The sequence below is a fragment of the Scyliorhinus torazame genome, chromosome 3 (assembly GCF_047496885.1).
Source record: "Scyliorhinus torazame isolate Kashiwa2021f chromosome 3, sScyTor2.1, whole genome shotgun sequence".
NCBI lineage: Eukaryota > Metazoa > Chordata > Chondrichthyes > Carcharhiniformes > Scyliorhinidae > Scyliorhinus > Scyliorhinus torazame.
This window is the reverse complement of record NC_092709.1, coordinates 92,889,619-93,033,027: the sequence shown is the minus strand read 5'-3', so window position 1 is coordinate 93,033,027 and position 143,409 is coordinate 92,889,619. Positions and strand designations below refer to the sequence as shown.

The 143,409-nt window shown below is 47.6% G+C and overlaps 2 protein-coding genes across 11 annotated transcripts; one reads left to right on the top strand and one right to left on the bottom strand.

The window, feature by feature from the left end:
• Positions 1-46,620: 46,620 nt before the first annotated feature.
• Positions 46,621-80,669, bottom strand: lyar (Ly1 antibody reactive homolog (mouse)). 6 transcript variants are annotated; one of them, XM_072495976.1, is made up of 10 exons: positions 80,548-80,640; positions 77,892-78,078; positions 77,200-77,373; positions 75,921-76,035; positions 68,516-68,623; positions 67,015-67,098; positions 62,720-63,119; positions 50,035-50,112; positions 47,447-47,532; positions 46,621-46,968 (listed from the first exon to the last, which is right to left on the bottom strand). In XM_072495976.1, the coding sequence occupies exons 3-10, from the start codon at positions 77,319-77,321 to the stop codon at positions 46,831-46,833; spliced, it is 1,131 nt and encodes a 376-aa protein (XP_072352077.1). In that variant the 5' UTR covers positions 77,322-77,373; positions 77,892-78,078; positions 80,548-80,640; the 3' UTR covers positions 46,621-46,830. The 6 variants fall into 6 exon arrangements, with proteins under 6 accessions (XP_072352077.1, XP_072352075.1, XP_072352076.1 ...); XM_072495974.1 differs by lacking the exon at positions 80,548-80,640 and adding an exon at positions 80,484-80,520; XM_072495975.1 differs by lacking the exon at positions 80,548-80,640 and adding an exon at positions 80,467-80,481.
• Position 80,670: 1 nt separating this feature from the next.
• On the top strand, positions 80,671-122,853 carry zbtb49 (zinc finger and BTB domain containing 49). 5 transcript variants are annotated; one of them, XM_072495967.1, is made up of 8 exons: positions 80,671-80,779; positions 85,202-85,371; positions 87,811-88,991; positions 93,127-93,173; positions 113,244-113,317; positions 114,537-114,619; positions 118,184-118,345; positions 121,920-122,853. In XM_072495967.1, the coding sequence occupies exons 2-8, from the start codon at positions 85,214-85,216 to the stop codon at positions 122,609-122,611; spliced, it is 2,397 nt and encodes a 798-aa protein (XP_072352068.1). In that variant the 5' UTR covers positions 80,671-80,779; positions 85,202-85,213; the 3' UTR covers positions 122,612-122,853. The 5 variants fall into 5 exon arrangements, with proteins under 5 accessions (XP_072352068.1, XP_072352073.1, XP_072352069.1 ...); XM_072495968.1 differs by lacking the exon at positions 80,671-80,779 and adding an exon at positions 80,795-81,155; XM_072495971.1 differs by lacking the exon at positions 80,671-80,779 and adding an exon at positions 81,197-81,247.
• The last annotated feature ends 20,556 nt before the right edge of the window (positions 122,854-143,409 follow it).

Sequence of the window (143,409 nt, the reverse complement as noted above, 5' to 3'; positions counted from 1 at the left end):
GCAGCAAACAAAGTAAGAGAAAATGTTGGGTCGTGAAGATCAGCTGGCGTGGGCCGCGAAGGTCGGCCGGCATGGGCCGCGCAGGTCGGCCGGAGTGGGCTGCGAAGGTCGGCCGGCGTGGGTCGCGAAGGTCGGCCGGCATGGGCCGCGCAGGTCGGCCGGAGTGGGCCGCGAAGGTCGGCCGGCGTGGGTCGCGAAGGTCGGCCGGCATGGGCCGCGAAGGTCGGCCGGAGTGGGCCGCGAAGGTCGGCCGGCATGGGTCGCGAAGGTCGGCCGGCATGGGTCGTGAAGGTCGGCCGGCGTGGGTCGCGAAGGACGGCCGGGTTGGGTCCCTAAGGTTGGCTGGTTTGTAAAAATGGGTCCCTGGAAAAAAAGTTTGAAAAACACTGTTTGAAAATGATTAAATATGTGTAAAAGTGCCTCTGCCAGCTCTTTTCAAAGGTGACAATGGGATCTGTCCAACTCAAGCGTTTACGCCTATTTGGAGTTTGATTAGCTTATTTAATATTTCTCCTCTATTTTGAATACAGCTGAGTGACCCTACTCCCATCTCAACATTCCCTCTTTTTACTGGTGTCTGTAGAATGTTATACTATTTTATGTTCCTTGATAATTTAATTTCATAGTTCCTCTTTACCTTCCGAATTGTTTTTTGACTTCTGTCCTAATCTCTTCATGTACTAAATGGTTTATGTTTTCCCCTTCTGTCTATATGCTTCATAGAATAAATCCTAGAATCCCTAAAGTGCAGAAAGAAACTATTAGGCCCATTGAGCTTGCACCGACCCTCCGAAGAAATATCCAACCTCGGCCCACACCCACACCCTATCCCTGGAGCACCATCTAATCTTTTGGGCACCATCTAATCTTTTGGGCACTAAGGGGCAATTTAGCATGGCCAATCAACCTAACATGCACATCTTTGGTCTCTGGAAAGGAACCAGATCACCCTGAGGAAATTCACACAGATACGGGGAGAAAGTACAAATTCCACAGTCATCCAAAACTGGAATTGAACCCTGGAGCTGTGAGGCAGCAGTGCTAACTATTGTGTCACTGTGCCACCATGGTACATGCCTTTTCCTTTATCCTCAATCTTTCCCTTATTTCTGGTCATAATTAATTCTTGTTGTCCTGACTTTGTCTTCTCTGTGGCACCTGGATCAATCCCAATCCATACCGAAGTTAAGAAAGTCTCATAATTATTGACTACAGTTGTGTTAAATGAAAAAAGAGGATTGGATACTCTCAATGTACTTCCTAGTGATTGAAAACTCATCATGCAAAACTATCAATTGCTTAGCATAAAGTAAAACTCAATTGGCAATTTCATTTAGGCAGAGGATAATAATGAAGAGTGAAACACATTTCGTTCTTAAGACACTTTGTGCATTGAAGTACATTGAATGACACTTATTTCAGATAGAGGAAGAGGACAGCAGTTGATGAAGAGTCTTCAGGCAGGAAAGTTTGCCAAGTATGGAAGAAGGTTTCTTTACGTCGACCACATTTCAGTTTATTGGGCTGGATTTTACAGGGCGGGTCATACTGTTCATCCCTCTGGAAGAAAGGTCAATCTGACCGCCTTTAGAAAAGGTAGCCTCACAGAGATAACAAGCTGCTTTTGGTCACAAGCTGAGTGTCAGACTTCTGCTCCTCAGTGGAAAGAACTCGCCCTAGAGAACTGTCAGCAAATTTGATTGGTTGGTACCTCTATCAGCCCAAGCAGGACTTAGTTTTGCCAGCAGCCCTGCCAGATGGACACCAGATTCAGGTAAACCCTGGGCCTTTTGGGTGGAGAGGGATCAGGACATTAGTGCAGGGGTGAGGGGCTGGGGGTGTGGATCTTAGAGACCGGGCGATGAGGCACAAAAGGGAGGGGAGGGATAATAATGTTAGAGGGGTGCCCCTAATCCACACAGGGCACCCCATCCAAAATCAGTATCTCTTTCCTTCCCACCTTTTCATCAATTTGGCTGAAAAGCAGCCTTCCCACTCTCACCTGCCTTCCACTGCCCAGCATATTGTGATAGTAGAGGCGGACTGGGGACCTTAAATGGGCAATAATTAGCCACTTAAAGCTCCAACATACCTAAAGGAGGGCAGGCTAGTGTGCGCCTTACCCAGCCCCTCCGCATGATGAGGGCAGGGTAGTGGACTAGCCACCCTACATAGTTACATGACCGTCCCCCACCCACACACACATACAACTCACTGTAAAATCCAGCCTAATCTTCATTCCTGTTTGCAGTTGAAGTCATCAGATATCCTTCTGGTTTTACCAGGTATTTTTAACTGGTAAGGTAATAAATATGATGCAAGATAAATGCAGTCTTAGATAAATTGCCAAGTTACTTCCATCAACACTAATAACATTCACAATTTCAAAATGACTTTCTGCTTTGGATAAGGATTTTAATCAATCATCAAAATATTTATTTACTGTTATAAGTACTTTTAAATTACTTTCTCTGACCAATGTTTTACACAAGTAAGACATTTTAATAATATCGAACATTCTATCATAATAGCCTTATGTTTTGATTAATGAGTGCGATTTTAATGAGTGGTAAAGTAGATGCTGTAGTCTTTAAGTTTACTCCATATTATATGGCATTCTTGAAATTGTGAGATGTCAGTTTATTTTTTATGATAGTCCTCTAAACTGCCCTCCATTTCCCAAAGGCACTGAGTTTTAATAAACATGCATACATAATAATAATCTTTATTAGTGTCACAAGTAGGCTTACATTAACACTGCAATGAAGTTACTGTGAAAAGCCCCCAGTCGCCACATTCCGGCACCTGTTTTGTACACGGAGGGAGAATTCAGAATGTCCAATTCACCTAACAAGCACGTCTTTTGGGTCTTGTGGGAGGAAACCGGAGCATCCAGAGGAAACCTACGCAGACACGGAGTGAACATGCAGACTACGGACAGCCAGTGACCCAAACCGAGGAACTCAGTGAGTTGTCTCAGGAGACCAGACAGGCTCACTAGAATTATTCATGTGAGGCCCAAGATCTCAAGCAACTTTAGTGATCATGTTTCTGGTACTTACTGAGTGCGTCAACAATTTCTGGCCCAAAAATAAACCAAACCAAATTTATCTCCTAATTTCGCTATCGCCAATGGCGTGGGAAACAAACCTCGATGCCCCATGCCATGCACACAATATACAAGAAATCTAACACAGTGTGACCAAAAAAAGATGTGTTTTAGTTAAGAATCAAATACATCAAGAAAAAGCTTGGATATTATTTTACCTTCAGCAATTATTCTGAGCTCACGGATGCATATCTATGGATTTATTTAAATCATGGATCCACCTACACTATTTTAATATTAATAATAATCTTCATTGTCACAAGTAAGCTTACATTAACACTGCAATGAAGTTACTGTGAGAATCTCCTCGTCGCCACATTCCGGCACCTGTTCGGGTACACAGAGGGTGAATTCAGAATGTCCAATTCACCGAACGAGCACATCTTTCTGGACCTGTACAAGTCCCAAATTTTTCAGTACTGGGGCTGCAGTGGGAAAACTGGCACAGATCCAGATAATTTGCTATCACCTTGACCAAATCAGGAATTGGTGGGGGGATGCAAGGAACAAATTGTAGATAGTTCCAGCGATGGTATTGGTGGAGCAACAGCAAAGTTCAAATAAATTATGCCGTAATACACTCAGGCCAAAATCTCTTGCGATCTTTATCTTACTGTGTACGTATCATTCCACAGGTGCAAACCTCTCGGAAGCTCTCTGATTCCATTTAATAAACCACATCAATGTGTCTTTCTTATACATGCAGTCCTCAACTTTACGATGTTAGAGTTACGACAAATGACACTTATGACCGTTTCGGCTTTACAACACTGATTCCGACTTTACGATGCCAAGCCAGTGAACAGTTGGTCTTTGCCAAGTGTCATGTTCGTTATGTTCTGCCTTTCACAACCTCAGAAAGAACAAATTGATTGTCAAATATAGAAGATCTCACAAACTTTAACATGACAAAAGCCCAATTGAAAACTAACTGACTGTGGAAACTGGCAAGTCAAATGCCTGTGTTACAAAAAGTTTGAGTTTCCTCATTATAAATTGCTTTTTTTCTTCAAAACTACATAACATCAAATAAGTGGCAATTCATTGAAAACGGAGCTTAGATTCCTGACAGTGCAGACGGGGGTCATTCAGCCCATCAAGTCTGCACCGACCCTCTGAAAGAGCACCCTGTTTATGTCCACTCCCCTGTCTTATCCCTGCAACCCCACCTAACCTGCACATCTTTGGACAGTGGGAGCACCGATTTGTGTTTGCACAGTCACTCAAGGCCAGAATTGAACCTGGGTCCCTAGCACTGTGAGGCAGCAGTGCCACTGTGCCACCATGCCATGGGGAAACCAATCCTCATTTATGACAGTGCTCCTATGGGAAAATCGATTCCAAGTCATGATGTTTCGAATTAATATGGTTTTCAGTAAGTCTGAAAACTGCTTTTAAACTGATTGTGAATGGAACGGCAATAATGTGGCATTACATACTTTCTATTTTGGGGTCAAACTAGTGCTTTTAAAAAAAGGGAGGTAAGTTGACAGTAATAGTCCTGCTAGCTAAATGATTTAGGCTCAGGCAACATTAAAACATTGATGACTCTTACTGAATCTCAGGTTCAAGACGTCCAAGCACAGTTAAGATTTTCACATTAAAGGTTGACATGAGCATTTACTTGCTTCAACTTACCATTGTGTGGTATTTCTCTACACTCCCACACTTGCCTTTCTTTTCTTTTTCAATTCCATAAACATAGTTCACGGGTTGTACACAATACAATGGATTCCTCTGTAACACAAGCAAGTCATATTGACAGATTGGAGAAATAACTTCTCCTTTTCAATTTTCTTTCCCTTCCCCTCTCGAAGTGCTTACTCATGCTGGGTATACAAGTAATCCTTACTCACCTGCTCATTCCACATGTGTAAGCCTAAACAACAAACCCAGGCTATTCAATAATGCAGAGCAGTATTCGCAAGGCTGATCCTGTCCTTACTTTTAGGCATAAGTATTGCCAACTAAGATTACTAGGTAAAAAGTAGGATTTATAATTAGTAAATTTTCACTTGCCATTTCAAAACTGTAACTTATCTTCAGTGTTGTTTTTAATAACTATTATCAGACCTCTCAGGGTATCGCTCAGGATTAGTCAGAAGGTTCATTGTCTTATAATAATAGCCCTGTTTATGATTTGTAAGGGTTACATTAAGGCCAGTAATTTGCAATGACTGAAATAAAGTCAAAGTCAATTATTGTTAAATGGCTATTACTGGTCCATTGAAGGCTGAGTCCATTATTCAGTAAAAATTGTAGGTGAATGGTTTTCATAGTATCATAGAATTTACAGTGCAGAAGGAAGCCATTCGGCCCATCGAGTCTGCACCGGACCTTACAAAGAGCACCCTACTCAAGCCCATGTTTCTACCTATCCCCGTAACCCAGTAATCCCCATTTAACCTTTTTTGGACACTAAGGGCAATTTAGCATGGTCAATCCACCCAACCCGCACACCTTTGGACTGTGGGAGGAAGTTGGAGCACCCAGAGGAACCCACGCAGACACGTAGAGAACGTGCAGACTCCACACAGACAATGACCCAAGCCGAGAATCGAACCTGGGGCCCTGGAGCTGTGAAGCAATTGTGCTAACCACTGTGTTACCGTGCTGCCCATCAGACTTTATCTCTGATAGCCTCGCAATACTCAGGGATATGATTGCCTTTGTACAGGGCAGGGGTGTGGACATCTGCCTCATCAGCCTGGACCCAGAAAAGATCTTTGACAGAATATTGCAGACCTGCATGGTGGAATTGCTCTCCAAATTGGGGATTGGGGAAGGACTCCATAATTGGATCCAACTGCTCTACACAAATATGAATGCAGTTTCAATCAATGGGCAGGAATCAGAAAGCTTTCTAATTAAATCTGGAGTCAGCAAGGGCTGCCGTCTTTCCCGTCCTGTTCATTTGCAGCATTGAACTATTTTCTGAGGACATCAGGAAGGATTCGGAATAAGGGGAGTGATGATCCCAGGCAGTGGAGGCACTCAGTTCAAAGTTTCCATCTACATTGACAATGCCAATGTCTTCTGCTCGGATCCACTGTTGGTGCGTAGATTGATGAACACCTGGGACCAGTTTGAACTGACCTTGGGAGCCAAGGTCAATCGTGGCAAGAGCGTGGCCATGTTTTTTGGGAACTGAACTGACTGACCCTTTGTCCCATTCACCATCAGACCCGACTGCATGAAGATGCTGGGGCTATGTTTTGGAGGGGTCAGGGCATGTATTAGAAACTGGAAGATGATACCTATCGTCAAACAAAAGCATGTGGGATTGACACTCCACCATTTCAGGCAAGAGCCTGGTCATCAGATGTGAGTCAATCTCGGTGTTGCTGTACGCCATGTATAACATTCCTCACTCCTGCATTGGTCCAATCATCCAAGCCATCCTCCGCTTTATCTGGAGGTCAAAATGGACCTTGAGATAGAAGGGGGGGCGGGGAAACGTGCCCAAATCACCCTCATCCTGATGGCCACCTACGTGAGTGCGTGGACCCTTGATATGCAAACACCAAGTGTTACTACGTACTGAGGTGCTAGCTATCCCTGGTGTTGCAAAGGATGGGTCTGGCTGCGCTGCGTAGAACGCTCCATGTAGTTAGATCGTGCTGTACCATCTATCCTTCAAAGAAATGTTTATGCAGAAAAACACCTTTGACCACAAGTCCATCAGACGGTGGTCTGCACATCCGGAAAAAGGAGATAAGTTCCCTGTGCAAACTGTCAAGGCGTTTAACAGAATGCATTGGAACATAGAACATAGAACATTACAGCGCAGTACAGGCCCTTCGGCCCTCGATGTTGCGCCGACCTGTGAAACCACTCTAAAGCCCATCTGCACTATTCCCTTATCGTCCATATGTCTATCCAATGACCATTTTAATGCCCTTAATGTTGGCGAGTCCACTACTGTTGCAGGCAGGGAATTCCACGCCCTTACTACTCTCTGAGTAAAGAACCTACCTCTGACATCGGTCCTATATCGATCTCCCCTCAATTTGAAGCTATGTCCCCTCGTGCTAGACATCACCATCTGAGGAAAAAGGCTCTCACTGTCCACCCTATCCAATCCTCTGATCATCTTGCATGCCTCAATTACGTCACCTCTTAACCTTCTTCTCTCTAACGAAAACAGCCTCAAGTCCCTCAGCCCTTCCTCATAAGATCTTCCCTCCATACCAGGCAACATTCTGGTAAATCTCCTCTCCACCCTTTCCAATGCGTCCACATCCTTCCTATAATGCAGCGACCAGAATTGCACGCAATACTCCAATTGCGGCCACAGCAGAGTTTTGTACAGCTGCAACATGACCGCATGGCTCCGAAACTCAGTCCCTCTACCAATAAAAGCTAACACACCGTACGCCTTCTTAACAACCCTCTCAACCTGGGTGGCAACTTTCAGGGATCCATGTACATGGACACTGAGATCTCTCTGCTCATCCACACTGCCAAGAATCTTACCATTAGCCCAGTACTCTGTCTTCCTGTTATTCCTTCCAAAATGAATCACCTCACACTTTTCTGCATTAAACTCCATTTGCCACCGCTCAGCCCAGCGCTGCAGCTTATCTATGTCCCTCTGTAACTTGTAACATCCTTCGCACTGTCCAACTTTATCATCACAACTTTCAAACAAGCACCAAGCACAAGCTTAGCTGGGGTGGGAAATGTCTTCCCTGTTGGATCTTTCTGACATGCTTGGAGTCTCATTACATCTGCCTGTTGCTCACGAGGTGCAGTGGTGGGGAAGAGACTGCTGACCACTTCCTTCTGGAATGTGCCTTTGCAAAGAAGGTATTTTTCCGAGGTTCATCCCAAGCAGATCAGTGATGCAGGACACTGTGCTCTACAGGCTGTTCCCAGGGACACACATCTAGACAAACTTCAACTGCTACTGGAGGATCACCAACGCGGTGACAGATGCTCATTGGTCTGCCTGAAATGTGCTGGTCATCCAGAAAGAGTTGTCCTCAGCCAAGCGTTTCGGACTGGCATAATAGAAGGTCCAGCTGAGGGATGCACTAAAGCTTTGGACAGCTGTTGCAGAGGCATAATGGGTAAGGTTGCTGTCTAAGACCTATCAGCCGTAGTGAACTGAGGGACTGCAAATTGTATAGAACCATTTGGGCTTTATGACTCACATTGAATGCTGTCATGTGAGAGTGCCTTTAAGAAATGGATGTTTACGCAATGTACCTTTAAGAAAATGCAGTGATGTCAGAGAGTGGGTGGAGCTGAGCACAGGAGCCATTTTGAAGTTGCAGTTTGGAGGAAAAGAGCTTGTGTGTATCTGTGTGTTTCCAGAGAGCTGCAGTTTGAATAAGCAGCTTGTGTGTGTCTGTGTGTTTCCAGAGAGCGGCAGTTTGAAAAAGCAGCTTGTGTGTGTCTGTATGTTTCCAGAGAGCTGCAGTTTGGCGGAAAAGAGCTGGGTGTGTGTCTGTGTTTTGCAGTGAGCTGGATTTGCTGGGATCTCTGCCATGAAAGACTATCTCTGGATCATTTGGGTGATTTAAACTCATAATAGTAAAGTCTTTAACCTGATGTGATTCTGTTTAAAGGTGTTAAGTCTCTTGGAAGTTTGAAGGAACATTTTGAGGAATTATTTACTGTTATAATTTCGGAGTTATCTTTGAAGTAAGGGGTGTTAAGAGATCCAATGTTTCTTTCAGATGTTAAGTTGAGTTCATGGAATAAATACTGTTTTGTGTTTAAAAACCCACGTGTCCATAATTGTGATCCCACCCCTAGGGAACAAGCCGTGTGCTCGGAAAAGCAACAAATACATTAAAGGGGGCGATTGGTTGAACTCCATGATACGTTTTGGGGTTCTGAAAACGCCTCACCCATAACAATTGGGGGCTCGAGGAGGATAAAAGTCTATCTATTGGATTGGCATTTGTGAACTTAAAGACAGTGAAGGACTGTTGCTTTTCCGGTGTGGTATTTTAGTTTAAGTGGGTAGTGTGTTGTGGACAATGGCTCTTCCAGAGGCTCAGAAGTTTTTTGTGGTGGAGACTGTCACACGCAGTACTTTACGGACAGAAACAAAAAGCAGACTGTTGGGTCTGGCAAAAACATTGCAGTTAACATTACCTGACAAAATGCGAAAAGATGAGGTAATTATGGCGGTGGTTAAGCACTTAAAGTTGCCTGAGATAGTGTTTGACTCATGGGAAATGGCAAAAATTCAGTTGCAAATTAAACAAATGGAACATGAGAAAGAATTAAAGCGGCTTGAATACGAAAGAGAGAGAGACGAAAAAGAAAGAGAAAGAGATAGAGAGGAAAAAGAAAAGGAGAGAGAAGAAAGAAACAAAGAAAGAGATAGAGAGGAAAGGGAAAAAGAGAGAGAGTTTGAACTTCAGAAAATGGCTCTGAAACATGAAAATCAGTTAAAATTGGCAGACGCAAAGGGACACGTACAGTTGGAGGAGATGGATGAGGACAATGAGACATAGCGTCATAGTCGAAGATGTGGTGGGGATCTATTTAAATATGTCCAAGCATTGCCAAGGTTTGACGAGAAGGAGGTAGAAGCCTTTTACATTTCATTTGAGAAGATAGCTAAACAAAGGCAATGGCCACAGGACATGTGGGTATTACTGATTCAAACAAAGCTGGTAGCTAGGGTTAGTGAAGTGTTTGCATCACTACTGGAGGAGATATCTGGAACATATGAGGAGGTGAAGAAACCCATCTTAAGTGCATATGAGCTAGTGCCTGAAGCTTACAGACAAAGGTTTAGAAATTTAAGGAAATAATTTGGTCAAACATATATGGAGTTTGAAAGGCTAAACAGAGTAATTTTGATAGGTGGATAAGGGCTTTGAAAATAGACCAAAAGTATGAAGCTCTCAGAGAAATTATACTTTTGGAGGAGTTTAAAAATTCAATTCCTGATGTAGTGGAACTCATGTGGAAGAACAGAGGGTTAAAATTGCAAGATTAGCAGCGGAAATGGCAGATGATTATGAATTAGTTCATAAATCAAAGATTGGTTTCCAACATCAGTTTCAGTCGGGGAGGGATAGAAACTGGTGGCATGAGAAATACTCAAGTGGTAAAGGTAAAGGTGATCTGATGGGAGACAATAAAGAGAGTGTACCTCAGATTTAAAAAGAAATCCAGGAGGGTGGAAAAGAAATGAAAAGTTTCAGATGTTTTCACTGTAATAAACTAGGCCATGTAAAGTCACAGTGTTGGTGATTGAAGAAAAGCACTGGGAAGGCTGATGTGGTAAAACAGGATAAGAGAGTGGGGTTTGTTAGAATGGTAAAGGAAAGCCCAAGGGAAGCGAAGGAGGTGCAAACGATTGTACAGCCTGTTCAAGAAGTAATTGTTAAGAAGGTGCCAGATGTATTTAAAGAATTTACTTCTGTAGGTAAAGTTTACTCATGTGTATCAGGAGGAGCAGGTAAAGAAGTTACAATTTTAAGAGATACAGGGGCTAGTCAATCTTTAATGATAAGAGATGAGGAATTATGTCGTTTGGGAAGAATGTTGCCAGAAAAGTGATGATATGTGGAATTCAGGGTGAGAGGAGTAGCGTTCCATTAAATAAGGTAAGGTTGGAAAGTCCAGTGAAGAGTGGTGAAGTGGTAGTAGGAGTAATAGATAAACTATCTTGTCTAGGAATACAGTTTATCTTGGGTAATGGTATAGCTGGATCGCAGGTGGGAGTGATGCCTACTGTGGTTGATAAGCCAGTGGAAAATCAGACAACTGAAGGATTGAAGGACGAATATCCTGGGATTTTTTTGGATTGTGTAGTAACAAGGTCGCAATGTCACAGGTTAAGACAAGAGGAGAAATCAAAGAGTGAAGATGAAGTTGAAGTACAATTATCAGAAACGATTTTTGATCAGATGGTTGAAAAAGAACAAGAACAGGTGGAGAATGAGGCGGATATTTTTAGTTCAGGAAAATTGGCGGAGTTACAACAGAAAGCTGTAGAAATAAAATGGATATATCAGAAAGCATATACGGAAGAGGAATCTGACAGTATACCAGAGTGTTATTACCGTAAAAATGATGTCTTGATGAGAAAATGGAGACCTGTACATATGCAGGCGGATGAAAAGTGGGCAGAAGTTCATCAAGTAAGTATTGCCGGTAGGGTATAGAAAGGAGGTGTTGCGAGTTGCACATGAGGTACCAGTGGGAGGTCATTTGGGAATAAGGAAAACTCAAGCTAAAATCCAGAAACATTTTTATTGGCCTGGACTACATAAAGATGTAGTTAAATTTTGCCAATCATGTCACACATGTCAAGTGATAGGGAAACCTCAAGCAGTGATAAATCCAGCGCCCTTAATACCCATTCCAGCATTTGAGGAACTTTTACGAGGGTCATAATTGATTGACTAGGACCGCTTCCCAAAACAAAAAGTGGGAATCAATATCTTTTGACTATAATGGATGTGTCTACTAGGTTTCCAGAGGCCAGGGGCAGCATGGTAGCATTGTGGATAGCACAATTGCCTCACAGCTCCAGGGTCCCAGGTTCGATTCCGGCTTGGGTCACTGTCTGTGCGGAGTCTGCACATTCTCCCCGTGTGTGCGTGGATTTCCTCCGGGTGCTCCGGTTTCCTCCCACAGTCCAAAGATGTGTAAATTAGGTGGATTGGCCATGATAAATTGCCCTTAGTGTCCAAAATTGCCCTTAGTGTTGGGTGGAGTTACTAGGTTATGGGGATAGGGTGGAGGTGTTGACCTTGGGTAGGGTGCTCTTTCCAAGAGCCGGTGCAGATTCGATGGGCCGAATGGCCTCCTTCTGCACTGTAAATTCTATGATACAATTCCAGTACATAATATTACAGCTAAAAGGATTGTGGAGGAGTTACTTAAATTCTTTACTAGATATGGACTACCCACAGAAATTCAATCGGATCAAGGATCAAATTTTACTTCCAAGTTATTCAAAGAAGTTAATGATAGCTTAGGAATAAAACAATTTAAATCAACAACGTACCATCCAGAATCGCAGGGAGTGTTAGAAAGGTGGCATCAGTCATTAAAGACAATGTTGAGGGCGTATTGTCAAGATTATACAGAGGATTGGGATAAAGGAATTCCATTCGTATTGTTTGCAATTAGAGATGCACCTAATGAGTCTACCAAATTTAGTCCTTTTGAACAAATTTTTGGTCCTGAGGTAAGAGGACCACTTAAATTGATTAAGGAAAAATTGGTGGGTGAGAAATCGGAAATTACACTATTGGATTACGTGTCAAATTTTAGGGAACGATTAAATAGAGCAGGTGAATTGGCGAGACAACATTTGAAAGTTGCACAAAATGTGATGAAACGGTTGGCGGACAAGAAATCCAAAGTTCGTAGTTTTGCCAGTGGGGATAAAGTTTCTGTGTTGTCACCAGTGGTAGGAGAGCCTTTAAAAGCTAGGTTTTGCGAATCGTATCAGATTGAAAGGAAATTAAGTGAGGTGAATTATGTGATAAAAACACCAGATGGAAGGAAGACTCACCGAGTGTGTCATGTGAATATGCTTAAAAGGTACTTTGAAAGGGAAGGAGAGAAAAAGGAGGTTTAAATGATTCTAACTCAAAGTGACAAACCAAATCTAGATGACTGTGAATTTGACATACCTCAAATTAAATTGGAAAATGAGGATGTTCTTAAAAATTGGGATGAATTGTTAAGTTACCTTCCAGAGGAAAAACAAACTGACCTGAAAGAGTTATTGATATCACATGGGCAAGTTTGTAGAGATAAATTGGGAAGTACTAAAATGGCTATACATGTTGTAGGTGTGGGAAATGTTGTTCCTATCAAACAACATCCATATAGACTTAATCCTTTAAAGTTGGCACAGAGAGATTGAGATTATGCTGAAGAATGGCATAATTGAAGGGGGTTGCAGCCAATGGAGCTCACCGGTAGTGATGGTACCTAAACCAGACAGTACCCAATGGTTGTGTGTGGACTATCGAAAGGTGAATGCAGTTACAAGAACGCACTCGTATCCCATCCCATGTTTGAGGGATTGCATTGAGAAAGTGGGACAATCTGCTTTTATTTTCAACTTCCAGACATGGAAAGAACATTTAAAACATCGTATGGAGTTCTTCAATTGACTTCAGGAGGCGGGTTTGGTGATGAACCTAGCCGAAAGTGAATTTGAAGAAGCCCCAATCATTTTCCTTGCGCAGTTTCCGAAACCCTCAAGATGAAGGGAAATAATGCGATCTCCTAGCATGAATGAATTTGATCGAACAGTTGTGCAAAAGTTTTGTGGCGTGATTACTCCACTGATGGAATTGCTGAAGAAACGTAAAAAATTTCAAGGAACAGCGGACTTTCAACAGGCATTTGACTGCCTGAAAGCTGTGATCACCAATGCTCCTGTACTGGAGAATTGCAAGGGGCTCTGTGGTCAGATTGAACTAAAGTATCTGATTCTAAAGAGAAATGCTGAGGAGTAGAGGAATGGATGGATCGTGCAGAGACTTTGTCACAAATGTGATCAATTGAGAAGGTTTGCAGTTGGAGGAAGAAGAATTAAGAAAAATGGACTATATTATTATACCTGTTTGAGTGTGTTGTTTTCTTTAAATGAAAATGTATATTTACTGTGTACATTTCTTATTGGATGATGCAAAAGTGAAAAATGAAACCATCTTGAAGTTGATGGGTTTTTTTTTTCTTAGGGGGAGGTGTCATGTGAGAGTGCCTTTAAGAAATGGATGTTTATGCAATGTACCTTCAAGAAAATGCAGTGATGTCAGAGAGTGGGTGAAGCTGAGCTCAGGAGCCATTTTGAAGTTGCAGTTTGGAGGAAAAGAGCTTGTGTGTGTCTGTGTGTTTCCAGAGAGCTGCAGTTTCAAAAAGCAGCTTGTGTCTGTTTGTGTTTCCAGAGAGCGGCAGTTTGAAAAAGCAGCGTGTGTGTGTCTGTGTGTTTCCAGAGAGCTGCAGTTTGGAGGAAAAGAGCTTGGGGAGTGATGCACAATCAATTACTCTCGAGACAAGTTGAGTCATAACTAATAGGCTTTAATCAGCTAGAACTGTACCCAGCAGCTTCGATACAGAAAGTGAAGGCTGCTGGGACGGCATTGGTTCTTATACCCCACCTCTCAGGGCGGAGCTATGTACGTTAGCCAATGGTAGACTCCTAGGTCTAGCCAATGGTCATCCACCTCTCAGGTACTGCAATACCTGGTATTACCACATTCACCCCCTGTTAAAAAGAACCCAGCGGGGTGATGGCCAGCGTTACTGCCGTCTTTTGCATGGTAGGACCAGGTATGGAGGTACCGCGATGTCGAGGGTAACAGAAAAAGTTTTTTATGGTGCAACAATCAGGCGATCGGGTGGCCTGGTCGTCCTTCTGGAGCATCTGGGCTTCGGCGATAATCCTGGTGGGGGCCCCGGCAGTTGTGGCTCCGGGAACGTGGTGTCTTCCTCCCAGACAGCTTCGTCACCCCTAGGCGGCGCTGTTGGGGCAAAAAGTGGGCAGGGGAGAGGGACGCCTGTAGGGTGCGTCGATGCCTGTTCGGCGCTGGGTAGGGGCGGTGGCAGTACTGACCCTCCATCCAGGTGCTGCAGGGAGGGTGGGGCTGGGGGCAATGGGGCGGGTACGCGTGGGGCTCCGGCGGGCGCCAGGTCCCGAAGGGAGACTGTGTCTTGGCGGCCTTCGGGGAACGCTATGTAGGCGTACTGGGGGTTGGCATGCAGCAGGTGGACCCTCTCGACCAATGAGTCCGACTTGTGCGCCCTCACATGGTTCCGCAGCAGGACGGGTCCGGGTGTCGCTAGCCAGGTTGGGAGCGAGGTCCCGGAGGAGGACTTCCTGGGGAAAACAAGGAGACATTCGTGAGGTGTCTGGTTTGTGGTAGTACAGAGCAGCGACCGGATGGAGTGAAGGGCCACTGGGAGGACTTCTTGCCAGCGGGAGATTGGGAGATTCCTGGACCGAAGGGCCAGCAGGACGGTCTTCCAGACCGTTCCGTTCTCCCTTTCTACCTGCCCATTTCCCCGGGGGTTGTAACTGGTCGCCCTGTGGATGCGATGCCTTTGCTGAGCAGGAATTGACGCAGTTCATCGCTTATAAAGGAGGACCCTCATCACTGTGAATGCATGCGTGTAAAAATACCCTGGAGTGCCTTGATGACGGTAGTCGTGGTCATGTCCGGGCAGGGGATGGCGAATGGGAACTGGGAGGATTCATTAATCACGTTCAGGAAGTACGTGTTGCGGTCGGTGGAGGGGAGGGGGCCCTTGAAATCCATGCTGAGGCGTTCAAAGGGACGGGAAGCCTTTATCAGATGCGCTCTCTTTGGCCGGTAGAAGTGCGGTTTGCACTCCGCGCAGATTCGGCAGTCCCTGGTGACTGCCCTGACCTCCTCGATGGAGTAGGGCAGGTTGCGGGTCTTAATGAAATGAAAGAAACGAGTGACCACCGGGTGGCAGAGGTCCTCGTGGAGGGCTCGGAGGCGGTCCACTTGCGCGGTGGCACAAGTGCCGCGGGACAGGGCATCAGGAGGCTCGTTCAGCTTCCCCGGACGGTACAAGATCTCGTAATTGTAGGTGGAAAGTTCTATCCTCCACCGCAAGATCTTGTCGTTCTTAATCTTGCCCCGCTGTGCATTATCGAACATGAAGGCCACCAACCGTTGGTCCGTGAGGAGAGTGAATCTCCTGCCGGCCAGGTAATGCCTCCAGTGTCGCACAGCTTCTACTATGGCTTGGGCCTCCTTTTCGACCGAGGTGTGGCGAATTTCGGAAGCATGGAGAGTGCGGGACAAGAAAGCCACGGGTCTGCCCGCTTGAGGGTGGCCGCCAGAGCTACGTCGGGCGCGCCGCCCTCGACCTGGAAGGGGAGGGACGCGTCGATGACGCGCATCGTGGCTTTTGCGATGTCCGCTTTGATGCGGCAGAAGGCCTAGCGGGCCTCTGTCGACAGGGGGAAGGTTGTGGACTGGATCAGGGGTCGAGTCTTGTCTGCGTAATTAGGGACCCATTGTGCATAATAGCTAAAGAAGCCGAGGCAGCGCTTTAGGGCCTTGGGGCAGTGAGGGTGGGGGGGGGGGGGGGGGGAACTCCATGAGGGGGCGCATGCATTCAGGGTCGGGGCCTATGACTCCATTTCGCACTACGTAGCCTAGGATGGCTAGACGGTCGGTGCTAAACACGCATTTATCCTTATTGTAGGTCAGATTAAGGATATTCGCAGTCTGGAGAAATTTTCGGAGGTTGGTGTCGTGGTCCTGCTGGTCATGGCTGCAGATGGTGACGTTATCAAGATACGGGAACGTTGCGCAAAAGCCGTACCGGTCAACTATTCGGTCCATCTTACGTTGGAAGACCGAGACCCCGTTCGTGACACCGAAGGTAACCCATAGAAAGTGATAGAGCTGCCCATCTGCTTCGAAGGCAGTGTACTGGCGGTCACCATGACGGAGGGGCAGCTGGTGGTAGGCAGACTTGAGATCCACCATGGAGAAAACCTTGTACTGCGCAATCCTGTTTACCAGGTGGGCTATACAGGCGAGAGGGTACGCGTCCAGTTGCGTAAACCTGTTGATGGTCTGGTATAGTCGATGACCATCCGATGTTTCTCCCCGGTCTTTACCACCACTACTTGAGCCCTCCAGGGGCTGTTGCTTGCTTCGATGACCCCTTCCTTCAGCAGCCTTTGGACCTCGGACCTGATGAAGGTCCGGTCCTGGGCACTGTACCGTCTGCTCCTGGTGGCGACGGTTTTGCAATCCGGGGTGAGGTCGCAAACAGGGAAGGTGGGTCGACCTTAAGGGTCGCGAGGCCGCAGACAGTAAGGGGGGGTATAGGGCCGCCAAATTTAAAGGTCAGGCTTTGTAGGTGGCACTGGAAATCCAGCCGAAGAAGGGTGGCTGCGCAGAGATGCGGCAGAACGTACAGGCGGAAATTGCGGAATTCCCTGCCTTGGACAGAAAGGTTCACTAGGCAGAACCCCTTTATCTCCACTGCGTGTGACCCGGGGGCCAGGGAGATCCATTGGTTTACGGGATGGGTGACAAGAGAACAGCGCCTTACTGTGTCGGGGTGGACAAAGCTTTCCATGCTTCCGGAGTCGATCAGGCACGACGTCACGTGGCCGTTGATGGCTATTGTTGTGGTGGCTTCCGCTAGCCTCCGGGGCCGACTCTGGTCCAGGGTAAGGGAGGCCAGCTGCAGCAAGGGGGAGTTCTGGTCGGGCAGCGTGGAGTCGGCTGTGCTGGGGGCTTGAGGCCCCATCCAAGATGGCGTCAGCCACGGGTCGCACATGGAGTCCGGGGATGCAGAAGATGGTGGCGGCGAGGGACAAAATGGCGGTGCCTACCCATCCAGCGTGGTGGCCGGGGGGCAAAATGGCCACGGCCGTGGGTCGCACGTTTCCTGGGGATAGAAGGGCGGCCGTGGGCCTTCGACAGCCGGGACCTGAAAAAAAGGCTGCTGATTGTCGCTAGAGACCGCTGCCACGGTGCGGCCCTGGCAGGCCGCGACATAGTGGCCTTTCTTGCCGCACCCTTTGCAGGTGACGGTGCGGGCCGGGCAGCGCGCGTGGGGATGATTCGCCTCACCGCAGAAGAAGCAGCGTTGGCCGGCGGTGAAAACGGGCCATCTTGCCGCGCAGGCCTGCGGGGTTAGCGGGAAAATCTGCAGGGTCTGCCGCAACTGGGCGCCACGCAGCCCAGGGGGGGGCGCCGTGCGTCCGGGAGCAAAAGCCAGTGCGTTTTTGTACGCAACGCCCATGGACCCTGCCAGGGCCCGTGCCTCAGTGAGGCCCAGTGTGTCCATTTTGTACGCAGCCCAGGGGGGCGCCATGCGTCCGGAGCAAAAGCCAGTGCGTTATTGTACGCAACGTCCATGGACCCTGCCAGGGCCCGTGCCTCAGTGAGGCCCAGTGTGTCCATTTCAAGGAGCCTTCTGCGGATGTCGGGGGAAGTCATACCTGCCACGAAAGCGTCCCGAATTAAAAGTTCCGTGTGCTCGGCCTTTAACTGCTGGGCAGCCACAGTTTTGGCCCAGCACTAGTAGTGCCCGATAGAAGTCTTCCAGTGTTTCTTCTGGGCTCTGCCTTCTAGTTGCCAGCAGGTGACAGGCGTAGACCTGGTTCAGAGGACGGATGTAATGTCCTTCTAGCAGCTTCATAGCTGCAGCATAGTTCACCGCCTCTTCGATCAGAGGGTAGATCGCAGGGCTGACCCGCGAGCGTAGAAGGTGCATTTTTTGCCTTTCCGTGGGGGTGTCGGCGGCCGTGTCGAGGTAGCCCTTAAAACACGCCAGCCAATGCTTGAAAATAGCAGTGGAGTTGTCTGTGTGGGGGCTGAGCGTAAGGCACTCCGGCTTGATGTGGAGATCCATCCTTTCAGAAGTAATAGCTGATTAAATTGATGCACAATCAATTACTCTCGAGACAAGGTGAGTCATAACGAATAGGCTTTAATCAGCTAGAACTGTACCCAGCAGCTTCGATACAGAAAGTGAAGGCTGCTGGGATGGCATTGGTTCTTATACCCCGCCTCTCAGGGCGGAGCTATGTACGTTAGCCAATGGTAGACTCCTAGGTCTAGCCAATGGTCATCCACCTCTCAGGTACTGCAATACCTGGTATTACCACAGGGAGTGTCTGTGTTTTGCAGTGAGCTGGATTTGCTGGGATCTCTGCCATGAAAGACTATCTCTGGATCATTTGGGTGGTTTAAACTCATAATAGTAAAGCCTTTAACCTGATGTGATTCTGTTTAAAGGTGTTAAGTTTCTTGGAAGTTTGAAGGAACATTTTGAAGAATTATTTACTGTTGTAATATTTTCAGAGTTATCTTTGAAATAAGGGGTCTTAAGAGATCCAATGTTTATTTAAGATGTTAAGTTAAGTTCACGGAATAAACATTGTTTTGTGTTTAAAAACCCACGTGTACATAATTGTAATCCCACACCTCAGGAACAAGCCGTGTGCTCGGAAAAGCAACAAATACATTAAAGGGGGAGGCTGGTTGAACTCCATGATACATTTTGGGGTTATGAAAATGCCTCGCCCATAACAATGCATACAGTAAATATTACATGTATCACAATTGTACTGAAGCACCTCCGAAAGCAATATGATCGATGTAGAAGATTTGAATATCATTTTTTAAAATGACCATAACACTGCAGTGTTCTTTTAGATATTTTATGAATAAAGTTTAGTTTTGAAAAAAAAAGTGTTTGGTGTGTGGTGGTGAGTGAGTGGGAAACTTGATTCTGGGAGTAAGGCAGGCACACATTCCCTCCTTCCCCTGCAGTCATTCGCACTCCCACGCTCACTCATTCACTCCTCCAACCTCCTCTACCCCATTGTACCTATCAACAACGCAGGAGAGCAACAGACTGTGATTGGAGCTGCTCCTTACAGAATTTTCCATTCTACTTACAGTCTGATCAGCATTTTGAAAACTAGCACTTCGGGGCCAGTATCCATCCCACAGGCCATTGGTTGGACATGCCTGCCCTAAATGAAGGCTCCCTACATAGCTATATCTTCCACCATTTGCCTGACCATGATTTTCACTGTGGTTGTGTGGTGCTTATCACCAAATTGCACTGTGCTTGAGGCAGCACAGTGGCTAGCAGTGCTGCCTCACAATGCCAGGGACCCAGGTTGAATTCTGGCCTTGAGTAACTGTCTCTGTGGAGTTTGCACTTTCCCTCCCTGTCTGCGTGGGTTTTCGCTGGGTGCTCCGGTTTCCTGCCACAGTCCAAAAATGTGCAGATTAGGTGGATTGGTCATGCTAAATTGCCCATTAGGGTGGGGTTGCAGGAATAGGATGGGGATTGGGTCTAGGTAGGGTGGTCTTTCAAAGGATTGGTGCAGACTCGATGGGCCAAATGGCCTCCTTCTGCACTGTAGGGATTCTATGATTCTATCCACTTACTGAGTTCAGCTTTCTGCTCATGCTCATACTGTATTTACTCTCTCTCATTCACTTGTCATGTGAGAGCACTTTTAAGACATGGATGTTTAAGAAATGTACCTTTAAGAAAACAGTGACGTCAGAGAGTGGGTGGGTATGGGCTTTAGGTCAGCCATTTTGCAGGTTTTTAGTTTCTGTTTAAAAAAGAGCTGGTGTGTGTCTGTGTTTTGCAGTGAACTGGATCTCTGCCAGGAAAGACTATCTCTGGATCATTTGGGTGATTTAAACTTATACTAGTGAAGCCTTTAACCTGATGAGATTTTGTTTAAAGGTGTTAAGTCTTTTGGAAGTTTGAAGAAACATTTTAAGGAATTATTTACTGTTGCAACATTTTCTGAGTTATCTTTGAAGTAAGGGGTGTTAAGAGATCCAATATTTATTTAAGATGTTAAGTTGGGTTCATGGAATAAACAGTGTTTTGTGTTTAAAAACCCACATGTCCATAATTGTAATCCCACACCTAGGGAAAAAGTCGTGTGCTCGGAAAAGCAACAAATCCATTAAAGGGAGAGGTTGGTTGAACTCCATAATACATTTTGGGGTTCTGAAAACGCCTCGCCCATAACACACTGGACAGGTAAAGTGTTCGCACTATCAGTAAGACTGCCTATTTCTACTCCCTTAATACCCCCAGGCTTCGGTCCTGATTCAGCTCATTTACTGCTGAAATCCTCAATCATGCCTTTGTTACCTCTGGACCTGACTATTCCAATGCACTCCTGGCTAGTATCTCACATTCTACCCTCCTTAAACTTGCCATCTCTTCTTTTTTTAAATAAATTTAGAGTGCCCAATTATTTTGTTTCCAATTAAGGGGCAATTTAGCATGGCCAATCCACCTAACCTGCACATCGTATGGGTTGTGGGGGCGAAACTCATGCAGACACGGGAGAATGTGCAAAGTCTACACGGAGAGTGACCAAGGGCTGGGATTCGAACCCAGGTCGTCAGTGCCATAGGCTGCAGTGCTAACCACTGTGCCACATGCCACCCTCAAATTGCTATCTCTTCTGTCTGTCTCTTAACTTGCAGCAAGTCTCGTTCGCCCATGACCCCTGTGTTCACTGACCAACATTGGCTCCTGGTCAAACAACACCTTCATCTTAAAATGATCATTCTTGCTTTCAAATTTATCCATGGCATCACCCCCTTTCCATCTCTTTGATCTTTCCCAGCCCCACAATCCTCCCAAAGTATCTGCACTCATCTAATTCTGGACTTTTGAGCATCCCTGATTTTAATTTCTCTACCATTGGTGGCCATGCCTAGGCCCTAAGCTCTGGAATTTTCAAGCTAAAGAGGCGCTGATGACCAATGACATCCCAGACAGACCATGGAAGAAGCTTGGACTAGACCTCTTCAGTTTCTTTGGAACTGATTATCATGTCACTGTTAACTATCATGAGTTAGGCAAACTGGCTTCAATGAGCACCAGAAAGATCGTAGAATGTCAGAAAGCACTCTTCATGCATTCTTGACATTATGATGTGCAAAAATGGTCTTCCGTTCACGAGTGAAGAATTCAGGCACTTAGAAAATGACTAGGAGAGTCAGCACTACAGATCATCTCCACATTATTTCCAGTCAATAAGAAATGTTGAGACAGCAATGAAGATTGCCAAGGGATCATCAAAAATTGAATATATCCAGCACAAATGTGTACAAGGCAAGCTTAGAGAGAAGAAACACACTTCCTGAAGGCATGGACGTAGTCCAGTTCAGCAACTAAATGCATGTCACACCCAAACTGGTTTAGGCACAGGGCTAAATCACTGGCTTTGAAAGCAGACCAAGGCAGGCCAGCAGCACGGCTCCATTCCCATACCAGCCTCCCCAAATGGGCGCCGGAATGTGGCGACTAGGGGCTTTTCACAGTAACTTCATTTGAAGCCTACTTGTGACAATAAGCGATTGTCATTTTCATTTCATTTCAAACTACTCGTCCAATACAAAAACACTTCTAAAGCCAGAAGTAATAACAGGAGTGGCTGAGAAAATGAAAGAGAAACGGCAGAACACAAAATTGCATTTTGATAAAGCTGCCAAATCATTGCCAGAAGAGAGGCGGATGCAGACATTAAATATCCTCAACAAAAGTCAGCACATTTGGCAACTGGAGACCTGTACAGAGAAGCGGTAAATTTGGTCAAACATGGTGAAAATTAATGACCAGATATCTCATTGTCACCGCAGACATATATGTGGAACTGGAGAAGCTACTCCTTCCCATCAGATAGGCGATTTCACTACCTGCAGAAGGAACTGAACAACCATCAATCCCAGAAGTCAGCTGTTCCCCAGCACGTGATTTTGAAGTTCCAACAATATCCTCCACATGGTTCACAATAGTATTGTAGCAGCTGCAAATTTTGAAACTGTGTCCTGTACATCAAGATTTAAGTCATTAATATATATATATCAGGAAGAGCAGGGGTCCTAACACCGATCCTCAGAAACTCCACTATAAACCTTCCTCCAGTAAGCAAAACCACCATTCACCACTATGTTTCGTGTCAGCCAATTTTGTATCCATGTCACGATTGTCCCTTTTATTCCACAAGCTCTAACTTTGATCTGTTGTGCGGCACTATATCAAATGTCTTTCGGAAGTCCATGTGCACAACACCAATGGCATTGCCCTCTCAACCGTATTACCTCACCAAAAAAATCAAGCCAATTATTGTTTCTAAAAGCTTCCCACCACTGAGCTTTAACTGATGGCCTGTAGTTTCTGGGCTCATCTTTACAACCTTTTCTGAACAAAGGTATGAACTTTGCAATTCTCTCTGTGTCTGGCAACACCTTGAGCCTAGGGAGACTGGAAATTAAGGCCAGTGCCTTTGTAATTCCCACTCTTACTTCCTTCAAATTCCTTGGATGCGGGAAGCGGCCCGCCATTGGCCAGATTGTCTGATTCCACCTTTGTCAATGGGATTTCCCATTGAATCCACCCCAGCCGCTGGAAATCCATGGGGGTGGGGTGCCATTGGGGGGGGGGGGGGGGGGACTGGAAGAGCCGTTGGTGCAAACAAGCAGGAATTCTCGCTTTTGGCGCCTCATCAACTTATCCCTAGCAGAGGAATGTAATTACATTGGTTTCCAACTTTTGAACGCTGTCACTCTTAAAGACCACATCTGTGTAACACTGTGGTAAATTGGCGTACAAGTGCCTGCATTTTCTGAGAGAATAGAATAACATGGAAGGAACAGCAAAACTGAAATTTATGGGAACTATATAGAATTGAATTTTAAAAAATACAAAACTAGATCATAAGTTGGCATGTGTGCCTAAGTTTGTGGAAGAGATATTGATTAATTTTCCACTTGATTTATTGAGGAAATGTCTAATTTGAAGCCTGCAACTTCAATGGAACCACTGCTTTGTGGAATACAATTGTTTTCAAGTCATATTTTGTTTGGAAAGGCGAAGACAGAAAAATAGAAATTCAGAGGGCAAGGAGGTGAAGATAAGGATGGGGGAAGAGAAAAGGGACGAGAAAAGGAAGCAAGGAGAAGAAAGGAACATTAGAACAGCAGTAGGTCATTCAGCGGCAGCACTAAAGTATAGCAGAGCTGTATCTTAATTTCATTCTTTTACTTCAATTTGCTATAGGACAAATGGAACAATGCAGATACAAACTTCCTTTCCTTCTTTCTCAGGAGACCAATGTCTGGTAGCTCCGCTGAATCAAAATTTGGCATTGCAAAAGTTCCAGATTTAATTCTTCACGCAGCTGGGGTAACTGTACAGTGATCACCATACTGTTTCCATGTGTCCCCTGCCTGTTTGGTCACATTGGAAACTGGGGCTTGAACTGCACGAAGGCATATTAAATGCCTCTAAAGGACTCCAGCCATTGTAGATTAACTTTTCTTTGCCACTTAAGTGCCATCCAACTTCTGCAGGTTTCAATGAATTGGACGACAGAAAAGCCCATGTAACAGTGGAGGCTCCAAATCCAAAATATTAATCTCATTTATCTCTTCGATGATGACAGATGTGGCGCTGTTTTATAAAGAGCTTATTACTCTTCTGCCATCTGGTTTTCAAAAGGGCAATTAAGCTTTACGGGCTGTGAAAGGACGGCCACGGGGGGCTAAGGAGCGAGCAGAGCTGCATGGAACTGCGGGAGAGCAGAAAGCAGCGCAAACGGGAGAGGAAGGGACAAAGGCAAGGTGCAGGGGAAGCTGACCCAGGAGCAAAGATGGTGGACCTACGGACCTCGGACCCGGCGATCCAGCAGGCGCTGGAAAACATGCTGCACGTGACAAAGAGCAGTTCTGAGTCGTTGAAGCGGGATCACTTGGACCCACTTCAGAAGGCAGTGGATCAGCTGAACCAGAGACTGGATGCCCAGGACGAAAACGTTAAGGAGCTGGGACAGGCGGTGGAGGAGCAGGCGGACGCGCAGATGATTGCTGCGCTAGAAGTCGACGGGTTGAAGGAGAGACTGAGAAGACTGCTGGACAGAGTAGAGGAGCTGGAAAATAGAGCCTGTAGACAAAATCTGAGGATCATCAGCCTCCCGGAGGGGACGGAGGGAGCTGATGCCACAGCGTTCGTGGCGGACCTGTTGATGCAGCTGATGGGGGCTGAAGCCTGTCCGCGACCGCCGGAGCTGGAGATGGCACACAGAGTACAGGCGAGACAGGTGCGTCCGGGGGGGGGGGGGGGGGGGGGGGGGGGGGGGGGGGGCGTCCGATGGTGGTTAGGTTCCACAGGTTTGTGGAGAAGGAGCGGTGCTGCAGTGGGCAAAGAGCGCTAAGAGCAGCACGTGGAATAACAGTGTCCTTCGCATTTACCAGGACCTAAGCCAGGAGGTGGCCAGGCGGCGAGCAGCCTTTAAACAAGTTAAGGAGATGTTGTTCAAAAAGCACGTGAAGTTTGGTCTGCTCTTCCCGGCCCGTCTTTGGGTTCCGCATCAGGGCCAACACCACTACTTCTCCGAGCCCGAAGAAGCAATGGACTTTGTGAGGGATCAGGGGCTGGTCTCGAAAAAAGGACCCACGGATGCAAGCTACGGTCCAGGAATTACTGTTTGAAGGGACGCTTACTGTGCCTGGACTGCAGGCCGACTGTTTACTGCTTTAAAGGTGCCTTGTGGTGTATTTATTGTGGGCAGTTTTTGCCTGTGGGAGATGTGGGGGGACGGTATCCCCTCCCCCCCTCTCGTATGGTCTTTTTCCTTTTTTCTATTGCTTTTTTTTCTCTGCTGTGGTAGGTAACTTTTGTTGGGCTCTCTGAGTGCGCTGGAGCCTGTATTGTAACAAAAGGGTGGCCGGTCAGCAATGGGGATTAAAGATGTTGGTTGGGGGCTTTTGTTTTATTTATGTCTATGGTTTTTATGTTTGTTTCGGATGGGGATGTACGGGTACTGGGTTATTACGGTGTTATATATATTTTTTCTGGTGCTCAGAAAGGGACGTGGGTTAACACTTCTCTGTGTACACAGCTGGAACTGTATTGTACCTGGAGCAGCCTCTCGTTGCTGTTTGACGTTTACATCTTGTTTGATCTTTCCCATCTTAATGAGGCTGCTCCAGTGGGTCGGATTGGGGGATGGTGTGCTGGGGAGTGGGAAGATGAGGTCGGGGAAACAATGGGAGTGAGACAAGGGGGCGCCGGAGCGATGAGTCACCGGGCTAGCAGATTGGCTCGACAAGGGAGTCAGGTGGGGGGGAGAATACAACCAGTGGATGGCAGGGGTGGGGTTATCGGGGGATGTTGCTAGAGAGGGGAGGGGGGAGTTATTTTGCTGACGTGGGGGGGATCTGAAGTAGGCAATGGAAAGGAGGTCGGGGGTGGAGGCAGCCAAGAGGCGAGCCAGGAATGGCACGGAGCATGGGCCGGGGGCGAGCCCAAGAAAGGTTATGGCTGACCGGCAGGGTGGGGGGTTGTGCCCCCCAACCAGGCTGATCACCTGGAATGTCAGGGGACTAAATGGGCCAGTTAAATGGGCACGTGTGTTCGTGCATTTGCGGGCTCTAAAGGCGGACGTAATTATGTTGCAGGAGACACATCTGAAAGTGTCTGACCAGACTAGGCTAAGGAGGGTCTGGATCAGCCAGGTTTTCCACTCGGACTTGGATTCTAAGTCCAAGGGGGTAGCAATTATGATCAATAAGCGGGTTCAATTTGAGGCGGAGGGCGTAGTCGCAGACGGCGGGGGCAGATTCCTTATGGTAAGGGGCAAGCAGGAGGGGAGAAGAGTGGTGCTGGTGAACATATATGCGCCGAACTGGGACGACGTTGACTTTATCAAAAGAGTGCTGGGGAAGATTCCGGACCTGGACTCACGTAAGTTGATAATGGAGGGGGACTTTAATACGGTCCTTGACCCGGGGCTGGACCGGTCATGTCCCAGAACGGGCAGACTCCCAAGGAGCTGAAAGGATTCATGGAGCAAATGGGGGCTGTGGACCCATGGAGAGCCAGACAGCCGACAGGAAGGGGCTACTCGTTTTATTCGCATGTTCATAAAGTATATTCTAGGATTGATTTTTTTACCTTGAGCAGGGACTGTGTAGGGGAGGTAAGGAATACGGAATACTCGGCAATCACTATCTCGGACCATGCCCCGCACTGGGTGGACCTGCAGGTCGGGGGGGGGGGCAATTACCAACGGCCGCAATGGAGGTTAGACGTAGGACTGTTGTCGGAGGAGGAGATATTTGAGAGACTTCGGAAGTGTATGCAAAATTACTTGCAGGTGAACGATACGGGGGAGGTTTCAGCAGCGACCCTGTGGGAGGCGCTGAAGGCAGTAGTGAGGGGGGAGCTGATCTCAATTCGGGCTCACAGGGTCAGGGCGGACAGAGCAGAAATGGACAGATTGGTTAGGGAAATTCACTGGATAGACGAGGAGCATGCGGGGTCCCCGGGGGAGGACCTACTCAGGGAGAGACGGAGATTGCAGGCGGAACTGGGGGTGCTATCCAAGAGTAGGGCCATGGAACAACTTAGGAAGGCGAGGGGAGTGGGTATGAGCATGGGGAGAAGGCCAGCAGATTGCTAGCACAGCAACTCAGGAAGAGGGAGGCGGCCAGGGAAATAATTAGAGTGGTTGATGGGGAGGGGAGCAGAGTGGAGGACCCGGCAGGGCTGAATAAGGTATCTCGGGACTTCCATAGGAAGCTGTACACTTCAGAACCCCCGGAAGAGGCGGAGGAGATAAAAAGGTTCCTGGATGGAGTAACCTTCCCAAAAGTAGGCAGGGGACTAGTGGACGGGCTGGGGGCCCCGATTAGAGCAGAGGAGGTATTGGGGGCCTGAAGGCCATGCAGTGGGGGAAAGCCCCGGGACCGGATGGATACCCAGTAGAGTTTTACAAGAAGTTCTCGGAGATAGTGGGACTGGTCCTGACAAGGGTTTTTAATGAGGCAAGGGACAGATGGACCCTGCCGCCGACAATGTCGCAAGCCACCATCTCGCTGATATTGAAGCGGGACAAGGACACGGAATCCTGCGGGTCATACAAGCCAATCTCCCTGATCAATGTGAATGCCAAGCTCCTGGCCAAGGTCCTGGCGATTAGAATTGAGGACTGCGTACCGGAGGTGACTGGGGACGATCAGACAGGGTTTGTGAAAGGCAGGCAGCTGTCAGCTAACTTGAGAAGATTACTTGATGTGATCATGATGCCCCCTATGGGCAGGGAGGTGTAGGTAGTGGTGGCAATGGACGCTGAGAAGGCCTTCAACCGGGTGGAGTGGGGCTATTTGTGGGAGGTGCTTGGACGGTTGGGTTCTGGGAGGTACTGGTTAATTGGGTCAGACTATTGTACCAGGCCCCAAAAGCTAGCGTTAGGACGAACAGGATATTGTCAGGTTATTTCAGACTACATCGCGGTACCAGACAGGGGTGCCCACTCTCCCCGTTGCTGTTCGTGCTGGCCATAGAGCCGTTGACGATGGCGTTGAGAGCTGCGAAGGGCTGGAAGGGAATGACTAGGGGGGTGGAACATAGGGTCGCTCTCTATGCGGACGACCTGCTCCTGTACGTGTCGGACCCACTGGCCGGGATGGAAAATATACTGGAAACATTGAGGAAGTTCGGCCGGTTTTCAGGGTACAAATTAGATATGGCCAAGAGTGAGATGTTTGTGGTGCAGGCAAGGGGCCAGGAGAATAGGCTGAAGGAGCTGCCATTTAGGCTGATTGGGGAACGTTTCCGGTACTTGGGGATACAGGTGGCACGAGACTGGGGCAGGCTGCATAAGTTAAATTTGACTAGAGTGGTGGAACAAATGAAGAGGGAGTTTCAGAGATGGGATGCACTCCCGCTGTCACTGGCGGGGAGGGTGCAGACTGTTAAGATGACAATCCTCCCTAGATTTCTGTTCATCTTCCAGTGCCTCCCGATCTTTATCCCGTGGTCCTTCTTCAAAAGGACTGGCAAAATCATCATGAGCTTTGTCTGGGCGGGAAAATCCCCGCGGGTGAAGAAGGCGATGCTTGAAAGGAGCCGCGGCGAGAGGGGACTGGCATTGCCGAGTCTGATCATCTACTACTGGGCGGCTAACATAGCCATGATAAGGAAGTGGATGGTGGGTACGGCGTCTATCTGGGAGTGAGTGGAGGCGGCTTCGTGCAGGGCACCAGTTTGACAGCCCTGGTCACGAATCACCTACCGCTGTCGCCGGCCAGGTACTCCACCAGCCCGGTAGTGTGGGCTGCCCTGCGGATATGGGGCCAGCGGAGGAGGCATGTAGGGGGGTGGGTGCGTCTGTCTGGGCTCCAATATGTGATAACCATCGATTCGCCCCCTTAAACATGGATGGTTTTGAACATGGAGGCGGGCAGGGGTGGGCGATATGTTCCTGGAGGGGAGCTTTGCGAGTTTGAGGGGCTTGAAGGAGAAATTTGGGCTGGTAAGGGGAAATGACTTTAATTACTTACAGATGCGGGACTTTGCACGCAGACAGGTCCCATCCTTCCCACGCCTCCCGCCAATAGGGATACAGGACAGAATAGTCTCTAGAGGAGAAAGAGAAGAGGGTAGACTCTCGGATATCTACAAGGTGCTCATGAAGGGGGAAGAGTCCCAGACGGAGGAACTGAAACTCAAATGGGAGGAGGGGTTTGGCGGGGAGATGGAGGACGGGCTGTGGGCGGAAGCCCTGAGTAGGGTAAATTCAACCCCAACATGTGCCAGGCTAGGCCTGATTCAATGTAAGGTTGTTCACCAGGCCCACATGACGGTAGCTCGGATGAGCAAATTCTTTGTGGTAGAGGATAAGTGCGCTAGATGCGCAGGAGGACCAGCGAACTGACGAATGTGATATAAAATAGTAAGTTTAAATATTAGTTACAGTAATGTAGATAGAGGCCAGTTTAATTCTAGTGAGTTCACAGACAAAGGCTTTCAGCAAGCATGGCAAGGAAGGGGGAGGGGTGTCTGGTAGAGGAGGAGAAAAGGATGCTGGGCAACAAGAGGCCCAGGGTTAAGGAATGAGAAGTGAGCCAATTAGGATGTATGGCCAAGTCAGGAGGGGTATAGGATGACCTGTGGGAATCTGTATGTGAAACTTGATGCCATCTGAATGTATTTGCAGAGCTCCCTTTGTCTTGGACCTCATTCGCTTCCAAGGGGTCCAGGAGACTGGTTCTGTGTTCTGTGTCCCTGAGAAGCGAGTCAGGCTTGCAAGTTGGTTAAAAATAAATAATACTATGCCTACAAATCCATCTCGAGTTTTATTGAGGCCAGACTGACGGGTAAAGAATTCAATGTTTTGTCATTTGGTGCCGGAAACCCGGGATTTCTCCAGTCGGTTATCGACCAACTCAGACGACAAAATCAGAATTAGACTGATTTTGGACAAGGAAAGTGGAAACGGGCCCACAATGTGTGTAGCTGGAAAATGACACACATTGGTTTTCCCCTCTTCTCATGGTCTGATTGGTCTGGTCACTCGCGGTTGGTACGGAAAGATCGTCTCGACTAAATCAAAGGTCAGTCTGGTGATTAGAAATTGAAGTGATGGAACATCTGGCAAGATGGTTTAGTTCTACGAGTGTTTTTGATGAACTGATGGGACATCTGGCAAGATGGTTTAGTTCTACGAGTGTTTTTGATGAACTGATGGGACATATCTCTGCGCTGTTTCCTGTAATTCTTCCCAATCAGGGCCGTCTTCCTGGTCTAAACTTTCCCCAAAGGTTTCTTGGAATTCCTTTTGGACAGAAAGCAGTGATTGCAGGTCTGCAATTTGCGTCCGGCACTTCGCATGGTCTATGGTGCTCTGTTTTTGTTCCGTGGTTGCAGCGTGGAGCGCTCTCAAGGCTGCCTTGAGATCACTACATTGTTTCTGTAGCGTCTCCACCTGCTTCTCTGTCTCTTTCTTTACCAGGGCTGCACGCTGCGTGTCCTGATAAGCCTTTTCGGACTGGGACTGGAAACTACTCAAATGCGCCAGACAAGACTGGTGACCCCGTTTGGCATCAGCCACCTCTTCGTCCTTTGCTGCTAATTTCCGCCTTAATTCCAGATTCTCTTTCTCCACCTCGCATACATCGACTTTACTCATACAATGTATGCCCTCTACTTCTTTGCGGAGCGTCCTGACGACCTCCTCTGTGCCTTGCAATTGTGCCAGACAGGACACAGTTGCCATCGGCTTGCGAGCTTTTGCTAAGTTCTTTTTGTGGATCTCACTCATGTTCTCCCACCAAGTATGCCCTCTACTTCCGGGACCTGAGTCGTCATTATTACAGAAATCATTCCACATGGGCCATCCTTTGCCCTTGAGGTATTTCCGAATTTCCTCTTCCCAAGTGGGGCACTGTCCCACTCTACTGCTGCTGGTCGCTGCGACCGCAAATTCCTCGGGGATCATGAGGCGTTGCATTGCCTGCATGGCTATCTCTTCTATCTGCTTGCTTCGGTTAAATTTGGAACAGGGGGCTAAGGTGGTGTCGTAGATGCGGGTACGGCTTGCGCTAATTTCCGAAAATACAGACTTCCGACAGTTTTGACGCAACAAAAATCTATCAGTTTTACCTTATAGCCCTGTTAGTTACGCATGCATACACACACTTCCGAATTATGAATTATTAATCAGAACTGCTTGAACACTTGTGGTTTTTGTTGTTTCCAATTGGATTCTAATTCAAAATTTCTTGGGTTCTCCCGGGGTGGTTTTCCACTTCTAGATCGGGTCCCATCAGGATGTCGCCAAAATGTTGCTCTTATTAGCCTTCGTTTTATTAGCTCTAATTCTGTCACCTTTGCTCACGTGTCGCCAGGTATCTTTCTGATACCGCCACGTGGTTCAAGCTCAAGTAACGATTAATAATGCAGCACACCGCTTAGTAAATGTTAAATCAACGATCATTTATTATATACAGCAACAAATACTTATACAATAATCCTACTTCTAGACTATTACCTACTACGAAAGGCCAATACTTAACTTTGGTGATGGCCCACCAGGTCAGGGAAACGAATGGTCTATCGAATTGGGTCTGGCCTGCGCAATTCAAAAAGGCTGGTACGGGTCGATAGTCTGGAACACCTATCTGGTAGCGATCGCTGGAGTAAGACTTACTTGTTTCTTCGTCGAAGGGTCTCGAAGGTTGCGAGTAGGAGAAGAAGGGTCGATCTGAACTTGGCCCCTAGTTTTATAGTTCCCAGGGGCTTCCTGCCTCTCGGGGCTGACCTTGACCCTGGTCCCAAGTGATTGGACTTGGTCCCAATCACTGGGTTCGATATGCTCCAATAATGGGGCGATTCCTTGATCAGGGGGTGGTCGTCCACCTTACTTTGTCTCAGCCACTGCTGGCGCCGAAAAGTCTGGATCGGCTTTCAATTGCTAATTTGTAGCAATTGTTCCCGGGGATGGCTGATTAAAATGCAGATGGCTGGGTTGATGTGCTGTTAATGGTTGCAGGTATCGGTCTGGGCCGACTTCCCCAGAGCCGAATACACTGTTCTGCCTGCAGCTGTCCGTTTGAGTCCTGTTGGCTGATTTTCCCATCAGCCTCTTTCGTTCGCCATTTTAGATCGGGATTTGGCCATTTTACTCGGGAATCAGCCATTTTAGGTGGCTACAATCCCTCCTTGTGATCCTAGCGCGAAGCGTAAAGGATCACATAAATTTTGTTCTTTCCATTCCCTGACCGGCGGGGGGGACACCTCCTACATGGCCACTGCTCTGACCCTAGCTATGCACAAATTTTTATTACCTAAACAATTCTAAGGGCGCTATGTCAGGCAGGGGCATGCATTTACAAACTAAAAAACTTGGAACCTCTAATTTTACCTAAATACACTATACTCACTAAACATTGCATTATCCTATCTTCCTAAAACATACAACAACAATCACAACATTTAATATACTCTTTCCTGGCTTGGCAGTCAAGCTCAGGATCATACATTTTTTTTGTTCATGAAAAGTTTTGTACATCTTTTCATTTACAGTAAAAACGCAAGTGCATGTTCTTTATTATTTTGTTATAGGTCGCGGGGGTCGGGGGTCTGGTCATAACCGAATATCGAGGATCGGATCCGATATACCGGGGTTCGAGCGCGGTACGCTCTCCTTCTCCATTTACGGAGGCGCATAGTCTGCACTACACAGCAGAGTATCGCCAACACTAACAGTGCTTCAATTACGTAGGACAGGGAGTACCAGGTTATGAACCTGGCACACCAGGAAGATGCAGTGTCGCTGGTGACTGGGCTCTGGGTACTGCGGGGCAGTGAAACATTAACGGCAGGGAGGTTTGAAGTAATGGGGTCCGCATTCCCGCGCAACCAAATGTTCATGAAAAAGATGTTGAGCACGATGAAAGAAGTCCTCATGGCTGTCCTGGCTGTCCACTTTCCTTTTCCTTCTTGTATTCTTTTGTTTTCTCCGGTCCTGGAGCCTCTGGAATTCTGTAAAAACAAGCATAGTATCTGTAACTACCTTGGTTTAATATCAGGTGTGTTAGTGTGTCTGTCCTTTTGGGGCCAATTATACCCTTATAATTGGTCACTATGTGTGACTCCCTCATTTTTTTTTTCTAAAAACAAATTTTAGGACACGGCACACTTCCCAATGATGAACAAGTGCTGATTTACCATCCAAATGTTTCAGGATGTAAATAGCATATGGCAGCAACCTAAAGGTCGCCTAAACAAATAAAAACGTTTTGAAATAAAAAATGTCAAATGAGGTGCGTATGGGCTGCGACGGGTAAGATTTGGATGGAGTCCCCAGGTAGGATGGCTACCAATGCCGTATCTCCCCTACCCGAGCGTGTTTGACCAACGGGGGGGTCCCCAGGCAGGGCGGGTCTCACGCTCTTTCTCCACTGCCTGAGCAACCGACAAGAACGGGCAAAAATGTAGTCACCGTGGTGGGGCTGCCATAGTGATTCTATCCTTGAATCAGAAGAGCAGTTATGATCGGGCGTCTGGTGAGCAGGCATCTACTGAAAAGCTAGTTCCACTGAACAAGCGTCTGGTCTGTTGATCAGGTATCTGCAGATAAGTTGGTACCGCTGAACAAGCGGCTGGAAAAAAACTCTCCTGTCGGACGAACAACACAAAACAAACGTCTGAACAACATAAAACATCCTGCAGGTTCCATCAGGAAGGACAACACTTCTCCCAAGCGTTTCCTTGAAACATCATGTGGACACCTCAGTTCTCTGTTGCGAACAGGGTCACAAAGAGGTTGGCGGTTTGGGAGTCGGACTCGAGGTCGTCCCCTTCTCCCGGGTGCCAAACTCTGGAGTGAATTAGGGCTGAAAGGTCTGCGTGGTGTGAGTTGGGGTCGCTCTCGTCGTTGCGGACGAGTCTGTAGGAGTTGTCGCGGTGCCAATGAGTTGTGTCAAGTTGTGTGGGGACAAAGTCAAGGCCGTCTGTGTGGTTCGGTGGTCGGTGGTGGGATTTGTTTAGAAAAGTGATCATGAAGGGATCACTGGAGTCGAAATCGGAGTCGCTGGGTGTGGGTCCGGTTGTTTGGGGATAGTAGGGAGGCGTGCTGTGGCTATCGTCAGAGTCACAGTCGCTGTCTCTATTGCTGCAGTCTGTGGGTGTTCCGGGGCGGAGTGTAGATTTTGGGGGTGGAGTCGAGGTCGAGTCCGTGGCTGGGCTGGACGGGGTGGGGGTTGGTCAGGTTACGTTGGCTGTGGGCGGGGTGTGGTCTGCTGCGTCAAGCATGACGTGGTGGGCGTGGTTTGACTGTGCTCCATAAGCCTTTAACTGGTTTATATGAAACCACGCAGTCTCACCATTCGGGTATTTTATTTTGTATACTGATGGGCTGACTTTATCCGAAATGGAGTACGACCCGAGTATTTTGGAGACAGGAATGTGCTGGGGTTATATACAGACAACATCACTTGCTGTCCTATATCATACTCCGTTGCATGCACTGCCTTATCGAAACAGGCCTTGCTCTGTTTCTTTTTGGTGCCCAATTTAACTGCGGCTGCTAACTGAGCCGTTTTTACATTAGCAACTAATTGTACCACGGCTTTCTCGTGGGTGAGGGCCGTAACTTCAGGGCTGGTCAGGTCTAAACCTAACAAGTATTCTGTCCCTTTCATGGGGCATCCGGTCATAAGAGTGTGTGGGGTGTAACCTGTGGAGGTGGAAACAGTGTTACGCAAAAACATCAGCGCAAAAGGGAGGACTGAGTCCCAAGTGGTGTTGTTCTGCTGGACCATTTTTTGGAGGGTGGTTTTTAGGGTCCGATTCATGCGCTCCACTATACCACTCGACTGTGGGTGGTACGCAATGTGGAATTTTTGGGTAATGCCAAATATTGTGAGGACGTTCTGCATGACCCGTCCCGTAAAGTGAGAACCTTGGTCCGATTCAATACTGCGGGGGAGTCCCCATCTTGTAAAGATGTGGTGGGTTAGGATCGTGGTGTTGGTGCGGGCTGGAAATGCTTCCACCCACTTTGTAAAAGTGTCTATGACCACCAGAACATATTTATAGCCATTCCTGCAAGGGGGCAATGGACCTATAAAATCACTCTGGAGGTTAGTCCAGGGGCCGTTAACGGGTCGGGTGTGGCTGAGGTGGGCCTTTTTGGCATATCTATCGGGGTTGTTCTGCGCACAGATAAGGCAATTCTCAATGTAATGGCTTACATCTTCCTTGAGATTTGGCCACCAACAAAGCTGTTTGAGGTCGGCTGTGGTGGGATCGATTCCCTGGTGTCCATGACCATCATGGAATACACAAATGAATTGGTTCCTATCCTGCTCAGGAACTACATAAAGGGTGTCCTTTAACACCACACCGTCATGTGTGGTCAGTGTATTTCTGAACCTCTCGTAGGAGGCTGGAAACTTCCCTTTCACAATCTCAGTGAGAGTGCTATCCTGCTTCTGGACCTCTACTAGATCCTCGATCCTAGTCTGCGTGACCTGAACTGCACTCACTGGCGCACTCACTGGCGAGCTTTCGGGGGGTTTCCAAAAGTACCCATGCCTGGATCCTGCCTTAGCCAGTGCGTCGGCTTTTACATTTCCAGGGGGGGAGGAACGATGGTGGCTGCGGACTTTTATGATCCCAAAAGTCCTGTTCTGGGCTTTTTGTAAAATATGGCGGAGTAATGGGGCTGAGGGGAATCCTCATGTTTCCCACAGGGGCAGAAATTCTGTAAGGCTGGTGCAGACATATACGCTGTCTGAGTATATGTCTGCTGGGCTGGGGAAGGAATCTGGGTGGTCTACTATGTACGCAATGGCTGCAAGCTCTACTTTTGGAAACCCCCCGAAAGCTCGCCAGTGAGTGCGCCAGTGAGTGCAGTTCAGGTCACGCAGAGTAGGATCGAGGATCTAGTAGAGGTACAGAAGCAGGATAGCACTCTCACTGAGATTGTGAAAGGGAAGTTTCCAGCCTCCTACGAGAGGTTCAGAAATACACTGACCACACATAACGGTGTGGTGTTAAAGGACACCCTTTATGTAGTTCCTGAGCAGGATAGTGTCCGGGGAGTTTTAAGGCTATCTCCTCGAGGGCGCGTCCCTGCACGTCCTCAACATAAATCCCGCAACCTGTTATGCGTTGCCCATCTAAGACTGTGGAAGATCCATCCACGTAAATCTTAATGGGGTCACACGTGTCCGGGTGAGGGGGGCTCTGAGATGGATTACCTATTTTCCTGGGGGGTGTTTTTGCTATAAAGGCGCCTGTGTTGTGGTGTGGAGAGATGATTTCACATTCATGGTGGGTTCCGGGGTACTGTAAATTGTCGGCTAAGTAGGTGTGTGTCTTGGTCCGTTTTACTGTGATGTCCCGTCCCTGCAAGAGTAGGGTCCATCTCGCTGTGCGTATTTGGCTGACGGTACCGTCCTTGAGTCGTCCGTCCAGTAAAAGGTGGGTGGGGGTGTGCTCGGTCAAAATGGTGATGGGGTTCAGTCCGGTAATATAGGAAAAGTACTGGACTGCCCAGAAAACTGCGAGCAGGTGCCTCTCACAGGCTGAAAATCCCTGCTCCACAGCATCTAAAATCCGGGAGGCATAAGCTACGGGTCTTAGCTGGTCATGCCGTTCCTGCAGGAGCACGGCTGAAAGGGTGCGGTCTGTGGTCGCTACCTCTATTGCGTAAGGGGAAAGCGGGTCTGGAACTTGTAGTGCGGGGGCGGCTATGAGCGCCTGTTTTAATGATTCCACAGCCATTCCCAGGGCGCTCCCTTCTTTAGGAGGTCTGAGAGGGGTGCTGCCTTGCTGGCGAAACCGTCAATGTGGTTTCGGCAGTAGCCAACCAGTCCTAAAAACGACCGGAGGGCTGAAACGTTCTGGGGAAGAGGCAATTTAGCAATCGAGTCAATCCTTTTATGCTCGATCACGCGTTTGCCGTGTGTGATAATTGTACCCAAATATACCACTTTTTCTTCCAAAATCTGGGCCTTTTTGGGATTTACTTTACAGCCAATGGAATGTAACAATTCCAGGAGTTCGGCCAGAAGCTCAATGTGCTCTTCCTTAGTGTCTGTCTGCAGTAGTAGATCATCTACATACTGTACCAGACATTCGGGGCGAGAAAAGTTTGCTAGTCCATTTGCCAGCTGTCGGTGGAAAATGGAGGGGGAGTTGTGGAAGCCTTGTGGCAGGCATGTCCACGTGTACTGCTGTGCTTTAAAGGTGAAGGCAAATTTGTACTGGCACGCCTTTGCCAATGGAATGGACCAGAATCCATTACTGACGTCCAAAACCGTGAAATATCGGGAATTGAGTCCCTGTTTGAGCATGGTCTCGGGACTTGTTGCTACGGTGGGGGCTGCTGCGGGGGTGACTTTATTGAGTTCCCGATAATCAATGGTCAAGCGCCATGATCCGTCGGGCTTTCTCACTGGCCAAATCGGGGCATTATTAGTAGAGGCTACCGGTCTTAGTACGCCCTGCTCTAATAAGCTCTCTATAACTTTTAGGATTTCTCCCTCTGCTTCTAGGGGGAATCTGTACTGTTTTGGGGGTCTAGGGTCCGGTCCTGTTACTTGTACGGAGCCAGTCATCCGTCCACAGTCGTGCTTGTGGGTCGCGAATGCTGCCCTGTTCATTTGCAGGACTGCCCTAACCTGCCTGTCCGTGCTGAGTGTGGTGGGGTTGAACCGAAACTCGCCTACTGCGCTAATTTTGTTCATATAGTCCCCTATAAGTGGTGGGAATTCATAAAGTCGATTCCCAGAATGTGTTCTGCTGTGTGGGGCAGGTCTACTAAAACTACGGGATGTTTTGTGGTAATGGGTACAGGGGCTGTGATGTGTCCCTGCTGTGAATGGCCTGTAAAGCCACTGAGGGTGATAGTGGCTGTAGTGGGCCACGTGTCCTGACAAAGGGTGGAGGAATTTATGGTGGTGCGGGACCCTCCTGTGTCCCAAAGAAACTCGATAGGCTGTCCCCGAATTTTCGCTGCGACTACGGGTCGTCCTGACCTATCCCAAAGGGTATCGCAGACTCAACTGGGGGAGCCCGTACACCATCAGTCCGTTCCGGTCAAGTCCGTCTGATCCGAACGGGCGCTAACGCTATGGATGGGCTCTGCCTTTTTCTTACTCAGAATGCCTGTTTGTTGGGCTCTCGGTGGCTTTTTAGGGGCATTGCACTCTTTTGCAAAATGTCCCAACTGTCCGCAGTTGTAACGGTCTTGCGATTTTGTTGGGGGGCTGTTCTTTCCCTCATTCACCCAGGCGGGGTTGTGAGGTGTGGCTTTTACTGCCTGCATGTCTGCGGCGGCTTGCTTTTCCTCGGTGGTTTTAGCGGCGGGTCGATTGTGAACAGACTGCTCCCAAACGCGGGACAATCTTTTAACCACCCACTTCTCGTTATGAGCCTCCTCCGAGGGATCATAACTACTACAGGCATTCTGTCCTGCCTCTGTGGCATGGGAGATAAGGGTGCGGGTCCATTTGGCCATATTGTCTGGGGACAAATGGGCACGGTCTACGTCTCCAAAAACGGCTTCGAAGTGAATCCACAAGCGTCCTGCGAACGCTGTGGGGTGTTCAGACTTCTTCTGCCTACACTTATTTAGGCCATCTACGGGGCTACCCCGGTTATACCCGATCGCATCCAGGATCGCGGTATGCATTTCTGCAAGGGTGCCCCCTCCTACGTTCTGTGGGTCGGGAAGGGTTGCTGCTACCGATGGATCCAAACTTAGAACCATGAGCTTTACATGCTCTCTCTCATCCAGGCCGTACATGGTCGCCTGATGTTTGACGGTGGCAAAGAAATGGTGTGGGTCTGAAGCGGGGAGGAACGGTGTGATTTTTGCACACGCGTCCCGTAATTGGGTCACTGTGAGGGGGGTGGAATATAGGAATTCCGCGTCGTCCGATGTGGCTGTGCGGTGGGTTGTTACAGGGTTCATCGGAGCCTGAACTACCTGCTGTGTGGGGGGGTGGGGGTGCTTTTCTCCTTTGGGGCTTTCCCTGCGCACATGTTCCCTGAACATATCTCTGCGGTGTTTCCTGTAATTCTTCCCAATCAGGGCCGTCTTCCTGGTCTAAACTTTCCCCAAAGATTTCTTGGAATCCCTTTTGGACAGAAAGCAGTGATTGCAGGTCTGCAATTTGCGTCCGGCACTTCGCATGGTCTATGGTGCTCTGTTTTTGTTCCGTGGTTGCAGCGTGGAGCGCTCTCAAGGCTGCCTTGAGATCACTACATTGTTTCTGTAGCATCTCCACCTGCTTCTCTGTCTCTTCCTTTACCAGGACTGCACGCTGCGTGTCCTGATAAGCCTTTTCGTACTGGGACTGGAAACTACTCAAATGCGCCAGACAAGACTGGTGACCCTGTTTGGCATCAGCCACCTCTTCGTCCTTTGCTGCTAATTTCCGCCTTAATTCCAGATTCTCTTTCTCCACCTCGCATACATCGACTTTACTCATACAATGTATGCCCTCTACTTCTTTGCGGAGCGTCCTGACGACCTCCTCTGTGCCTTGCAATTGTGCCAGACAGGACACAGTTGCCATCGGCTTGTGAGCTTTTGCTAAGTTCTTTTTGTGGATCTCACTCATGTTCTCCCACCAAGTATGCCCTCTACTTCCGGGACCTGAGTCGTCATTATTACAGAAATCATTCCACATGGGCCATCCTTTGCCCTTGAGGTATTTCCGAATTTCCTCTTCCCAAGTGGGGCACTGTCCCACTCTACTGCTGCTGGTCGCTGCGACCGCAAATTCCTCGGGGATCATGAGGCGTTGCATTGCCTGCATGGCTATCTCTCCTATCTGCTTGCTTCGGTTAAATTTGGAACAGGGGGCTAAGGTGGTGTCGTAGACGCGGGTACGGCTTGCGCTAATTTCCGAAAATACAGACTTCCGACAGTTTTGACGCAACAAAAATCTATCAGTTTTACCTTATAGCCCTGTTAGTTACGCATGCATACACACACTTCCGAATTATGAATTATTAATCAGAACTGCTTGAACACTTGTGGTTTTTGTTGTTTCCAATTGGATTCTAATTCAAAATTTCTTGGGTTCTCCCGGGGTGGTTTTCCACTTCTAGATCGGGTCCCATCAGGATGTCGCCAAAATGTTGCTCTTATTAGCCTTTGTTTTATTAGCTCTAATTCTGTCACCTTTGCTCACGTGTCGCCAGGTATCTTTCTGATACCGCCACGTGGTTCAAGCTCAAGTAATGATTAATAATGCAGCATACCGCTTAGTAAATGTTAAATCAACGATCATTTATTATATACAGCAACAAATACTTATACAATAATCCTACTTCTAGACTATTACCTACTACGAAAGGCCAATACTTAACTTTGGTGATGGCCCACCAGGTCAGGGAAACGAATGGTCTATCGAATTGGGTCTGGCCTGCGCAATTCAAAAAGGCTGGTACGGGTCGATAGTCTGGAACACCTATCTGGTAGCGATCGCTGGAGTAAGACTTACTTGTTTCTTCGTCGAAGGGTCTCGAAGGTTGCGAGTAGAAGAAGAAGGGTCGATCTGAACTTGGCCCCTAGTTTTATAGTTCCCAGGGGCTTCCCGCCTCTCGGGGCGGACCTTGACCCTGGTCCCAAGTGATTGGACTTGGTCCCAATCACTGGGTTCGATATGCTCCAATAATGGGGCGATTCCTTGATCGGGGGGTGGTCGTCCACCTTTCTTTGTCTCAGCCACTGCTGGCGCCAAAAAGTCTGGATCGGCTTTCAATTGCTAATTTGTAGCAATTGTTCCCGGGGATGACTGATTAAAATGCAGATGGCTGGGTTGATGTGCTGTTAATGGTTGCAGGTATCGGTCTGGGCCGACTTCCCCAGAGCCGAATACACTGTTCTGCCTGCAGCTGTCCGTTTGAGTCCTGTTGGCTGATTTTCCCATCAGCCTCTTTCGTTCGCCATTTTAGATTGGGGTTTGGCCATTTTACTCGGGAATCAGCCATTTTAGGTGGCTACATATCCAACTACCGATAATAAAGCTGCTACTGTGGTTAAAGTTCTGATGCGGGGAATCATTCCCCGGTACGGTATACCAGCTCAGTTAAGTTCTGATAACAGGCCTCATTTTATTGGATAGATTAATAGAGAGTTCTGCTCCCTTTTGGGCATATGCCAGCAGTTACACTGTGTGTACAGACCGCAGGCGGCCGGGTTGGTTGAGAGACACAATCAGACTGTCTAAACTAAATTGGCTAAATTAAAAGCAGACACGGGACTGACATGGCTTAAGTTGCTCCCCGTTGCCCTCTTCCAGCTGCGGGTTACACCTGCGGGACCGGCCCGGCTCTCTCCTGCCGAGATCCTTTATGGCAGGCCCCTTAGTACTCCCTGGAACCTGCATGTTCCCAGACTGGTTCAGTTTCACCATATGACTGAAGAAATGACCACCTATGTTCTAGCCCTCACTAAGGTCCTTAAGGAGCTCCATTGCCAGGTCCGCGCGGCTCACCTGCCACCGCCCCCATTACCTAGCTCACTTTCAGTGCATCCCGGTAGTTATTTCATGGTCAAAAATTGGACTTGGAAAGGGTCGGAGCCACGATGGGCGGGCCCTTCCAAGTTCTCCTTACCACCCCCACTGCAGTTAAAGTGGAGCGGCGGAGTGCTTGGGTCCACCTCTACCACTGTAAAAAGGTTGGTTACTAACCTGCCTCCCTTCACCAGCACTGTTTTACAGGTGTGGAGCATGATGGGGTGGCTGCGCACCGCCTGTGTAATCTTCGGCCTCGCCTCGCTTGGAGTGACATCGGCGACGGACATGGAAAAGGGAAATATCATCTACATCTGTAACCCCAACCAAACTACAAGGACATTTTGTTTATGCAGAGGTGATGTTCTTCGCTGCCCCCATATACGAGGACATGGTATCGACTCATGGAAGGTCAGGTTAACGGACAATGCAGGACTCGTGAAGCAATTGCACCGGTCCCGGCGATGGGAAGGGAACATTGCATGGACATTGCCTTGTTTTTGGAGTACATGTAAATTTGATTTTGGATGTGTTAAGATTGGTGCCATAAAGGTAAAATCAGACCGTCAGGAGAGGGTAGGAAGAGGTTGTGAGAGAGAGAGGGGGACTAGAGAGGGGACGGGGCGTGTAAGGAGGGGAGTACAACTAGAGCGTAGGTTATCAGGAGATACACTTAATTAATTTAGGACCCAGACTGAGGAAAACCTGAGTGGTATGAATCTCTTCTACCAGATTTACCACCGCTTGTATGGCCAGGGATGGGCTGTCTGCTACCTGAACCCCGCAGCGGTGTCTAGGATATTTTCTGTTTCACCGCTTTGGGGCACTCCCCAAACGGTGGTTGTCAGCGTTCCGAGCCACCGCCCGAGCAAGTCACTCTTCCTTATGATCCAGGTTCAGCACCACTGGCTATTTGCCTTCCCCTTCCTCAGGATAATTCCCACTCACAGTATGATAGGCTGCAATGATGGAGGGCATACATACCTAGCCACTTCACTCCCAATAGAGACTCCCGGTCGTACGAGAATTGTTTCGGCAGTGACGGGTACAGCTGTTTGCTGGTAGAGGTGGAAACGAATATAACATGTCTGTTCCCCACCTGTACGGACAGGAGGTGTCATATCACTCAGGCGTCTGACCAATGCGTTTGTTACAACACCACCTGCGTTCCATTGAACGCCGGCCTCCAGCTCCTTTGTGGCTGGGCGAATGTCTCTCATATCACTGTTGGGACTACGGCTTTCCGCATTGCTGGGAGGCCCGAATGGGCGTTCCAAAGCTGGATAAGCTGGAAGGTGGGGGGGGGGGGGGGGTTCCTTGGCAGTTAGCGATAGAAATTATTTTATTTGTGGCCTTACCATCCTGGGAAACAAAACCTTGGGAGCCCTCGGGGCAATAACCAAGGAATTGTCTCAGCTGCGGTTGTTTGCAATGCAGAACCGGTATGCTCTTGACTATCTTCTGGCCCGTGAGGGTGGGGTATGCACCATAGTGCAGGGCAAGTGTATCATGGGAGTTCAAGACCTAACCGCTAACATCACTAAATTTATGGATCGCATACGGGATCACCTGGACGGAATGCAGGACCCTGCCTCTTGGGGTAACAGGATTTGGAGGTTGGAAGGACTGGTTGATAAATATGGCCATGTACTTAGCAGTGGCACTCGGCTGCATCTTTGTGGGCCTGGCCATCCTTAAATGCGTGATGGGTAGAATGCGGGGTGCACTTGAACAGATAGGCGCCCCTAGAATCTTGGCTGTTAGGATCCACAAAGGTGCAGCGGATGGAGTGTTGCAACAGGAATTGGAAATGCAGCGACGAATCTTCTTAGATGAGGGGCCGTAGCTACGGATTGAATAGAGGAATGACGAATGTGATATAAAATAGTAAATTTAAATATTAGTTACAGTAATGTAGATAGAGGCCAGTTTAATTCTAGTGAGTTTACAAAGGATTTCGGCAAGCATGGCAAGGAAGGGGGGAGGGGTGTCTGGTAGAGGAGGAGAAAAGGATGCTGGGTAACAAGAGGCCCAGGGTTAAGGAATGAGAAGTGAGCCAATTAGGTTGTATGGCCAAGTCAGGAGGGGTATAGGATGACCTATGGGAATCTGTATGTGAAATCTGATGCCGTTTGAATGTATTTGCAGAGATCCCTGTGTCTCGGACCTCATTCGTTTCCAAGGGGTCCAGGAGACTGGTTCTGTGTCCCTGAGAAGCGAGTCAGACTTGCAAGTTGGTTAAAAATAAATAATACAAATCCATCTCGAGTTTTATTGAGGCCAGACTGACGGGTAAAGAATTCAATCTTTTGTCAGAACCACGTTCACATGTTTTGGGCATGTCCTAAGCTTAGGGAGTACTGGGAAGGATTTGCGGATGTCATGTCCCGAGTGCTGAAAACAAGGGTGGTGATGAGTCCAGGGGTGGCAATTTTTGGGGTTTCGGAAGACCCGGGAGTCCAGGGGGAGAAAGAGGCAGGTGTTCTGGCCTTTGCTTCCCTAATAGCCCGGCGGCGAATACTGCTGGCATGGAGGGACTCAAAACCCCCGAAGACCGAACTATGGCTTTCGGACATGTCAAGTTTTCTGGGTATGGAAAAAAATCAAGTTCGCCTTGAGGGGATCTGTACTGGGGTTCGCCCGAAGGTGGCAACCATTCATCGACTTCTTCGCAGGAGAGTGAACGTCAGCATGGGAGGTGATGTGGGGAGATTAGAGTAGGAGGGATAAATAGGCGGGTAGTGTCTATGGGAGAGGAGCGGGTATGTGCATTATGGTTTGGTTGAAGTATTGGCTTTTCGTTGATATTTGCATAGTTCTGCAATCTGTAACTGTTTACAATGCCAAAAAATACCTCAATAAAATTGTTTGTAAAAAAAAAAAACTTTACGATATTTTTTCTGCTTCGAGATTGGCCATTTGACGTTGAAATGTCAAATGAATATTATTGAATAAATGGAGAAAATATCAGAACTGAGAGGGTACAACTGTCAGGAGAGCCTAAACATGTTGGATATCCAAAAAGACTGCAAGACCCAATAGAGCATTACAATTTTGAAAGGATCCCATAAGATGGTCATGTAGAAGATGTTTCTAATTGTGGGAGTTCTTAAGTTAAGGGCATTTAATGTTAGATAATAAGAAATCCATGAGATTCTCTGGCCTCCCTGCTGCATGTTTCTCAGCAGCAGGAGGCAGCTAGCCGTTAGCCCGGATCTTCTGGCTTCGCCTTTGTCAATGGAAATTCTCATTCAGTCCACCCCCGGCCGCTGGGAAACCAACCGGGGGTGCACGGTTAGCAGGACCGGAAGATCCAGTTGGCACAAACAGTCAGGAAATCTCACCCTGAGAACTCAGGAGAATCTTCTGTGTTCAGAGAATGGCAGGAATATGGAATTGTCCTGAGTGGTTGAGATGACCAGCATTGACGCAATGAAGGGGGAGAAGTACATGAGAGAAAGGAATAGGATCTGATGATATGAATTGGAAGAAGCCTTGTTTGAAGCAGAAAGATTATCATCCATATCTATTATGCACTCGGCCGATTAACGAACACAGAACAAAAATGTAGCCCGATGTGTCTCAGTGAGAATTCTTCAATCTCATTGGTTGAATAGCTATGCCATTTTCTTGCCCTGTTCTCACACCACAAGTCCTCTCTAAAGCGTGTCATGCTGGAAATGATCTTGAAACACCACAAATTGCAGTCTGATGAACAATGAGTAAAATTATTTCATTAAATCCAGGTGAATGCATTTCTAATTAAAAGCAAGTAATGAAAATGTTCTGTGACATGAAATTAAGTGGCTCGATCTCAAAGTTTCCGTTAATCTCTCCAAATCAAATAACCCTCATTGGTAGATCAAAAATAATAAAAGAAAAGGGAACATTTTACCCCATGATACCATTACGAAGATGAAGAACATGAGACAAAATTATTCAATTTAGAGATTTGTTCATTTGTAATGAAAGACTAAGTGCAGACTTCTATAATTCTGTTTGATCAGATGTGTTTGGATTCTCTGCAGTGCAATTCCCTCTCCAGTGTTGTAACTTCGCTGGATGTGTGGTAGAAACATTATGTGCACAAATATCTTCAGTTACAATGTTGGAGCTGGAGCAAAGTTCCAAAAAAATCCGTACTCTGATACTAATAATGAATATCTAATTGGGAAAAACCCTGCTGCAGGGGTCATGCTGCGAAGAGGAAAGATCAAATAGGGAAACAGTCTTCTGTTCCAAACTAGTGTTTGTTACACGAATGCTCCTTTTTTGGAACATATTTTTGTCAGAAAGTACAGTTTATGGCTTTGCACCACTGTTAAGCGACTGGCAACATAATGGCTAAAATACTGGAGATGTCATACAATCCCTACAGTGCAGAAGGGGGCCATTCGACCCATCGAGTCTGCACCTATCCTCCAAAGGAGCACCCCACCCTCGATCCATAGAGTCTGCACCTATCCTCCAAAGGAGCACCTCACCCTCGATCCATCGAGTCTGCACCTATTCTCCAAAGGAGCACCCCACCCAGGCCCCAACCCTGTCCCCACCTAGCCGATGTATGCTTTGGACACAAAGGGCAATTTAGCTGGGCCAATTCACCAAACCTGCACATTTTGGACTGTGGGAGGAAATCAGTGCACCTGGAGGAAAACCACGCAGACACGTGGAGAATGTACAAACTCCACACAGTCAGTCGCCCAAGGTTGGAATTGAACCCAGGTCCCTGGCTCCGTGAGGCAGCAGTGCTAACCACTGTGCTCCCCCTATTAATTAGGGATGGGCAATAAATGCCAGCCCAGCCAGCGATGCCCACATCCATGAATAATTTTTTTAGAATTGTTTTGACAACATTACTACATCGATGTCTTAAACTAACAGCTACTGCATACACATTTAAAAAGCCACAATAAACCCCTATCTTTTTTCTTACATGCCAATGTTCCCCAGAGAAACCAGTACCAGGATGGACTTTTAGATAGATCAATACAGATAATACAGCTAAGGAAACATTTGGATGTGATGCAAGAAGCATTGCTCTGTAAACTTGAGCTCAGATGGGATCCATGGTTTTCTTGATTTTCATTTATTCAGTGATCACATCGCAGTTTCTAAATATAGCATTTAAATGTTGGCCATTTCATTTTAAATTCAAGATTTTGAGGAGTCAACTTCTTCCAGCACATGTAAAAATAGTTCATTTTATTAAATAGTAGGGCGCCGTTAATCTACGGTGATGCACGAGCTGCCACCCAAATCAATGTTGAAATTTCAGCATTAGATATAAAAGCACATTCTGAAAGCCAATTACAGAGAAAGAGATAGAATAAGTTCATTTTGTCTATATGGTCCAGACTTTTGTTACTAAAAAAATCACCAGTCCAGTCAATGTTATTTGACAAGTTTCACTTTATCTTTCAGCACTTTAAATTTGGGGTTAGAGCTTATCTTCTTGTAAAAAAGTGCCAGGAGTTCCACTTCAGATTTGTAGTTGCTGTCACCATTCTCAGAGTAGTACTGGGCTAGAACCTGTAAGAAATTCAACACATGTGAAGTGAGACTGTTACAAAAGGTAATATACTAATTACATTACATCGTAGGTAAAATAACTATCCAAATCAAATATTCAAAAGGGGAGCATAAAATAAACTTTGAATGCAAAAATTATTTATATTATTGCTAAAAGCTTCATTCTGTTTTGACAACATTATTCAGTGGTTAGCACTGCTGCCACAAGGACCCGGGTTTGATTCCGATCTTGGGTCACTGCGTGGAGTTTGCACATTCTCCTGCGTGGGTTTCCTCCGGGTGCTTTGTTTCCTCCCACAGTCCGAAAATGCGGCGGTTAGGTGGATTGGCCATGCTAAGTTGTTGTGGGGTGCAGGGCTCTTTCAGAGAGTCAGTGCAGACTCAATGGGCCGAATGGCCTTCTCCTGCACTGTAGTGATTCTATATCTTAACATAACAGCTCTGTATACAGATTTTTTAAAGCCACAATAAACCTTACCTTTTTCCTTAATTTTTTAATGGAAATTTCATGTTCCAGAGACCGCTGTAGAACAATCCTGATCGTCCTTTTCCAGTTGAATTTTCCTGAAAAAAGTAGTTTTTGATTTATAAGATATCAACTTCAGAATTGGAAAATAAAGGCAAACGAGCAAAACAGAACTCTCAATGCATCACCTTTCAATTTATTGGAACTTATTTGGTTCTAAATATACAACAGAAGTCTAAGGGTGAGTTACTAATTTGGATATGTAACCCATAATTTTTACGTATCCAAAAAAAATTCACACTTTCTATAAATGCATAAATACAAATGCACCAGATTTTTTGCTAATAGCAAGCAAGTACTGTTTCAAAAAAAAAAATGGGCATATATTTGGACCTTGTTTAACCCATGTTAAACAAGCCCTTGTTCCAATGGCTTGTCTCAGCGGTAGCACTCAAGTAAATCATATGGTTGTGGGTTCAAGTTCAAAAGAATATATAATCCAAACCTAAATGCAGTACTGAGCTGGTGCTGCAGTCAGAGGTGTTATCTTTTGAATCAGACAGTAAACCAAAGCCTCATGTCCCATTCTGGTGAAAGTAAAATGTCCATTGTACTATCTGAAGAGGAGGAGGAGAGTTCCCCCTGGTGTCCCAACCAATATATGGTCTGCAGCTAACACCATTTATACAGGCTATCTGTTTATTTAACTCCTTCCTGCGGATGGGACCTTGCTGTGTGCAGGTTGGCTCCTGCATTTGTCCACATTACTGGAGTTAACTACACTTTCAAAAGTATGCAAAACGTTTTGAGAATACTTACGCTTTCTTTTTGATGTAAAATAAATGATTACAGGAATATTTCCAATACACAATTATCATCGCATGTTAAGAGTTGAGTGTCATATACTAGTGATTACTTCAAAAACACTGGACAGAGCGATATAAAAAATATACAACTGTCAGTTAATTTAAGCATGGAATAAGCCAAGATTAAGTGATTATACACAGCCCTCTTATTTTTTCTCAATACTAGTTGATTTCCAATTATACTGCATGTAAGGAGTAAAAAAAGGTCAATTGTAGTCTTCAGGTGAAGCCAGGCTAGAAAGTGGGAGATAACTGATGCGGGAATGATTTCAGTATTCATTTCATAGGTTTTCAATGTTATCTTTATATTTGTATCATAAATTCCAATGTCCACATTCATGATGCTGTAATTATACACACATTCCATTGGTAAGCATGAATTTTCCCCACAAAGTTGTTGGTAGAGAGCAACAGTGTATCTGCGACAATGGGACAAAGAGGGTGTGTCCTTAACCAACAAGACCTACAGATTGAAAGACAGAACAAGACAAAATGGCAAAGGAGGAGTCGTTAAACAGTGTCCATCTCTGGCAAACCCCTCCACAGTCCCTCTCAAGGCGAACTTGATCTTTTCCAACCTGAGGAAGTCCGCGAGATCGCTCACCCACACCCCCGGTTTCGGCGGCCCCGAGTTCCTCCATTCCAGCAAGATCAGTCTCCGGGCTACCAGGGAGGCAAAGGCCAGCACATCGGCCTCGCTCGCCCCCTGGACTCCCAGTTCTTCTGAAATTCCAAAGGGGCTTTTCACAGTAACTTCATTGAAGCCTACTTGTGACAATAAGCGATTTTCATTTCATTTCATTTCGGGTTGCCACTTCTGGACTCGGGACCTTCTTCACCCTCAACACCTCAGACATAACGTCAGTAAACCCGCGCCAGGATCAGACAGGCCTGAAACATGTGGACATGGTTCGTAGGCCCATCCGCACACCGCCCAGACCTATCCTTCACCCCCTCAAAAAACCTACTCATCCTGGCCACCGTCATAAGTGCCCTGTGGACTACCTTGAATTGAATAAGGTAAAGCCTCGCACACGAAGAGGATGCGTTCACTCTCCTCAATGCCTCCCCCTACAGTGCAGCCTCCAACTCCTTCCCCAACTCTTCCTCCCACTTGTGCTTGACTTCTCCTTCGAAACCTCCATGGGTTCACTCCTCCCATGCGCTCCATAACCCCTTTCAATTCCCTCGCCACCGCTGATATCCTCCCCGACCACGGATTCGACCGATCCAATTTTGGCTCAATGACTGTATTAAAATCCCCTGCCACCATTATCAGCTGGTACGAGTCCAGGTCCGGGATCTTCCCCAGCACCGGCCTTGTGAATTCAATATTGTCCCAATTTGGGGCATAAACGTTCACCAGGTCCACCGGCAGCCCATCCAATTTCCCACTCACCATTACGAATCTTTCCCTGCACTCCCCACCCCCCCCATCCCAAGTCTACTACTATATTCCCCACCTCAAAAGTTACCTGCTTATTTATTAGGACCGTCACCCCACACGTTTTCAAATCTATTCTGATACTTTGCCTGAGAACACACTAGAATTTGCCACTTAGCCACCAAGCAGCCAAATGGTGTAATTATAACATGGTTAAGATATTTCTAAACATTGATATCAGAAATCATGGGGAAGAAAGTTATGAGATAGGATGCCGAAACAGGAAGCCATGTGGTGTAGACAAAGTCCAGTAGGTTGTAAGGTTTAATGTATTACTGATGCATAAATACCTTGTTTTGAATCATTATTTTCTTCCACTTCCTCTGTTTCTGGAATTTCAACTTTCTTCTGTTTAGAAATGGGCTCATCTGTTGATGTGCAAGAAGAGTATCACGTCAATGATAAGTCCAATTTGGATTAAAAAGTCAGTAGTTGGCCAGGCTTAGGGTGCACTCTTACCTATGAAGCTATATAGATCAATGGTTAAAGTTAGTAAAACTGAGAAGACAGTCTACACCTTTTACTTATTCCCAATTCAAAATAAGTTATTTCTTCTTTCCCAAAGGGAAACAAAAATGACTTAAGTCTAAATTGTCACCAAGAAAACGCAAGTATTGCAGATAGATTTCCAACCTCCAAAACAAAGGAATACATCAATTCTACCTGCATCGTTCACTGCAGCTCAGCTTTAGTTCATGTGCAGCAATGGTATATGATTGGAAACAGTTTGTTTGCCTGTAAGGTCCCTCTAGCACAGGACTATACACCTAGAGGATAGGTACTCGCTTATTAACATCAATGCAACCTTAGCGTGGAGATATTGGGCTAGATTCTCTGGCATCATCCATATGGCATGTTGCTTGGCGGTGGGATTCCCCATTGAATTTACCTCACCCTGCCAGGAACCCACGGCAGGGGTGCACCGTCAGCTGGACCGGAAGATGCCATCATCATGAACAGCCGGAAGCACGCGACCATTATCTAAAATAGACACATTGACCAGAACCTTCCAGACCTACAAAATTAAACGTGTTAGTCCATTTCTGGATCCTGACTGCTGGTGTCTGCAATTCAGGCACAACCTTATAGGAGGCAGGCAATTAACAGGCCGCCTCTGTGCTCATTGACCAATTAAAAACAATGGGAGGGTTCCAGCGGTGAATGCTGGTAGTTAAGTGGGCCATTTTAAACCGTGCACAGCAGCCTGAAGTGTGGCTGCAGGCAGTGTACCTCTGTCGCGTGTGGATCGTTAAGAAAAAGGAACAGAGGGTTCCCCAAGATTTAGTATCCCTGGCGATAACATTAGAGATATCTTGCCCCCCAAGACGGGGAGAAGGAAGCCAGCCACCATAGCAAAGTACGCAAGGCTGGTGGTGGCACTGGGGATATGGATCCAGTGCCTGAAACAAATCAATAACCTACCACGGTCTGGAAAGGTCAGTCGCATGAAATCCAGAGGCAGTACACTTGAAGGATTGAAAAGAGCAGCAACCCTCTACACTGCAATGCTTCAGTGCTAACAAGTTCCACTGAGACATGTGTGCGCAAGTCCCTGTGACCAACAGAGGCATTTCTACCATGGTCATTCATGGCAGATACAAAAATGGCACCAGGACATTAATGGTTTGAGAAACTTACATGGCAGTGCCTATTCAGGTGCAGTTGGGAGCCCATTCATTCAGGACATTTTGTTTGTCACAGTGGAGGTGAAGAGAGCACACTGAACTCAGGGGACAAGCCACACCAGGAGTGAGGTATTCCTGCTCTCAGATAGAAGATTCAGCCGTGGAGATTAGCAATGCCTCCACAGGGCATGGGGTATGTCAGATAGGGGTGAAAGCCTGATGTTTGAAACCATGTCACAGACCTGGAGCAGCTAGTTGATTTTTATTTCGGTGTCAATATTCTTTCATTTGAGAAGTAGCCAGAAATGTGCTGAAATAGTCACTGAAGAAATGCAAGATTCACAAACTGACATCTTCTCTAAACCACAGGGCCAATGACAGGGAAAGAGCAAGAGACAGCGGATAAGGCATTGCTGGTCTTCTTGGGCTGCACCATCACAGGAATCAAGTACATTCTCTAGTGCAGTCACATGTCAAACAGTTGGCACAAGGTGAAAAGTCACATGTGAGCAGCAGCATTTAGGCAGTCCCTAAAGGGCACAGAAGCACACCAGAGATGTGCAGCTCGCCTGGGATGCTGAGCCTCTAGGATCATGCACAAACCAGGTGTCTGTGTAGCAGCAAAGAGAGATGTGGAGCCGGAGGTTGTGTACACATCCTTGGGTAGAAAACAGAGGAGTCTGTACAGGTCATGAGTATGCCATCTTTCAGTTGAATGCATGCATGTGTACCTACATTGAAAGTTTGGCCAACCTTATGGAGACTCACACACCCTCTCAAACAGCAGATTCAGGAACAGCATAGTGGCATACACAATGCACAGCAGCATTATTCATTCCATTGCAATAATGGCACAGAGGCGCATGGAAGTGCAGCCAGGTGCTCTACCACTCATGGTTAATAGGCAGATGCAGGTGAGCCCTGAAAGACGAGGGCCGCTATTCTCCACCCCCCCCCGCCAAGCCGGGTGGAAGAATCACCAGGGCACCACGCGAATTGCGCCACCCCGACCCCCACACGCGATTCTCCCACCCCCGGAAACCAGCGGTTCGTGATTCGCACCGGAATGGTCGGAAAACCGGCGAGCGGCGATTCTCCGGCCAGATGGGCCGAGCGGCCGCTACGACACAAAAGGTTCCCGCCGGCACCGTCCACCCCTGGTCACTGCCGGCGGGAACGCTGGGGGGGTGGCCTGTGGGGGCTCCTTCACCGGGGTGGCCTCTGATGGGGTCTGGCCCGCGATCGGGGCCCACCACTCGGCGGGCCCACCACTCGGCGGGCCCACCACTCGGCGCCCCCCCCCCCCCCCCCCCCCCCCCCCCCCGGGCCTACCTCCTTCTGCACGCAGCCCCAGAACAGTGGCTCCATGATGGTGAGGGGCCGGCGTGCGTAAGACGTTGCCCAACTGCGCATGCACAGGATTGGGCATCCCCAACTGCGCATGCGCGGGTTGGCACGGCGATGCTGGAGCGGCATGAAACAGTCCAGGCCCTGTTTGCGCCGTCAACGGCGTTCACGACGGCGCGAACACTTGGCCTCAATATCGGAGAATCGCCCCCAAGAGGTGGGCCTACTGGTAATGAGAGAGAATTCTCAAAGCACCCTGATAAGCTGCTAGCAACTCCCACCCCAGACTCCTGACACAAGCACACACAATGAGACCCGTTCCCATAGCCAAGGCTACCTGTGCACAGATGCATTTGGGGCAGTTGGTGGAAGGGGCTTATCCAGAGATGGCGACCACTAACATTTCCCTTATCGGAGCTGGGAAAAGAGCAGACTGTCTCCACTCTGGCCTCAGCCACAGGGGGGGGGTACAATATAGATGTGCACAGGAGAAGCCAGAAATTTCAGTAGCATTACTATGGGACACACTTGGGTGAATTTCTTTATCTTTTCCCCCAATTCATAAGTGCCTTTGTTCAAATGAAGCGCATGTCAGCAACTTGATGCATGTCATATACATGAAAATGCTCAGCAATGTTCTGGGACAAAGTCTTTGTTGGAGAGGTGTTGGGAATGTAAAACGTCTACGGAGGTCAAGGATTGACAAAAACACCCATTTCTGATCTCACACAGGCCATACTGACACCACTACAATAAAAGGCTGCCCCTGGGCAGCATGGTAGCACACTGCTTCACAGCTCCAGGGTCACAGGTTTGATTCCCGGCTTTGGTCACTGTCTGTGTGGAGTCTGCACATCCTCCCCATGTCTGTGTGGGTTTCCTCAGAGTGCTCCGGTTTCCTCCCACAGTCCAAAGATGTGCAGGTTAGGTGGATGGCCATGAGCCGGTGCAGACTCGATGGGCCAAACGGCCCCCTTCTGCACTGTAAATTCTATGATTCTCAGGTGAATTTTGCTGTAGTGTCTCTGCCATGTAAACCTAACTTCTGACACAAACAGCTGAAGCATCTGAAACTGCCTTGGGATGTATACATCGTGGTAATTGCCAGAGAACTTTGTGCACAGTTGGATGAAATTACAGTGGTTGCAGGTGTCTACTGTCCTCTGAACTTGAAGAAATCCTAACATAAAGCAAGTCCTACAGCCCCCTGGCCACACGGTGGTAAATGTTGTGTACTCAAATGCCCTCACATATAGGGCATCCATGACCTGTGTGATGCAATTGTGGGTAGCGGATTGTGAAATTCTACATACATCTGCAGTCAAGACCTGGAAGGAGCCGACACGTGAAAATTCAGTGGGACAGTTACTTTCTCTGGTCATATGTCCACATAGGAGAAGTCATCTTCTGCTTCGATAGGTCAAGAAAGTTGATCCTAGGGCAGCACGGTGGTGCAGTGGTTAGCACTGGGACTACGGTGCTGAGGACCCGGGTTCGAATCCTGGCCCTGGGTCACTGTCCGTGTGGAGTTTGCACATTCTCTCCGTGTCTGCGTGGGTTTCACCCGCGCAAACACAAAGATGTGCAGGTTAGGTGGATTGGCCACACTAAATTGCCCTTGGGTACTCTAAATTTTTTTTTTTTTTTTAAAGTTGATCCTTTTCCACATATACCCTTTTCTGACTCCTACCTCTTCGTCCCCGCCTGCCTCTGTGGCACTCTCCTGTATACAGATGGATGTATTGCTCCACCATGGTCTACTGATGACTGAATAAGTGGACCCCATGTCCAGGAGCAACCTTCAATACACAGGGGTTGTGCAGAATAAATGCTCTTGCAGCTTATAAATGGTGAAATGCCAGTCAAGGTGACAATCTGTATATGTTACCTGCCTCAGAACGGTAATTCCACAATGTCAGCTCTCTGCTACTGCACGGGACTATTCTTGCTGCATTCTCCCTTCATATTGCTGACCTGACAAAAGGTCAGCTTCGATAGACAATCGATTGTCGCTGTACTGCCATCTTGGCCAAGTTACCGACACAGCATGGCCCTGCATGCCGTTTGTAAAATGTCACTCAAGTGCAAAATACCTTAACTGGCTACCTGCCACTGCTGGAAAAAGTGGACAGAAGTGGGAATATGTTGGGGAACTGACCCAACACCCTGCTTTCTAAATTTCCATGCTCCCTCTGCCTCCAAAGCACTGGACAAACTGGCCCTGAATGTTTTTTGCTGGGGGGGGGGGTTCCCAAATAGCCTGCCTCAATCTTGATACAATATCTGGCAAGATGATGTAAATGGCAGTTTACAATTTCAAAAGCAATATCTCTGGGATTTCCCCCCCCAAAACCAATGGATTGGTCTCCACTGACATTAGGAGCAGCACCCAGGTGAGAGTAGCTAGAGGCTGTTTATCACAGGGCTAAATCGCTGGCTTTGAAAGCAGACCAAGGCAGACTAGCAGCACGGTTCAATTCCCGTAACAGCCTCCCCGAACAGGCGCCGGAATGTGGCGACTGGGGGCTTTTCACAGTAACTTCATTTGAAGCCTACTTGTGACAATAAGCGATTTTCATTTCATTTGAACCATGTATATATATATAATTTTTAAAAAAAAATGTATTAAAGTTTTTAACACAATTTTTCTCCCTTACAAACAATAACCCCCCCCCCCCCCCCCCCCCCCGTAACAAATAAAACGAGAAATCGCGCAGAGCAAGATATATACATGGCAAAATGATATATTTACACAGCTTTGTACACTGGCCCTCACCCGTACGTGCCAGTTTCCCCAACCCTTCATGTTATCTCTTGCTCATCCACCCTCCAAGGCAGTTCCCCCCCTCCCCCACCCCCCCCTGCCCGCCCACCCCCCCTCCCCCGCCCACCCGCCCCCCCCTCTACCCCCCCCTCCCTGCGCAGACCCTCTCAAGGCGAACTTAATCCTCTCCAACTTTATGAACCCAGCCATATCATTTATCCAGGCCTCCAGGCTGGGGGGCTTCGCCTCCTTCCACATTAGCAAGATGCTTCGCCGGGCTACCAGGGACGCAAAGGCCAGAATGCTGGCCTCTTTCACCTCCTGCACTCCCGGTTCGTCCACTACTCCAAATATTGCTAGTCCCCAGCTTGGCTTGACCCGGACTTTCACCACCTGAGATATTGCTCCCGCCACTCCTCTCCAGAACCCTTCCAGTGCCGGGCATGACCAAAACATATGCACATGGTTCGCCGGGCTCCCTGAGCACCTTCCACATCTGTCCTCTACCCCAAAGAACCTACTCAACCTCGCCCCCGTCAAGTGCGCTCTGTGGACCACCTTAAATTGTATCAGGCTGAGCCTGGCACACGAGGAGGAGGAATTAACCCTACCTAGGGCATCAGCCCACAGACCTTCCTCGATCTCCTCCCCCAGCTCCTCCTTCCATTTACCCTTCAACTCTTCTACCAGCGCTTCCCCTTCTTCTTTCAACTCCTGGTGTATTTCCAACACCTTGCCCTCCCCGACCCATACACCCGAGATCACCCTATCTTGAACTTCTTTTGCCGGGAGCAACGGGAATTCCCTCACCTGTCGCCTCACAAAAGCCCTCACCTGCATATATCTAAAGGCATTTCCCGGGGGTAACTCGAACTTCTCCTCCAGTGCCCCTAGGCTCGCAAACGTCCCGTTGATGAACAGGTCCACCATTCTTCCAATCCCCGCCCGATGCCAGCTCTGGAACCCCCCGTCCATCTTCCCCGGGACAAACCGGTGGTTACCCCTGATCGGGGACCACACTGATGCTCCCATTGCACCCCGGTGCCGTCTCCACTGGCCCCAGATCCTTAGCGTTGCCGCCACCACCGGGCTCGTGGTATACTTTGTCGGCGAGAGCGGCAGCGGTGCCGTCACCAACGCCCCCCACTTGCGGATCATCGCCACATTTGCTGCTCAGTAGTAGCTCCCCAGGTTTGGCAGCGCCAACCCTCCTCGGTCCCTACTGCGTTCCAGGAACCCTCTCCTTACTCTCGGGGTCTTATTCGCCCACACAAACCCCATAATACTCCTGCCTATTCTCTTAAAAAAGGCCTTAGTGATCACGATGGGAAGGCACTGAAACGCAAACAGAAACCTCGGAAGGACCATCATTTTGACCAACTGCACTCTACCCGCCAGTGAGAGCGGTAACATGTCCCATTTTTTGAAATCCTCCTCCATTTGCTCCACCAACCTCGTCATATTCAGTTTATGTAGGGTCCCCCAACTCCTGGCTATCTGGATCCCCAGATACCGAAAGCTCCCCTCCGCCCTCCTCAGCGGTAGGTCCCCTATCCCTCTTTCTTGGTCCCCCGCCTGTAATACAAAGAGCCCACTCTTCCCTACATTGAGCTTATAGCCCGAAAACTCCCCAAACTCCCTAAGAGTCTGCATGACCTCCACCATCCCCTCCATTGGATCCGCCACGTACAGCAACAGGTCATCCGCATATAGCGACACCCGATGCTCTTCTCCCCCTCGGACCACCCCCCTCCATTTATTAGACTCCCTCAATGACATGGCCAATGGCTCGATCGGCAATGCAAACAACAGGGGGGACAGGGGGGCACCCCTGCCTCGTCCCTCGGTACAGTCGAAAGTACTCCGACCTCCGCCGGTTCGTCACTACACTCGCCATCGGGGCTCTGTAAAGGAGCTTAACCCAATTGATAAACCCTATCCCGAACCCAAACCTACGCAGCACCTCCCAGAGGTACTCCCACTCTACTCGGTCAAAGGCCTTCTCCGCGTCCATAGTTGCCACTATCTCCACCTCTCCCTCCTCCGATGGCATCATTATCACGTTTAAGAGCCGCCGCACATTGGTGTTTAGTTGCCTGCCCTTTACAAATCCCGTCTGGTCCTCGTGGATTACCCCCGGGACACAGTCCTCGATCCTTGTGGCCAGCACTTTTGCCAGCAACTTTGCATCCACATTGAGAGCGAGATCGGCCTGTACGATCCACATTGCAGTGGGTCCTTGTCCCGCTTTAGGATCAAATAAATTGTCGCTTCCGACATTGTCGGGGGCAGGGTCCCCTCCTCTCTTGCCTCATTAAAGGTCCTCGCCAGTAGCTGGGCCAACAGGTCTGCGTACTTCCTGTAGAACTCCACCGGGAATCCATCCGGTCCCGGGGCCTTCCCCGCCTGCATGCTCCCCAAACCCTTGCTCAGCTCCTCCAACCCAATTGGTGCCCCCAAACCAGCCACCTCTTGCTCCTCCACCCTCGGGAATCTCAGCTGATCTAGGAATCGTCTCATCCCCTCGTCCCCCCCTGGGGGCTGGGATCTGTACAGCTCTTCATAAAAGGCCTTGAATACCTCGTTTATTTTCGTTGCACTCTGAACCGTGGCTCCCCTTCCATCTTTGACTCCCCCTATTTCCCTCGCTGCCATCCTCTTACGGAGCTGGTGTGCCAGCATCCGACTAGCCTTTTCCCCATACTCGTATGTCGCCCCCTGCACTTTCCTCCACTGTGCCTCCGCCTTCCCTGTGGTCAACAGGTCAAACTCCGTCAGGAGCCGTCGTCTTTCCCCAAGTAATCTTTCCTCCGGGGCCTCTGCGTATCTCCTGTCCACTCTCAAAATCTCCCCCACTAACCGCTCCCTTTCCCTCTGTCTTCTCCCTATGAGCCCTAATGGAAATTAGCTCTCCCCTGATCACCGCCTTCAACGCCTCCCATAGCACCCCCACCCGCACCTCCCCGTTGTCGTTGGCCTCCAAGTACCTTTCGATACACCCCCTCACCTTCCCACACACCACCTCGTCCGCCAACAGTCCCACATCCAGCCGCCACAACGGGCATTGGTCCCTCTCCTCTCCCAGCTCCAGTTCCACCCAGTGCGGGGCATGGTCCGAAACGGCTATAGCCAAATACTCCGTCCCCTCCACCCTCGGGATGAGCGCCCTACCCAGAACAAAGAAATCTATCCGGGAGTAGGCTTTGTGTACATGGGAGAACAAAGAAAATTCCCTGGCCTGCGGCCTTGCAAACCGCCATGGGTCCACTCCCCCCATCCGATCCATAAAGCCCCTAAGTACCTTGGCCGCCGCCGGCCTCTTTCCAGTCCTTGATTTGGAGTGGTCCAGTGCTGGATCCAACACTGTATTGAAGTCCCCTCCCATTATCAGGCCTCCTATCTCCAGGTCCGGAATGCGCCCCAACATGCACTTCAGGAATCCTGCATCATCCCAGTTCGGGGCGTATACGTTTACCAACACCACCCACGTCCCTTGCAGCCTACCGCTCACCATTACATATCGCCCTCCATTGTCCGCTACAATAGTCTTGGCCTCAAATGACACCCGCTTTCCCACCAATATTGCCACCCCTCTATTCTTCGCGTCCAGTCCCGAGTGGAATACCTGTCCTACCCATCCCTTTCTTAACCTGACCTGGTCCGCCACCTTCAGATGTGTCTCTTGGAGCATGGCCACGTCCGCCTTCAGTCCCTTTAAGTGCGCGAACACTCGAGCCCTCTTCACCGGCCCGTTCAGGCCCCTCACGTTCCACGTTATCAGCCGGATTGGAGGGGCTCTCACCCCCACCCCTCTCACCACCACCACCACCCCCCCCCCCCCCCCCCCCCCCCCCCCAACGACTAGTCATCTCCTTTTCTGGGCCAGTCCCATGTCCACGCCTCCCTCACCCTCCAGTCCCCCAGAGGGGGGACCCCCGTCCCGACCACCTCTTCTGTGTCCCATTCCCTTTCGGCCAGTGCAGCAGCAACCCTTTCTCCCCCCCCCCCCTCCTTCCCCCCCCTCTAGATCCCTGTTTTTGCTCCCCCCATGTCACTTCCCCCACCGTCCCATTGACCTCCCCGCGTGGGAGTCTCCCAATCCATATGCATTCCTTCATTCCCCTTCCCGCCTTTCTTCCCGCGTGCGGGAAAAAAAACCCGCGCTTTCCAAAGCCCGCTCCGCCCCCTCTGGCGCAGCTCCTGTCGCGGCCTTGTCTCTCTCCCCCAGCCCATGTAACATTTCCTGCGCGTGATTGACCCCCTATATACAACAACCATCACACATCAAACCCCAAAACATCCCCCCCACCCTCACAAACCCTCAGTTAGAGTCCAACTTTTCGGCTTGTACAAAGGTCCACGCCTCTTCAGGCGTTTCGAAGTAATAGTGTTGGCCCTTGTATGTGACCCACAGTCGCGCTGGCTGCAGCATTCCGAATTTCACTCCTTTCCGGTACAACGCCGCTTTGGCCCGGCTGAAACCCGCTCTCCGCTTTGCAACCTCCGTGATCCAGTCCGGGTATATTCGGATCTCTGCATTGTCCCACTTACTACTCCGCTCCTTCTTGGCCCATCTCAGGACCCACTCTCTGTCCGTGAACCGGTGGACCCTCACCACCATCGCCCTCGGCGGCTCATTTGCCTGGGGCTTCTTCGCCAGCACCCGATGTGCCCCGTCCAACTCCAGCGGCCTCGAAGGGGCCTTCGTGCCAATCATCGCCTTGAGCATCGTGCTCGCGTATGCCCCGGCATCAGCCCCCTCTACTCCCTCAGGGAGACCCAGGATTCGCAGATTCTTTCTCCTCGACCTGTTCTCCAGGTCTTCGAGTCTTCCCGCCCACCTCTTGTGTAGCGCCTCGTTCTGCTCCACTCTCACCGCCAGGCCCACGTGCTCGTCCTCGTTCTGACTGACTCTTTTCTGTACCTCCTGGATCTTAGCTTCGTGGGCCTTCTGCGTGATCCCGAGTCCTTCAATTGCCGAAAGCATAGGCGCCAACATCTCTTTGCGCATCTCCTCGCGCTGCTCCTCGAAGCAGCGCTTGATGAACTCCTGCAGCTCCCCTTTGTCCCTGGCTGCCGCCATTTTGTTTTCTTTCCCTCGCTTCTCCCGTTGCTCCAGTGCCGCTCCTTTGGCCGTTACACTTCTGGTCCGTTTCATAGAAGTTGGCAGTGTTTGTTTCACCAGTCTGCCCCAAAAAGTCTATGGAAACTCCTGAAAAAGGTCTGAGAGTCGGCTCCAGACGGGAGCTGCCGAATGCGCGACCTACTCCTCCATGGCCGCCACCAGAAGCCTCGTCCCTGCTTCTTCAATGGCCCTGGTAGATCTTTTCACAGTTGTTCCCGCTGCTGCTAGAATTCACCTTTGATAGAGTCAAGCCAGATTGCAGCTTTAAGCTTGCCCTTCCCCCGCCTGCAAGCTGGAAGAGGCCCTCGTCTACTGCTGCAGCTCAAGCCAAATATTTCACTCTTTCTGCCGGGTCTGGTAGCCAAAAGACACAACACTCCTGGGGGACAGTCAGGGGAATGCTGCAGCCTTCTTCCCACACCGGGAAATGTCAAACAAATGCCGTGGGGGCCCTGTAAAGAGCCCAAAAGTCCGTTCCAAGCAGGAGCTGCCGAATATGCGACCTAGCTCTGCATAGCCGCACCCGGAAGTCTGAACCATGTATATTTATGCATGGTGGAGAGCTCGGCGGATTACATTGGGATCTCGCTATTGGGCTAGCATTTTGAGCGTGCAGCCCAATCACAAAGTTCTGTAGCAGCGCCCCCGCACCCCACTCCCAAGGAGGCAGCCTCCCCCCACCACAGGAACAACAGATCACGCTGCACCCCCTCTCGATCAGCCCTCCATTCAGCCCCCTCCCCCTGGCATTGCCAACAGTGCACTGCCCCTGGCACCAACACCCTAGCAGTGAAACCCGTGTTGTCTTTTTAACTGGATACTGATACGACCGCTATTAATGATGATATTGCTTTTCAGAGTCGCCAGGTATCAAATGATACCACCACAAGGTTTTACCAGATATCGATCAAAGACCAAACAACCAGTTAGTTAGTTCAAGTTCAATGATAGTTTATTTACACACACACATTACTTTGACATGGAACATAAAACACTACAAGCTAAATTACACCTAACACTACAACAACCTGTACTTAACTTCAGGCACCCAGCTTTATGCAGAGGAACAAGGCCTTTGTTCGGATCTTGCGTGGCTCGGTCTGGAGAAGTGACTTCGTTTCTGCTGGGCTCATCCGTCTGGTAGCGATCGTTGGTCTTGAACTTGTCTTCTGGTCGTGATGCTACATTTAGTTTTAGGTGTAGGTCGGGGCCAAGAGAGACCGAGCGCCGGGGCCAAGAGAGACCGAACACGGTCTCTTTTTATCCGTCTGGGATTTTGCGCTCTTTGGGGCGGTCCTCAGCTTGGGACCCAATAATTCGACAGGCTTCGATTTTGGCCAATAAAGCGGCGGGCGCCTTGATGGCTGGGCATGTCCTGAGCGGTCATTGACCTTGGCTGTTTGGGCTTTATTAGCAAAGGGAGTGGCGCCGGTTAGTCTGCATCTGTATCGGTTACCTTTGGTTCTGGGGAAATGGGCCATTAGAATGCAAACGAGCGGGGATTCCGATCGCGTCTAGCTATCTGGGTTGCAAATACACACACAAGCTCTGACTGTGCCAGAGTCCTAGGTTGGCCATAATTCCCATGGTCCTTTGCGGGTGGCCATCTGAAATGGCTACACCCGCACCCATGCAGTGAAGGCCATAGGTACCCCTCTGCCAAGCTGCAGAACAGGGGGGTCCCCTAAGGATCCTTAGTGGGCTTGGCCTGTGGGTGAGGGGTTGACCCAGTTGACCCTGCAGACTAGCAACAGGGCATATCAGTGCCTAGACCTCAGGTTCCAATCCAACGTTGCACTGATGCCCATCTGGTGGATGTCCGGCTGCGTGGGGTGGAGCATCATGGGGGGATACTAAACCTGAATTTGCATCTTCCCGTTTGCCTGGGTGGATGGCATGCTACAGCCAGTGGCATTTCAATGGGTCTGGCGACCCGCCATTCTCTGCCCGATCGGGAATCCCGATACTGATGTTGGGCAATGGAGAAGCCATCTCCCCACCCCATTGATATTAATTATTATTGAAAAGGTTTCCACCATGCAGGTAAAGCTGTTAATAGATCAACTGGTTTTCTACAGGTATTTCAAAGAAGAACCAAAACACTAATTACCTACCTTCACTGGATTGTTTGTGTTTACGCTTCTTGCTCTTCTTGTTGCCACGTAAATGTTCACCGTCTTGTTGTTCACAATCCTCTGTTTGATTGCTATTGTTCTCGACTGCCTGGGCCCCTTCTTTCTTCTGCTGCTTTTTATGTTTTTTCTTCTTTTTCTCTTGCTGCTCATTCACTTCGGAATCTGGTTCCTGCTTTGAAGAATTTTCACCTTCCTTTGAGTTAAAGTGTTTCTTTTCTTTTTTGGATTTTTTTTGCCTTTTCTCTTTTCCCCCCCGTTTTTTTCTTTCCTTCTTTTCATTTTCTACGACAGGTTCCGGAGACTGCTGAGCTTCGACTGATTCTGATGGCTCTACGCCGTTCTGAATGTGGTTCTGCTTTGGCTGCTGGTCATTTTTATCCTTGGCAAAACAAATTTAATATATTTATTATACAGCAAGATTAATTTATATTAGTGTTATCAAAATTGCACAGTTAAGGAAAGGTTTTCCATTTTCTGTATCACATGCATTACAAAGTAGATCTCTTAATCTTCTCTACAGCCTGGATTTAGGTGGGGTTACTAGGATAGGGTGGAGGCGTGGGCTTATGTAGGGTCTCTTTCCAAGGGCCGGTGCAGACTCGATGGGCCAAATGGCCTCCTTCTGCACTGTAAATTCTATGATGCTAAAAACAGGGGACCAGTTTTCTATTCACTGTACTCTTGAAAATGTCAAATAATCCAGCATCCACAAGAGCAAGTACCAGATTTCCACTATCTTGTGTGAACAAGTGCTTCCTGATTTCACTCACAAATGATGTAGCTCTAATGTTATAATTTTGTTCTCTTGTTTTAGTACGAAGATCTCCAACTTCTTTAGTCTGTCAAAAGAACGTACGCATTAGAAGCAGGCCATTCTGCCCCTCAGCCCTGTTCTGCCATTCAATAAAATCCTGGTGATCTGACTGTGGCCTCAACTCCACCTTCCTTCCTACCCCCTATACCCTATGGCTCCCTGATCAAATCAAGAATCTATCAAATTCAGCCTTAGAAATATTCAATGACCCAAGGCGGCACGGTGGAGCAGTGGTTAGCACTGCTGCCCACAGCGCGGAGGACTCGGGTTCAGTCCCTGCCCCTGGTCACTGTGTGTGGAGTTTGCACATTCTCCCAGTGTCTGCGTGAGTTTCACCTCCACAACCCAAAGCTGTGCGGGGTAGATGGATTGACCATGCTAAATTGTTCCGTAAGTGAAAAAAAACTAATTGGGCATTTTAAAATTTAAAAAAAAAGAAATATTCAATGACCTTACCTCCACCACTTAGAATTCCACAGACTCATGACCCACAGAAAAAAACATTCTTCTCATCTCAGTGTTAAAAGGGAGACCCTTATTTTTAAGTGGTGTCCTCGTTCTTGTCTCTCCCACACAAACATCATTTCAGCATCCACCCTGTCAAGTCCCCTTAAGATCTTGAATGCATCAATAAGATCGCCCCTCATTCTTCTAAACTCCAGTCCAGCCTTTCCTCATAGGATAACCCCCTCAATACTAGAATCAGTCAGATGAACCTTCTCTGAACTGCTTCTCCTCGTCAGTAAAGCCTTTCATCTTTAGTAACGTTTAATGATTGTCCTCGGCAATGTTTCAATGGCCTGAATAACCTAACACAAGGTCTTCAAACTTGATTTTATTTTCCTTTCTAACCAATGCTTTGCAAAGGTTTTGCATTACTTCTTTGTTTTTGTACTTTATTCCCAATATAGCACATTATAAATGCTTTTGAAAATTGTTTGAAGTGATTTTTCTATTTTGTCCGTTTATCCAAAAAGTTCCTCAGCCCATCAACTACTTTTAAAGTTTATTGTATTAGGTTTTCAAATTTTTCGTCCAAAATTTATGCTCATCTTTTCCTCTAGCAGTTAGCTACCTGGTCTAAACTGTCTATATCCTCCTGAAGATACTTTAGGTCCCCTTTTCAGTTAACTGTGCTGGTGACCTCTGCAATATTTGATATTCTGCTCCCTATTCTCAATTCTAGGTTACATACATAAATTCAGGAGAGCATAGAGTCTCCCCAAACTGGCTCTGCCCCACACAGGCTAAATTGGTTAGTCACAAAAGATATCCTGCCTGATTTTGACCACAATCTGCTATCTCTAATGTTCTTTGATCTCTCGGTCATCTTAGACATTGATGATTATTACTACTGCCTCCAGCATCTGCCCTCTACAGTTCACATGAGATTGTAGCCACCTGGGTTGGCCACTTCCCGACTTAAAATGGAGAACCGCAAATGCTGAAGGGAAATTCAGCCAACATAGGCAAAGACTAGCAAGTGCAGAAATCATGTATATTGAAACCTGCAAAACAACCAGACAGCACGGAAACCAGCAGCCATCTGCATAGTAATGCAGCAGCTATCTGCATAGTAATGAGCGATTCCAAGGCACAATGGCAACAGTTAAGGTGAATAAAGCCAAGCCAGACCCCTCGGCGCCCGCAGGAGCCAAGACAAAGGAAGGCCAATGGACATTTACGGACCGCCCGACGATCAGGGAACAACTCTAGTATTGGAGAAATCGATCCAAGTGATCGGAACGCAGTCCAATCACTTGGAACCAGGTACGGGGTCCACCTCGAAGGGCGGGAAGCCCCTGGGGACTATAAAGTAAAGACCCCAAGTTCAAATCGTCCTTCTTTGGCAGGGACACTCAGCAACTTGAATCAACCCGTGAGAGTGACCTGTCTCAGCTGCCGCCAACCAAGTAAGTCTCAAGTCAACGCTTGCTACGAGATAGGCGCTCCTAGCTACCAGTCCATACCAGCTTTTGAATCCTGCAGACTCAGGACCTGAACGAAAGACCATTTGTTCCCCTGACCTGGTGGGCCAGTCCGAAGCTAAGTATAGGCCTTTTAGTGATAGGAATAGCCTAGAAAGTAAAGTTTATGCACGAGTAGTGATTTACTGTGTATAATAAATGTGTTTTAATTTGAATCTTACTAATTGGTGTGTTGAGTTATTGATCATTACTTGAACCTCGTGACGGTATCATAAAGATACCTGGCGACTCTAGAGCAAAGGTTAAACAGAGCAAATTACGAATTAAGAGCCAACCAAAGTTAGCAACAAGATAATACTATCAACAGGTTCCATTCAAAAAGGTGCTAAATTGCGGTCAACGTCATCAAAAGCAATTATGTTCAGTCCCTCACCCCTCCTTTTTATCTGCAATCATGCAAGTACCTCATCCTCAATTCTCTTTGAAAATCACTCCATGGAACTGGCTTCAGCACCTCTTCAGCGCCAACATTCCAAACTCTGAGGTGAAAGAATTCTCGATCTCCTTTTCAGATCCATTGCCAAGAATTTTAAATCAACAATCCCAGCTTGTTGACCCGTTTGCCAGATTGAATAGTTTTTCAATCAAAACTTAAAAATTAACTTGAAAACCTTGATTATGTCCCTTCTTAAACCTATCTTTATCAAGGACAAGTCTTAAACTTTCCCAACCTCTTTAACTGGTCTCTGGTAACATCCTGGTAAACGTCCTCTGTCTCCTTTTCTTTCAAGAAAATGGTGTCCAGAAGTAAAGTTCTAAAGTGATCTCTTTTCTTCTATGTCACTATTTATAAATCCATTTAATTTTTTAACCACTGACCCTGACACCCGTAAGGATTTGTTTATATATATGGGCACACCAAGGGGTCTCTGTTCTTCTGCATTTTTAAAATGGGGCTAGTTATGGTATACTGTCCCAGTTTCTTGTCTTCTCTTTTCCTGCTCCCTCAAGTTAACTTCAGGTCTAACCCAGAGATTCATCTGCGACTTTGTCCGTTTCACTATTCATGAACATCGTGTAAAAGATTGCTAACAGTCGAGCATAGCAGGTTGCTCAACAAAGTAGGAGTGGAAATAGCAGAAAGCTTGTCACAATCTTCTAATCTTCCTAGATACGATGGAGGTGCCAGAAGAATTCAGAGTATTTAAGAAAGGGTGGGAGACAGTCCTAGTAACTACAAGCCAAACAGTTTAACATCAGTGATGGGCAAGGGTTTAGAAACAAGATGGTGTAGTGGTGCTCCCAAAGGGTCCATGATTTTTTTTTCTTCAAATTGATGATTTTGATTCAACAGCTATGATTGAGTTACTACAACACTATCCCTTCCAACCAACTTACAACAAAGGGTGCCAAACCTGAAATTTGCCAATAGATGGGAAAATCAAATGACGCGGCACATTCTATTTCTATCTAATTTCAATTACAGGTGGTCTGTTTTAGTATGAATCAGTTTTGCATGTGCTGTGACTTACATTTCTGATAGCAGCAGCAAAGATCTCCCACACTTGCCCCTGCAGAGCCTCATTATGGATGTTCAAACTGTTTTTCATCCAGTTCTGCAATACAATGAAAAAGATCTATGTATCTGGCAATAAATTTCATACAGATGAAAATAGATGCTATTTATGAAATCCTTCGTTCCTATCAAATCAAAACTCGAAAGGCTTTTATTTTTAAGACTACGAGCAATAAACGTCCAAAGGACAACTTGAAAATCAATGATTTGATGAATTCTACTTTGGATCTTTAAAGTTGCTAAACTGTTCAAAATAAAAGCAAAATATGCTGCCAACATACACAAGAGTTAACATCTGTAAAGAGAAAACTAATCATGTTTCTGATATATATCTTTTATCAGAACTTCGGACTTAGAACGTTAAAATCTATCTCAACCCTTTACAGATGCTGACTGACTTGGTGGATATATTTAGCATTTCTTCTTTTAATTCAGTTTCAGCATTTGAAGTTTTCCTTTTCATGCTATTGATAAGATGTTTGCACATCTGTCTTTTGTGTAATAAGGCAAAGATTTTTTAAATGTACACGTCAGAATTTGGCAACTACATAAACATTTGTAGATTGTATTTGAAAAAACACGCACGCCGGTTTATGTATTAAACCTAGGACATCATGAAAATGCCAATAAAAAGATTTTTTTTTAAAAACCAGGACATCTGCTCCACCTGGAAGTCATTTTGTTACAGATGCAGAAGAAATGCTGGGTAGTGGAGAGGTAGTCTGAAACTAACCAGCCCAATTCAATCTGTAAAACTCCACGACCAAATGTTATGTAATAATGCAAGTACTCTTATTTTAAAAAACGATAGTATTGACATAGAGAATACTACGGGATATCTCTCAGCAATTAGTTACAATTTTACACATTAAGAAAGTGACTTTCATTCCTTACATACATTTGTATTCACAACTTCCAATTTAACCTTATTTCAAGTCACTTATCACAAAGTAGGAGTCATCTAAGCAATCAGAATTCATGTGTTGTTCAGCGAGTAACTATTATTCGATATCCAGTCAATATGCATGGTAAATGACCGAGCTCATTTTTAACAGTTCCGGTCTAAATTATACGCTTTATGGAATTGGTGCCTCACTAAACAATGAAATATTCTGGTTTAGCACAGGGGCTAAATAGCTGGCTTTTAAAGCAGACCCAGGCAGGCCAGCAGCACGGTTCAATTCCCGTACCAGCCTCCCCAAACAGGCGCCGGAATGTGGCGATTGGGGGCTTTTCACAGTAACTTCATTTGAAGCCTACTTGTGATGATAAGTGATTTTCATTTCATTTCAATATTCCATAGAAGGCTTTTTCTGTCTTATAAACTATAAACATCGACACAATCCAAGAACTATACAATTGCAGTCTGATAAAAATAATGCAACTTGGCCAATTTGTAGCAATATTAAAATCAGGTTGCCATTAAACAGAAAAGAAACACCATTAAAAACACAAACCTGAAATTTGGCTTTTTTTCGTGGTACGTTGTCACAAAACTCCATTTGCTTCAGAATTTCTTGCACTTTGGGACTAACATTTGATTCATTCACAGCTTTGTGAACTTTCTATATACAAGAAAAAGACTCAATTTAACATCTGGAGCTGTACCCTAATAACACATACAACCTTTATTAACTTTTACATACAGTTGATTGCAATGGTAGATTATGTAACAAATATTACAAATACAAACGGCAGAAAATAATCCATGGTAATAAAATGTAACCCTCTGTTTTCTTTATACTATGTAAATCTTGATTCCTACATCTAAAATCATGTGAACAGCCAGAAGTTTGTGCCACTTAGTACTCAGACAAGGCAGAGCTCCACTTATACACACATAACATATGTGACTCCACTGTGGAGGTCCACAAGTTCACTTAAAATGTAAAAGTTTGCAACATTATTGAAGCTGGCGGCGGATGAGCTCAAAGCCCCTGGTTGCGGATTGTCCCCTGGAAAAGTATTCTCACAGGACTTGGGAAAATTGAAAACATTTAAAATACAGTGGAAACTGTATTTTTAGCTCCTTCAATAACAAAAGCCTCATGCAGATTGTGTGCCATAATGAGGGTAGGCAGCAATCTGGGATACTGATTATGTGCTTCATACCGCATGTCGTGTTGCCTTTTCTGGATCATTATTCAAAAAGTTTTAGGGCAGCACGGTGGCGCAGTAGTTAGTGCTGCTGCCTCACGGCGGCGAGGTCCCAGGTTCGATTCCGGCTCTGGGTCACTGTCCGTGTGGAGTTTGCACATTCTTCCCATGTTTGCATGGGTTTCGCCCCCACAACCCAAAGATGGGCAGTGTAGGTGGATTAGCCATGTTAAATTGCCCCTTAATTGGAAAAAATGAATTGGGTACTCTAAATTTAGAAAAAAGAAATGATTCAAAAAATGTTACAGACCCCAATTTCAATGACACCACATCAGAAAAACATCACTCACGCTGGCATATTAATCTGCAGCTTTAGAGGACTAACAGTTAAGTACAACTATTTTCAGATCAGTCAGAGTAACACACAATGCAACAGGCAGAACAATTGTTCTTTGTGGTGCATTGACTATAGTCAGTGTGAAATGATTACTTACAAGAAAACATTTTGACCACAACTATGATCAGTTGCAACTATCAAAAGTGTAGCAGTAAAATAAAGGAAAAACTACAAATCAAACACATCTGGAAAAAGCTAGAAACACACAGCATGTCAGTTGGAATCTGTAAGAAGACGGACTACGAGATTTGAGCACATCGCCTTCATCAGGCAGAAAGCTGAGGTAGAGAACTACAGTTGGAAAAACTCAGAAAGGGAACCAAGTGATATTCCTGCCACAGATCACGAGTGCAACAAAAAAGACAAAATTGCTGGTCACACTGAGCAAGCACTTGTAAAGAGAGGAAGAATGCCAGTGTTTCAGGCACAGCTCTTCACCAGAGTGGGCATTAATGTGTTAAATGGCCTACAAATCAATCAATTGAAAACAACAGATATGAAGACCAGAGATAGACAGGAAGAGATACAGACAAAAACAGAGACAGAGACTTCGAATCACAATGCCTGCACTTGTTTTTTCCCCCGTGTGAGATTTGCGGATCCATCAGGTTTTGTATTTTCTGTTTCAATTTTGCTCCAGCCCCATCAAATATATTTATGTTCCTTCCTTTCTTGTTGTTGTACACAAGACATCTTTGGGCGCGATTCTCCGCTCCTGCGACTAAGTGCCCACGTCGGCATGAACGCCGTCGAGGCTCATGACGGCACGAAACGGCCCCGATCTCGACTGATTCAGGGCCCAAAAATGGACGAGGATCGGGGCCGTGAGAAACTCGAGGGGGGCGTGTCACTAAAGCAGTGTCGCCAGTGCGCCGCATAAAAGCATTGGCGTCGCATAAAAGGCGCCGCGTCATCCGCCGCCTAACTGGCGTCACCCGCGCACGCGTGGTTGCCAACCTCCCCGAGGCCGCCCCGCAAGAAGATGTCGGATGGATCTTGCGGGGTGTGGAGGAAAGGAGGTCCTCCTTCAGAGAGGCGGCGGGCACCGATCGCGGGCCAGATCCCTTTTGAGTGCAACCCCGGTGAAAGAACCCCCTTCGCCCCCCACCCCACAGGCCGCTCCCCCCAGCGTTCCCGCGCTATTCCCGCCGGCAGCGACCAGGTGTGGATGGCGCCTGCAGGAAGCCGTCGTTTTGGGCAGGCCGCTTGGCCCGTCTGGGCCGGAGAATAGCGGGTGTAGTGGAGGATCGCAATTTTGTGTGTCCCTGGCGATTCTCTGGCCTGCGCCGCGCAGAACTCGACTGGTCCGTTCTCGCCGCTTGGGTGCATCGCGGGAGGGCGTCGGACCGGTGTCGCGGGGAAAAATGGGGCGCCAGGCGATTCTCCAAACCGGCGCGGGAGCGGAGAATCGCGCCCCTTGTGCCTTTCCACCCCACTCCGCCTGGCTCACAAAATGTACATATTCTTCTGCATGTTTCTGTTATTTCAGAAATCTTGAATAGGGAATTTATTTCACACAAGAAAATCCAAATGGACATACTTCCCAAGCATCACAGAAGTTAAACCAAGGTCTAACAACCATGCAGTGAAAAAGATACAACTAATAAAATTTAACCAGGAGACAATATAGCAATTAAGATGGAACTTCTGTTTGTATATCTCCTTTCCCAATCTCATAATGTCACAATTCATAGTCAATGAAGTACTTTTCAAATGCAGTTACTAACAAGGGAACATAGCAGTCAATTTGCACACAATGTCAGCAGAGAAATAAATTACTAAATAACCTGTTAAGAGTGATGGGGCGGCACAGTGGTTAGCACTGCTGCCTCACGGCGCTGAGGACCCAGGTTTGATCCCAGCCCCAAGTCACTGTGCGTGAGGAGTTTGCACATTTCTGTCTGTGTGGGTCTCACCCCCACAACCCAAAGATGTGCAGGGTGGGTAGATTGTCCATGCTAAATTGGGAAAAAAAATTGGTACTTTAAATTTATTTTTAAAAAGTGATGTTGATTGAGGGGTAAATGTTAGTAAGGAGAACTGCACTGCTCGACTTCGAATAATTTCATGGGGCATTTTATAAGCACCCGGAACTAGACGGTTTAAACCGTAATATATCAGAGTCCATCTTTTATAAAATTTAAGTCCACCTTAAACAAAAACTACATAAATTGTATAAACTCAAAATATAATAACTGGTTGTTTCTCGATATTGAGCCACTAATCTGCTCTTTCCCAACATTTTCTGTTTTTACCTCTGAAGTCGTACTTGTACATTTGATCAGAATGCAACACACCAAGTTCTTAAATAAGTGCTCATTCCTTTCACAAAATCCCACTCATTCGGACTTGTTTGGTCATGTGGTTTTGATGGACAAAATTTGATTAAAAAGTTGAACAGTGAACCACAGCTGAAAAGCTTTTAAAACAGAAATGAACTTTATTTTTTATTTTTATAAACATTTTGTTGAGGTATTTATGGTTTTATAACAGTGACAGAAGAAACAGTGTACATACAATTATAAACATAGTGCAAAAGCCGTCTTCCTCTCTCACAGACCCCACCTTCTGCTGATGGTTAATTCTCCCTAAAGAAGTCGACGAACGGCTGCCACCGAACGGGCGAACCCTAACATTGACCGTCTCAGGGCGAACTTGATTTTCTCCAAACAGAGAAAGCTGGCCATGTCAGTTAGCCAGGTCTCCGACTTCGGGGGCTTTGAGTCCCTCCAAGCTAATAATATCCGTCCGGAGGGCTACCAGGGAAGCAAGGACCAGAACGTCTGCCTCTTTCTCCTCCTGGATTCCCGGATCTTCCGACACCCCGAAAATCGCCACCTCTGGACTCGGTGCCACCCTTGTTTTCAACACTTTGGACATGACATCTGGAAACCCCTGCCAGAATCCCCCAAGCTTCGGACATGTCCAGAACATATGGACATGGTTCACTGGTCTCCCACACACCTTGTGGCACCTGTCTTCCAGCCCAAAGAACCTGCTCATCCGGGCCATTGTCATGTGAGCCCGGTGAACGACCTTAAACTGTATCAGGCAGAGCCTGGCACATATTGTGGACGCGTTGACTCTGCTCAACGCATCCGCCCAGAGACCATCCTCTAACTCTCCATCTAACTCCTCTTCCCATTTGTGTTTCAGCTCCTCGGTCTGTGTTTCCTCTGACCCCATAAGCTCCTTAAAAATGTCCAAAACCCTCCCTTCTCCCACCCACACTCTGGGAACTACCCTGTCCTGTATCCCCCTTGGTGGTAGGAGCGGGAAGGTTGAGACCTGTCTGCGTAGGAAGTGCCGTGCCTGCAGGTACCTAAATTCATTCCCTCCCATCAGTTCAAATTTCACCTCCAGTTCCCTCAAGCTGGGAAAGCTCCCCTTTATAAACATATCGCCCATCCTCTCGATCCTTGCTGTCTGCCATCTCCGGAACCCTCCATCTAACCTCCCTGGCGCAAACCGGTGATTATCGCAAATTGGGGACCGGACCCATGCTCCCTCTGCTCCCATATTGCCCCCAGACTCTCAGGGCCGCGACCACCACGTGGCTGGTGGAGTAGCGTGCCGGCGGGACCGGCAGAGGCGCCGTTACCAATGCCCCCAAACTAGTGCCCTTACAAGATGCCGCCTACTCGCCCCCACACCGGAACCCCCCCCACCTCCTAATCATGGTTATATTCGCCGCCCAGTAATTACTAAAGTTCGGGACTCCCAGCCTGCCCTCCCCTTGGCTGCACTCCAACATCCCCTTTTTAACTCGCGGGGTCTTACCCGGCCAGCCAAAGCCTGAGATCACCTTGTTGACCTGTTTAAAAAAGAGCCGAGGAATAAAGATGGGGAGACACTGAAACACAAACAGGAATCTCGGGAGAACCGTCATTTTTACTGTCTGTACGCTCCCAGCCAGTGACAACGGGAGCACGTCCCACCTCCGAAACTCTTCCTTCATTTGGTCTACTAGTCGGGCCAGATTAAGCTTGTGCAGCTGTTCCCATTCCCGCGCCACCTGGATGCCTAGGTACCGAAAGCTTCCCCCTCCCACTCTAAATGGCAGCTCTCGCAATCGCCTCTCCTGCCCCCTTGCCTGGATCGTGAACATCTTGCTTTTCCCCATGTTCAATTTATAACCCAACCGGCCAAAATCCCCCAGAATCCCCATAATTTCTTCCATCCCTTCCAATGGGTCCGACACATATAAGAGCAGATCGCCCGCGTATAGCGAGACTCTGTGTTTCACCCCCCCCAGACCAGGCCCTTCCAGCCCTCAATACAATTGCCAGCGGTTCTACGGTAAGTGCGAACAACAGCAGGGAGAGGGGGCATCCCTGCCTTGTTCGCTGGTGCAGCCTAAAATAGCGCAATGTCAGCCTGTTTGTCCGAACAATTGCCACGGGCACCTGATACAGCAGCCTGACCTAGTTAATGAAGACCCGCCCAAATCCAACCCGCCCCAATACCTTCCACAGGTAATCCCATTCTTCCCGGTCAAATGCCTTCTCTGAGTCCATTGAGACCACTACCTCCACGTCCCTACCATCTGGGTGCATCATGAGAACATTCAACAGCCTTCTTACGTTGGCCGCCAACTGCCTCCCCTTAACAAATCCCGTCTGGTCCTCCCCAATCACGTCCTTGGAGGACAAGATCTTAGTCAACAATTTGGCGTCTACATTTAGCAGGGATATCGGTCTGTGGGACTCGCATAACTCCGGGTCCTTATCACGCTTCAGAATCAAGAGATAGTGGCCTGTGATATAGTTGGGGGTAGCCCCCCTTTCTCCCTTGCCTCATTGAATGTCCTCATCAGCAGTGGCCCCAGCACTCCACGGGGTACCCATCCGGTCCTGGGGCTTTACCCGACTGCATGGCCTTCAGCCCATCTGCTATCTCTTCCACCATGATCGGGGCCCCCAGCCCTTCTACCAAATCTTCCTCCACCTTCGGGAACTTCAGTCCCCCTAAGAATTGCCTCATCCCCTCCGGCCCAGCTGGAGGTTCTGACTCATACAACCTGCTGTAGAATTCCTCGAATGCCTTATTGACCCCAGCTGAATCTCCAACCAGGTTCCCATCTCTGTCCCTTACTTTCCCAATCTCCCTGGCCGCCTCCCGCTTTCTAAGCTACTGCGCAAGCATTCTGCTGGCCTTCTCCCCATCTTCATAGACCACCCCCCTCACCTGCTCTACCGCCTTCCCTGTAGTTAACAAGCCAAACTCCACCTGTAGCCTTCATCGTTCCCTTAGAAGCCGTCTTTAGGGTCTCCGCATCGACCTGTAGTATTTCGTTTATCAGTCGGTCCGTCTCGGTCTGCCTTCTCCCTGTGGGCCCGTATCGCTATCAGCTCCCCTCTAACCACCGTCTTCAGCTCCTCCCAGACCACCGCAGCCGAACCTTCCCCCGTGTCGTTGACTTCCAGATAGTTCTGGACACATTTTGTCAGCCGCCCACACACCTCCTCATCCGCTAAAAGTCCCACGTCCAGCTTCCATTGCGGGCGCTGGCTACTCTCCTTGCTCACCTGTAGGTCAACCCAGTGCGGGGCATGATCCGAGATCGTGATCGCTGAGTACTCAGTGTCCACTACCCCAGTCAGTAAAGCCCTGTTCAGGATAAAAAAGTCAAACCAGGAGTACACTTTATGCACGTGCGAGTAGAAGGAAAACTCCTTCACTCTCGGCCGCCCAAATCTCCATGGGGTCAACCCCCCCCCTTCTGCTCCATAAACCCCTTTAGCTCCTCTGCCATTGCGGGCACCCTGCCTGTCCTTGAGCTAGATTGGTCTAGCCCTGGGTTAATGACTGGGTTGACGTTCCCCCCCATAACCAGCTTATGCAAATCCAGGTCCGGGAACTTCTCCAACATCCTTCTTATAAACTCCACATCATCCCAATCAGCGCGTACACATTCACAAGTACCACCTGCAGCCCCTCCAGCTTTCCACTGACCATTATGTACCAACCCCCCACGTCCGCAAGTATTCTTCCCACTTCGAATGACACTCGATTATTAATCAGGATCGCGAGCCCTCTAGTCTTAAGAGTCCAGTCCCGAGTGGAAAACCTGTCCGACCCATCCCTTCCTTAGTCTGACCTGGTCAGTCACTCTAAGGTGCGTCTCCTGCAACATTGCCACGTTAGCCTTCAGTCCCCTCAAATGCATGAACACGCGTGCCCTCTTAACCGGCCAATTTAGCCCTCTTACATTCAATCAATTGCCCCCCCCCCCCCCCCGTTGATCAGCCATCCCCTTTCTTGGGCCAGTCTCCAGCCCAAGCCCCACGCATCCAGAAATGAACTTCTGTCGCATCAAGTTCCAAGAAGCACTCTTAAGAGTAACATACAAACTAAAATGTATTTACCTGCATCCATTGTTGTTGTTTCACATCTCCCTTTTTGACCTTGGCTTCAAATCCTTTGCCACCATACTTTTCATCTTCAGTAATACATTTAATGTGCGTCTTGTAATCCGCTCTCCTATAAACAATAACAAACCTCTATATAAATTCTAGTACTTCATTTAGCAAAGAACCTAGATAGGGTGGCACAGCAACACAGTGGTTAGTACAGTTGCTTCACAACTCCAGGTCCCAGGTTCGATCCTTGGCTTAGGTCACTGTCTGTGCAAAGTCTCCACGTTCTTCGTGTGTGCGTGGGCTTCCTCCGGGTGCTCCGGTTTATTCCCACAGTCCAAAGATGTGCAGGTTAGGTGGATTGGCCATGCTAAATTGCCCCGAGTGTCCAAAAAGGTTAGGCGGAGTTACGGGGATAGGGTGGAGGTGTGGCTTAAGTAGGGTGCTCTTTCAAAGGGCCGGTGCAGACTCAATGGGCCAAATGGCCTCGTTCTGCACTGTAAATTCTATGATCTATGAAGCAGGAATGAGTTTCTGTTGGGCATTTCATTACGAGAAGCAAATAGCCCACAGCAAAACCGTATAAAGCATTCTTCAAAACTGTAGCTGAAAAGGTTTAACACTTCATCTCTACATGTTGTGATAGAATATTGAACTATATGATTGAATCATGCCACAAATTTCATGAGATATCAAGACTACCGCTGTAGACAATCAATTAATGTTGAGTCAAAAACGTAATGGGACTACAGTCGACTCTCTCTTTTGATGAAGATCAAAGTAAAATAAACCACATACAAAATGTAAGCGTTAAGCAAAATTTCCCACATTAGCCTTTTAATTGCACATTTAAATGCTTGAGGCCAATGTATTGTTTCAAAAAGTCATTTTAATTGAATTTTCAAAGCTATTAGCAACCCAGAAACGTCAGGCAAAAAAGCTATTTTAGCATACCAGGTGGTGGAAAGCTTCATGAGAACCCACTGAACTACTGCACCGACGAGAGTTCATAATGTCAGGTGTGCTGTAATGGATTGCAATTAAAGAGAGGCCAGGTGTTTCCTCAGAGAAGGGGGGAATAAACAGAGAGCTTGTTTACTACAGCACCTCATGTATTCCTTAGTGATCAACAACTTGGGCAGAAACCTGGAAGCAGATTTTTCAATCTCTGTACTGGATGTTTCATAATGGGACAGGGAACTCCAAGAATGAAAGAAATACAACAAAAAGCAAAATTCACGTACAGGCCAAAAAAAAACTTTGTAACACCGATCTGCCAAATGCTTACCCAAAGTCCTTGCCACAGTCAATACATGACAAACACGGGGAGTTCCGACAGATGCTAAAATGTTTTTCCACTTGAGCTTTTTTGACAGACGCTCCACATCCATTACAGACGAAGACCACCATTTTGTTTTATTCCGGGCACCGTCTCTCACACACCATAAAAAGATGCCTATGCCTAGAAAAAAATATATATGCTTCTGAGCGACAGATAAACGATCAGTTCAAATTTAGGTTTTACTTGTGCATATTTCTTATTTTTGCAGCAGGCTTTATGATGCCATCAGCAAATATTGCCATTTCTGACTTTAATGATGGAGGGAAGGTCATTGATGAAGCAGCTGTCGGGTGGTTGGGCCGAGGACACTAACCTGAGGAACTCTTGCATCTATGTCCCGGTACTGAGATGACTGGCGTCTAAGGACAAGGAATTTACATTACAGAAAAAAAATGAAGGGGTGTGATTTTACAACTCTGCATTCTAGAAATTAATGTTAGGGCCAACTGAAGTTCAGGCTGTCAATCAAAACTTATTTATCTGACTGGTAAATCCAATGGATATGGCTTTACTTGTGGAAAGAAAATGGAGCTGAAACACTAGAATTTAATTTTTTGCATATTCAACAAAAACAGCCTAGTGGAGGAGAAAGTTAATGTTATCCAGTTATAAGAATCATCAAGTTTAGAATTCCTTACATTTAAAGCCTGGTTGGAGCAATTCAAATGATTTTTAAATTGGTCCCAACTTATTTGATATCCTATTACATTCGAGAAAATGGAAGTCCAGGCTGATACTTGAGCACGAGTTAGTATGAGACAATCAGTGCCAAGTAATAAAAATAAAAACAGAAAATCTTGGAATATTCAGCAGGTCAGGCATCATCTGTGGAGGGAGAAACAGCATTTCAGATTGAATAATTTTCATTAGAACTGGCAAAAATGAAAAATGCAAAAGACTTTGAGCAAGGGATGGTGAGCCAAGGATAAAGGGAGGTCTGTGATAGGGTGGAAGATAGGAGAGACAGATCGAATGACAGAAGTCAAAGAGTCTTTCGAGGTCGATGATTGTGCAAGACAAGAAATAAAAGATGCGCCTCTAACAGGTCTACTCTCCTGTATTCCAGCGAGTCACACATCTTCCTTTGTTTTGGTTCCACTCACTCTTTGCTCAAAATCTAATACTTCTCTAATATTTCTGCTGAAAAAAAGTCATCAATTTGAGACATTAACACTGTTTTTCCACACACAGATAGTGCCTGGCTTATAGAGTATTTCCAGCACTTTCTGCTTTTTTTTTCAGATTCTGCTATTCCAAGTAATCAAAACTTGTGTCTTTTAGAATACATTGCGGGATACTTATAAACATTTGACCAAAAATATCTTGATTGAGTCACTTAGGAGAATGAACCAAAATCTGAAGTGGGAAAGCAGCAAAATATGTCACGCCCAATAATAAAAACTTATTTTCAGCAGAACAGTCGGGTTCTTCAGGGGTAAGGAAAGAGGCTGGTTTAGCACACTGGGCTAAATCGCTGGCTTTTTAAAAAAGCAGACCAAGCAGGCCAGCAGCACGGTTCAATTCCCGTACCAGCCTCCCCGAACAGGCGCAGGAATGAGGCGACTAGGGGCTTTTCACAGTAACTTCATTGAAGCCTACTTGTGACAATAAGCGATTTTCATTTCATTTTTCATTCATTTCAAGAGGAGATTCCAGAGCTTAGGTCCTAGGGAGCGGAAAGTATGACTGCCAATAGGGGAATTAAGTAAATTTGGGATACAAAGAGGTGACAGGCAGGGCACAAAGAGCGGCACGGTAGCACAGTGGTTAGCACTGTTGCCTCACAGATCCAGGGCCCCAGGTTCGATTCCCGGCTTGGGTCGCTGTCTGTGCGGAGTTTGCACGTTCTTCCCTTGTCTCCGTGGGTTTCCTCCGGTTTCCTCCCACAGTCCAAAGATGTGCTGGTTAGGTAGATTGGCAGTGCTAAATTGCACTTAGGTTAGGTGGAGTTATGGGATAGGGTGGATGTGTGGGCTTAAGTAGGGTGCTCTTTCCAAGAGCCGGTGCAGACTCAATGGGCCGAATGGCCTCCTTCTGCACTGTAAATTCTATGATTACAAATGGTTACACAGCTGGATCAGGAGAGAAATAGGAAGAGTGAAGCTATGTACAGATTTCAATATCGAGCATCAAGGCTGGACCAGGAGCCAACATAAATCAGAGAGCACAGGAGCGATGGGTAAAGATGACTTGGTGCAAGTTAGGATCTGGATAGCTGAGTTTTGGAGGAATTCAACTTTACTGAGAGCAGAAGATGGGAGGTGAGCCAGGAATAGACAAATCTAGAGGTAACAAAGTCATGGAAGATGGTTTCAGCAGCAGGTAAGCCAAGGCAAGAGCAGATATGGGCAAAGTTACAAAGGTGAAAGTAGGTGGTATCAGTAACAGGGAGAATGAGGCCCAAAACTCAGTTTATGTTCAAAAAACATGCCAAAGTTCAGCCTCAGGCAGCAGCCAGAGAGGGGAATGGAGTCTGTGCCAAGAACCAATGGCTTTGATCTCCCCAATATTTAATTGTTAAGGAGTTTTTGTTGAGGGACAGAGGATGAGAGTAGAATTGTTTGAAACTAACTTGAAGTGCATTTAAGTAAACGTTGTGAGTTGAGAGACAAGATGAGCGCACAGCCTAAAATCGGTATTTAAAATGATGCTGCTTCAGGGCGAGGCTGTGGGTTCAAGTCCCTGTTCAGAGACCCGAGCTCCCAGTTCAGTAGATACGCCAGCTAAATATTTTTGCAGATTTGCAGAAGTGCTATTTTTCAGATGAAATGTTAAACGACAAGTCATGTCTCAAGGACCCCAAAGCAGTATTTTGAAGAGGAGGGTCGTCACTGGGAAAGTTTAATAATGTTCTGCACGTTATCAGCTGCCACGCGTGTTACATTACATCAGTGAGGACGCTTCAAAAAACAGTTCATGGGCTGCAAAAGGCACTTTGGGGGTGTCCCAAAGTTGCGAAAGGTGCTCCAGCTGTGCAATTGCGGGATCTTGCATTAGGAATTACAGCTAAAAATAAAATGATTGATTTAGAGAGACTGAAACTCCCAAGTCAATTTTGGCTCAGTGTTATATAAAGAAAGCCCGCGGACTGGAATTGCGGGGCGGGGCGATAGAATAAAAAAAATGACCTAAAAAAAGAGCAGATATGGGCAACTTTGTTTAAGCCAAAGCGACAGAAAGCAGACAACTCCGATAATCCAGAGCACAAAGTACAGGCGACATTCTCAAACCCAATGAGTTACGAGTTATCGTCCAACGCTCTTCAGAGCTCCAAGGACATCCACACGCACTTACAGCATCCACAGACACTTCCTCACAGGCGCCAGCCGCCGTTTCGCTTCCGCAAAGTCCACCCGGGCAACCCACACGTGCGGTACCGGAACAAGGTGCACCGCTCTATTCCTTCCCATTTCTCCTCCTGCCCCGGCGCTCAGGTTCCCGGGTGCCCGGCCCTTTTTTTTTGTGTGGAGCTCGCTGTCACAAGGGAGCAGAGATGCCGGAGAGCGAGAGATCGATAAACAATTAGGTAATGGAACATTGCCCCGGGAATGGAACGCGGGCCCGGTCCGGGCATCATTCCAATTCTTCGCAGGCGGTTTGCTGCGGGCTCTTGCCGCCCAGCCCTGAACTGCAACAAGGGCGAGGAGGCAGCTGTGACCTAGCGACCAGGAGGAAAGCGCTCGGAGGCATCGGTTGAGTTGCATTTGTTGTCTCCCCGCCCGTCCACCCAACTCGCCGGGTTTGCGTCTTCCTTCATTCAGCCGCTTTGTGCTCTTCCCCCGCGGCTACACGTAGGCCCCGAGTCCCTGGTAGTCACCGTTGTTGTCCTGGAAACCGAATGGGGACACCTCTTCTCGGGCTGGGCAATGATTGTAGAAAGAAAGGATGGAGTGCGATTGAGGGTGAGACTCTTCTGTGGCAGAATGAAAATCAATTCGGAAGGAAAGTGGGATGCAAAATTGAGCACAGTTTTATTGAAAACTTAATATTGAAGGTGCAGTGATGGCAAAATGGTTCAATTTTAGCTACCTTCAATCATTTTGTGGAATTCATCCTAATTTTGGAAGTGTTTCTTTTTTATTTATAATCTTTATTGTCACAAGTAGGTTTACATTAACACTGCAATGAAGTTACTGTGAAAATCCCCTAGTCGCCACATTCCGGCACTTGTTCGGGTACACTGAGGGAGAATTCAGAATGTCCAAATTGCCTAACAGCACGTCTTTCTGGACTTGTGGGAGGAAACCAGAGGACCCGGAGGAAACCCACGCAGACACGGGGAGAATGTGCAGACTCAGCAAGTGACCCAAGCCGGAAATCGAACCTGGGACCCTGGAGCTGCAAAGCAACAGTGCTACCCACTGTGCTACCGCGCTGCCCTTATTGAGCATTGTGTCAGACTTTGTGGATTTTGCTGTTGGATTTAAATACAAGTTTTATGACTTAAGGGATTGTTAAGAATTGCAATATACCAAAACAGGCTGCCAGGCCAGACACAAGTGACTGACATGGTTCAGTCATCCTCTGCCTATCTGCATCAGCTCTTTCTACCAAATTACTTTACATGTCATATCTTACCAACAAGTCTGGATCAATTCAATCTATCAACACCAATGATAACTGTGATTAAAGATTATTCTAATCCATTTAGCTAGTCAGCAAGGTAAGGAGTGTCCTAAAACAAAAAGTGCTGGAAATACTCATCAGGTCAGGCAGCATCTATAAAGAGAGAGAAATAGAGTTAATGTTTCACATCAATGCCCTTTGGTTAAAAATGTTCAACGTTTTAAGCAAGTGAAAGAGTTAGTGAAAGAACAGAAAGGAAGGGTTGTGATGAGCTGGATGTTAGGCGGGGTTAAATTACAAAAGAGATGAATGATACTGAAAAGCTGAACAGTGAGACATGTAAAGTAAAGTTTAGAGGAGTTGTGAATGGCCTACCACAGGTTGTGGAAGGCCTCAAAATAATTGACAGACCATGCATGCTTCTTCTCCAATGCCACAGTGTGGTTGAAGCTGTGAGGTAAGGACATGACACCCAGATCCCTCTGTACCAGTTTCTCTCCATTTAGGTAATAAGTTGCCTTTCCATTTTTCCAACCAAAATGGATAACCTCACGCGTTACCTCATTAAACTCTATCTGTCAACTTTTGGCCCACTCACCTAACCCATCTATATCCATTTGTAAATTTCTGCTTTCCTCATTGCAACTTACTATCCACCTATTTTAGTGTAATCTGCAAATCTGGCTATAATACCTTCTATCCCTGCATCCACATCACTAATATATTATAAATAGTTGGGGCCCAAGGACCGAACCTTGTGGCACCCCACTGGTTACATCTTGCCAACCAGAAAAATACCCATTTATTCCGACTCTCTGCCTTTCGTTGGTGAGCCAATTTTCTTACCAAGCTAATAGATTACCCCTAAACTCATGTGATCTTACCTTGTGTATTAACTTTTTGTGCAGCACCTTATCAAATGCCTTCTTGAAGTCCAAATATATTACATCTACAGGATCCCCAATATCAACTTGGCTTGTTACATCTTAGAAGAAATCCAGCAAATTAGTCAAACACAATTTACCCTTCATAAAATCATGCTAAACCTGCTGGATTGCTTTTTGACTTTCTAAATGTCCTGTTATTACTTCCTTAATAATGAATTCTAACAATTTTCTCACAATAGCTGTTAAACTAAGTGGTCTACAGTTTCCTACTTTATTTTTGTTTTTAAATTTAGAGTGCCCAATTTATTTTTTCCAATTAAGGGACAATTTCGCGTGGCCAATTCGCCTACCCTGCACATCTTTGGGTTGTGGGGCCGAAACCCACGCAAACACGGGGAGAATGTGCAAACTCCACACGGGCAGTGACCCAGAGCTGGGATCAAACCTGGGACCTCGGCGCCATGAAACAGCAGTGCTAACCACTGCGCCAACGTGCTGCCCTTGTCTTTGTTATCTTTAATTTCCTTGCTGATCCATGCATGTTTTTCCACCCCTCTTGTAATCGTGTCTGGACTGTATAGAATCATAGAATTTACAGTGCAGAAGGAGCCCATTCGACCCATCGAGTCTGCACTGGCTCTTGGAAAGAGCACACTACTTAAGTCCACATTTCCACTCTGTCCTTGTAACCCAGTAACCCCACCCAACCTTTTGGACACTAAGGGACAATTTGGCATGGCCAATCCACCTAACCTGCACATCTTTGGACTGTGGGAGGAAACCGGAGCACCCGGAGGAAACCCACGCAAACACGGGGAGAAAGTGCAAACTTCACACAGACCGACACCCGAGGCTGAAATTGAACCCTGGTCCCTGGAGCTGCGAGGCAGCAGTGCTAACCACTGTGCCACCGTGCCGCCCATGCAGAATAATACTTTTCACTGTAAATCTAAATCTAATCTTAATCTTCCTCTCTGGAATATATTTTATTTGGGCAGAATTGAATATCTCCTTAAACAACTGCCACTGCTCATCGACTGTCCTACCTTTTAGTCTTCAATTTTCCTTTCCTGGTTATGAGAAGCTGCTCAATGGTTTTGTACTTATGCAGTTTGTATATTTGGCATCCGAATTGCACATGCAATTCAGCGAATTACTCTGCATAGACTTTGGACGGTCAAAAAGATCTTCCAGCTGGTAATCCTCAAATCACATGCAACTATTCTTTTTCAGGAATGTGAAAGGTGCCCTGCAATAGAGGGAAAAGATATTTACCCACGCCCATTGTGCATGGGAGCCCAGGGCAGCACGGTAGCATAGTGGTTAGCACAATTGCTTCACAGCTCCAGGGTCCCAGGTTCGATTCCCGGCTTGGGTCACTGTTTGTGCGGAGTCGGCACGTTCTCCCCGTGTATGCGTGGGTTTCCTCCGGGTGCTCCGGTTTCCTCCCACAGTCCAAAGATGTGCAGGTTAGGTGGATTGGCCATGCTAAAGTGCCCTTAGTATCCAAAATTGCCCTTAGTGTTGGGTGGGGTTACTGAGTTATGGGGATAGGGTGGAAGTGTGGGGTGCTCTTTCCAAGAACCGGTGCAGACTCGATGGGCTGAATGGCCTCCTGCACTGTAAATTCTATGAAATCAATGGCTAGTTTTATTGTATAGTTCTGCAACACCTTTTGAGAAAAATGCTAATCATTGATGAATCTTTACATAGTTGGAGAGATATTGATTATAGCATATGATTGTCAAAGAGGTAATTGTTTGAAATAATGTTAAAGCATGGAACAAAAGCGTTTAGAAAAATAGGCAACAAATCATTGACCAAAAGTGATTTATCTCTCTATTTAAATAGGTCTGTAGTTAGTTGCATTTAAACCCAAGCCGACTAAGAAGTAGGATGGCATTTATTATTCCAAATTAAAACCATTGACTTAAAGCTCAAACTATTGTAAGACATATTTTCTATAAAAAAAAGACTAACTTGTATCGGCACATTCTGGACGAGATTTTGATTAAGAAATATTGGAGGCGACAATACTTTCTTCAAGTTTGTCTTTCCATCGTCTTCAGCGCCATTTAGTAATAGTGCATTATGACAGTCTCAATGGTTTTTTTAAAAGATGAAATTGTTCAATTACTGGGGAGGAAATGATGTATTTGAACTTACTGCAACAACTTCCATTTACAAAGTGTATTTAATGCATTAAAGTGTCCCCACCACAAGGATGAAAGCATAGCAGAAACAACTGCTGCAAACGGACAGGTTTAAACCATGCACGCAGAATTGCATTTTAACTGATGCAATTTGTATAAATAATATTGGCTGGTCATTTTGCTTTTACCTTGTCAAAAAGTTGCAAAATCTCGTGCTATTTGTGAGTGTCTTTCTGCGCGAGCTGTGTTTGATTCATCCTGTTATATGAATAAAACCACATCCCCCTCCTGTGCCATTTTAATAAATATCTTGTTAAGTAGAAGTTTTTTTTCCTGTCCTAGGGTAACTAAAGAATGGCAGCTGAAGCCCTAGCAAACCACAGCTGCCATCTTTTACAGCAGCTTCATGAACAACGAATCCAAGGCTTCCTGTGCGACTGCATGCTGGTGGTGAAAGGTGTTTGCTTTAAGGCCCATAAGAATGTGTTGGCTGCATTCAGCCAGTATTTTAGGTGGGTACGAACTATTTATAATACTTATTTTAAAACGCGCCCTAAAAGTCATCTGTTTTCTGCCAGCCTTTGCTTCATTCACTCAATTGTCAAATAGCATTGGTCATGTGCATATTATATATTCAAAGTTTTACATGTAGCAAATGCTTTCTCCAAGGGTCACACTGGTATCCTATGAAGACATCCCTATTGTACAGTTCCTATAGAATCCCTATTTGGCCCATCAGGGCCCATTCGGCCCGAAAGACGTGCTTTTGTTAGGTGAATTGGACATTCTGAATTCTCCCTCTGTGTACCTGAACACGTGCCAGAGTGTGGCAACTAGGGGATTTCACAGTAACTTCATTGCCGTATTAATGTAAGCCTACTTGTGACAATAAAAAGATTATTATTATTAAGTCTCAACGATCTGCTGAAAGAGCACCCTACCTAGGCCCACTCCCCCACTCTATCCCCATAACCCAACCTAACCCGCAGAGCTTTGGACCAATAACAGCTGACCATGAGATATAAATAGACTGTGGACAAAGTCTTGTTTAATTTGAATGTGCCCGACATGTTTCAATGTTTTCTTTCTTTGTTTTCATTATAATTCACATTGCAATGGCCGCAATTCTCCGGTCGTCGGGATTCACTTTTCCTGCTGGCAGCGCACCCCCTGCCAGTGGGTTTCGCGGCGGCATGGGGTGGTTTTAATGAGAAATCCCATTGACGGGGGGGGGATAAAATTCCGCCACCAGCGAACGGCACGCCGCCGAGAAACACGGGGAGGTCCCCCAACTACACCGAGACACAGGGTGGAGAAGCTGACCTCCACTCCAGCAGAATTCGCCTACGAGCAATCAGTGAGGCAAAGGTCTAAAACATCTGCCCCCGCTCCTGCCTGCAGCTCCGGCAGGTCTGACACCCTGAAAATGGCCTCTAGGGTACCCAGCTTCAGCACCCTGCCTAAAATCATCAACATGGTGCTGAGGAAAGAGCCCCAAAAGTTCACCAGCATGGGACATTTTGTTAAAATTTGAGTACTCGATTCTTTTTTTTTTTTCAAATTAAGGGGTAATTTAGCGTGGCCAATCCATTTACCCTGGACATCTTGTGTTGTGGGGGTGAGACCCAAGCAAACATGGGGAGCATGAGCAAACTCCACACGGACAGTGACCCGGGGCCAGGATCGAACCTGGGTCCTCTGTGCCGTGAGGCAGCAATGCTAACCACTGTGCCACCGTATCTTAGGACATGCCCAGAACATATACATGTGATTCGTTGGGCTTCTCCCACACCGCCCACACTTATCTTCTACCTCCTCAAATACCCGAGTCATTCATGCCTTCATTAAATGTGCCGGATGCACCACCTTCAGTTGTATGAACTAAAGCAGTGTTCTTCAAACTTTTTTTCCGGGGACCCATATTTACCAACAGGCCAACCTTCGGAACCCAACCCGGCTGACCTTTGCGACCCAGCCCGCCTACCTTCGCGACCCACACCAGCCGACCTGCGCGACCCACCATTTTCTCTTACCTTGTTTGCTGCTGACAAAAATGGAAGAAATGTTTTTTGGGTCCCTTTGGCCCTCGTACACGCTCCTCCAATCTATTAGATGAAGGTGAATCCTTCTGGTGTCAGAAAGTATGGAGTCTCCTCCATCTGTCCAAAGTTCTGCATTTTTTTCCTGTAAAATTTTATCTCATAAAACCCCCTCAAACTTAAAAAAAAATAAAATGAATAAAATAAATGAAAAAAACAATTAAATGAATAAAATAAATGAATAAAACCCGCCCAAACTACAAAAAGCTACGACTGTTTTAAAAAAAAAAACGGCCGCTCTGCGCATGCCTGCCCGATCATCGGCGTGCATGCGCATAGTTTTGCGCATGCACGCCGTTGATCTGGCACGCATGCGCAGTGCGGCTGCATTTTTTTTTTACATGTTCGCAGCCATTTTGAAGGCCGCTTGCAGCCGTCATTATTAACAGCCGGCTGTTGCGCGCAGATTTGCGCGATTGGGAGTGCCGCGACGGACGGCTCTGTGACCCTCACGACACCCGCCCGCAACCCACCCACGGGTCGCGCCCCCGAGTTTGACAGTGTCTGAACTAAAGCCTCGCATACGACGAAGTGGCATTCACCCTCCATAAGGCCTCACACCACACCCCCTCCACTTCACCTCCTAGCTCCTACATACTGAACGTTTATCTGGAGAGATCCATTCCTGGTGGTATCAGAGCCATTCACACACATTTAAATTGCCTTGCAGCAATACCATTAACGGAGTGAACTAAAAACATCAAATTTCATAAATTTGCTTTTGCAGCAAATGCTGTGGCAACTTAGAATCTTATTCCTCACCTTTAAAAATAAAAGCATTGAAGTAGTACAGTGGTGCCGCTTTGTCTTTTCAGCTTGAAGTAATTTTGTGTTATATCTGTAATCTTTCAGGACCTTATTTCAGAATTCTTCAGGTCAGAGCCGTGACGTCTTCCATTTGGATATTAAAAATGTTGGTGGCATTGGCCAGATTCTGGATTTTATGTATACGTCACACCTTGATCTTAGCCATGAAAATGTCCAGGCTGTGTTGGACATTGCTCAGTGTTTGCAAATACCCAATGTACTCAGTCTGTGTTATACTTTCCTAAAGGCATCAGCAAGTGTCATAAGTGATACCAGCAACTTGTCAGCTACCAGCACCATTTCACTGCATGGGGCCCTGACAACTGATACAGAGGACATGCTGGAAAATAATGATGGCACTGAGATAAACCACGACTGCTCGTTTGGGATGCAGAGTCATATCCATAAAGCACAAGAACTGGGCCTGTTATTTAGGCCGCTGCCAGATATTTCCCAAGCTGAAATATCAGCCACCTTGCAGAGCCAAACACCTGGACATCCAGACAGGAATTCTTCAGATTATCCAATGAGACAAAATACTCAACCGCCTTCTAAATTGTACAACTGTTATGGTAAAGAAATGTTCAAACAAAACCTTTCTCCTTTTTTCAGTAATAATCAAGGGGAGCAAAGAAGAGCAGACCTCGATGATGATTTAAGTGCAGCAGCGACCACGAAGGATGTATCTTCCCTTGAGCGTTCTGAATGCAACAATGTTAGTCAGGAGCCCTCCTCGACAGGCATTCCTCTGCACACCGAAGAAAGGTGGAACTTTGGTCAGAATGCAGGGAACATTGAATCTCAACCAATCAGACAACTGCCGCATGTGAAAAAGAAAATCCCCCTGAAGAAGTATGATTACATGTGGCCTAAGAAATTGCTCGAGTCACCTTCCATGCCGCCGAAAGTGGTCGAAACAACCAAAACGGAGAAAATAAACGAACTCTGTTCAAGCAAGCCCAAAGAGAGTGTGAGACAAAGCAACTGTGCTGGGGATAGAGATCAGGAACAAACAAAACTACCTGACTCACCTTTGAGAGGCAGTGATCCAGTACCGGTTGACCATGGGGCTGCTGGAGACTCCGAAGAAATTCTTGACCAGTCTTTAACTAACTCGAACGTTCAGTCCCAATTTTGTCAGTCACAGAAGCAATATTGCTGTGAACTATGTGGGAAAACCTTCAAGCACCCAAGCAACCTAGAGCTACACCGACGTTCTCATACAGGTATAGTAGATTAGGTACACACACAATTTTTGGATTTTATCAAAGATTTGAAACTGAATTGTAGATGAGGGGAGAAAATTGTTCCCCAACTTTGGCCAAGGCTTTGTGATTTGCCTTTAGTTGAATAAATGCTCTGTGCCTTGTGAGGAGTGTCAGTAGCATGGTAGCAGGTTTAAAGTAAACCATAGGGACCACATATTGACCTATTTATCTTGCATTGTTTTGCTCCAACAATTTTCAATCTACATTAATCTGTTTCTGTCTGATTCGATAATGGTGGGTTGCGGCCCCCGTGGCTGATCAGAAAACCATTTCCCACCAACAGAATCTTCTGACTCCACCAAAGTATATGGGTTCTTGCATGGCTTGCACCCCTGCTGCCGGCGGGGGAGGTCAACTTCGACAGGACTGGAAGATCTTGCCCTGGGGATTATGCTTTCTGAAAGTCAATGTAGGATCACCCATAAGCTGTAATATGGTCCAGGATGATGGTGGGCAGGCTGATCTTCATTTCCTGCTAACCAAAGGGAAGCAATCAAGTCTTTGACTTGGGGATCTGTGACGCAATGGGAAATTTAAAGTTAATCTAGTTAAAAGGCCAAGAAATAGAAAGCAGACCTATATCCTCCATATGTTATCACAAAATACATTACATTCAAATAATGATGTGGAAGTGGGGAACATTTAAATTGGCTCATTGCTCAACAGCGAGCTCCTTGCTCTAGAGCTATGATTCTCACTTCAGAAATAAGCCATACCAAGCCCTATATTTCAGTATCACTCTCAACCTCTGGTTCAGCAATTAGAGAGTTCAAACTTAAACCAGAATATGCACTCATAATTTAGGATGTCAATCAATACAGTGAGGATACTGCTGATTTGTCGTTAAAAAGTAGACAGGGGCGGCACGTGGCACAGCGGTTAGCACTGCTGCCTACGGCGCAGAGGACCCAGGTACGGATCCCGGCCCTGGGTCACTGTCCGTGTGGAGTTTGCACATTCTCCCAGTGTCTGCGTGGGTTTCACCCCCACAACCCAAAGATGTGCAGATTAGGTGGATTGGACACCCTAAATTGCCCCTTAATTGGAAAAAAAATAATTGGGTACTCTAAAAAAAATTTTTTTAAAGTAGACATAGGAGTGGTATTCCTAGAAAGGTGAGAGCAAATAGTCTAATCGGGGAGGCAGTGGCATAGTGGTATTGTCACTGGACTAATAATCCAGAGACCCAGGATAATGTTCTGGGGACCCGGGTTCGAATCTCACTAGGGCAGATAGTGAAATTTGAATTTGATAAGAACCTGGAATTAAAAAACGTCTAAAGATGACCATGAAACGATTGTCGTAAAAACCCATCTGGTTCACTAATGTCCTTTAAGGAAGGAAATCTGCCGTCCTTACCTGGTCTGGCCTACATGTGACTCCTGATCCACAGCAATGTGGTTGACTCTGCCCTCTGGGATGGGCAATAAATGCTGGTCCAGCCAGTGACACCCACATTCCAGGAACAAATTTTAAAAAATAATAATGACCTTGTTTGGGGTCAAGATGTTGACCTATCTATCACAACTGTGATTAAACACAAATAATGTATTTTTGGTTGACATTTACAGCAATTCAACATTAAGAACAGGTATTCTGAAAAAGCCCGAGGCAGAAATCTGGGTCAGAAATACAGAGCTCCATCTTTGGTTAAAAATAAATTAGGAGCGGAGTGACCATCAGTGACCATCTGACAGTGATGGTCACTCCGTGGAAGATTTGGCCCAATGTGTGGGATGTCTTTGTTCCATTTTGGGGCCTTTTTATGATGGCAGTCACTGCCTGTTGGTTCCATCGTTTATCTGTTATTGATGTCAAGTGGTAGCCACATTGACAGCTTACCAGTTGCAAGATTGTTGCTGAAATTTCCGAAGAAATAATTTGCATTAATAACTTCTCTAAAACATATGTTTATTATATTTCATGTATTTGTTTGGTGCTACAAATCTGTTAACACAAGTGTCTCTTTCTTATTGGTTATTTTCTACTTCAATTTCTCATTAACCACATTGAGCAAAATCATTCAAATTCGCCCCCACTTGATCTGATGTGATAGTTTCTATATTTGTTCTATTATCCTAAACATAATATGTGTAATATGGAAGAAAGAAGTTGCATTCGTATAGCACCTTCCACGAGCTTGTGTCCCTCTGTCTTACTCACTCTCACTCTCATCATGGATTTCTGTACTGGCCCATGGTTACGCTTGGCAAAGTACTGTAGTCATTTGTCATTGTCTGCCACTGACGGCTGATCAGTAGTCTCTCCCACTCTTACCGGCTGCCATTGATGTATGTTGGAAGGATTTACAAGTTATGTACACCCCTTCCTTGGCCATCAAGTCCTGCTATGGGTCTTGCTTCTCAGGGGCAGGAGTATTACCCACTGCACCATTAGATCACCTTCCTCCACAAGCTCAGATATCCCAAAGCCCTTCACAACCCTAAGTTATTTTTGGAGTGTAATCATTACATTTACAACGCGATTAAATACAAATGCAACGATTTAGAAAATTTACTCAGTGGGCTACAAATTAATTGGCGTAGTTAAGTTAACTCTGTTGATTTTCCCCAGCAGCAGAAAGCACTATGGGCCATTAACTGCCTGGGTTTAAGACCATAAGATGTAGGAGCACAAATATGCTATTCGGCCCATCAAGTCTGCTCCCCTATTCACTGAGATTGAGACAGATCTGATATGAGAATCCTCAACTCCACTTTCCTACCGTATCCCCATAACCCTTCTTCAATGATATCAGTGGAAAACCCACACAGTCTGTGCAGCTCGTGCCCGGCAGCATTGGCTGCCCCGGGGAATCTAGTTTATGTAGCACCATTTTGAACCAGTGGTACCTGAAGCAGTTTTTAACTCATTACATATATTCATCCCGTCTCCATCAACTCTTCTCTGTATCCTGAAGATGCAACCTGCCAGATTTCCTGATTTCAGAGTGTGCCCTCATCCTAATACTTCACTGCTCAACTGAAGTCTAATATTTTGAATGGAAAATTGTAATTCTCTGACGCTAGTAGACACCTACGTCACTATCCCAAGGTATGCACAAAGAGTGCAAGTATATTAAGAGGGAGATGTAACGTAAAGAGGGAAGCAAACTGCAACTCAGAATGCATTACTTGGCCTTTGGATTACATTTGCCATTCCCTTCCAGATTTTATTCCCTTCTGACCCCACTGTAATCTGGCTGCCTTCCTGCCAACCCCTGCGCCCGCTCAAGTCTGGTAATGGATTTAAAGTCCTGCTAAAGCTGCTGTCACCTCCAATATTGGCCTGATCTCGACACCATCCCTACTTTCCAGAAGTGCATTGCCCACCCTGGAATCTGGACTTTCTGTTATCTTGCAGAAGTGCTGCACCTTGGTTTAGCCTCTAGACCATTGCCTTCCGATTAAAAACTCCTTGAATTATTCACAAGTTTTGCTATTAAGAGATAAGAGTACAATTTAAGGTCATATGTTTTTATATTGTGGCATAAATGCGAGCCAGAATAATTGTTCAAAGAAGTTGTTTTTAGGAATGTAATCAGTCACGTTTGAATGAATGGAAACTTTTGAGCATGAGATGAGATTTGATTTTTCAGTCGATGTGGAACTTGGTTCCGTGACAAATTTTCATACATGTTGGATAGGTCAGTTTACCACAAGTAAAACCTTTGTGCTTAGAATGGACACATTGATATGGAGGGATAATGAGTACGAATAATAATGGTAGGATAGATTTATTTGTAATCTGTTCAATATTGTAAAATAATTTTTGAGCAACATCACAAGGAGAGCACAAGTGTTAGGATTTGGTAGAAACATGATTCCCGTTAATTATACACTCAGTTACTTCACTGTACACAGGAAGCTACTCTTTACTTGTAGGGAGGCCAGATGACAGCAATTGTAGTTAAATAAGCAACCCACAATTTGGTACTTTATGTAAATTTTATCAATGATTCCTGATCGGAGACCTGTTTATACATCCTACCTTTGCTAATGTAGGTAATAAGTACATGTGTATAAAGGAAGGTTGACCGATGTCAATTGTGAATTGTCTAACTTCCTAATATATGTATTTCATTGTTTAACAGGAGAGAAACCATTCGAGTGCAACATCTGTGGGAAGCATTTTTCACAGGTAAAATAGTTATTTAAAAGTATTGTCAAAAGTATTCCAAATGTATATTTTTTGCTGTCATTTTCTTAGTCAAAGTTAAACATCAAAGTTTTAGCACCTTGCCCATGTGCTGCTGGTTTGTTACAAATTTGGTTCTGGCAGAGATATCTTCTTGGATTCTGTGTTATCATCCGTTCCGTACAGTGGTCTGCACATCTTACTTTTATGACCATGATCTCACTTGCACATTAGAATATCCCAGTGACTTATGTTGTGCCTTCTTGAGATCCAGTCTATGGCTGGGATTCTCCGATTGCCAATGCCGGAATTGCATTCGGTGATTGGCCGGATAATCAGTTTTTAGGCCTAAATCGGGGGCGGCGCAGTTTTTCCGATATCCCGCCCACTCAAAAAAGGCGTCATCGCTGACTAGGCCGCACGCCGTTGTGATGGCCACCGGACGTCACCTGAGGCCCTTCACCGATGCTCCATCCCCCGGGTGGGGGGTGGCGAGGTGGTTACAGGGGGGCGCTATCTGGCAGGCCGGGTCCGTGCGTGGCCAGTGCCATGTACAGACCTGGCCATTCTCCATCCGTATCAGCAGGTAACGTGGTGCGGCTACTAGCCCCCCACTGGGCGGAGCAAAGGTGTGGGGGCTGCGCCAACCTTTTGGTCGTCAGACCAGACGCTTTCTCCGGACATAGCTGCAAAATCGAAGAATCCAGTCCGATGTCTTTTGCACATTAGACATTCAATCTCTGTAAGTAGAGCAAGTCAACACTAGATGAGGATAGGCTTGATCCAAACTGTTAAATTTATTTGTTATATTGTAAAATAAACATCCGGAGCCATAGTTATGATCAAATTCACCTAAACTGATGCAGTTTATCCCTGTCTCATGACATTAATATAGCAACCATAGAACATTATTTCACTTCATAACCTTTTCGACATGTGCAGAGGAGTTGCTCTGTTTAATGTATGAGCCCGCCTTTCCTGACATCTTTCTGTCTCAGTCAACAATTTCTTCAAAAAATTAACACAATGTGCTGAATTGTCCTGGAATTCTGCAAAGGCCAGCAGGTGGGAAAAGTGGCATTGAAGCTGCTGACAGCAATGGCAACTTCCTCCGCCGTATTGGGCTGGACACAGGGAAAATAATTCCCAAGGGACGAGTCCCAAAACATAACATCGGCGGGTGTGGGGATTCGCCCGCTCTGCCAGCATTCCTTTGAAGATCGGGACGCCCTAAAGGTTGCCCTACATCAAAGAAAATCACCTGGAGCACCCCCCTCAACCCATTTCTCCGGCACGTCCCTACCTGGGCAGTGTCCGGGCATGACCCTCTTTCCCTCCCCCCTTGAGCAATGCACTCACTTGAGTTCCCCTTTGAGGTCTGCTCGCCAGGTACATGCCTTGGGAGACCAGTCGTGATTCACACCTTTCCACCCTCACACTGACGCGAATGAACCTTCTGATGGGTGAGGGGTGGGTGGGGGGTGATGATTCAGGCGAAGAGGCCTGTTAATTAGATGATAATGTATTCAAATGTTCCCGACATTGAACATCGGGAAACGCACCCGATTACTGACAGAGGAAGGGGATAATCATGTCAAGCATTGTGCAGCATGAGTTCTGAGATTTTCCACTCCCATCGCCAAACCTTCCTGACAAACATGGGAGCCGAAAATCCCGGCCTCTGGGCAAGATGTGTTTATTGGTGTTGGGCACAAACCACTAAATTGTTTATTATTTGTAGTCTCTCAGGAAACATCATCACAGTTAGCTCATTAGCATTTAACTACCGACAATCTCTGACCTTTTTCTCCGCAAGCAGACAGATGGTACACTTTCAAGCACAGAAATTAAATTAACTTTTTCCCCCCTCAAACAATTTCTGTGGAAAATTGGCATAGTCCTGAACTGTAACAAGGGTTTGCTATTATATCGGAGTGATTACTCAAAGTGACTACTGTCAGGTAGCTTATGCGATGCGCCACGGATAATAACATTACTAATGGGAAAATGGTTCGAGCATGAACACCACCCTTTAGTCTGTTCTTCATGGCCAGGATCCCCAGAGAAATGCTCGTTACTGTTACCAGAGGAACCTACATCACTATTTGAAGCATGATTGGAGATGTTGTCCCACCTTGTTAGCCGGGAGAAGTTACCATTCCAACCCAGTTGAAACCTGTTTGTCAGACTTGATTTCAATCAGATCAAGCATCAGTTACAGGAGGAAATAGCCTGATACTGGTCATAACAAAGGTGGCTGTTGTCGATCATTGAGGCTAAATTATAAAGGACTGAGTATGGGAATCACTTATTGTTTGATAGACTGCACGTAGATATATAAAGGGAATACAGGTGACACTGTGGAGTTGGAGGAGAAGTAGAACAATTTGGTACTTGTTGAGTTCTAATCGTATCTCTGTAATAAGAACTGAAAAGCAAGCCTTGACTACTTCATCTCCATTATTATTGTGTTCTACTTCTCCTCCCACTCCACAGTATCAACAGTATCCCCTTTATATATCTACGTGCAGTCTATCAAACAATAAGTGTGGCTTATTAAACAATTAAAGCTCCAATTCTAACTTAAGCACTGGGGAACATTAACTCTTTCCGAATAGATTCCCCCTCTTAAAGAAAGAAAATTAATCTTTAAGTTTGATGTAAATTACCATAACACAAATGTATGCATTTTCTTTTCTACAATAAATGCACCCTATTCCCCTGAACTGTTTTAGGATTAAAAGTCACTCCTTTTTAACAAATTTTAATAACTTCTTCGAGCTAGTCCCTCTTTTTGACAGACAGTCATAATTGGTAACTGCTATCAACCCAATTGATTTGACTTTGTCAATCTTCATATTGTCTAGCGCGTGTGGCAGCACGGTGGCGCAGTGTTTAGCCCTCCTGCCTCACAGCGCCGAGGTCCCAGGTTCAATCCCGGCCCTGGATCACTGTCCGTGTGGAGTTTGTGCATTCTTCCCGTGTTTGCGTGGGATTCCCCCCACAACCCAAAGATGTGCAGGGGATTGGCCACCTTAATTGGAAAAAATTAACTGGGTCCTCTTAAATTTATAAAAAAACCACATATTCTCTGGCTCGCTTTAGGCTCGCTGTGTCAGTTTGTTGTCTCTTGATGCTTTTTGAAGAGTGGACATTCTCCCAAAGGGACTTATTGTCTATGTGTCACTCTATACGTACTGTTCTTTTCAAAATTTCAGTCAGGATCCTGGATATAAAAATGTCATATCTCTGCCTCCACTGGGGCAAGTATTCCCGCTGTCAATATACATTGTACCACTCTTCATATCTTTTTAGTTTCCCATCCCAAAGGGCTACAAATTATAAATTCCCCTGCCCTCGAAAAGCCACCACAGATTAGCATAAGATGCGTCACTCTAAACAATCAGTTTCAGTTGTCTTTAATATCACCTAAAGATGGGAATTTCAAAACACAATTCTCCAATTTTAATTTTGCCAATGTTTTGTTGCTCGAACAATTTCTTCAACTTTGGCATCATTCATTTTAGTGCTTATTCTAAAACATCAAAACTGGCATGCAGTTTTGTTTGTCTAGCTAACCAATTTAGCTGCCCAATTAAACTTCGGAGTTCCTTTTCTTCCATTTCAGAAGCCACTGTATCTTTTTGTGAGGCCCAACCACAAGTAATTGCTGTGGGGTTAATATTCTTCAAGTAAGGCTGCTGATGTAGAGTGGCCTGTGAACCAATTTGCCCACCTTCTAACCCAATGTATTTGAATACACCAGAGGCCTGACTTCCAATCTTGAACTCCGTTCTAAGTCCATTAATAAAAGTATTTTCAAATTTGCTTCTACCACAAATTATCTACATGCATCATGAAGATGAAGTTTCCCTCCATGGTGCTAATAAACATCGCAGGGTCTGCTTTCAACTGAAGACAGCCCAACTTTAACAAAACCGACCTCACTGAGAAATATCAAACTCTGGTGGCATAATTCAACCCGTATACACATTTATTTAACCTCCAGAGTACCCTTTCTGTGCTTGGCATCTCTTTCGGAGGACAAAAAAAATTCTCTTTGAAACTGACGTCCTTATAAGAAAGCAGCTTTAATTTTTTATTTAAATATTTTTATTCTTCTTTTTCACGTTTATCGTATTTACAACAACAAATAATTAACAATAACAACAAATAAGAAAACAGCTTTAATATCTATTGACTTGCATTCCCAAGCAATTGTGGCTAACAGAGCCAAGAAGATCTTGAAAATAGCCTTTCCTGCAGTCGGTGAATCTACCCTTACATCTTGGTCACCTAAGTTTTCTTCAGAACCACATTCCACCAGCCAGGCTTTGGCCTTATAAGTTCCACCAGGAAGCACCTTTTCTGTGCATATCCATCTATGAGATAAAATTTGTCCCCTAACTGGGACCTCCATGTACACCCCAAATTCTTTCCAACTTTGCAGTTCTTGCTGTTTTGCATCTTTTATTAATTTATCATCTAATTTGTTGGAAGCCACTAAGAACTCTTTTTTTTTAAATATGTTTTATTGAAATTTTTTTCCCAAACAACAATTTTTCCCCTCTTACAAAGCAAACGCAACAATAACAATACAGAAATTTTTAACAATACACAAGTAACAAAACCCCTTTATCTTTGACCTAAACTAAACTAACCCCCCCCTCCCCCCCCCTTCCCCCTGGGTTGCTGCTGCTGGTCATCTGTCTTCCCTCTAACGTTCCCCTAGGTAGTCGAGAAATGGCTGCCACCGCCTGGTGAACCCTTGAGCCGATCCTCTCAGGGCAAACTTTATCTGCTCCAGTTTAATGAACCCCGCCATATCATTTACCCAGGCCTCCAGTCCGGGGGGTTTTGCCTCCTTCCACATGAGTAGGATCCTGCGCCGGGCTACTAGGGACGCAAAGGCCACAACGTCGGCCTCTTTCGCCTCCTGCACTCCCGGCTCTTCCGCAACTCCAAATAAAGCTAACCCCCAGCCTGGTTTGACCCGGGCCTTCACCACCCGCGAAATCACTCCCGTCACTCCCTTCCAATACCCTTCCAGTGCCGGGCACGCCCAAAACATATGTGCGTGGTTTGCCGGGCTCCCGCCACACCTCCCACATTTGTCCTCCACTCCAAAGAACCTGCTCAATCTTGCTCCCGTTATGTGTGCTCTATGTAGCACCTTAAATTGAATCAGGCTAAGCCTGGCGCATGAGGAAGAGGAATTTACCCTGCTTAGGGCATCAGCCCACATACCCTCCTCTATCTCCTCCCCTAGTTCTTCTTCCCACTTTCCTTTTAGTTCGCCCACCGACTCCTCCCCCTCTTCCCTCATCTCTCGATAAATCTCTGACACCTTGCCCTCTCCAACCCACACCCCTGAAAGCACCCTGTCCTGTATCCCCTGTGTCGGGAGCAACGGAAATTCCCTCACCTGTTGTCTAGTAAACGCCCTCACCTGCATATATCTCAAGAAATTTCCCCGGGGCAACTTATACTTTTCCTCCAATGCTCCCAAGCTCGCAAAAGTCCCATCTATAAATAAATCTCCCACCCTCCTAATTCCCAACTGGTACCAGCTCTGAAATCCTCCATCCATTCTTCCTGGGGCGAACCTATGGTTGTTCCTGATTGGGGACCCCACCAGGGCTCCCCGCACCCCTCTCTGTCGCCTCCACTGTCCCCAGATATTCAATGTTGCCGCCACCACCGGGTTCGTGGTAAACTTTTTAGGTGAGATCGGTAGCGGCGCCATCACCAGCGCCTCTAAACTCGTCCCTTTACAGGACTTTCTCTCCAGTCTTTTCCACGCCGTTCCCTCACCCTCCATCATCCATTTACGTATCATTGCCACATTGCCACATTGCCCCAATAGTAATCGCCCAAGTTCGGTAGTGCCAATCCTCCTCTGTCCCTACTACGCTGAAGGAACCCCCTCCTTACTCTCGGAACTTTCCCTGCCCACACGAAGCTCGTGATGCTCCTGTCTATTTTATTAAAAAAGGTCTTGGTGATTAGTATAGGGAGACATTGAAATACAAATAAGAACCTCGGGAGGACCATCATCTTAATTGCTTGCACCCTGCCCGCCAGCGATAGAGGCTGCATGTCCCACCTCTTGAAGTCCTCCTCCATTTGTTCTACCAACCGTGTCAGATTAAGTCTGTGCAAGGTTCCCCAGCTCCTAGCGATCTGAATCCCCAGGTATCGGAAGTTTCTTTCCACTTTCCTTAGAGGCAAGCCTTCTATCTCTCTACTCTGGTCCCCTGGATGTATCACAAATAATTCGCTCTTCCCCATGTTTAGCCTATACCCCGAGAAATCCCCGAACCCCCTCAAAATTCGCATAACCTCTATCATCCCCCCCGCTGGGTCCGACACGTATAACAATAGGTCATCCGCGTATAACGAGACTCGGTGTTCTTCTCCCCCTCTAATCACCCCTCTCCATTTCCTGGAGTCTCTCAACGCCATGGCCAGAGGTTCAATTGCCAACGCGAACAACAATGGAGACAGCGGGCATCCCTGTCTTGTTCCCCTATATAGTCGGAAATACTCCGATCTATGTCGACCTGTAACTACGCTTGCCATTGGAGCCCCATAAAGAAGTCTAACCCAGCTAATAAACCCGTTCCCAAACCCAAACCTCCTTAACACTTCCCATAAATACTCCCACTCCACCCTATCAAATGCCTTCTCAGCGTCCATTGCCGCCACTATCTCTGCCTCCCCCTCCACTGGGGGCATCATTATCACCCCTAATAGCACATTAACATTCAGTTGTCTCCCTTTTACGAACCCTGTCTGGTCTTCGTGCACCACCCCCGGGACACAGTCCTCTATCCTCGATGCCAGTACCTTTGCCAACAATTTGGCGTCCACGTTCAATAATGAAATGGGTCTATAGGACCCGCACTGCAACGGATCTTTATCCCTCTTCAAAATTAACGATATCGTCGCCTCCGACATCGTCGGGGGTAGAGTCCCCCCTTTCCTGGCCTCATTGAACGTCTTCACCATCAACGGGGCCAACAAGTCCACATATTTTCTGTAATACTCCACCGGGAACCCGTCTGGTCCTGGGGCCTTCCCTGCTTGCATGCTTCCCAGTCCCTTAATAACCTCGTCCACCCCAATCGGTGCCCCCAGGCCTACCACCCCCCGCTCCTCCACTTTCGGGAACCTCAATTGGTCCAGGAACTGCCGCATCCCCTCCTCTCCCTCTGGGGGTTGAGACCTATACAGTGCCTCATAGAAGGTCTTGAACACCTCATTTATCTTTCCTGCCCTTCGCACCGTGTCTCCCCTTTCGTCTCTAATTCCTCCTATCTCCCTCGCTGCTGCCCTCTTTCGCAATTGATGAGCCAACAGGCGACTAGCCTTTTCCCCATATTCATACCTCATCCCCTGTGCCTTCCTCCACAGTACCTCCGCCTTTCTGGTGGTCAGAAGGTCAAATTCCGTCTGGAGTCATCTCCTCTCCCTGTACAATTCCTCCTCCGGGGTCTCTGCAAATTCCCTATCCACCCTTAAAATCTCCCCCAGTAATCTTTCCCTTTCCTTGGCCTCTGTTTTCCTTTTGTGGGCCCCAATGGAGATCAGCTCTCCTCTGACCACCGCTTTTAGTGCTTCCCATACCACTCCCACAGGGACCTCGCCGTCGTCATTGACCTCCAGGTATCTCTCAATACACCCCCGCACTCTTGCACACACTCCCTCATCCGCCATCAGTCCCACATCTAATCGCCAGAGTGTTCTCTGCTCCCTTTCCTCTCCTAATTCCAGGTCCACCCAATGTGGGGCATGATCCGAAACCGCTATGGCTGAGTACTCAGCTTCTTCCACCCTAGAGATCAACGACCTTCCCAAAACAAAAAAAAATCTATCCGGGAGTACACTTTATGGACATGGGAGAAGAAGGAAAACTCCCTAGCCCTAGGTCTAAGAAATCGCCATGGATCCACTCCCCCCATTTGGTCCATAAACCCCTTAAGTACCTTGGCCGCTGCCGGCCTTCTTCCGGTCCTTGAGCTGGATCTATCTAGCCCCGGGTCCAGCACCGTATTAAAGTCCCCTCCTAAAATCAAGTTTCCTACCTCCAGGTCGGGTATACGCCCCAGCATCCGTCTCATAAATCCCGCATCGTCCCAGTTTGGGGCATACACATTAACCAACACGACCTCCATTCCCTCCAGCCTGCCACTCACCATTACATATCTACCTCCGCTATCTGCTACGATGTTCTTTGCTTCAAATGCTACCCGTTTCCCCACCAAAATGGCCACCCCTCTATTCTTTGCGTCCAGTCCTGAGTGGAACACCTGTCCCACCCATCCTTTCCTTAGCCTAACTTGGTCCGCCACCTTTAGGTGCGTCTCTTGGAGCATAACCACGTCTGCCCTTAGTCCTTTCAAATGCGCGAGCACTCGGGCCCTTTTTATCGGTCCGTTCAGGCCTCTCACGTTCCACGTGATCAGCCTCACTAGGGGGCTACCTGCCCCCCTCCCGTGTCGACTAGCCATTACCTTCTCTAGGCCAGTCCCATATCCCGCCTCCGCGCTCCTGCTCGCTCCCCCAGCGTCGCACACCATTCCCGCCCACCCACTCTTTAGCCATTTCCTTTTGGATTTCCGCAGCAGCAACCCAGTTGTCCCCCCCCCCCCCCCTCCCCCTCCCCCTCCCTCCCCGCTAGATCTCTTTCTAGCATGATTGCTCCCCCCATATTACTTCCGTAAGTCAGCTGACTTCAACTGACCCCGGCTACTCCTGCTCACTCCTCGACCCCCCCGTGTGGGGGAACTCCCTTGCGCCTGTCTTCCCACCTTATTCTTTCTGGCGCGGGAACATCCCTTTACCTGACCCGCCTCTTATGGCGCAGCTCCCTTTCCCCTCCCCCTCCCCTTCCCCATTCTCCAACTATGTCCCGTCTTTCCCCCCTCACCGGCGCCCACATTTCCCCAATGTCTCCCCCCTTCCCAATTTACTTCTCAATTAACTTCAACCATAACATTAACAATAACATTTCCTGCAGCATCAGTCCCTCAGTTCCGATCCAATTTCTCTTCTTTGATGAAGGACCATGCTTCCTCCGCCGTCTCGAAATAATGGTGTCTCTCCTGATACGTGACCCATAGTCTTGCCGGCTGCAGCATCCCGAACTTCACCTTCCTTTTATGCAACACCTCTTTGGCTCGGTTGAAGCTCGCCCTCCTTCTCGCCACCTCCGCAGTGTAGATTTATTTGTTCTCAAGGGCAGCACGGTAGCATTGTGGATAGCACAATTGCTTCACAGCTCCAGGGTCCCAGGTTCGATTCCGGCTTGGGTCACTGACTGTGCGGAGTCTGCACGTCCTCCCCGTGTCTGCGTGGGTTTCCTCCGGGTGCTCCGGTTTCCTCCCACAGTCCAAAGATGTGCAGGTTAGGTGAATTGGCCAATGATAAATTGCCCTTAATGTCCAAATTGACCTTGGTGTTGGGTGAGGGTGTTGGGTTTGGGTGGGGTGCTCTTTCCGGGGGCCGGTGCGGACTCGGGGGGCCGGGTGGCCTCCTTCTGCACTGTAAATTCAATGATAATCTATGATTAATCTAGGACAAAGGTTCGGCACAACATCGTGGGCCGAAGGGCCTGTTCTGTGCTGTATTTTCTATGTTCTATGTTCCGCACTCCAATCCTGGTATACCTGTACCACTGCATTCTCCCATCTGCTACTCTGCACCTTTTTAGCCCATCTCAGGACCTCTTCTCTATCCTTAAGGCGGTAAAATCGCACGGTTATTGCCCTGGGTGGTTCTCCCGCTTTTGGTCTTCTCGCCGGAATCCGATTTGCCCACTCCACCTCCAAGGGACCCGTAGGGGCCTCAGCACCCATCAGTGAGCTCAGCATCGTACTTGCGTACGCTCCACAGTCCACTCCTTCCACACCCTCGGGGAGACCCAGTATCCGAAGGTTCTTCCTTCGCGCTCCATTTTCGAGGGCTTCGATCCTTTCAGTACACTTTTTATGAAGTGCCTCGTGCGTCTGTGTCTTAACCGCCAGGCCCAGGATCTCGTCCTCAATATCTGTCACCTTCTGCTCCACCACGCGGAGCTCTGTCTCCTGGGTCTTTAATGTCTCCTTGAGCCCCTCAATTGCCTGTAGCAACGGGGTCAGCACCTCCCTCTTCAGCAGCTCCACGCACCGTCTCACAATTTCATCCTGCTCAGGCCCCCATGTCGCCTGCGCTTTCTCTGCCGCCATCTTGTACTTCTCTCTTTCTGACCCTTTGGTCGACGATTCCTCGCGCTGCAGCCGCCGCCGCCGGTTTTTTCCTCCTTCGTTTGGGGGGGACTCCCTTCTCACACACCCCACACCGGGTTGCGTCGTCGAAAAATTCCCCATTGGGGCTCTTAAAAGAGCCCGAAGGTCCGTCGGAGCTGGAGCCGCCGAAGCGTGTGGCTCGCTAGGCATCACCGCAACCGGAAGTCCCTTCAGTGGCCTTGATGAGGTCTTTTCACAGTTGTTCCCTCTGCTGCTAGAATTCACCTTTGATACAGGCCCTCAGGTCAGCTTGCAGCTTTAAGCTTGCCCTTCCCCCGCCTGCATGCTGGAAGAGGCCCTGTTTATCCTGCAGTTGCAGCCAAACCTTTTACTGTTTCTGCCGTGTCTGGCAACCCAGAGACATACCCTTCCTGGGGGACACTGTCGGGGGAATATTGCAGCCTTCTTCACACACAGGGAAATGTCAAACAAATGCCGTGGGGGCCCTGTAAAAGAGCCCAAAAGTCCGTTCCAAGCAGGAGCTGCCGAATATGCGACCTAGCTCTGCATAGCCGCACCCGGAAGTCCCACTAAGAACTCTTGACCATATGGGCATCTGCTCCTAATAGCATTCATAGTCTGTACCATATTTCTTGATCTTGTTCAGCTGCACCTTGTATCCTGCCTTATATCTCGTTCCGGATTGCTACCGCGTGATCTCCCCCTCCTATTATGAGATGTTCTTTCAACATCCTTGATCTCGTCCTATGGGCATGTTCACTGCCAGACTGACATTATGCTTCTGTACTCTCCATCTTTGTACTTTATGTTCCCAACCATGGGCCTAACCTCCTTCCCTTTATCTTGTACATTCAGCCAATTTTCCAGTGGCCTTGCCTGCCCTACCAACGATAGTTGTATCCTTTCACTGACTGGCCCTCTCTGGCAAGTATGTCACTTTAGTGTCAACTTTTGGCAGTGTCCTTTTGGGCAAATGGCCTCATCCAATTCATCAGAATTATTATGCCCCTCTTCAGACACCCTGTCAATTTCCATGATCTGGTCCTCATAATTCTGCAACATGTGTCTGAGAAGACCAAGGGCGTCATTCTCCGACCTCCCGCCGGGTCGGAGAATGGCCGTTGGCCGCCGTGAATCCCCCCCCCCGCAGGAGTCTCCGGTACCGGAGATTGGGCGGGGGCGGGAATCGGGCCGCGCCGGTTGGCGGGACCCCCCGCTCAATTCTCCGGCCTGGATGGGCCGAAGTCCCGCCCAGAAATTGCCTGTCCCGCCGGCGTAAATCAAAGCTGGTATTTACCGGCGGGACCAGGCGGCGTGGGCGGGCTACGGGGTCCTGGGGGGGGGGCCCACGGTGGCCTGGCCCGCGATCGGGGCCCACCGATCCGCGGGCGGGCCTGTGCCGTGGGGGCACTCTTTCCCTTCCGCCTCCGCCACGGCCTCCACCATGGCAGAGGCGGAAGAGACTCTCCCCACTGCGCGGGAAACTGGCGGCGGCCGCTGACGCTCCCGCGCATGCGCCGCATTTCCGCGCCAGCTGGCGGGGCACCAAACGCCATTTCCGCCAGCTGGCGGGGCACCAAACGCCATTTCCGCCAGCTGGCGGGGCGGAAATCCCTCCGGCGCCGGCCTAGCCCCTCAATGTTGGGGCTCGGCCCCCAAAGATGCGGAGCATTCCGCACCTTTGGGCCGGCGCGATGCCCGTCTGATTGGCGCCATTTTTGGCGCCAGTCGGCGGCCATCGCGCCGTTGGGGGAGAATCTCGCCCCTGGTTCCTCAGCACATTCAATCACCCCTTTTGATCTACAAACTTGTCAAGGTTAGTGGGCACGGATTATGAGTGTACCCAAACAGTCTTGTTTCCATTCTGTGAAATGACTGTTTTACCATCTGGACCTTTCCACTCGTTAAATCCATCCTTTTTTATGCCATGTGTCCTGTTGAAATTAGGTTCCAATGGCCGTAAATTGTGCATCAAAGCTCTCTGAATTCTTTCAGAGATCTCTGTTTTAAAGAATGCTCTTCTGCCCACTTGCAATACCTTCAAATGCTCACAAAAGGTAGAGCTCTTCATAGTCCACTCCCAAGCTGGAGGATGATCATTCATGACTGAAGGAATTTTGGGATTTCTACCAAAAAAACAATTGATGTTGGCTGTAACCCCTACCATCTGTAGTGAAGTCTTGGCATGGAGAGACCATGCTAAAGCCAAAGTTAATTTACAATCTGGTCTATCTGCCAAAAATTTACAAAGCATTTAATCTATCACAGCATGATTTCTCTTGTACATCCCATTACTAAATGGGCTTTCCGTAGCTGTAGTCATAATTATTATGCTCACTTTCTCCCAATCATCCCAAAATTCATAGTTAGCAAATTCGCCCCCATTATCAGTGAGGAACTTTGCCTGTGACCCTAGTCCGGACCCTATCCATTATCTGTTTCACAATTATTTCCTTTTCTTTACTGCTTATAATCATCAACTGACTAATTCTAGTTGCCAAGTCTGCAAAATGTAAAATAAAAATATCTTTTTACTTTATCCCACTCCTTAAGATCCATAGCCCCAACTTCATTAAAATCTGTCACCAAGGGTATACTAACTATGGGTCACAATGGTATTCTTCTCTATTCCTTACATAAATCGCATCTATCGCTTATCTGTTCTATAAGTTTGGTGTATTCTTCATCTCTCACACCCCAAACCTGAGCAAAATTTTTAATCTTTGGGAAGAAGAATGGGCAATTTTCCGATGTTACTTTAAACAATCAACTTTTAGTTTTCTAGACTCTGATTCTAACAGTAATTCCTTCATTTCTTCACAAGAAAAATTAGGGGGCGGGATTCTCCGAGCCTCCATGCCGAAATTGCACTCGGTGGGAAGCGGAGAATGGCCGTCCGATCGGATCAGTCCCCAGAGAATCGCCGCCAGTTGGGCACGCGCGGTCGCGTGGCGCTGGTCGGGGGCCAGTGAAAGAGGCCCCCGCGGCGATTCTTTGCCGACAACTGGCTGAGTTCTCACCCGGCGGGAACGTCGGCTGGCGGCTGCGGACAAATCCGCGGGCGCCCTGGTGGGGGGCAGGGGGGGTCCTTCGCTGGCAGAGGGCCCCCAGAACGGCCAGGGTTCCAATCAGGGGCCACCGATCCGTAGGCGTGCGCGGTATGCGGGGGGCCTATGTTGTCAGTACCGGTCCGCGGTGTGGGTCGGCCATGTCGCACCACCGCCGCCGTGTGCATGTGGGGACTCCCGACCAGAAGTGCAGGGCCCCGTATCGGCAGCCGGAGCTGCGAGGAGCACTCCGGGGCCTTGCTAGTCCCCTGCAAATCGCAGAATCACCCTGGACTTACTCCAGGTCTGAGTGATTCGCGCGCGTTTTTTCGTGGGGGTGAGGACATAGCCCCATTGTTGGAGAATCCTGCCCAGGATTCATTAATGGGATACAGTAGTGTTCACACTGTATAAATTGTAAGTCCACTGTTTTTCTAAATAAGACGTTTCCATGTCAAATATCATAAGTGCTTTCTTCATCGATGGTCGGCTGAATAAGAAAGGTATTTCTCTGGATACGACATCCATGCTACTAAAATGATTCCTTCTGGCAATTTTACAAGAAATCACTACTCTTTTCAGTGATTTAAGTGTATTATCTATTATCAGTCCCAAATCTGAAACCCGTGGAACTTCCAAATTCCTTATCCTTGTTCTGATCTTTGTCACTTAAAGAGTCCAGCTAACAACGCCTCCACCTCGTGTGCGAGGTTGGGGCTGATACAGCTGAAGGTGGTGTATAGAGCGCACCTTACAAGGGCGAGGATGAGCCGGCTCTTTGAGGGGGTAGAAGATGTGTGTGAACGTTGCGGGGGGGGGGGGGGGGGGGGAGGGGGTGCAGACCACGTTCATATATTTTGGTCCTGTCCAAAGCTGGAGGATTACTGGAAGGAGGTGTTTAGGGTCATCTCTAAAGTGGTGCACGTGAAACTGGACCTGGGCCCTCGGGACACCATGGGTGCGATTTTCCGCTCCCGCGCCGGTTTGGAGAATCCCCTGGCGCGCCATTTTTCCCCGCGACGCCGGTCCGACGCCCACCCGCGATGCACCCAAGCGGCGAGAACGGCCCCGTCGAGTTCTGCGCGGCGCAGGCCGGAGAATCCCAGAGACACCCAAAACGGCGATTCTCCACTACACCCGCTATTCTCTGGCCCGGATGGGCCGAGCGGCCTGCCCAAAACGACGGCTTCCCGCCGGCGCCATCCAAACCTGGTCGCTGCCGGCGGGAACAGCACGGGAACGCTGGGGGGGGGCCTGTGAGGGGGCGAGGGGGGTTCTTTCACCGTGGGTGCACTCAAAAGGGGTCAGGCCCGCGATCAGTGCCGACCGATCGGCGGGCCGGCCTCTCTGAAGGAGAACCTCCTTTCCTCCACACCCCGCAAGATCCATCCGACATCTTCTTGCGGGACGGCCTCTGGGAGGACGGCAACCCGCCTGCGCGGGTGACGCCAGTTAGGCGGTGGATAACGCGGCGCCACTTTTATGCGGCGGCAATGCCCGGAGCGCGCTGACGACACTGCTTTAGCGACACACCCCCCGAGTTTCTCACGGCCCCGATTCTAGCCCATTTTCGGACCCTGAATCGGTCGAGATCGGGGCCGTTTCGCGCCGTCGTGAACCTCGACGGCGTTCACGATGGCGCGGGCACTTAGTCGCGGGAGCGGAGAATCGCGCCCTATATTCGGGGGCTCGGATCAGCCGGGGTTGTAAACGGGCACGGAGGCAGATGTTGTTGCCTTTGCCTCGTTGATCGCCCACAGGCGGATCCTGTTAGGGTGGAGATCAACCTCTCCACCCTGTGCCCTGGCGTGGCGGGGGGACCTGCTGGAATTCTTGACGCTTGAAAAGGTCAAATTTGAACTGAGGGGAAGGGTGGAGGGGTTCTATAATTCATGGGCGTTATTCATTATGCACTTTCACAAATTGGATTACATTGAACATTGGGGGGGGCGGGGGTGGGGGGGGGCTGGGAGGGTTGGGGGGAGAGGGACTGTATGTGTTAATGGTGGCTATGGGTGATTCCTGATTCCTTTTTGTCATTTGTTTCTGTTAACATGTGGGCTAATGAAATGAAATGAATGAAAATCGCTTATTGTCACAAGTAGGCTTCAAATGAAGTTACTGTGAAAATCCCCTAGTCGCCACATTCCGGCGCCTGTTCGGGGAGGCTGTTACAGGAATTGAACCGTGCTGCTGGCCTGCCTTGGTCTGCTTTCAAAGCCAGCGATTTAGCCCTGTGCTAAACAGCCCCTAATGTTTGGGGGTTTGTTGGGAGGATGGGATCGTTGTTATTGATATTGGGATTGACATTACATTCGTTACTGATTATTGTTTATTGTTGGGTGTAAATTTGGGAGAAAATGTGAAAAAGGAGAATAAAAAATATTTTTAAAAAGTTCAGCTAACATCTCATCCAGTCTATTCCACATACTGTAGATGTACCTCCGCTGTCTAATGCGGCACAATTTTGAAGGACTTTGGGACTAGCACCTTCATCACTGGACTGAAACTTCTTGTAACTAAAACAATGCCTCCTCTTTAGTTGATATCTTCCTCTTCTTCTGCGTCTTCTGTCTTGCCTGGTTTCAGTCACCCTATTATATCGTTTGGGACAGTTTATTGCATAATGGAATTTTGAATCACGCCTAAAACACCGATTGACCACACCCTGGGTATTTCTGGGTTAAATTTTGGTCGAAATTTCCCAATTCATTCCTCCTGCCATAATTGTTATTTTATATTTGCGGCCTGTTTCTAGACCACCTTGCCATTACGTTAAAATTATGTCTTCCATATTGTCCAGTCTTATTGCTGATCAGCCCATTTGTGTCATAAAGGCTGCTGGGAAGGAATGTTTGCCCAGGAACTTTTTTTTTTAGAGCCTCTGACATTTGTTTAGCAGGTTGTGTCTTTCTCCAAATTTAACTCTCATCAAAAGCAGAGGCCTATCCATATTTGTAACTTTTTAGCGTAGCCCAATAACTTGAACCCATCACTGATTGAGAAACTTCTAGACAGATTTTTTGCAGCCTTGTATACAGTGTGCTAAATTCCATTACGTACTCTTCTATGGAGGTATCCTCCAAATTTCTAAATTTGTCAATATCTAACCAGGCCTCATAAGCATTTAATAAATCTTCCTCTTTGTAAACCTTAGCCATGGAAGTTAATAATGTCTCCAAAACTTCATCTGAGTTTAATTGCTCTGGCTCCAATTTGGAAAATACCTTGGACTGGATTCTCCGTTTGGGAGACTAAGTCCCCATGCCAGCGTCAAAACGGTGCTGTTTTACACCAGGAAATCTGGTGCAAAACAGCCACCGATGCGCCTTTTTGCTGGGGGCTAGCAGGGAGGCAGCGTAGAGCTCCGAGCTCTAGCTGCCGATATGACCGTGAGCATTTCCGGGTCCGTGGTCATGCATGCGCACGCCGGCGGCTTGCAGCGGCCGCACCGTGCTTCATGGCGGACTCCGCCCGCAGACCAGGACTGCAAAAATAGTACCCTTCTGTCACTCGCGCGCCCCAGACTACCTGCCCACAGTGCCCCCAGCCCCGAATGAAGCCCCCCTGCCCGCGGATCGGCCCTCCCATGACTGTGGTGGTGCCGGACTGAATCCGCAGCCGTCACGCTAAGTTCATGGCAGGTGAGACCATGAGAGTCCCACGCCGTCGGGAACTCAGCCGGTTGGGGACGGTGCCGGTCAGGGACGGAGCATTGTGGGGCGGGTCTCAGGCAATTGCCTGAGGCTGTGGATATGTGGCGCCACTTTTCAGGGGGCGAAGCATCGGGTAAGCGGCGCCGCCGATTTTGGCATCATCGCAGATTCTCCACCCCCTAACCGAATGCGATTTTGGCATCGCGGATCAGAGAATCCAGCCCCATGTGACTTATTTTACTTTTGTATGGTAACGAATGTGCCAGAGCCGTTCCTTGTTTTTTCTTGGGCGAGAACATAACCCATATCCACATGGTAACTTTGTTCTTCCATTGGTGATAGGGTTGACACTCATCAAACAATAATGGGTAATTATACCCCGACATTCTATACTTGGATTCAGCCATTTGTTTTCGAAGTTTATCTAAATCGCTCTTCTAGATTAGAATTCGGAATACTTTCAGGCTGTCCTTTCGGAATCAGGAGATGAAAGTCTGTTGCACCCAAAAAACTTCAGGTAATGAAGGAGTTTGCAATCCATTTTACCTACTAGCAGGAACCATCCACTGCCACCATTGTAAAGCTCCAATGGTTTCTCTGTAATAAGAACTAGAAAGCAAGTTTTGACTACTTCAACTCCAATTTTACTGTGTTCTACAATCACTTCTCCAACTGCACAGTGCCACCTGTATCTGCTTTATACATATATTGGTAGTCTATCAAACAATAAGTGCAGTCTATTAACCAATCAAAGCTCCAATTCCAACTTAAGCATGGGGGACATGAATTCTTTCCTAACAGTTCTGAGTCATCACAAGTTCAGAATGGGAAAGGGCCCACCCACGGGAAATGCTTCTTTCTTTGTTTGGCAATTTAATACTGAGGCCTATTCTACCAAACAATCTGACCTTCAGTGGGGGATATGTTTTGTCAAATTCCATTGTGGTTGGTGCCAAATCTCATTCTTCATTACTGACTTCCTGGTGCATGGTGCAATTTTTAGTGTATTTTAAATACCAAGGGTTATCCATCACTTGGAACATATTTGCAAAGTACCTCTCAAGCAATTATGTCCTTTTTCTAAGATGAAACACATGTTGGAACAGTTTCTTGTTCGAATTGAACTTACTTTAAATACACATGCAGTTGTAACAATGTAGAAGTAGGTCTTTGTTGGGACACCGTACCTCACAGACCAGTATTTATGCGCAAGTACATTGTACTTCACAGTTCTATACATAAGAATGTAAGAAATAGGAGTGGCAGGAAGCTACTCTCTCCCTCAAATCTGCTCCCCATTCAATAAGATCATGGCTGATCTGATTGTGGCCTTAACTCCACTTTCCTGCCTCCCCCCGCCGCCCACCAGAACACTTAGCTCCCTTATCATTCAAAAATCTGGAACTCAGCCTTGATTATATTCAATACCCAATCTCTACTGCTCACTGGGAAAAGGGAATTCCAAACACAAAGACCCCCTGAAAGAAGAAATTCCCCCACCACTTGGTCTTAAATGGGAGATCCCTTCTTCAAACCGTGCCCCCTAGTTCTAGATTCCCTTACGAGAAAGAAAGCCGTGAAGCTGGGTAAGGTGACCAGAAATATTTAGCAGAACTCTGAAGACACCACCATTTTGGCAGTTTAAATATTTCTTTGGGCAACATGTTTATTTTTCTTTCATATACTCTTAACCCATAAGAGATAGAAGAATTCTGTTCTCGCGTTTAGAGTCACACTTCGATATCTGGTGAGATCTCATTAATTGAAGAGCATCTCACAGCTCAAAGTTCCAAAGGTGCACGTGTGTCAGCTGTTGCAATTTTTCCTTCCTCCATTACCTGAAGTTTTTTGGGCACAACAGACTTTCATCTCCTGCTTCCGAAAGGACAACCTGGAAGAATTTTGCAACATACAAACACCTAGTGCCTTTTTGGGATCAAAGATGGGTTCCTGGAAGCTTTATGTGCATTCTTGCTAGAGCTATTCAGTTCCTGTGATTTCCGGCACAGAACATGGGAGTAAGGAACCTATCAACTGATGCTTTCAGTCCATTAAAAAAATGGCCAAGGTTTTCATTCCGGGGTTGCAAACCTGAAGTTGGGCTAGCCCAGTCGTTGCCACCTGGAAGTCTAAAGGGCCAGGCCAATGAATGGCCTGGGAAATGTGCAATTGTCCATTTAGGCAAGAAGAATATAAAAGAAGCATATTAACTAAATAGTGAGAGATTGCAGAGCACTAGGATGCAGAGGGATCTGGGTGTTCAGGTGCATGAATCACAAAAGGTTAGCATCCAGCCCCTCAAGTCAGAATCTTATTGATGGGTGGAGATATTATTTAGAAACTGTCCACTTGTCCAATTACCCTTCTGCTGTATATCTTGGAGAGATCAGTTATGTGGCGATTTGTTGCTGACGTTCAGTTATTACATTACTAACTGCTTATAACAGAGTTATCTCTTGGATGACACCAGCCCTTGGAGCATGCCTGAAAAGTAGCTCTGTCTGAATGCCTCTGCCGTGCCTGCTGATTATAGAGAGTCTGCAGTCTGAAATGTTACGTCAGATCAAGGAGATCTGGAGATTGTAGGCAGGTCTGGGGCATGAGGATGGGAGGCCAGCAGGGCGGAGAATGAGATATTCTTAAGGAGGTCTGAAAAGTCAGGTGGTGGTGCTAGATTGAAGACACTTGGAGAGGTATGAAGTCAACTTGGGAACATAACAAAATAACAGGCACGAGTTTCAGTTTGTCTGATCATCCATTCTAAATGAAGCAATGAAAAGTACATATGTTAACACATGGTATGAACAGACAGCTGACTTGCCTCTTCTACAATGGAGCTGTATTCATTGTCTTGTATGCCGTTACCAACGCCTTTGTTGGGAAGAGAAGCAAATACCTGGAATAAATCATCATTTGAATCAGGTGTAGGAAGAGCAAGTCATGAAATTGCCATGAGAGACATCAAAAACATTTTAAAAGCCGTATTGCTTTACTCTTGGTGATGTGTAGGGGATACTTCTGATGATGATTGCGTATGGTGAGGGAAGTGGTCGTTTGTGATTGTTTCCACTTTGTGTTGTGGGTTTTAATGTATTGAACTTTAGTTTTAATTTTTGCCAGGCGGGAAATCTGCAAACTCATTTAAGGCGCCACTCTGGTGAGAAGCCATACATCTGTGAGATCTGTGGCAAAAGGTAATGGCAGCAAACTTTTTATGTAAACCTATTGATAGTTATTTACTGTCTCCTAAACTGTTAATAGCAACATGAGACATGAGATATGATCAGATGCTCTGGTCATAGGACATTAATGAGCATATTAGATTAAATTTTCTTGTGTTGGGAATGCGCAACAGGACCATTTATGGGTCCTAACCCCTTGGGGCCAGGGACACGTGCCCCATTTTGTGGAAGACATTCAATGTTCAGTTTGTGCTGGCGGGCAAGTTTTAGACATGGAAGTGCAGGGTATTACGGCCCACAGAAATGGAGTTCAGACGCTCCCAGTCCTAGTGCGATCGCTGCTGCCAACTGGACTGATGGATCGACAGGGAGGAGCTGCAGCCCCCATCAGTGTCAGTAGAGCAAATGAAAAGTAAAATGCATTTTATTGGAGGCATCCATCTCCACAGTTTCAATCTGCATTGGCATGGCTGTGATATGTGCAGGCAGCAACCTTGATCTTTGTGCTGGCGAGCTCTTCAACAGCCTCAGAAGTAACAAAGCTGCCACCTCTCACCGTGGAGCAGCCTCCTCCCGCCTATCAGGGAGGCCCATGCGCTGCTTGCAGAATTTCAAGTGTGCCCAGAAATAGAGAGAAATTGTCCTTTTTAAGTGCTTTAATTGGCTAGCCGCCTCTAGCATACATTCAGTTCACTGTGTTGCTACAGTCTGTGGTAGGTTAGCAGATTGCCAAAACGTGGGGGAAGCCTGAAGGCTGAGACAGCCAAGTTGGATTGACAATGACTGGAGAAGCAGAATCCTGAATTTGGTAGAGTCAAGGATACATGGATGGAAATCTTTCATAGTTTGATAAGCAATGGGACTAGGTTTTATTGTAATGTGGAGCATACCATTATTTTGAAAAGTGATTGTCACGTCATCCAGAGTGTCAATGGAGAGGAAAACCAACCATAATATTTTTAGTTCTATATATGAGATTTAATAAAAATAATATTTTCTGTGCTATGGGCAGAAGTTTAATGATCAGATTATCATTCAAAAGAATGCACAGCTGCTACGAATGTCTAGTAATTTTACAGTCAGGTGTTGGCTATTTGCAAGGTACTTTTGGGGGAGGGGGTAGAAGAGAGTCTCTAGCATAGGAGAGTGTACATTATTTTGAAAGTTGCAATGGTTATTTAAAAAAAAAGAAATTTGTTCCTTACGTCTAAAGTCTTGTCCTTCATTTCAGGTTTGCTGCCTCTGGCGATGTACAACGTCATATTGTTATCCACACAGGCCAGAAACCTCATCTGTGTGACATTTGTGGGCGAGGTCTGTGTTTGAGATGTTTCATTCCTGTCCATCTGTAAACTGGTGCTGTATAAATAATAACCTGTCATGGAAGGCAGGGATGGGACAAATCTGAGTTCATTATGCCAACTTAAGTGCTTCCATAATGTTGATAAAATTGCGCCACCAATGTGGTACATCTTCATCTATACCATTTAACATATTGCAACTTGCAATATGTTATATATCTTAAAATTATCTTCCAACATACTATACATAATAATCATCCCTCGTTGTCCAAGGAAATTCAAAAATCCATCTCGACAACATTCCCTGAATTCCACGTCCAGTTTATAATGTAAAATATTACATCTTGTGGTGTTTCAAAATGTTTTCTTCTTACAATAATTATAATCCAAACTTCTGTCTGCAGAAGGAATTTTTTCATTGCCATTCACGTGAAGCTGCAGGCTCATTTTTTTAAAAAGTGGAATACATCTGTATTTCTGCTTGAATCACTGTCTTGCTCAACTGGATCACAAATAGGCAAAGACTGTTCACTATCAGCAACCATTCCGGGACTGTGGCATACCACCCCATATTGTGGCAAAATCAGACTGCCTGCTTATCAGTCCTCAATATAAAATCCACATGGTTAATAGGTAATTGAGAACTGATACCAACAATAACAGATTTCTTTACCAAAGGACAATTTAAATTCACTCGACAAAATGAGATAGGCACACACTTACAACCTATACCAATACTTTTTTATTCAGCAAACCTTCTGAAGGAAGGTCTAAATCCTCTGCTGACAAACTGAACCCCTGTCCCTTAGGGGAACAGTCTTTCTAGGTTATTCTTTGGACAAAAATAGAGTGACTTCCCTAAGTATAAATCCTTCATAATCTGTCACATCTCCATTTACATCCATGGTAAAAACATTAGAAACAATTGGTTGCTCATGAGCTTCATTCTTTGTAGCTTTCTTTGGACAAACTCCAGTCACTTCTACCACTGCTGCTGGTTTACTTTTTAATTTCCAACAATTTGCCTTTAAGTGTCCAATTTTATGACAATGAGAATTTATCGGTCTCTTTAACTCACCCCTTTCTTCTAAACTATCCTTTTGACCACCTCAGTGGAATCTTCTCTTTTGTTTTTAAACAAGTGGCCAACATTCAGTTCTTAACTAGATATTCACAACATAATATATTTTAATCCATTATTATGTGTATAAGATTTTAATGTGTGCAACCTAAAAAAAGCAAACATGTTGATGAATAGCCTCAATTTATGTCTTTGAGCATCTTTTTATCATGGCTTCATTTTCTCTTTGACGCTTTTCAAGTCTCAATTTTGCACCTGGGCAGTTGTTGATCGGGCAATAGGGTGAATTAATATTAAGTTGAAATGCACTCTTGCATGCCCATTTCTTATTTTTAAAAATATTTTATTCCAAACATACACAACATCAACAAAATACACAGTCCATCAAAGCATAGTCAACAGTTTGTACAGTTTTCCCCTTTTAAACGCCCCCCCCCCCGAGACGAACAGCTCCTCAAATAAAGTCATCAACGGCCTCCACCACACCTCAAAATCTTCCCCTGACCCCTTCAACTCGAACGTAATCTTCTCCAGCCAGAGAAAGTCGTACAAGTCCCCCAGCCATGTCGTCACCCCTGGCGGCATTTCCAACCTCCAATTCAACATGATCCTTCGGCGGGCAATCAGAGAGGTGAAGGCCGTGACATCGGCCCTCTTCCCCTCCAGCAACTCTGGCTCCTCCGAAACCCCAAGGATCGTCACCATAGGGGCCGGCCCCCACTATCCTGGATAACATCTCAAACACCACCTCCCAAAAGCTCTCCAACTTCTTGCAACCCCAGAACATGTGACTATGATTCGCCAACCGCCGTCCACACTTCCTACCGGTCACCCTCTGGAAGAACCCATTCATCCTCACCTGAGTCATGTGTACCCTGTGCATCATCTTGAACTGAATCAAGCTCATCCTCACACAGGAGGAGGTTGAGTTCACCCGCCGCATTGCCTCACTTCAGAGTCCCCATCCTGTTTCCCTCCCCAACTCCTCCTCCTACTCACACTTTATCCTCACCACCTGTGCCTTGCCTGGCTCCCCCAATCCTACTCTCCCCCAAATTGCCAGGGAGCAGCAGTTTCTCCAACTTTTGTCTATCCGGTAACTGGGGGAATGTCTGCCACTCCTTTTGCGCAAAGCCTCGCACCTGCATGTACCTAAACTCACTGCCTCTCGGCATCTCATCCAGCTCCACAAACCTCCCCTCCGAGATCATATCCCTAACTCGCTCCAGCAACCGCCTCCCTCCACTTCCCATCCATTTCCCCCCCCCCCCCCCCCACACACACACACACACCCACCAGGCTTAAACCTGTGGTTCCCACACAGTGGCGTCAGCACCAACATCTTATCTAACTTAAAATGCCTCCGCAACTGGTTCCATATCCTGATAGTCGATTGCACCACTGGACTCCCTGTATATTTCCCTAGGGTTAATGGCAACGGGGCTGTCACCAAGGCTCTCAGACTAGACCCCCTGCAGGACTCCTCCTCCAACCTAATTCCCTCTGCCCCCATTCCCATGAACTCCTCACCTTCTCCACATTCGCCCATCTTTTCCACTCGGTTTGCCAATTTGATGTCCTGCTACGAATAGACTATTTTGTTCAGAAGTCACTTGTCCCTGGAAACCAGGCTGGGGCTCTTATAATTCATCTGACCTTGTGTCCTACAGATCTACAAGATTTTAAAAATTGATCATTAGAACTGGGTTGTAACTCTCGTCACAGAAGTGAAAGGTCGAGGGCCTTCACCTGCCCAGATTCCAGTTGCCACTTATTTTTGATAAACTACCAAACATGTTATTTAGAACACTGATGCCTGGAATCAGGCTGATAAATTTAGTCAATTTTTGTGCCTCCCTTTTTCTGCTCACCTTTTCTTGTGGCTCCACACACAGTGGGGGAACCATTTTACAACTCAATACAAACAGGAGCTTGGATGCGTCGGCCAACAATTGCGTGAAGCACAAAAGTAGCCTGAATGCCGTTTCCGATTTTAAAACATTTTTTTTAGCCCTTCCGCTGTTCAAGTGCCTGACCTCTCCCCTCCTGCCATTCTGACTACTACAAACAGAAACCGCTTTTGTGGAAGATCACGGGTGCAGGTCTGCACTTCCACAGCGTAGCATACTGATGCACAATGCAGACAACCTCATACCCTCACTCTGAGGAGAAAAAGAAGTACATTGCTTCATGCTTGGGAGTTTTTTCAATAGGACTCCAGAAAAGCAAAATTACTTGAACTGTGAAAAAAGTAAATCCTGCAATTTTCATCTTGTCCTGTGTCAGAAACACTGGTAATGATGGGATAATTGAGGTGATGAACTAAGAGTGGCCCTCGAGCAGTATTTCACTTACTTACAATCTTCCTTATTCTATAATGTTGCTGTATTGACAGCACTGCTTGTTACTAATAAACCAATCAAAGTCTGTGAATACATGAATTGCTGTATACCACAGTGTGATTTTTAAAAAATAACTTGTTAAAATTTTGCTTAGGTTTCAGCAACTTCAGTAATTTAAAGGAACACAAAAAGACACACAGTGCAGATAAACTGTTTACTTGTGATCAATGCGGAAAGTCCTTTAACATGCAGAGGAAGCTCGTCAAACACAGAATCCGTCATACAGGAGAGCGACCATATAATTGTTTAACATGCGGTAGGTTAATTGTTAAAACATCTAGAAAGGTTTGTACTCTTAATGTTTTCCTTTGTTTAAAATATTTACAGTCCAAAGATGTGCAGGTTAGGTGGATTGGCCATGATAAATTCCCCTTAGTGTCCAAAATTGCCCTTAGTGTTGGGTGGGGTTACTGGGTTATGGGGGTAGGGTTGAGGTGTTGACCTTGGGTAGGGTGCTCTTTCCAAGAGCTGGTGCAATGGGCCGAATGGCCTCCTGCACTGTAAATTCTATGATCTGTAAATTCTATGATCTATGATTGATGGCTTAGCAAGCTTTATCAGGCAGTATCTGAACCACAGAAATCAGGGTTGAACTCTGTGGTGCTGAGTAGTGTGCCTGTTGTCACAAAACATATTAACCAGTATAAATGAGAGCCCTATGTGTATACTGTGAGTGGATAGAGAGGAAGTTGTGTTAAGGTACTGCATAGTTACATTGTAATGTGATACTCAGAGGAGATTCCAAAAATTCAAATAGTGATTTTCTGTCCTGATGAATTTATGGATTGTTTCTATAATATATATTTTGAAAGGTACGGAGATTTTAAGTTCACAAATATAAATGTAGACTCTTGACGCCAAAATCATGAACATGAGTACAAACATTCAGGGCACGATCTACTGACCAGTAGATGCCGGGCGAAGCCTCCTGCAGGCTTCCAGGTAGCCAGTATGCCTCTCGAGATCTTGCCCATACTGGTCGTGGCTAAGCTGCACTCGCTAAAGTCGGTTTTAAACCGACTTCAGCGAGCTCACTCGGAATCAATTGGCCTTTCCAGGGAGGGAAGTAGGGGCCTCTGGACTTTGTTCCCATTTAATTAAATCGTGCCTTAAATGTCGTTAGATAGCGGTGGGGAACTTGTCGACAGAGCAGGCCGGAAACTCCCAGCAAAACCCGCCACAAATGTCACTTGGAAACATTTCCGTTAGATCGCGCCCCAAGTCTCTTTTTAGTTCAAATGTTTTGGTTTTCTTTAACATTTATATTAACTTTTTATATTGTGAAATCTTTGATACTTTTCTAAAGGATGATTTGGGCTCTAACACTTGGAGAAGTTGCTTTGTCTGAAATCTTATCTGTGTATCATTGGTTGAACCCAAGGGTGCCAGGCCAGTATTTCATAATGTAAATGAGGAATGTCAAATCTGCAACAAATTACAGGGAATAAAGAATAATTCAGTTGAGGGGCTACAATAACAAAACATTTTTTCTTTTCTTTTAAAGACATTGGCTTGTGCTGAGATGTAGTTCTGTAGGTGTTAAACACATTTTGGTATTTCATCCAAGTAACTGTTCGTTCTTGTATGATCCGCAGCAGTGAGTATCAGCAAGTTCCCGCTGAATCATCGATCTTTGAAACATCCCATGGGCAAACACGCCCATTCAGAAAGAGTCAATTGGCATCAATGGCAAGAACCATGGGCGAGATTCTCCGACCCCCCGCCGGGCCGGAGAATCGCCGGGGGCTGCCGTGAATCCCGCCCCCGCCGGTTGCCAAAATCTCCGGCACCGGATATTCGGCGGTGGCGGGAATCGCGCCACGCCGGTTGGCGACCCCCCCCCCCCCCTCCCCCCCGCAATTCTCCGGCCCAAATGGGCCGAAGTCCCGCTGCTAAAATGCCTGTCCCGCCGGCGTAGATTAAACCACCTACCTTACCGGCGGGACAAGGCGGCGCGGGCGGGCTCCGGGGTCCTGAGGTGATCTGGCCCCTTGTGACACTAATAAAGATCTGGCGGGGTGATCTGGCCCCGGGGTGTGCCCCCACGGTGGCCTGGCCCGGGATCGGGGCCCACCGATCCACGGGCGGGCCTGTGGCGTGGGGGCACTCGTTTCCTTCCGCCTTCTCCACGGTCTCCACCATGGCAGAGGCGGAAGAGACTCCCTCCACTGCACATGTGCGGGAATGCCGTCAGCGGCCGCTAACGCTCCCACGCATGCGCCGCCCGGAGATGTCATTTCCGCGCCGGCTGGCGGGGCACCAAAGGCCTTTTCCGCCAGCTGGCAGGGCGGAAATTCATCCGGCGCCGACCTAGCCCCTTAATGTTGGGGCTCGGCCCCCCAAGATGCGGAGCATTCCGCACCTTTGGGGCGGCGCGATGCCCGACTGATTTGCGCCGTTTTGGGCGCCAGTCGGCGGACATCGCGCCGATATCGGATAATTTCGCCCCAGATTGCAGTGTTAATGCAAGCCTACTTGTGACACTAATAAAGATTATTATTAGCTATTTTTTGAACCATTCATCTCTAGACCAGGAGTTCTCAAACTCATTTGGAGCGCCTTAATGCTACCTCAAACAGGATGAGAAATTAAGTCTCGGACCATCTTAAACTGTGTGAGCTAGCACTATACTTGGTGATACACTTATCCATTAAGCTCGTGAACTCTAATATTTCACTGCTAATATAAGCAGCAAAATCACCTATAAACGTATCAATAGTGCCCTTGGCTTTTCTTTCAAATAACATCACAGGTTTTTTAAAATCAGCAAAAACCCACTTTCTTTCACACAAATGCTCTGCACCAGTAGAGGGGGAAAATCAACGTTAAGGGGAGGCACAGTCTCAGTCGCTGTTAACTAATTAGAATAAATCATCAATGTGAAAATCTCAATTTACAGCAGGCTGTTAATAAATATGTTTCATTAACATTGTGTGATCTACTAATATTGAGGAATATAATCAGGAATAGAAACGCTCAAAAGCGTTTAACAGAATCAATGGCATGAGCAAAACAGTTTTTTCAAAGGCTTATCATCTTTGCACAAATGGATCATAGAATTATAGAATTTACAGTGCAGAAGGAGGCCATTTGGCCCATCGAGTCTGTACCGGCCCCTGGAAAGAGCACCCTACTTAAGCCCACGTCGCCACTCTATTTAGCATGGCCAATCCTCCTAACCTGCACATCTTTGGGACAGTGGGGAGGAAACCGGAGCACCCGGAGGAAACTCACGCAGACACTGGGAGAAAGTGCAAACTCCACACAGGCAATGACCTGAGACCAGAATCGAACCCAGGTCCCTGGAGCTGTGAGGCAACTGTGCTAACCACTGTGCACCATGCCGCCCCAATATTTCAGTTAGATCACCAATTAAGGTTACTTGGTGGATGTCATTTTCATTTTATTTATGTTTTCACGGTAGGCCCAGTCGGGATTGCATTTATGTCATGTTAATTTGAAATTCATTGAGCAGCACAGAGTAACCAGTGGTAGCTTTTCGTAGCCATTTTCCTTGGTGTTAAGTCACACGAAACAACATGTACTTGAATTTGGATTTGGGTTGATTGTCACGTGTATCGAGGTACAGTGAAAAGTATTGTTCTGTGTGTAGTCCAAACAGATCGTTCCATACATGAAAAAACATAGGACATATGTATATACATAGACATTGGGTAAAGCATACGGAGTGCAGTGCTACACAGTAGAGAAGATGCGTGGAGAGATAGTTCAGTCCGTAAGAGGGTCTGGTAACAGCGGAGAAGGAACTGTTTTTGAATCTGTTAGTGCGTGTTCTCAGACTGTGGTTGACCTTTTATTTGAACTTGCAGGGAAACGATTTGCAGGTTCTGGTGACTTGCGTCGCCACGTCCGAACGCACACTGGTGAAAGGCCTTACAACTGTGAGACATGTGGCAAGTGTTTCACACGTTCTGCTGTCCTACACAGACACAAACGAATGCACTGCAGGTACAATGGAGATCATGAAGTAAGAAATGAGGAGATTGACAGTTCTGAGGAAAGTTACCAACAGCCTGGAGAACAAAGATCAGCAGACTGTGATCCACTCAACCAGGCGATGCACGGTGCACTGTTGCCTGACTTTCCATTGGACAAGCTTCAAGGTGATCCAGAACAGCCTTCTGTTCGGGTGACTGAGACATCAGCAACGATGCACGAAGATTCTCATTCTGAATACAGTCCTTTGGTTCAACAAAAAGTGGATGGTCATCAAAACAAGATGGTGTTGAGTTCTGCAAAAATCCACAAGCCTCAAGCTTCCCATCATCCCCATGCTCCCACTGTTGACAATAGTCCACGATCTGAAGAGTCCCTCCCATCCCAGAACCCCTCAACTGTGCGATCATCAGTGACGAGTCTGGACATTCACATTAATGTGCCCTTTGGAAATCACACACCTAGTGTTTCATATAGAACTAATGAAGGACCATTCCTCTCCAGCCTGACGCTGTGGGGACTAGCTATGAAAACGTTACAGAACGATAATGAATTAGATCAATGACATTATTTTGATTCAACTAATATAATTGACAATTAGAATGCACTTCAATTTTATTTTTGACACAATTGCTGAAAAGAGGGAGAAAATAGTCTTGTGAAATGTATTTTTATAAGTTTTAATAAATGAAACCTTAGATATTTACGAGAATCTGATCAGTGGGACTTGTACAATATGTGGTGGTGTATGTTATTTTTTAATAAATAAAATGAACAATGTGCGCGCTTCTACAGACTTCAAACTAAGTCCGCTGTTGGGCGTGTTTAGTGCAGCGACTGAGAAACACCGTGAAATGGCACTTTGCTCTTTTTATTTTGGCCTCGGGAGTTTCTCTCTGCCGAGGCCACGCTTAGAAGTGAACAGCTGCTCTCAGATTGGGGTGCCATTTTCTCTAGTTGTCCCGATCTTTCTCTTTCCTTCACCCCCCCCACACCCCGCAAATCTTGAAGAGGCCCTGGGAACCCCCTCCCCTCCAAGCGGCATGGCCCTTTCTGTCAGCCGTGGCAGTGCCAGGGTTGCAGGTGCCAGGGGGGAAAGCTGGGGTATCACCCCATCCTGTCCTCAACCACCCAGGGATCTCTAATGGCCTGGGAGACCCCCCAGGTACCGTTACAACTGGTCCACGTTTGGGTGGATCAGCACTAAACGGCACCCTGGTGAGACCTCCCGTTGAGTCCTGGGCAGTGGGTGAACCCGGCGCCTGGGTGCTTAAATGACTCATTTAAATATTCAGATCTGCATCTCGCCCGGCGAGGGCGAGATCCAGATCCTGTTGGACGGAGTGAGTCGGGCGACTCGTGATCGGCCCGGCGCCGAACTCGATTTGTAGCTCTTGCTCGATTCACCTGTTGCGCCCGGCTCCGTGCCGGACACAATGGGGTCACTGAATCACGCTCTATGTCTTGGAACCAAAATGCCTCAGCACCTTGTTTCAATGTAAAAAGCAAATTTTACCAATCACTCTCCAGCCCTCTTTGATTCTTTGATTCCTTGCACTCCCCAAACTGAGAGTTTAAAATAAGCTATGCAGCTGGAAAAGTCAAGTATTGTGAATATTACAATAAAGAAATCATCAGGTAGTTTTCCCTGGTTGTATCAATAAACCAGCTCTTTTTGGGTGTCCGTCATTTTCCATTGGGATCGGCTGAAATGTATAAAATAAATATTGCACAAAAACTGGTCATATTTGTAAAGATTATTCAGAGCTACCTTCTCAATGTTAAGTAATTATTTGTTTCTCAGCAATACACAACGCGAAAATATTTTTCCGGTTGCAGGTTCAAGTACATGAATTTGTGTGCATATTCTGCACACACACAAATATGTCCCACTCTATGGGGGCGATTCTCCAAAATGGAGACTAAGTGTTCGCGCCGTCGTGAACAGGGCCCGTGCATGTGCAGTTGGGACAGCCCAATCCTGCGCATGCGCAGTTGGGCCGCGCCATCCTGCACATGCGCGGGGAACTTCTTGCGCGCGACGGCCCCTCACCAACATGGCGCCGGTGTTCAGGGGCCGTCCGCGGAAGGAGGTAGGTCCGGGGAGGGGAGGGGGTTTGAGAGGCCGGCCCGCCAATCGGTGGGCCCCAATCGTGGGACAGACACCCCCCCCCCCCCCCCCGGTGAAGGAGCCCCGCTTCCCCCCCCCCCCCCCCCCCCCCCCCCCACAGGCCGCCCCCCCCCAGCATTCCCACAGAGTTCCCGCCGGCAGCAGCCAGGGGTGGACGGCACCGGCGGGAACCGGTCGTGTCGTAGCTGCCGCTCGGCCCATCCAGGCTGGAGAATCGGCGCTTGCCGTTTGCGCTGGTTCTCTGAGTAGCCCGGCGCGAATCTCGCGGCGCTGGTTTCAGGTGGGTGGGAGAATCGCATGTGGGGGTTGGGGCGGCGCGATTCGCGTGGCGCCCCGGCGTATCTCCCACCCGGCGTGGGGGGGGGAAAATCCCGCCCGATATGTGTGGGTGGCAAATTCCAAAAATAGCATCCTTCATCATCTCAAAATAGTTAATGCTATCTTAGAAAAAACTCTCCTCAAGATCAGGCTGAATAAGAAGGATAAGTACTTTAAGCAGCAGACTCTGTTCCTCCAGAGATGTAGATGATACAGCCTGAACAATTCCGTACAATCAACAGAAATTCTACTAAAGATTTGTGGCAAGCCGGTCAGACCACCTTTTCAAAAACAGTGTTGTACATTGTCCATCACAGCTCAAAAAAAGATTGACTTGTATTAAAAAGATTACGAAAAGAACAACAGAACTAACCTGCCAGAGGAGATCAATATGAGGAATATAGAGAAACTTGAGCTTTACAATCCAGAGTGAAGATTATTCAAACAATCTCCTTGCAATTAGAAACATATTAAATGGTATTTGATTCCTCAAGGTTTGCCTCACTTCCTTTATCTACATCTATCACACCCTAATTCTTCTCTCACGCATGCTTTTATTCTAATTTTCGATCTTCCTGTTAGCCTGTTTTTTCAGTTGCCTCCTCCGACTTCTCTGTTTCGTGTTATGTCTATATTCATTTTGTGTATTTCCCTCGCAAAATTGACCTGAAAGAACAGGCAAATAGGAGCACACACAGGCGAACAAATGGGAGGGGGGGGGGGGGGGAAACACAGATGTTAAGCTTCAGGCTTCTATACCAGGCAGATGGTCGAAGTATCAATGCTGAGGTGGATCTGAAGCAGCACGCTGGGAGTCACTCATAGATCCAGAAAGCATTGCAACATATCGAGATGAAAAAAGAAAGTGGGCTTCTGTGGCACCTCCTGGGGGTCTGAGGAGGGAAATCGAATGCGGGCCAAGGCTGGGAGGAATGTGGATGATGATGATCTAGAACTTTGAAAACTAGAATGGAGATGATCTGAGGTCCAGCAGAGTAAGAAAAGTAATGTTGAGAAAATCGCGAGGTTTCTCCCGCTGTACAGGTGATTAAGAAGGCAAATAGAGTTTTGTCCTTCATTGCTAGAGGGATGGAGTTTAAGACTAGGGAGGTTATGCTGCAATTGTAAATGGTGTTAGTGAGGCCACACCTGGAGTATTGTGTTCAGTTTTGGTCTCCTTACTTGAGAAAGAACGTACTGGCACTGGAGGGTGTGCAGAGGAGATTCACTAGGTTAATCCCAGAGCTGAATGGGTTGGATTACGAGGAGAGGTTGAATAGACTGGGACTGTACTCGTTGGAATTTAGAAGGATGCGGGGGGATCTTATAGAAACATAAAATTATGAAGGGAATAGATAGGATAGATGCGGGCAGGTTGTTTCCACTGGCGGGTGAAAGCAGAACTAGGGGGCATAGCCTCAAAATAAGGGGAAGTAGATTTAGGACTGAGTTTAGGAGGAACTTCTTCACCCAAAGGGTTGTGAATCTATGGAATTCCTTGCCCAGTGAAGAAGTTGAGGCTCCTTCATTCAATGTTTTTCAGATAAAGATAGATAGTTTTTTGAAGAATTAAGGGTTATGGTGTTCGGGCCGGAAAGTGGAGCTGAGTCCAAAAAGATCAGCCATGATCTCATTGAATGGCGGAGCAGGCTCGAGGGGCCAGATGGCCTACTCCTGCTCCTAGTTCTTATGTTCTTATGTATCCAAGTAGATTGACAGAAATCTCATTTACTCGTGTAATAGCCTGATATGTTTACAATTATGATTATGCAGTCCAAACATTTGAACTTTGCAGTCACTTTGGTAGCATAGCATGGCACAGAAAAGGTTTTGTGTGATTTGTTTGTTTTTAATGTCTAAACAATCAGCTAGAATCATAAAGTAATTCTTTAAATACAAACATTTTGAGTAGAGCATCAGGCAGTTCATCTCTGGTTGATCATCCCAGTCAAAGAGCTGGTTATGAGCTCATTCTATCTCATTCCAGCCAACCATTATCCCTTTGGTCAATTAGAGAAATTGTTTTGTGATGGCTGCAGTTTTCACATAATTCAGAATGTGCTTTATTCCATCAAGTGCTAATTGACTTTGATTCATCGCTTTTCGTCATAGTTTTTGGATGAAAGTACAAGAATTAGCTATGAACTGATACTGTTACAAACAATAGAAAATATATAGTTGGCTAAATGCAGTAGTGTGCTCCCCTCCCCAAAACAAGTGAGGGAACCATGATGAGAGGTTAAGCTGTGCCCAGGCTGCGTGTTAACCTTGTGATGCATGCTCATTGACACAATAGCAGAATGCAGCCAGTGCAGTGGGGGAGGTACTGGTATTGTCATTGGGTTGGTAATCCAGAGACCGAGGGCAAGATCCGGGGACCTGGGTTCAAATCCCACCATGGCAGTCAAATGATGACCCTAAAGCCATTGTGGTAAAAACCAATCTGGTTCGCTCATGTCCTTTAGGGAAGGAAATCTGCCATCCTTACCTGGTCTTGCCTAGATGTGACTTCAGAGCCTCTCAAATGCCCTTTGAAATGAGGGCTAGTTAGGGATTGGCAATAAATACTGGCCCAGCCAGTGACGCCCACATCCCGTAAATTAATTTTTTAAAATCATGATGTTAAATGACTACACGTCTCTACGTACCCCAATTTTGGGCAAGGGTCGCATCAATTAAGGCTAACCTTAGCATTTAAAGCCAACCGCAATGGACCTCGCAAAGCGGAGGTACACTGTGGCTTGAGCTGGTGGTGAAATTCATTTGACAACTTATTCTGACCTGAGAAAGACAAAAATGGTGCAACATTGTAGGTAGCTGGCTCCAAGGTTTTGCACCATCGCCAGAGGCAATGGGCATGGTGGTACAGATGAGATGGGGAGCAGAGGGTTTGGCGGCATAGGTGGCCCTCCAGCCTAATTTCCAGCAGTCAGTGGGACAAGAACCTGAGCCCTGAGGACCTGAAAGCAGTGTTACAAATTCAAAGATCTCAGATGTGATCAAGGTCAGTGTATGTCTATAAATATCATGGGCGAGATTCTCCGACCCCCCGCCAGTTCGGAGAATCACCAGGGGCTGGCGTGAATCCCGCCCCCGCCGGTTGTCGAATTCTCTGGCACCGGATATTCGGCGGGGGCGGGAATCGCGCCGCGCCGGTTGGCGGGCCCCCCCACACGATTCTCCGGCCCGGATGGGCCGAAGTCCCACTGCTAAAATGCCTGTCCCGCCGGCGTAGATTAAACCACCTACCTTACCGGCGGAACAAGGCGGCGTGGGCGGGCTCCGGGGTCCTGGGGGGGCGCGCGGGGCGATCTGGCCCCGGGGGGTGCCCCCACGATGGCCTGGCCCGCGATCGGGGCTCACCGATCCGCGGGCGGGCCTGTGCCGTGGTGGCACTCTTTTCCTTCCGCCTTCGCCACGGTCTCCACCATGGCGGAGGCGGAAGAGACTCCCTCCACTGTGCATGCGTGGGAATGCCATCAGCGGCCGCTAACGCTCCCGCGCATGCGCCGCCCGGAGATGTCATTTCCGCGCCAGCTGGCGGGGCACCAAAGGCCTTTTCCGCCAGCTGGCGGGGCGGAAATTCGTCCGGCGCGGGCCTAGCCCCTTAAGGTTGGGGCTCGGCCCCCAAAGATGCGGAGGATTCCGCACCTTTGGGGCGGCGCGATGCCCGACTGATTTGCGCCATTTTGGGCGCCAGTCGGCGGACATCGCGCCGATACCGGAGAACTTCACCCCATATATCCCACACCAACTGCACCACAGCCTCATCACTCACTATCAATCTCTTTATCAGTCGGCACTCATATTTGACGCTCATAACTTTATCTCACCCTCATATCTGGCCCAGATCCAATTCTCACATCATACTGATAATGTCCATACTTCAGGGGATAGCTTAAAGGCAAGAAATATGTGTGATGAGACACAGAGCACAAGTGGCATGCAACCAGGACAAGGAGCAAAGGTAGAGCAGTTGCCAGCTCCTTGGAGGGTAAGGTGAAACATGAATTATGCTGCAGAGAAAGATTTCAATAGGGGCAGACTACATTAGAAAACTGAAGGCCATGCACAATTATATGCTTGATGCATTTGTCAGCTTACCAGAAAGCAACGTCAAAAGAGCATGAATGAGTCCGGCAGCAGCTTCGCACATGGCTTTTTGCCGAGCTTGGAATGAATCCGTTCCAGCATTGAGGACGTGACCGACTCCTTTTGCACATTTGTGGACCCAGCCCTGACACAGCATCTGATGGTTGATGTCTCAGTTTCCATTTCAGCACAAGGAGAAACCACCCAATGTCTGAAAGCTGCAGAGGAATCTCAGATTAATGTCATTCAAGGATAACTTGCTGCCATACAAGCTTAGGCTGCCACTATCCTGGCTGCAGATGGCAGTGCTGAAATGAACTTGCAGGGTCTCACAGCAGTCCAGCAACCTGACCGCCAACACTTTAGTAGGAATGCTGAGGCACTGCCTCAGGAGAGTGGCAGTAGCTCAGTCCGGAGCTTGAACCTGCTGTCTTCTCTCAGGATAGAATGAAGTCTTACAATACCAGGTTAAAGTCCAACAGGTTTGTTTCGAATCACTAGCTTTCGGAGCACTGCTCCTTCCTCAGGTGAATGAAGAGGTGGGTTCCAGAACCCCACCTCTTCATTCACCTGACCTGAGGAAGGAGCAGCGCTCCGAAAGCTAGTGACATCAAAACAAACCTGTTGGACTTTAACCTGGTGTTGTAAGACTTCTTACTGTGCTCACCCCAGTCCAATGCCGGCATCTCCACATCATTCTCTCAGGATGTCAGCATTTGTGCAACATACCTCCAGCCACGCGGCAGCCATTGTATGTCACAAAATAACTAAAATTACAAAGTTTACACATAACACTGAATTCAGAAATGTGGTGAACAATGCGGAGCTCGAAACAGCCTTCAGGAGGACATCAACAGACTGATGAAATGGGCAGGCCTGTGATCGATGAGGTTTAATTCAGAGAAGTGTGAAGTAACGTATTTTGTAAGGAAGGATGTGGAAAGGCAATATAAACTAAATGATAGGATTTTGAAGGAGGAGCAGGAACAGAGAAAGTCGGGAGTGTAAACACATTTTTGAAGGTGGCTTGAATACTTGTTAAAACGCATGCAGAATACTTGTCTTTATTAATAGAGGCAGTGAGTACAAATGCAAGGAGATCATGCTAAATCTTAATAAAACACTAGTTATGCTTCAGCTGGAGTAATATGCACAGCCCGGGCAGCAAACTATTGGAAGGATGTCAAGGCCTCAGAGAGGGGAGTTGGAATGATACCTGAGATGTGGGAGCTCAGTTACATGGAGAGACTGAAGAAGCACACGTTTTTTTTCTCCTCAGAGCATGGATAGTTAAGGGAAGATTTGCTAGAAATTTACAAATGATGAAGGGTTTTGACAAAATAAAAGAGGAGGAAGTGACAGGTGGGTAGGTAATAACCAGCAAGTACATTTAAAAAAAAAAAATTTAGAGTACCCAATTCTTCTTTTCCAATTGAGGGGCAATTTAGTGTGGCCAATCCATCTACCCTGCACATTTTTGCGTGTGGGAGTGAAACCCACGCAGGCATGGGGAGAATGTGCCAACTCCACATGGACAGTGACCCGGGGCCAGGATCGAACCCAGGTCCTCGGCGCCGTGAGGCAGCCTTGCTAACCACTGTGCCACCGTGCTGCCCCTAGAAAGTACATATTTAAGATGATTGGCATAAGAACCAGAGCTGACATCAGGAAGCATGTTTTTTGCTGTGAGGTGTGGTCTGGAATACATTGAAATACATTGAAATTGAAAGGATAGTGACTGTTGGATTCAATTGTAACTTTCAAAGGGAATTGGATAAATATTTGAAGGGAGGGCATGAACAGGGCAATGGAGAAGAGCAGGGCAGTGGCACTAATTGAGAAGCTCCATTAAAGAGCTGGCACAGGCAGAATGGGCCAAATGGCTTCCTTTTGTGACGTACCATTCTATGTTTCTGCAACACTATGATTATTGGTTTGAAAGTGGTAGTTCGGTAAACTTGCAGAAAGTGGTGGAGATTCATGGTTCCACACAGGAACCTATATGTGTTTTTGTGTATTTCTTTTTGTCATCCAGCTTAGAAAATGTTCCATACTTTGGATTTTCAACACATCACAAAAGTAACTTGACCACATTTATTTTGAACATTAAACATAATTAAAACATTTACAAAGGCTTGTTTTTATGAACGCATTAACGAGCACCAGAGGAAGTTAAGTGTGAACCTTCATAGCAGTGAGTTGTTGAGTACTGCAATGCTGAATGTATACCACAAGGTGGCAGTGGTTTTCATTGATTATCATGCAGCGTGTCCTGGAACTGAGGTACCCAACTGTGCGGTGAAAGCTCCAGAAGTGTGCCACAAAATAAGATTCAAAATGATTAAACAAGCCATAATACTGTCTTTCACTCAAAAGTCATTGAACTGATCTCTCTGCAATGGGCCACTGGTGGGGAATGGTGATGGGGAGCACTCTCTAACCTTGGAACGCACCTCCCTCAGCAATTGACCCTTAGATTCCAACAGGTTAGGTGGGGTTACTAGGTTACGGGGATAGCGTGGTGGCGTGGGTCTAGGCCGGGTGCTCTGTCAGAGGGCTAGTGCAAACAGGATGGGCCGAATGACCTCCTTCTGCACTGTAGGGATTATATGATTCTAGATGCTGAATATCATAGATTACATAGATTACATAGAACATACAGTGCAGAAGGAGGCCATTCGGCCCATCGAGTCTGCACCGACCCACATTAATCCCTCACTTCCACCTTATCCCCGCAACCCAATAACCCCTCCCAACCCTTATGGACACTACGGGTAATTTAGCATGGCCAATCCACCTAACCTGCACGTCTTTGGACTGTGGGAGGAAACCGGAGCACCCGGAGGAAACCCACGCGGACACGGGGAGAACGTGCAAACTCCGCACAGACAGTGACCCAGCGGGGAATCGAACCTGGGACCCTGGCGCTGTGAAGCCACAGTGCTACCACTTGTGCTACCGTGCTGCCCCATTGTATCATTTGCAAAGTCCAGGTCATTTGACACACCACAGTCAAACTCAACAATATGTATCATCTGGGTTCCATTTAGATGAGCAATGAATCTCGCATCTAATTGTTGGCCTCTTCCTTTAAAGACAAAAGCAATTGCAGAATGAACTTGAAGGTAGGTTGTTCCCCTACAGCAAGTTTCACGTTTTAAGGAATGTTCTCAGTGTTAGCAGAGTGAAATTAAGTGGGAATTGAAATTAAAAGAACTGAAAACTCCCAGATTATCTTCCCATTTCACCATCACCAGCCATCCCTCAGATCTTTCAGTTCCACAGTTCTTAAACCAGGAACGTTAGAGTCATAGAGGTCTCCAGCACAGAAAATGCCCTTCGACCCATCATGTCTGCACTGGCCAGAAACCACCAGCTAAGTATTCTAATCCCATTTTCCAGCACTTGGTCGGTGCACATCTAAATTCTTTTTAAAGGTAAGCGTCTCTGCCTCCACCACCCTTTCAGACAGCAAGGTTTAGATTCCCACCACTCTCTGGGTGAAAAAGTTTCCCCTCACATCCCCTCTAAACCCCCTGTCCCTTACCTTAAATCTATGGCCCCTAGTCATTTATCCCTCCACCAAGGGGAAAAGTTTATTCCTATCTATCTATGCCCCTCATAGTTTTATACATCTCCATCATGTTCCCCCTTAGCCTCCTCTGCTCCAAGGAAAACAACCCCAGCCTATCCAATCTCTCTTCATAGCCAAAACTCTCCAGGTCAGGCAATACCCTGGTAAATCTCCTATGCATCCTTTCCAGTGCTATCACGTCACTCCTATAATGTGGATTCCAGAACTGCACACAATTCTCTTGTTCTGGCCTAACCAACGTTTTATAACTTCCCTGCCCTTAAACTATGCCTAAGCTAATCACGGCAAGTATACTATACACCTTCTTAACTACTGTATCCACCTGCCCTGCTATCTTAAGGGATCAGTGTACATGCACACCAAGGTCCCTCTGATCCTTGGTGCTTCCCAGGGTCCAGCAGTTTATCATGTATTCCCTTGCCTTGTTTGGCCTGCCCAAGTGCATAACCTCACACTTATCTCGATTGAATTCCATTTGCCCCTGATCAGCACATCTGACCAGCCCATTTATATCCTCCTGTAATCAAAGGCTATCCTCCTCCACTACTTCCCACCACACCAATTTTCGTATTATCTGCGAACTTACTGATAGAACCCTCCTACATTCATGTCTAAATCATTTATATAAACCACAAACAGCAAGGGCCCAACACTGATCCCCGTGGGACCCCATAGACACTGGCTTCCAGTCAGAAAAATACCCCTTGAACATCACCAGTTCTTGGATGGTTGCAGGCTTTTCTGCAGTAATGATGGTTTGTCATCAGATAAAAGAGCCTTTCTTGCAGAGACAAATGCAAGTATTGTTACTGATAATAGCATTGAGAAACTGTTTAATAATAACTGACATCTCTCCCCACACGCTAAGAAGTGATAAGGGGTCATCTCGGTTCCAGGACATCACTGCAAGAATTCCTCAGTCCTAGATCCAACCATCTTCAGCCGCTTCTTCAATGACCATCATGAGGCCATTCAGTGATGATTCAACAATGTTCAGGGCCATTCCCAACTTCTCAGATACAGAAGCAATTCCTGCAGCAAGGCCTGGATATTCAGTAGCATGCAATCGGATTATTCCTGATTATTGTTTATCAGCATTGGTAGACCATTGTGTGAGAGTTACTCTTAAATGGGTATAAGAATACACAACTGTGTTATCTAATTGGACTGCATTTTGGGTACAATACATGAGGGGTTCATAAACAGCTTTCTCGGTGTGATATTTCATACTTGCTTTCCCCCTCCTGTGGGCAGCATTGCCAGAGTTCACAGCCTCAGTCATCTCTTGCCATATTCAGTATGCTAGAACATTGACTACCTTCCACCCACGCTGGTGGTTGGTTTTCCCATTAAAGCAGGATGCCTGTGAATTTACAGAGCATTTTAAGTTAAACATTAGTTACTTCTCTTTGGCATTTTCTATTTTCACCTCGGGCACAAACCTGCTCCAGGACTTTTTGGTGTCCTTTGTTCTCTCTTTCACAGAAACCTGAACAGCTGTAACCTTCTTTCGTGCTGCCTCAGGCTTTTAAAGTCTGTAACCATTTTCCAATTTCATTGTCCTCAACTCTGTAACAACTCGCACAACTGTTCCCCATATTAAAATTAAACCTGACTAGAAATCAGGGCACTAATCTCTGAGCTCTGGGATAGGAGAAGACATTTCCAGGGCACTACCTTTGTCTTCCATTCGCCTACAACGGCCCAAGGAAAATGAGTTAACATTAGTTTGGATTGGGTACAACACGATGGTCAGCTGAGTAGGTTATTGGTAACTTTTGCGGGGTGAGGGCCCCAGCATCAAAGTTTCAATCAGAAGGAGCAAAGATCAGAGAATTGAGGATGGAAGTCAGCATGTCTGATTTGCAGTCTTCTGTGATGAACGGTTACTGCCTTATCATCATGTAAGGTGATGTCCCCTTTAAGACCAGGCTTGGAACCCTGGGGACTCCGCCTCTGGCTCCGCCCATCTGGGAGCCATACATAAAGGCCTGCCTCATGGTCTGTATAGCAGTCAGCTCTCGTCCAAATCTGTAACATAGTTATTAGCCTAATAAAGCCTTCTTTACAGTTTAATCTCTAAGCATCATTATTGAGGGTACCTCAATTTATTAGGCTAAACTAGATTCAGGATGGACGCAGGCCTAAAACCAGAGAAGCTCAATCTGGAAGCAGGAACGCCGGAGGCAAAGGAAATTTTTTAATACTGGCTGCGGTGCTTCGAGGCCTACCTGGACTCCGCAGAGACTCCCATCCTGGGGCCACGCAAGCTGCGTCTACTCCACGCCCGAGTGAGTCACAGAATCTCCGCCACGCTCGAAAAGGCGACGATTTATGAGGAAGCGATTGAGTTGCTCCGCAAGCGGTTTGTCAAACCCGTCAATGAGGTGCACGCCCGGCATCTGCTCTCTACCTGCCGGCAGCACTCGGGGGAATCGCTCGACGGGTTTGTTGAGAAACTCACCGCGCTGGCCAGGGACTGTGACCATCAGGATGTGACAGGGGAAGTCCATATGAACCTGCATATCAGAGATTCTTTCGTGTCCGGCATCCGCTCGACCTACATCCGGCAGCGACTGCTCGAAAACGGGGCAAAAGACCTCCAGGAGACGCTAACGCTCGCCTCCTCGCTGGAGGTGGCCCGACATAACTTGGGTACGTACCCCGCAGACTCTGCCAGCCCGCCCCGGACTTCCTCAGACTCGCCCGTATTACAGGCCTGCGCCACGCGGCGACCCGCTCACCATGGGGGCACACCTTGCTACTTCTGCGGACAGGGCCAGCACCCACGCCCACGCTGCCCAGCCCACTCCGCGATCTGCAGCGACTGCGGGAAGAAAGGGCACTTTGCGAGGGTCTGCCTGGCCAGACCCAGGGACCAGAAAAACAAAGAACAGCCGGCCCGAAAATCAGGCTCTCAGGCCCGCAGGCCTCGCAATGCTGCTGCGCACCGACCCGACACGTCCTCTTCTGACGCGTCATCAGCCTCGTGCGAATCATGGGAGCAGCCATCTGGTCGGCGGCCATCTTCTCGACCCGACACGTGCGACCAACGGCAGCGGCCATTTTACGACTCCGACTACCCGCGACTGGGTGCGATCACCCTCGATCAAACTCGGCCAAAACACCTGCAGAACTCCATGATGCAGGTCCAGGTCAACGGGCACAACACTGCATGCCTCTTCGACTCCGGGAGCACGGAGAGCTTTATCCACCCTGAAACGGTAAGGCGCTGCTCCCTACGCACCCATCCCACATCCCAAACCATAGCCCTCGCATCTGGGTCCCACTCGGTACAAATCACGCGGTACTGTATTGCGGATCTCTCGATCCAGGGTGCCAAATACACCCGTTTCAAATTTTATATCCTCCCTCACCTCTGTGCCCCCCAGCTGCTCGGACTGGATTTCCAGTGCAGCCACCGAAGCCTGACACTGAAGTTCGGCGGACCCTTGCCCCCCCTCACGGTGTGCTGCCTTGCGACACTGAAAGTAGCACCCCCCTCGCTATTCGCTAACCTCACTCCCGACTGTAAGCCCGTCGCCACCAGGAGCCGGCGCTACAGTGCCCAAGATATGGCTTTTATCAAATCAGAGGTCCAGCGTTTACTGGGAGAGGGGGTCATCGAGGCTAGCAACAGCCCTTGGAGAGCGCAAGTGGTGGTAGTCCGGTCCGGGGAGAAGAAACGGATGGTCGTGGATTATAGCCAGACCATAAACCGATTCACGCAGCTTGATGCGTACCCCTTTCCTCGCATCGCGGAAATGGTAAATCGGATCGCCCAATACCGAGTCTTTTCCATGGTCGACCTCAAATCTGCCTACCACCAGCTCCCCATCCGACCAAAAGACCGCCTCTATACTGCGTTAGAAGCAGCCGGCCGGCTCTTCCACTTCCTCAGGGTCCCCTTTGGTGTCACAAATGGGGTCTCCGTCTTTCAAAGGGCGATGGACCAAATGGTGGACCAGTACGGTTTGCGGGCTACATACCCGTACTTGGACAATGTCACCATCTGCGGCCATGATCAGCAGGACCATGACGCTAACCTCAAAAAGTTCCTCCAGACCGCCCGAGCCCTTAACCTGACCTATAACGAGGGCAAATGCGTTTTCCACACCACCCGGCTGGCCATCCTTGGCTATGTCGTGGAAGACGGGGTCCTAGGTCCCGACCCCGACCGCATGCGCCCCCTTAAGGAACTCCCTCTCCCCCGCAGCCTCAAGGCCCTCAAACGGTGCTTGGGACTTTTCTCCTATTACGCCCAGTGGGCCCCCAAGTATGCGGACAAAGCCCGCCCACTCCTAAAGACCACCACTTTTCCCCTCTCGGCTGAGCTCAATTGGCCTTCAACCGCATCAAGGCCGGCATCATCAAGGCCGCCATGCACGCGGTGGACAAAACCATCCCTTTCCAGGTAGAGAGCGATGCATCAGACATCGCCCTGGCTGCTACCCTCAATCAAGAAGGCAGACCAGTAGCGTTCTTCTCCCGAACCCTCACCGCCTCCGAGATTCGACACTGCAGTCGAAAAGGAGGCACAAGCCATTGTGGAGGCTGTGCGGTGCTGGAGACACTACCTCGCCGGTAGGAGGTTTACCCTCGTCACCGACCAACGGTCGGTTGCCTATATGTTCGATAACACGCAACGGGGCAAAATAAAAAACGATAAAATTTTGAGGTGGAGGATCGAACTCTCCACCTACTCGTACGATATCAAGTATCGTCCAGGGGAGCTCAACGAGCCCCCAGATGCCCTGTCCCACGGCACATGCGCCAACGCGCAGGAGGACCGCCTGCAGGCCATCCACAATGACCTCTGCAGGCCATCCACAATGACCTCTGCCACCCGGGGGTTACCCGGCTCGTCCATTTCATCAAGTCCCGCAACCTACCTTACTCAACCAAGGAGGTCAAGGCCATGGTCAGGGCCTGCCAGGTCTGTGCGGAGTGCAAACCGCACTTCTATCGGCCAGACAAGGTTCGGCTCGTGAAGGCCTCGGGCCCCTTTGAGCGACTGAGCGTGGACTTCAAGGGGCCCCTCCCGTCCACCAACCGTTATGCCTATTTCCTCACCGTGATCGATGAGTTCTCCCGTTTCCCATTCGCCATTCCCTGCACCGACATGACCTCAGCCACGGTGATTAAGGCACTGCACAGCATCTTCACCCTGTTCGGTTTCCCCGCTTATATCCACAGCGACCGGGGTACATCGTTCATGAGCGATGAACTGCGTCAGTATCTGCTCAGCAAAGGCATCGCCTCGAGCAGAACGACCAGCTATAACCCACGGGGAAACGGGCAGGTGGAGAGGGAGAACGCGACTGTGTGGAAGGCTGTCCTTCTGGCCCTGCGGTCGAGAAATCTCCCAACCACCCGCTGGCAGGAGGTCCTACCCGATGCCCTACACTCCATTAGGTCACTCCTCTGCACGGCCACAAATGAGACCCCTCATGAGCGATTGTTTCTCTTCCCCAGGAAGTCTACCTCCGGGATCTCGCTTCCACCTTGGCTGACGGCTCCGGGACCTGTTCTTCTCCGGAGGCACGCGAGGAGCCATAAAACGGACCCCATAGTTGAAAAGGTCCGACTGCTCCACGCCAAACCCAGTTACGCCTACGTGGAGTACTCCGACGGCAGGCAAGATACGGTTTCCCTCTGGGATCTGGCGCCCGCTGGATCCTCCACCACAGACGCCCCTTCCCGCGCCGCTCCCCTGCAGGACCCGTCGCCCCCTACAACACACCCCCTTCCGGCCCTACCACCCGTTGGTGAGCTCCTACCGTGCGCCCCCCTTGCGCCCCCCCTTTACACACCCCGCCGGCGCCGGCTCCGCTACCCCCGGCCCTGCCTAGTTCCTCTGCCCCGACCTGGACCGAAACTCCGACCGCTGTGCTCCCGGATGTGCCCTCAACCGGGACGTCCGTGCCCGCCGCACCACCGCCCGAACTGAGGAGATCGAGGAGGACGATCCGGCCGCTGAGACAGATGGACCTTTGATGGCACTTCACCCCCGCCGGACTCCTTTTTAAACAGGGGGTGAATGTGATGAACGGTTACTGCCTTATCATCATGTAAGGTGATGTCCCCTTTAAGACCAGGCTTGGAACCCTGGGGACTCCGCCTCTGGCTCCGCCCATCTGGGAGCCATACATAAAGGCCTGCCTCATGGTCTGTATAGCAGTCAGCTCTCGTCCAAATCTGTAGCATAGTTATTAGCCTAATAAAGCCTTCTTTACAGTTTAATCTCTAAGCATCATTATTGAGGGTACCTCATCTTCCCAATTATCAAGTCATTAAACATAGGACGCAATCTAACCGAATCAGAACAGAGTTCCGTTACAAGCGCGTTGAGCCAGGTGTTTCCCAGTGGTCACAGCGCCGAGAATCATCACACCGTCTATTGGGATTCTGTTTCATCTCGGGGCCTCAATGGGGAACACCCCACCGAGTCGAGCACTTCGTCCCGTTTCCTGCACTGAGGAGCTCCACTCACCTGAACGCCTCGGTGCAGGAAGAGGGTGGGTGTTAGATCTCACGCGGCATGGCGGGCCGGGAGCCTTTCAGGCGCAAGTAGATTGCGCCCATAATTAGTGAAATGTCAGGAGCATTAAGCACCATGTATCTAAAAATCTACCCATGCATGTTCCTGTATAGTGTATAGTCTGACAACAACACAGAATTGATTAAATGTTTTTGCCTTGAAAGCAATATCTGTAATTTCATTAAATCATCTGTACTCATGACCAGTCACCAGATTGCAAGCTAAAGAGGAGCTCCAATGCAAGCAATGCTACATGTTCAATTTTGTTACTTTCACTTTGATGTGAGATAAAAAATGCCAAATAATTGTCGGGCTTGTGCTGTACATGCCAATTAGGAACTGCATATACACTGTCAGAATTGATACCCGTCCATGAACTTAATTTGCAATCAAACGTTCATGATTGATGTGAGCTTAATTTCGAGGAAGCTGCTTACACAGAAGCCTTAATCTGCACAATAAATGTTTCTTTTTATGGGCAGTGATGTACCATCAATGACGACGAGACGAATGGTGAACAATTGAGGCCTTATTGTGCTAGATGTTAAGCCTCCTGCAGCTGGAACCAGAATGGGGGCAGCATAGGAGAGTGTACACTTTTATACAGAGCAAGCTGGGCGGAGCCAGCAGGCCGGGATTTACTGTAATGACTGGAGTACAATGGCAGTACCGTAATATACGTAGTGTATGATCAGTGGTGTTTACCACATGCACCCCCGTTTAAAAAAGAGTCCAGCGGGGGTGAAGCGACGTTACAGGTCGAGTCTGTCGGGGGCTTTGACCCTCCGCCGCGATTGTCTCAGTCCCGGTTGTGGTGTGGGCGCTGATGTAGGTACCTGTGACTCCGGGAGCATGTTGTCCTCTCCTTCTTCACCCAGTCGTGGATCCGGTGGGGGGATGGGTGCTGCCGGGGTGGGGGTTGCGGTGATAGTCGCTGGTGGTGGGGGTGAACGGCGCAGGAGTGGGGGTGGGAACTGGAGGGGGAGGGGACGGTACCAGGTCGGGGGTGGTAGTGATGGTGGATGGGGAACCAGCGGCAGGTCCCGGAGGGAGACTGTGTCCTATTGCCCGCCATGGTGTGCCACGTAGGCGTACTGTGGGTTCGCATGGAGGAGGAGGACTTTTTCGACGAGAGGATCTGATTTATGGGTCCTCGCATGCTTCCGGAGGAGGACGGGCCCAGGAACTGTCAGCCAGGTTGGGAGCGAGACCCCGGAGGTGGACCTCCTAGGGAAGGCAAACACACGTTCGTGAGGGGTCTCATTGGTAGCAGTGCACAGGAGCGACCGGATGGAGTGGAGCGCATCGGGGAGGACCTCCTGCCAGCAGGAGACCGGGAGACTCCTAGACCGAAGGGCCAGCAGGACGGCCTTCCAGACTGTCGCATTCTCCCTCTCCACCTGCCCATTTCCCCGAGGGTTGTTGCTGGTCATCCTGCTCAAGGCGATGCCTTTGCTGAGCAGGAGCCGACGCAGCTCATCACTCATGAAGGAGGATCCCCGATCGCTGTGGATGTAGGTGGGGAAACCGAACAAGGTGAAGATACTGTGTAGGGCCTTGATGACAGTGGCAGAAGTCATGTCAGGGCATGGGATGGCGAAAGGGAAACGGGAGTATTCATCAATGATATTGAGAAAGTACACGTTACGGTCAGTGGAGGGGAGGGGCCCTTTGAAGTCGACGCTGAGGCGCTCAAAGGGGCGGGAGGCCTTTACCAGATGCACCCTGTCCGGCCGGTAGAAGTGCGGTTTGCACTCAGCGCTGACTTGGCAGTCGTTGGTCACAGTCCTGACCTCCTCGATGGAGTAGGGCAGGTTGCGGGCCTTAATAAAGTGGAAGACGGGTGACAGAGGTCATTTTGGAGAGCCCGAAGTCGGTCTACTTGTGCGCTGGCACATGTACCGCGGGATAGGGCATCTGGGGGCTCATTGAGCTTCCCTGGGCGATACAAGATCTCGTAGTTATAGGTGGAGAGTTCAATCCTCCACCTCAAGATCTTGTCGTTCTTAATCTTGCCCCGCTGTGTGTTACTGAACATGAAGGCAACTGACCGTTGGTCAGTGAGGAGAGTGAATCTCCTGCCGGCCAAGTAATGCCGCCAATGTCGCACAGCTTCCACAATGGCTTGGGCCTCCTTTTTGACAGAGGAGTGCCGAATTTCGGAGGCATGGAGGCTGCGAGAGAAGAAAGCCACGGGTCTGCTCGCCTGGTTGAGGGTGGCGGCCAGAGCCACGTCCGATGCGTCGCTCTCCACCTGAAAGGGGAGGGACTCATCGACTGCGTGCATCGTGGCTTTGGCGATGTCCGCCTTGATGTGGTTGAAGGCCCGGCGGGCCTCAGCCGTCAGGGGGAATATGGTGGACTTGATGAGTGGACGGGTCTTGTCCGCATAATTAGGGACCCACTGGGCGTAATATGAGAAGAATCCCAGGCGTCGTTTCAGAGCCTTGGGACAGTGAGGGAGGGGGAGTTCCAGGAGGGGACGCATGCCTTCGGGGTCAGGCCCTCAGACTCCATTTTCCACAACGTAGCCAAGAATGGCTAAGCGGGTTGTGTGGAAAACGCATTTCTCCTTATTATAGGTAAGGTTAAGGAGTTTAGCGGTGTGGAGGAATTTCTGGAGATTCGCGTCATGGTCCTGCTGGTCATGGCCGCAGATGGTGACGTTATCCAGATACGGGAATGTAACCCGCAATCCATACTGGTCAACCATTCGGTCCATCGCTTCCGTGTAAGTGGGAGCATCCCGAATGAGGAGGAAAACTTGTGGGCTCACCTGTGCGTAGAGTATTTGGAGCTTCTGTGGGTCTGAGATAACTTATGTGGATGCTCCGAGATATCCTTCAAAGCAGGCTAGCCAGTGCTCGAACGTGGCTGTGGCGTCGGCTGCGTGAGGGTTCGGCTCCAGGCGATCCGACTTGATGAAGACGTTCATCTTCAAAATTCTTGCACAATAAATTGATGTACCATCAATGACTACGAGACGAATGGTGAACTATTGAGGCTTTATTGTGCTAGATGTTAAGCCTCTTGCAGCTGGGGGCAGCGCAGGAGAGCGTAGCCTTTTATACAGAGCCTGCTGGGTGGAGCCAGCAGGCCGGTATTTACTGTAATGACTGGAATACAACGGCAGTACCGTAATACACATACTGTATGATCATTGGTGTTTATCACAGGTAGCACAATACCGTGCACAGCAGTTGCCTCTTAACAGTAAAGTTGTGGAGGCAGGTCCCAAGGGTCACTGTCACTCTAGTCTATTCTGTGTTAGCTGTGTGGACCCTCTGAGTTCTGCAACTAATAGGAGTAGGTGGACAGTTACTGGAAGAACACACAGCTTTGGCAGGAGACTGGTACAATACCTGGAAAAAAATAATCATACAATTCACAGTGCAGAAGGAGGCCATTCGGCCCATCAAGTCTGTACTGGCCCTTGGAAAGAGAACCCTACTTAAGCCCACGCCTCCACTCTAACCCCGTAACCCAGGAACCCCACCTAACCTATTGGACACTAAAGGAGCAAAATAGCGTCGCCAATCCACCTAACCTGCACATCTTCATACTGGGAGGAAATCGGAGCACCCAGAGGAAACCTACACAGGCATGGTGAGAAAGTGCAAACTCCGCACAGTCACCCGAGGCCAGAATCGAACCCAGTTCCCTGGAGCTGTGAGGCAACAGTGCTAACCACTATGCCCATCCAGTTGTGACAGGTCTCTGCTGTTTCTGAGACATTCCTGACCGCCTTGTAACAGCTGCAATGAAATAGCTCAGAGTCTCTTTTGAAGGTCGTTACCAAAGATATTCCGGATGCCCATGTACATAACATCACCATATCCATAACCATATACCATATACATTGCCATAACCGAGATCACTTGGTTGCATGGTGTACCGAAACAACCTCTCTCAAAATGTCAGAAGGACCAAGGAACTGATCATCGACTTCAGGAAGCGTAGCACGACAATTATTAGAAAATTATTAGCTCAGTAGTGTGTGCGAACTTCATTTAATTAATCGTTACCCACTAAATTAGTTTTGATTCAATCTAATGATTGGTGGTTTCTTTGGCATCAACTCACCAGGCCATTCTGGATCAAAAGGCAAAGAACAATGACATATTACCACCAAAGGTAATATAACACACTGTTCTCATTTACTTCTTTTAAAACTCTAGGATGGAGACAATCTGGCCCTCGGGATTCGACACTCTTTAGTGCTGTTATTTTCACTTAGGGGCTTTTCACATAACTTCATTGCAGTGTTAATGTAAGCCTACTTGTGACAATAAAGATTATTATTATGCTAATTTTGGTGAGATCCCCATCCTTCATGAGCGGTGAGCTGCGTCAGTTCCTGCTCAGCAAAGGCATCGCCTCGAGCAGGACGACCAGCTACAACCCCCGCGGAAACGGACAGGTTGAGAGGGAGAACGCGACGGTCTGTAAGGCCGTCCTGCTGGCCCTTCGGTCTACGAGTCTCCCGGTCTCCCGCTGGCAGGAGGTCCTCTCCGATGCGTTCCACTCCATCTGGGCGCTCCTGTGCACTGCTACCAATGAGACCCCTCACGAACGTGTGTTTGCCTTCCCTAGGAGGTCCACCTCCGGGGTCTCGCTCCCAACCTGGCTGACAGTTCCTGGGCCCGTCCTCCTCCGGAAGCATGCGAGGAGCCACAAATCGGATCC

Coding starts and splice junctions, on each gene's coding strand:
- lyar (XM_072495973.1), bottom strand. CDS start 77,321: ATGGTGGTCTTCGTCTGTAATGGATGTGGAGCGTCTGTCAAAAAAGCT. Junction 68,624..75,920: donor AACAACAACAATGGATGCAG/GTAAATACATTT, acceptor TCTTGTATATAG/AAAGTTCACAAAGCTGTGAA. Junction 47,533..50,034: donor AAATAATGATTCAAAACAAG/GTATTTATGCAT, acceptor TACTTTTTTCAG/GAAAATTCAACTGGAAAAGG.
- zbtb49 (XM_072495967.1), top strand. CDS start 85,214: ATGGCAGCTGAAGCCCTAGCAAACCACAGCTGCCATCTTTTACAGCAG. Junction 88,992..93,126: donor ACACCGACGTTCTCATACAG/GTATAGTAGATT, acceptor ATTGTTTAACAG/GAGAGAAACCATTCGAGTGC. Junction 114,620..118,183: donor GTGTGACATTTGTGGGCGAG/GTCTGTGTTTGA, acceptor AATTTTGCTTAG/GTTTCAGCAACTTCAGTAAT.